This window comes from Neofelis nebulosa, chromosome 3, assembly GCF_028018385.1.
Source record: "Neofelis nebulosa isolate mNeoNeb1 chromosome 3, mNeoNeb1.pri, whole genome shotgun sequence".
Taxonomy (NCBI): Eukaryota; Metazoa; Chordata; class Mammalia; order Carnivora; family Felidae; genus Neofelis; species Neofelis nebulosa.
In genome coordinates this window covers 23142900-23287078 of record NC_080784.1, presented here as the reverse complement: position 1 = coordinate 23287078, position 144179 = coordinate 23142900, and the positions used below count along the sequence as shown (strand labels likewise).

The window sequence follows — 144179 nt, the reverse complement described above, 5'->3', positions numbered from 1 at the left end:
GAAGGCATTCACCCCAAAAGAAAGAGCACGAATAAACCACAGCCAGGGATTTAACCAACACGGACACAAGCAAGATGTCTGAACCAGAATGTAGAATCATGATAATAATAAGAATACTAGCTGGAGTTGAAAATAAATTAGGATCCCTTTCTGCAGAGATAAAAGAAGTAAAAAAAAATAGCCAGAATGAAATTAAAAATGCTATAACTGAGCTGCAATCACGGAAGGATGCAGCAGCGGCAAGGATGGATGAGGCAGAACAGAGAATCAGCGATATAGAGGACAAACCTACAGAGAATAATAAAACAGAAAAAAAGAGGGAGATTAAAGCAAAAGAGCATGATTTAAGAATTAAAGAAATCAATGACTTTAAAAAGGAACATCAGAATCACAGGGGTCCCAGAGGAGGGAGAGAGAGAAATAGGGGTAGAAGGGTTATGTGAGCAAATCATAGTGGAAAACTTTCCTAACCTGGGGAAACACACAGACATCAAAATCCAGGAAGCACAGACGACTCCCATTAGATTCAACAAAAACCGACCATCAATAAGGCATATCATAGTCAAATTCACAAAACAGTCAGGCAAAGAAAGAGTCATGAAAGCAGCAAGGGAAACAAAAGTCCCTAACCTACAAGGGAAGACAGATCAGGTTTGCAGCAGACCTATGCACAGAAACTTGGCAGGCCAGAAAGGAGCGGCGGGATATATTCAGTGTGCTGAATCAGAAAAATATGCAGCCAAGAATTCTTTGTCCAGCAAGGCTGTCATTCAAAATAGAAGGAGAGATAAAATGTTTCCCAGAAAAACAAAAATTAAAGGACTTCATGACCACTAAACCAGCCCTGTAAGAACTTTTAAGGGGGACTCTCTGAGAGGAGAAAAGATGAAAAAAAAATTTATATATATATATACACACACACACACACACACACATATCCACATACACACACACACATTATATATATAATTATATATATATATGTATATATGTATAATGTATGTATATATGTGTGTATACACACACACACACACACACACACACACACACACACACACCAAAAGTAACAAAAGATTAGGAAGGACCAGAGAACACCACCACAAATTCCAACTCTACAAGCATCATAATGGCAATAAATTCACATCTTTCAGTACTCACTCTAAACGTCAATGGACTCAATGCTCCAATCAAAAGACATAGGGTAACAGAACGGTAAGAAAACAAGACCCATCTATATGCTGTTTACAAGAGACCCACTTTAGACCTAAATACACCTATAGATTGAAAATAAGGGGATGGAGAACCATCTATCATGCTAATGGTCAACAAAAGAAAGCCAGAATAGCCATACTTCTATCAGACAATCTAGACTTTAAAATAAAGGCTGTATCAAGAGATGCAGAAGGGCATTATATCATAATCAAGAGTTCTATAGACCAAGAAGACCTAACAATTGTAAACATTTATGTGCCCAATGTGGAAGAACCCAATTATATACATCAATTAATCACAAACATAAAAAAACTCATCGATAGTAATACCATAGTAGTAGGAGACTTCAACACACCACTCACAACAATGGACAGAACACCTAATCAAAAAACCAACAAGGAAACAATGGCTTTGAATGACACATTGGACCAGATGGACTTACCAGATATATTCAGAACATTTCATCCTAAAGCAGCAGCAGAATGTACATTCTTCTCCAGTGCACATGGAACGTTCTCCAGAATAGACCATGTCCTGGGACACAAATCAGCCCCAAGTAAGTACAAAAAGATCAAGATCATACCGTGCATATTTTCAGACCACAATGCTATGAAGCTCAGAATCAACCACAAGGAAAAATTTGGAAAGGTAACAAATACTTGGAGACTGAAGAATATCCTACTAAAGAATGAATGGGCTAACCAAGCAGTTAAAGAAAAAATTAAAAAGTATACGGAAGTCAATGAAAATGATAGCACCACAACCCAAAACCTCTGGGATGCAGCAAAGGTAGTCATAAGAGGAAAGTATATAGCAATCCGGGCCTTCCTAAAGAAGGAATCAACATCTCAGATACACAACCTAACCTTATGCCTTAAGGAGCTGGAAAAAAGAACAGCAAATAAAACCCAAAACCAGCAGAAGACAGGAAATAATAAAGATTGGAGCAGAAATTAATGTTATCAAAACCAAACAAACAGCAGAACAGATCAATGAAACCAGAAGCTGGTTCTTTGAAAGAATTAGGAAAATTGATAAACCACTAGCCAGTTTGATCACGAAGAAAAAGGAAAGGACCCAAATAAGTAAAATCAGGAATGAAAGAGGAGAAATCACAACCAACTCAACAGAAATACAAACAATAATAAGAGAATATTATGAGCAATTATATGCCAATAAGATGGGCAATCTGGAGGAAATGGACAAATTCCTAGAAACATATACACTACCAAATCTGAAACAGGAAGAAATAGAAAATTTGAACAGACCCATAACCAGTAAGGAAATCGAATTAATAATCAAAAATCTGCCAAAAAACAAGAGTCCAGGGCCAGATGGCTCTCCAGAGGAATCCTACCAAACAATGAAGAAAGAGTTAACACCTATTCTCATGAAACTGTTCCAAAAAATAGAAATGGAAGGAAAACTTCCAAACTCTTTCTATGAAGCCAGCATTACCCGGATTCCAAAACCAGACAGAGACCTTACTAAAGAGGAGAACTATAGACAAATTTCCCTGATGAACATGGATGCAAAAATCCTCAACAAGATATTAGCCAACCAGATCCAACAATACATTAAAAAAATTATTCACCACGACCAAATGGGATTTATACCTGGGATGCAGGGCTGGTTCAATATCCGCAAAACAATTAACATGATTCATCACATCAATAAAAGAAAGGACAAGAACCCTATGATCCTCTCAATAGATGAAGAGGAAGCATTGACAAAATACAACATACTTTCTTGATAAAAAAAACCTCAAGAAAGTAGGGATAGAAGGATCATACCTCGAGATGATAAAAGCCATTTATGAGCCACCCAACACTAATATCATCCTCAATGGGGAAAAACTAAGAGCTTTCCCCCTAAGGTCAGGAACAAGACAGGGATATCCACTCTTGCCACTCTTATTCAACATAGTATTGGAAGTCTTAGCCTCTGCAATCAGACAGCACAAAGAAATAAAAGGCATCCAAATCGGCCAGGAGGAGGTGTCAAACTTTCACTCTTCGCAGATGACATGATACTCTATACGGAAAACCCAAAAGATTACACGAAAACGTTGCTAGAACTGATTCATGAATTCAGCAAAGTTGCAGGATATAAAATCAATGCACAGAAATCAGTTGCATTCCTATATACCAACAATGGAGCAACAGAAAGAGAAATCAAGGAATCGATCCCATTTACAGTTGCACCAAAAACCATAAAATACCTAGGAATAAATCTAACCAAAGAGGTGAAAAATCTATATGCTGAAAACTATAGAAAGCTTATGAAAGAAATTGAAGAAGTCACAAAGAAATGGAAAAAGATTCCATGCTCCTGTGTAGGAAGAACAAATATCGTTAAAATGTCGATACTACCCTAAGCAATCTACATATTCAATGCAATCCCTATCAAAGTAACACCAGCATTCTTCACAGAGCTAGAACAAATGATCCTAATATTTGTATGGAACAAGAAAAGACCCCGAATAGCCAAAGCAATCTTAAAAAAGAAAACCAAAGCAGGAGGCATCACAATCCCAGACTTCAAGCTATACTACAAAGCTGCAATCAAGACAGTATGGTACTGGCATAAGAACAGACCCTCAGATCAATGGAATAGAATAGAGAACCCAGAAATGGACCCACAAACATATGGCCAACTCATCTTTGACAAAGCAGGAAAGAATATCCAATGAAATAAACACAGTCTGTTCAGCAAGTGGTGCTGGGGAAATTGGACAGCGACATGCAGAAGAATGAACCTGGACCACTTTCTTATACCATACATAAAAATAAACTCAAAAATGGATGAAAGACCTCAATGTAAGACAGGAAGCCATCAAAATCCTCGAGGAGAAAGCAGGCAAAAACCTGTTTGATCTTGCTCGCAGGAATTTCTTACTCAACATCTCTCCAGAGGCAAAAGAAACAAAAGCAAAAATGAACTACTGGGACCTCATGAAAATAAAGAGCAGAGGAAAGCAAACCAAAGCACAGCGAAGGAAACAATCAGCAAAACTAAAAGGCAACTGACAGAATGGGAGGAGATATTTACAAATGACATATCAGATAAAGGGTTAGTATCCAAAATCTACAAAGAACTTATCCAACTCAACACCCAAAAAACAAATCATCCAGTGAAGAAATGGACAAAGGCATGAATAGATACTTCTCCAAAGAATGCATCCAGATGGCCAACTGACACATGAAAAAATGCTCCACATCACTCATCATCAGTGAAATACAAATCAATACCACCATGAGATACCACATTACACCTGTCAGAATGGCTAACGTGAACAACTCAGGCAACAACACATGTTGGTGAGGATGTGGATAAAGAATCTCTTTTGCATTGCTGGTGGCAATGAAAGCTGGTGCAGCCACTCTGAAAAACAGTATGGAGGTTTCTCAAAAAACTAAAAACAGAACTACCCTACGACCCAGCAATTACACTACCAGGTACTTATCCAAGGGATAAAGGTGTGCTGTTTCAAAGGGACACATGCACCCCAATGTTTATAGCAGCACTATCAACAATAGCCAAAGTATAGAAAGAGCCCAAACATCCATCGATGGATGAATGGATAAAGAAGAAGTGGTATATATATACAATGGAGTATTACTCAGCAATCAAAAAGAATGAAATCTTGCCATTTGCAACTATGTGGATGGAACTGGGAAGTATTATGCTAAGTGAAATTAGTCAGTCTGATAAAGACAAAAATCATATGACTTCACTCATATGAGGACTTTAAGAGACAAAACAGATGAACATAAGGAAAGGGAAACAAAAATAATATAAAAACAGGGAGGGGGACAAAACAAAAGACTCATAAATATGGAGAACAAACTGAGGGTTGCTGGAGGGGTTGTGGGAGGGGGGGTGGGCTAAATGGGTAAGGGGCATTAAAGAATCTACTGAAATCTTTGCTTCACTATATACTAATTTGGATGTAAATTTTAAAAAATAAAAAATAAAGTTAAATTACAAACTTAAAAAAAATTTGTTTATACCATAAATGAGTTCTCTCTAAAATAAAAATATACATTAAAATTTTTTTTAAAAAGAGTTAGAAGAGGTGTAGAAATATAAAGTAGCTAAAAGTGCTTGATCAGAGGCATAGGAATGATGATATCTACTATAGTTTAGCTCAGTAAAAGCTTTGTACAAATTGCACTTTAACTTTGTAGATGTAAAAAAAAAATTCTACTTTTTGAAATAACAGTGTTAAATGGTTGCAAACTTTATAAAAAGCAGTGTGGTATAATACAGAATAACTCAGACTTCTTTTACCTAGATTCAAGTTTTAGTTTGTCTACATTCTGTATGACCTTAACCCTCCGTTTACTTATTTTTCTTTCTAAATTAAGGATAACACAAGCTCTTACCAAATTGCAGTATTGAAAATCTCAGTTCAAATGTTTCAAAATATCCATTACTGGTATTTTACGTTAATGAAAATTTTAAAAAATTCCAATTTTTTAAGTAATTGTGATCTCTTGCAAATAAGGAAAACAAATCAGAAAAAAAATCTAATTTCTGAAATCAACAATAACAGCAAAAAACCCTTAAGACAAATAATCTTCCCCAAATATTGTATTGGGTTGTTTCTTTTCCCTTCATTCCATTGCTTTCTTCTTCTTTTTTTAATCAATTGATAGCCTTCTCAAATTGTAACATAGTTGATGTCCAAAGAACTGGTTCTCTTTTAAAAGTCATTTATTCATTCATTTATGTATTTGGTACTCATGTTTCCTGTTTACTCATTCACTGTTATCTGGATTTTGATATTAGCATCCCAGTAATATACAGTATGTTTTTAGAATTTAGAATCCAACAATGGGGCGCCTGGGTGGCGCAGTCGGTTAAGCGTCCGACTTCAGCCAGGTCACGATCTCGCGGTCTGTGAGTTCAAGCCCCGCGTCAGGCTCTGGGCTGATGGCTCGGAGCCTGGAGCCTTTTTTCCGATTCTGTGTCTCCCTCTCTCTCTGCCCCTCCCCCGTTCATGCTCTGTCTCTCTCTGTCCCAAAAATTAAAAAAAAAAAAAAAAAAGAATTTAGAATCCAACAAGTACAGGATCTTTTTTTTTTTTTCTTTAACTTCTTTTAATGTTTATTTATATTTGAGGGGAAGAGAGACACTGTGTGAGCAGGGGAAGGGCAGAGAGAAAGAGAGGGAGACAATCTGAAGCAGGATCTAGGCTCTGAGCAGTCAGCACAGAGCCTGACATGGGTCTCGAACTCACAAGCTGTGAGTTTATGACCTGAGCCGAAGTTGAATGCTCAACAGATTCAGCCATCCAGGCGCCCCTAGGATCTTCTTTTTTTTTTTTTTCCTCCTAGTAGCTTTGCATGGAGATCATCCTGCATTATACAGTTTGCGCCCCAAACCCAGTAACAAATATTGACATAAAGGATATTGGACACAGGAAGGAGACAATGGGCTCTTGGAGGCAGACTGGAGGGACGCAGCTAGGAGTCATGCAAGGCTCACAGCTCCCTGAAGCCTGAAGAATAACACACTAGCACAGACCCGGTGCCTCCCACGACAGTTATTATGTGCCCATAGTATAGTCAGAAGTGTCACATGGGTCTCACTGTGCTCAAACCAAGGTGTTGGCAGAGATGCTTTGGAGGCTTTGTAGGAGAACCCATCTCCTCGCCCTTCCCAGCCCCCAGACGCTGGCGGCATTATTTGCTGCAGGGCTCCCTGCCCCCACCCCTCCATCCCCCAACCACCCCCGCCCCCCGCCACTGCAAAGCCAGCAATGGCAGACTGGGTTTCCACACTTTAGGGTCAGCTAAATAGCAATCTGAATTCCACCTGCAACCTCAGTTCCCCTCTGCCGTGTAATGTAACACATTCACAGCTTTGGGGGATGAAGACATGGGCATCTTTACCTCTGGCTAAACATTCTAAAACGACTCCCAATTCTTTTTACCTTCTCAGTCACCAGAGTGGGCACGAACACTTCTTTTTTCTACTCCCCAGTTTAAAGCTATTCTTCTGCTTTATAATCATCTTTGGTGCCCTCAACCCCTGCACACACACTGCATTTAAGTCAGTTCTGTGTACTTCTCTACTACCTGGAAAATTTCCCCTTCTAACTCTTAAATACTAAACTCTTCCAGAAAGTCGTTTTAGTGTGATTCCATTTGCTTATTTTCATTTCAATAACTCCAATAATTATTTTCTCTCTTCCTTCTAATTTTCCATGACACTTCACTCTTTCATAATGATAAGATATATTAGTTTTGTAGTCCTCACATCTGGGTTCACATATACTTATTTCGATTCACCTTGACTTACCTATTAGTTTTTCGTCTTCTATAATAAATAAGCAATGCTAGGGGCATCTGGGTGGCTCAGTGGGTTAAGCGTCCAACTCTGGATTTCAGCTCAGGTCATGGTCTCATCATTTGTGAGCTTGAGCCCCACACTGGGCTCTGTGCTGACAACGTGGAGCCTATTTGGGATTCTTTCTCCCTCTCTCTCTGTTCCTCCTCTGCCTGGCACCCACACACGTGTTCTTTCTTTCTTAAAAAAAAAAAAAAAAGAAATAATAATAATAATAATAATAAGCAATTATTACACCTTACTTGGAAGTACACCTTATTTGGAAAAGAATAGAAGACTCTATTAAGAAAGATTTACCTTAAAAAAGAAACTTTAAAATGTTAATAGTTGGTATTCAGTGTAAATCAATTTACAGGGGCGCCTGGGTGGCGCAGTCGGTTAAGTGTCCGACTTCAGCCAGGTCACGATCTCGCGGTCCGTGAGTTCGAGCCCCGCGTCAGGCTCTGGGCTGATGGCTCGGAGCCTGGAGCCTGTTTCCGATTCTGTGTCTCCCTCTCTCTCTGCCCCTCCCCCGTTCATGCTCTGTCTCTCTCTGTCCCAAAAATAAATAAAAAAAAAAACGTTGAAAAAAAAATTAAAAAAAAAAATAATAAATAAATCAATTTACAATAGTTTGTTTCATTTTCAGAGGAAATAGACTTGAGTATAGTAACAAAACAAGAAAAGTTTTAGAAAAACCCAACATATTAAAATATCTTCATGCAACAAAGAAAAATTTATTGTATACTTAAAATTTACCAGGAGAAGTTTGTCACTCTGGTATAGAGAATTTGTATCCATTTTTACGTACATATTCTTAAACTACAATATTAAGTGATGAAATCTATTCGTATTTGGAGTGATGATGTCCTTAAATGAGTATCTTGACTCTGTTGTACTGTGCCTCAGATTATAAAGAAGGAATGATGAAAATTGGTACATAGTTTCATATAAGCTATGTTTGAAAAATTCATCTTTATTAACATATTTAGCCATGTATATTTCACAGAGCAGACTCAAAAGGATTAATTAATTTTGGGGCACCTGGGTGGCTCAGTCAGTTGGGCCTCCGGCTTTGGCTCAGGTCATGATCTCGCCGTTCGTGGGTTTGAGCCCCACGTCAGGCTCTGTGCTGACAGCTCAGAGCCTGGAGCCTGCTTCGGATTCTGTTATCTCCCCCTCTCTCTGCCCCTCCCATGCTCATGCTCTGTCTCTCAATAATTAATAAACGTTAAACATTATAAAAATTTATCAATTTAATTTTATTTAAGTGTTTATTTCAGGGAGAGAGGGAGAGAGGGAGAGAGGGAGAGAGGGTAGGGGAGGGTCAGAGAGAGAAGGAGACAAAGAATGCCAAGCAGGCTCCACGCTGCCTGCACAGAGCCTGATGCAGGGCTTGATCCCACCGACCGTGAGAGCAGGACCTGAGCTGAAATCGAGAGTCAGCCGATTAACTGACTGAGCCACCCAGGTGTCCCTGTTTTAATTTTAAACATTTCTTGTTTCTGGTAAAATAGCATTGCTTGCTCCTTTAATAAAGACAATGGCGGTATGACTGTACAGTGTTTTTCAACTGCATTTACTGAAATTCCAGTATTTTAAAGGGAACCAAAATACTACCCCAAATATGTCACTTTGGCCTGAGTACTATTTTAGACTGAAGGCAATTCAGAAGAAGCAGAAACAAGAACTCTGTGCCATCTCCATATTTGCCTAAAAGAAGGGCATGAGTTGGCAAAGGTGCCCCCTCCCCCAAGGAGAGAACAGAAGTTAATCACCAAAGACAACTCTAGACCCTGCTGTGCCCACAGATGCACCAGAGCAATCTACATGATCAATTTGACTAACTAGCTCTTACCTTCCATTAATTTGCCCATATATTTACTTTGCTACAATTTGTCACCGTTCAGAACTCAAAGTCCTTTTTGTTTGTCTTATCGCTTCCTACAAATTTTTTTTTTAATGTTTATTTATTTTTGAGACAGAGAGAGACAGAGCATGAACAGGGGAGGGGCAGAGAGAGAGGGAGACACAGAATCAGAAGCAGGCTCCAGGCTCTGAGCCATCAGCCCAGAGCCCGACGCGGGGCTGGAACCCACGGACCGCGAGATCGTGACCTGAGCTGAAGTCGGACGCTTAACCGACTGAGCCACCAAGGCGCCCCACAAATTTTTTTTTTTAAAGATGCTAGATAAGATCAGATTCTAACCACCCCTTTGAGATAGTCATCACCAGGCACTCCCATGTGTACCTGCAGTGCAGGCGTTAATAAACTCGTGTTTGTTTTTCTCTTGTTAATTTGTCTTTGTCTCTAATTTGCAGCGCCCCAGCCAGTGACCCTAAGATAGGTAGAGGAAAAAAGTTTGTTTTCCTCCCTTCAATTCAAAGCCATAAAAGCCAGGCCTGGGTCTTCTGAACAAAATTAATTTTGCAGAGGACTAGCATGCTAATGAACTTTATTACCAGATACATCAAATAAAGCATGACTAGACAATTCAGAGAAGGTTGTGAGTAAAGCAATTAGTCTAAAATATAACATCTTGGAGAAATGAAACTTATTTAGTTTGTTCCTTCACTGAAAGAAATACAATGTAGGAAAACCAGAAAAATATGACGGGGAAATTGAAAATGAAATTAAGGGTGAGAAAGAGAAAGAGCATAAATGTTTAACGCAGATTGAAAAGCCAGCGGGGAACATGTACGAAGTAGGGCTGCCAGATAAAATACAGAAAGCTCAGTTAAACTTGAACTTGATGTAATCCACAAATTTTGATTTAAAATTTTTTTTAATGTTTGTTTATTTTTGACAAAGAGACAGAACACAAGTGGGGGAGGGGCAGAGAGAGAAGGAGACAGAATGTGAAGCAGGCTCCAGGCTCCGAGCTGTCAGCACAGAGCCCGACGCGGGGCTGGAACTCACAAACTGCGAGATCATGACCTGAGCTGAAGTCAGAAGCTTAACCAACTGAGCCACCCAGGCGCCCCTACAAATTTCGATTTTAATTTAAGTGTGTCCTAAATATTGCACGGAGCATACTTCTGCTTGAAAAACGTATTTGTTGTTTATTTGAAATTCAAACTTAACTGGCCATTCTGTATTACTGTTTGTTAAACCCAGTAGCTCTAGTAAGAGCCTATGAGCAACCGTATTTCACTGATTAGTACTCTTAAGTTCTTATTTCCCACCTTTATATGTGAGTACCATGCTGTGGTTTAACCTTCATTTGTGATAATTTATTTCTGACTTCGCTTGGTATACAGAACTTTCCAGACATTGTTGCCACAGGATTAACATTTTTGTAAGCATTTAGTTAAATACTTGAGCTTGGCTGCTTCAAGAAGAGAGCACATAGTTTTACAATGTGTTATGCCCAGATAATGTGTTTTTAATTGTGAATGTATTTATTGAAGGCGAAGGAAGTATTAAATGTGCTCTCATGGGTCAGTAATTGCAAATTGAGGAAGGCTTTTCCTAATCCTCACTTCTCATATGATTTTATTTCTCCTGCTTTTCTCTTGTCTCTTCCTGATTCCTGGATCTATCCCTCTCTGGCTCTCCTTTGCCTCCTATCCCCCTACAGCTAAGTCAACAATTGCAAATTCTTAAGTAAATTTACTCCGCTTTAACCATCCTGTTGACCTTTTTTTTTGGCTGTGTGTCATTTATGTAAAGTGGCCTGTAGTCAAAGCCATTATGGTCTCTAAAAACGCAAAACAGTCCACTACCAACACTTGTGCTTCCACTTCCTCTCAGTAAAGGGGCAATTACACCGCCTGTTGGTTTAAAGTGTGGCGATATACACAGAGAAAAGCATACATGATAAACCTCTTCATGGTAGGTTTGCTTTTGAACTGTGCCCAGACCATCTTACAACAGAGTCCAGTGGGAATAAAAGAGCTCTTTCCTAAAAGTTGTCTCTATTGTTAAAAGAAAACTGCAGGCCCAAGATGGAGTCACTTATGTTCACGCCCTACTGCAGTAAACGAAGGCTTAATACCTCAACTACAGCTTCAACCAAGCCCCCCTTCCTGAGAAATACAAACTTGGAATGGACAAATTGGAATTTCCTGGCCAACACCAGGAGATAACCCATCTGCCTCTGTTTCCCTTTGGAGGGCGACCTTGCCTAAAACAATACGTTCTTTGCCCAGCTTCCTTTTTGGCTTTAAAAACCTTTCCTGGGTACCTGGGTGACCCAGTGGGTTGAGCATCCAACCCTAGATTTTGGATGAGGTTATGATCTCATGGTCAGTGGGTGAGACGGAGCCCTATGTCGGGCTCTGCACTGACAGCACGGAGCCTGCTTGGGATCCTCTCTCCCTGTCTCTCTCCCCCTCCACAGTTCACTCTCACTTGCTATGAGCTTTAAAAAAAATATTAAATGGTTATAATTTTCTACAGCCCAGTGGAACTTCCCTTACTGGCTAGATGGGGTGCTGCCTGATACATGAATCATTTGACAAAGTCAATTAGCTCTTCAAATCTATTTGGTTAAATTTTGTTTTTTTAACACACTCCCTGTCTCTTCGTCCACAGTTTTCAGCCTCTTCTCACGCTCCATTCCTACTAATGCACGGCCACCTTGTTAATCAGAACGTACTACATCCTAACACAGCATTTGACACTATTGTCCCCTCTTTCTGCATTCACCTCCAAGTATCATACCCCAACACCTTTCCTTTAAAATTATTTACGAAATAATTAAAATTGTAGAAAATGTTTAAATAATACTCTGAGGAACACCTAGGAGGCCACCACCTATCTTGGGAGTTAAAACATGACAAATAGAGTTCAAACTTGCTATCCGTTTCCTGACTGCAATCCTATGTCTTTCACTTGTCATCCCCCAAATCCTAAATTTGGTGGGCAGTATCTGTATTTTCTCAACTTTGATCAGATATTTTTAATTTTTTAAAACGTTTGTTTATTTGTGAGAGACAGAGACACAGACAGAGTGTGAACAGCGGAGGGCAGAGAGAGAGGGAGACGCAGAATCCGAAGCAGACTCCAGGCTGAGAGCTGTCAGCAGTGAGCCCGATGTGGGGCTCTAACCCACAAACCGTGAGATCATGACCTGAACCGAAGTCAGATGTTCAACCAACTGAGCCACCCAGGTGCCCTCAACTTTGATCATATTTGTATGCTTCCTTAAATTTTACTATTAATTTACACTTTATATACATGGAGCTAAACTGTATTTCTCTATAGCAACTTTTGTTTTATTGCTATTATTTTTAAGTCAATATTATGTAAATTTGTTCATATTGATATCTACAACTCTAGACAATTTTTTACAGCATATTCCTTGTTTAAATATACTACTGTTGACTACTCCAAAGACTACCCCAAAAACTTGTTGATCAAGCAAAATTTATTGGATTTACTTCAGTAAAGGACAAGATTGATGTCGTTTTAAAAGTATTTCATGGCACAAAAACAGACACATAGACCAATGGAATAGAATAGAAACCCCAGAACTAGACCCACAAACGTATGGCCAACTCATCTTTGACAAAGCAGGAAAGAGCATCCAATGGAAAAAAGACAGTCTCTTTAACAAATGGTGCTGGGAGAACTGGACAGCAACATGCAGAAGACTGAAACTAGACCACTTTCTCACACCATTCACAAAAATAAACTCAAAATGGATAAAGGACCTGAATGTGAGACAGGAAACCATCAAAACCTTAGAGGAGAAAGCAGGAAAAGACCACTCTGACCTCAGCCGTAGCAATCTCTTACTCGGCACATCCCCAAAGGCAAGGGAATTAAAAGCAAAAATGAACTACTGGGACCTTATGAAGATAAAAAGCTTCTGCACAGCAAAGGAAACAACCAACAAAACTAAAAGGCAACCAACGGAATGGGAAAAGATATTTGCAAATGACATATCGGACAAAGGGCTAGTATCCAAAATCTATAGAGCTCACCAAATTCCACACCCGAAAAACAAATAATCCAGTGAAGAAATGGGCAGAAAACATGAATAGACACTTCTCTAAGGAAGACAACCGGATGGCCAACAGGCACATGAAAAGATGTTCAACGTCACTCCTTATCAGGGAAATACAAATCAAAACCACACTCAGATATCACCTCATGCCAGTTAGAGTGGCCAAAATGAACAGATCAGGAGACTATAGATGCTGGAGAGGATGTAGAGAAACGGGAACCCTCTTGCACTGTTGGTGGGAATACAAATTGGTGCAGCTGCTCTGGAAAGCAGTGTGGAGGTTCCTCAGAAAATTAAAAATAGACCTACCCTATGACCCAGCAATAGCACTGCTAGGAATTTATCCAAGGGATACAGGAGTACTGATGCATAGGGGCACTTGTACCCCAATGTTTATAGCAGCACTCTCAACAATAGCCAAATTATGGAAAGAGCCTAAATGTCCATCAACTGATGAATGGATAAAGAAATTGTGGTTTATATACACAATGGAATATTACGTGGCAATGAGAAAGAATGAAATCTGGCCTTTTGTAGCAACGTGGATGGAACTGGAGAGTGTGATGCTAAGTGAAATAAGCCATACAGAGAAAGACAGATACCATATGGTTTCACTCTTGTGTGGATCCTGAGAAACTTAACAGAAACCCATGGGGAAGGGGAAGGAAAAAAAAAAAAAAAGGAGGTTAGAATGGGAGAGAGTCAAAGCATAAGAGATTGTTAAAAACTGAGAACAAACTGAGGGTTGATGGGGGGTGGGAGGGGGGGGGGTGGGTGATGGGTATTGAGGAGGGCACCTTTTGGGATGAGCACTGGGTGTTGTATGGAAACCAATTTGACAGTAAATTTCATATATTTAAAAAAAAAAGTATTTCAGAAGGGAAAGCAAAGAAAGATTATAGTTGTAGAAACAGGGCTGGATGATTCTAGGTGGGCCTTGCAAGGCAGAAAAGTTTGATGTTAGACGGGGTTTGTGGCATTATGTCTTTGGCCTTGGGGGCACAGAGCAAGGGTCCTGAAGTGAATCTTCAGGAATCTGGTGGTTTTGAAATGATAAAATCTTAAGTTCTAAAAGCAGAGTATTTTAGATGAGTCACAGGCTTATTTCCAGGAGCAAGCATTATTTGGAGCAAGCTAACTTACTTTGTTTGTTCCCAGTATCATTTACAGGGTTATTGTTAATGTAGCTCACTTTTATTTAACTGTAGGGCAGGAAAGTATTGTTTAACTCAGTGTGATGGGATTGAGTCTAAATTCTCACAAGTTTTTAAAAGTCACTTTATCTGTCCGTTGATTTTTTTCCCCCCAATACTACAATGAACCATTCTGTGATACTATTTTCTAAAAGATTAAAACCTGAAAGTATAATGGATGGTTATAAGGAATGTGCATGTTAAAATTTATTCAGTAATGAAAGTTTGCTCTAAAAATATTGTTATAACTCCAATTCCCACTGGAATTATGAGAATTGTCTTTTCTCCACCCTTACCAGTATTTGCAACTATTAGACTTTTTAAAATTTCCCCAACGTTAAGTGATATTTTATTGTGGGTTAGTTTCCTTAGTTACCACTTGGTTTGCTCTCTGTCGTATCTTCAGTCTACTTTCTGAGTCCTTTGTTTTCTTTCATACTGACTTTATATGTGCTGTAGTTCTATGGAGACCAATGATTTATTGTCTTATACACACACACACACACACATATATATACACACATATATGTATATGTGTATATATATATATATATATATAATCCCATATTTTTTAATGCAGTAAAATGTATCATTCTCTTCATTATAATTTATATTTTTTGTCTCACTCAAGGAGTATTTACCTACAAGGAAGTTATAAAGGTAATCTGTCTGCATTATTTTTTTTTCTTTGCCTTTTTACAGGTTGGCTTTAACATTTCAAACTTTAATTGACCAGGATTCAATTTTTGTGTTTAGTATAAATCACCAACTGATTTCAATTTTTGTTCCCATATACAGATGACTAATTTTCTCAGCCTAATAATTAAGAACATCTTCTCCAACTTTCTATCATATATCAAGCTTCCATTTATGTGCTGGTCTACTCCAGGCTCTAAATTCTATTCCACTGTTCTATTTGTCTATTCCAGAACCATTACTAACCTTTCTTCATTAGTATAGTGCTATGATACTTTGATATTTGGAGAAACAAATGATTCCACCCATTCTTTGGTCTTTAAGGGTGTCTGTTCCTTTTATTTTGCTCTTCCATGCAATTTTGGAGTCAGCCTAAGTTCTACAAAAATAAAAACCAACAAGAAACAGATTTTAAAATCCTGTTGCCATTTGAATTGGAATTATGTGACCCTAGATTAGTCTGGGAAGATTTGAGATTTATGTGTGAAATCCAATCTCTCTATTCATCAAGATGAAATCTCTTGTTACTTTTTTGTGGCTTTATGTTGTAGTGACCGTGAACATGCACTTCTCTACTCTCTTAGTGTCTACTAGAGGACGTAGTTGATCGAGGAAGGCCCCAGTTGCTACCCCTCTGGATCTAGCACCATGTTTGGGAAGGTGATGTTGCACTTGCCCCAGGTTGCTCCTAGCTGATGACTGAGCACTGCAGTGTCCTAACGCGGTCCTTAATTCAGGTCTCCTCTGATGGGTTTCTTTGGCTCAGGGACTCCCCAGTGGCCTGGAAGAAACTTTCTTAAAACTGCTTTGTGATCTGAGACTATTCCTACCCAACCCTTGTTCCTTCCGCTTTCCCTCCACAGGTATCAGCCCCTCAATACAGTCTACAGCTCTCCTACTTTCTTTTTCCCTTATGCCTTAGACATTTTCCTCATCTATTTCACTGCAATTGTATCTTGACATCTGCCTCTTAGAGCACCCAAAACAAAACAAAAACAACACCTTTCAAATTTTCTTCCAAAGTTATCAGATTTTTATGAGATTTTTGATAAATATTTAAGGTTAAGATTGCTATTGGAGGAGAGAGGTTGAACACAGGGACTAGGATATATTTTTGTGTACTTGCCTAATTCATGCCATTCCATACCCAAACGGTGTGAAAAGAAGCAGAAAGAAAGAACTTCATAACCATGCTAGGCCAGAGTCCCTGAGGATACACTAAAGTGGGAGCACACTGGCCATCTTCCACCATCCTCGTTTAGCTAAGATTTAAGTTGTGGGGAAATAAAGGGCCAAGAGCAGGATTCCTGAGTCCTGCCTCCAGAAAGAGACTAAGGAACAAGCAGACCAAGAATCACACACCAGCGGAGCTCAGGAAGGGCATACGAACCTGGTTCTGTAAACCTGGAATCGAACCTCTAGAGTTCGAGTACTGGTCTCTTGGCCTTTCAACATTTCAGCCTCGGTTTGGGGATGCCATCATATGCAGACAGATCCTCCGGACTCTGTCTCTGAAATTCTGGAGATGGCACTACAGCAATATCTAGCTGTCTAGACAAGGAACTATTGCAGGAAATACGACCTAGGAGAAACCGCCTAGCAACTGACCTCTAAGTAAGGAAGACCCTTATCTAAGGACTTAGTAGAGAATTATTGGAGGAGTTTGCTCATCCATCTATAAAGGAAGTCAAGAATGAGTAACCTTCTCTTTTTGCTGACCCAACAGCCTTCAGTTTGAATACTAATCTAACCTTGAGACAGACTCTTCTGGAACAAACCCCAGGCAGAAGAATAGAAAATCTCTTAGAATATGGCTGCTGCCGTGGTTAGGTTAGGCTGGGACACAGCAACACTACCAGCAACTCAGCTCCTGTAGGGTACTGTGCTTACAATCTTCACGGCAGGGCTCAGCGGCTCATGGTCGCCAAGGCGGAATGCTAGGACTCCAATTGCTCACCACCCTCAGATTCTGCCCCACCTCTGCAGGCTCCTGGGTGGCCCCGAGTCATTTGTTTCATTCCACTGTTAACAGCAGTTTCAGTCTCAGCAGCCCCTATTCTCTCACTACCCCCCTCCCCCTCCCCCTTTCCCTGCTTCGCCTTTGGTCTGGGAGCCTCAATTCTATTTCTGACCAAATATGCTGATCAACTGGTCTGCTCTCCCAAGCCCTGAACCACGCTATAGCACACAACGCTTAGTGAGACATCCAATGAGGCCGAAGATAACCATGGTTCTTTATAATTATTATGACATCACTCTGAGAGATAAGACCAGTGAGTTTAAGGAAGGCTGAGTCATTCGCCTAAGTCTACACGGGTTGCAAACCCATGAAATGAAGAGTTGGGATTTGAACCTAGGCTTCCTGCACTTCAGATTCTGTGTTCCTTCCATTGTGCCTTTTAACTTAGCTTAACTTAACCTGAATGGTATGCCTTCAAATGGCCTATTTAAGGCCCATTTAAGGCTCATCCATCCAATGCATCGTTTCAGGTATCTACATACAAAGTGTGTTCCTGAACCTTGACGAGCTTGCTCAGCCAGGCCCACCCTGGATCCCAAGCTGCCATGGCTGAAATGGGGGTGTCACCCCTCACCTTCTCCTACTACTCTACCTTCCTGATAAATCCTCAGAAATTGCAAATTCTGAGAAATCATCAGTTTTCTCTTTTACATTTCTATTTATTTCAAGTTTCATCTATCCATTTCCACTCTATGAAAGCTATTGATTCCGAGTTGCCACCATTATTATTTGAGCGCATACTCAGCTATAGAAAAAGTTGCGTAACTAAGCTGTTATATTTATTTATTATAGTTGTCTACTATTTAAGTTGTAAATTGTTTTCCATAGGCTTTAATTTGTTAAAATGTGCGGTGAGGAGTCACAAAACGTTCAGAGAGCCCAGTTAATCTGCCCTGGCAGCAACACTCAGGGAAGGTTATGCCTCCTCAGCTAAGCAGAAGCGTAAGTCATTTAAAGACTTATCTTAAAGTTCAAAAATGAAATTATTACTGCATAGAGACATTAATGCAGTGCTTAGATAAAGGGTATGATAGGAAAGCAATGAGTGATACTCTATATGAACAAATACCTTTTTATGGTCTATTAGCAATTCTGTGCTTGAACTAGTAGTTATTCACATTATCTTGTAAATGGAGCATTGTCCAGAAGCACCAGACTGTAGTATTATGGATTACATTACCCGTAGAATGAAGTGATAAAAGAGTTGAACTACTTTCAAATGATAGCTGGAGAGATACTGCAGGATCAATGAGTTTGGTGCGTGAGAGTGATGGGGTCCAGTTAAATAGAGTTCCATCCCTTTTGAATGCTGACTGGGGTAAAGAAGATGGATATTCCATTGGAGTCCAAATAATAAGTGATAATACCGTAAATCAGGGCACAAGAGGTTGTAGTTTTCATGGTCTCTCTTGATACAAGCAAGGGTGCATTCACATTTACTGGACCAGTGGCCCCAGCTGGAGTGAAACAGAGAGGTTGCTGGCAGGGACTCAGTGGCATCATACACCCCCCGCAAGGTCCCAGGAAGCCTTTGTACCAGGATTCTGGCTGCTCTCCTAGTTTGACATCACACCTGCTTGATGGACATGGGGTTTCTAACGTGTGTTCAGTCTTATTTCAAGAGCTACCCAGGCCGAGTCATTAAGCCACAGAGCCTATTTGCTAAAGCCTTCGGCAGATTATGAATGATGAACTCCTACATGTGTAACTGTGCTGATTGTTTCTGTCCGTTCTTTCTGTTCAACAGTTTTATTTTACTCATCTTTGTTTTCCTCATAGAACCCAGATAAATGCTTGCCTATTTTGAGTTTTTAGTAAACGTATGGTGGTGTTCGCTCTTCAAAACTCAACTCTAAGATTAGCAGCTCATAACAGATCTTCTCAGAGAGGGTAACTCTATTGGGTGAATGTTTGTCCATAGGTTTAAAAAAAAATTAAGACTCCTTGGTCAGGGACAGAGTGGGGAAAAAAATGAAATAAAATCATCTGAGATGCACAAAAATTAATAGGCATTGGGCTGTACATTAGAGCCTTAGAGGAAAGAGAAAGATGTAGGTATTTGAGAAGCAAAGGGGAAGTCAGGTCAACCAAGGAGACGTTCCCAGTGGTTGGGAGCATCAACAACAGGGGTATTTAATATTGGGTTCTGAGTTGTTGATGTTATTGGGAAGCTCATGTGTTTGAATTCTCAGGCTTTGTGTTTGTGATATTTGGGAAATGATGGAATTCATATGGTGTCCATAATGAGGCAATGAAGGAAAAGGTACTCTTGGAACACGAAGATAAATCCTAAATTTAATGAACTCAGAGAAAGCAGGAATGGGAACTCTGGGTCGAACAGGTCAAACATTAGTGCTGATTGTTCACACCAGTAAAAGTCCTGGAGAGACTAGGAGGGACAGACCTCGGTATCCCTCTGCTGGTAGAGAGCGAAATCAATCCATTTACTGTAAATTTAAAGCATTTAATTTTGAAAGACTTCCCAGTTCCAAGAACAGTAGAGCAAAAAGAAACTCTACATGCTGTATCTTCCTGCTTTGTAATTTAATATGGATCTGGCATGAAAATAATATATATCGGGATCATCAAGAACTTACCACCATAAAAACACAATTATAATCCTTCAAAATGACGAATTCCTTAAATCAGCATCCTACTATGTACCTTCATATCATACAAGTGTATTTTTTAAGAGTCTAGATGAGGGAAGCCAGAATTTCAACGCCAAGCATTAAAGTGGGTGTACAGAACGTTGTCCACCGACCTCGTTATTGAAGGTTTTCATAAAGTCCCCTTCAGTATTTTGATGTTGAGAAACCCTTCTTTCAAGACGATTTTGTACATTATACCAGCCTTTAAAAATTACCCTCCACCGCTCGCTCTCACATGATTTTAGGGATTTTAAACAGGAGTCTAGAAGTACTTTTATCATCCGCCTATATACACACGAGAAACTCGATGCCCCTGGGCTGATGTTTGCGGAGTTTAACCCCGGTGTGATTTTAAACGCAGGTCTGACCAGGAGGCCTGAACAACAGGAGGTTCTGGTAAGAGAGAGAGAGGAGTCCAGCCATCACGGTCAGCGTGCCCAAAATTCTTTCCCTAAAACTTTCCACACAAAACTGCACCTTTAATACGTCAAGGTGGGTCTTGCTTCAGCCTTTTAAAAAATATATGGAAATGAACGCAGCGCCTCTCTTCCTAAAGAGGGCAACACCTGGTAATGTCATAACATGAATCATACAATAAAGCAAGGTAAGGACGCCACAGGGATTCATCAGAACCACTAAGAAACTCCTATTACCATATATTAAAAATTTATCCTATACACCTAATTCTATACTCAGAATTATACCAAGCTGGACTCATTCCTTGAGTATGAAATAGAAACAAATTTTCTTTGCCTCTCTCTCACCTTCTCTTCCTGGACGCTAGGCTGTGCAACTTGTACAGATTTTTGTATCAGATTCTAATTTTATCACAACAGTGACGCTGAAGTAGAAGGGGTAAATATATTATTTTGAAGATGAAAAAAATGCTAAGCATGGAAAGGGTCATTGGCTTACTTTCATGCTAATTCATCACCAGCGTCATCGGGAGGCTTCAATCTGGATGTAGTGAGCTAAATCTATAGAGCAACAGAGGGGACTATCAGTTTCACCTTAAACGAGCCCATAATTGAGTTTAACGGATGCCTGGTATTATGTACCACCAATCCCCTCAAGCCTCAAGATAACCAGCTTTTCTTCTAGCCACGATCATCGTTAGATATTACTTCCCTTTCCACGACTTTACAGGGGTTCCCAGATGCCTCTTAAATCCAATTAAAATCTCCTGAGTTGGAGTTTTTGTTCTTGGAGGGATTGATTTGTTTGTTTGCAGCTCTTGGTGTTCAGCTCAGGTTGTTCAGGTTCTATCCTTCTGTGGCCCTAATAAAATCCCCTCTGGGGCAAACCACATTTCCCCCCCCCCTTAGATCATAACCACTTCCTAAGAAGGGCTCAAGTCGCTTCCCTTTTGCTTTCTCGTTTTCTACCGCTCTGTAACTTTCCACAGCCTGTCCGGGTGAGCATGTGCTGTGTCAGATGCTGGCTGACCGACAATGAGTAAGTGCTTTGGATTAAGACTTCGGCAGGCATTCTTGAGGACTGGCCAGTTTGAGTCTAACAGCTTTTAAATTAAACCCCAAGCCTTTTCTGGAGCGAGAGGGGAAAGTAAAGAAAGGGGAGATGGGAGAGAACTACGTAAAGAGAGCAAACTACTCAGGAGAGGGATCAAATCTTTGGAAGGCAGAAGAAGCAGATTCATCTGGGAGTATTTTGGCCAAGGCTTCTTGATCTGGGATTTCAGCTGGGTTTCCACGTAGGATCAGTCTCTGTGAAAATTCCTCCTTCTTTCCCTTCTCTTTCTCAGAGCTTCTGTGGATGTCAAGAGCTGAGTGTCTACACCAAAGCCAAAGTCCCCCCCCAGGCAGCTTTGGAAAGTCCCCTTGTTTTATGTGTTTTTCAGTTTATAACATAATTCCTTCACTAAGTTAGACACAGCTGATTCACCCAGCATTTCTTCCTCCCTACAGATCTGAGTCAGTGAAAAGTTCTAGATACCCAGTAAACCCTCTGTTTATTTACAGGGCATTATCACAGTTTTAACCCTAACGAAGCTATGACGTGTGGAGGTCTCGGAGCCACATCAAAATAAAAAGGGAACAGCCTAGGTAACAAAACCAACTACAAAATAATTCCATTTCTTTACTTTTTTTTTTTTTTTAACCTTGTCAAATGTGGGGAGGCTAATAAATATGAGGACTGCCTGAAAATGCCTAACTTCTGACCTGTCAGGAATTCATGCTGTCATCTGGTCCTCACACGCACATCCGGAGGGTAACAAGGTCACGGATAAGCATTCCCACTTTCCGTGCTAGGGTTTGAGGACTAGAGGCTGACTTCCCTAGAGAACGTGCTGCCAGCACGAGGCAGAGCCCAGACAGAAATGGGGGTCTTCCCTTCCTGCCCGCTGCACTGACCACATCCCACGGCTTCCCAGAAACCTTCGTTCCTAAAATGACACAGCCGTCCTTGTTCGCGGAGAAGGCACTTGACCACTAATACTCAACTGTTTAAGTTCATCTCTACGAGAACATAAGCCACAGGGAATGCGATGTCTTTGTGCTTTATCTTAATGTGATGCAACTTTTCCCCCTATCAAAGAAAACAATACTGTAATTCTATTTTAAAATGAAAAACACAACAATAAGAAATGCTTTTCTGTGGTCGTCATGTGAATGAGCATGGGTCAAGTTGACGGGTGGATTGCTGCCCCAAATATAATTTGAGCGCCCAGTCACTGGTAAAAAAATTTAGGATAAAGTTGTTCCTTTCAATTTCTCGATTTCCTTCCTACCGCAATGTGGAGTGAAAGTGTTTTTGAGCAGGAATTCAATTTAGAATTTGAGCACTAAGATAAAAATAATTGTCTGATACTACAGCTGCACAGCCTTTTTTTTCCCAACTCATTTGTTACCTTGTTTCTTTAGCATAAGATGTGTAAAAATACCAGAAACCCACTTACCTTCTCATTCAAATTTTTCAGCATATAATGAAGAGATGATTAACGGATGTGCTGTTCCTCAGATCTCTCTCGTTCTTTCTCTCCTTCCTTCCTTTTCTCTTTTTTGGTTTGGAACTTTCTCAGGTTATCCTTTTTTTTTTTTTTTTTTTTTAATTTATTTATTTTTTTATTTTTGGGACAGAGAGAGACAGAGCATGAACGGGGGAGGGGCAGAGAGAGAGGGAGACACAGAATCGGAAACAGGCTCCAGGCTCTGAGCCATCAACCCAGAGCCTGACGCGGGGCTCGAACTCACAGACCGCGAGATCGTGACCTGGCTGAAGTCGGACGCTTAACCGACTGCGCCACCCAGGCGCCCCCTCAGGTTATCCTTTTTATCCGTCAATCACTCTGGCAGCTGACTTGGATACAGGATTCATTAGCTTTCTAAAAGATAGGCCTGATTTCCCTAACAGGTGCTTATTCAGAATAGTAGCTCTTCTGTTTTCTGTATCACTGTATTCTGCCATAGAGCCCTCAGAACGGGACGATTCTATGCAATTTAACAAAATAAAATAAATGAACAACTTACATCAGTCATCTTATCTGTCTTTTTAGGGTGATGTTCCAAGCATGAAGCATCAAAGATTTGTTTTTTGTTTTTTGTTTTTTTTAATTGCAATGTTTTACAGGTTTGGTTGAAATTAGTTGGCCCTAGGGAGGTTCATGATGGATGATTAACAAATACAGTTCAGTCTTGTTTTTCTCCCTAACCTAAAATTTAAAAGCATGCAATCCTAAAGCTTTTTATTCAGGAAACCCCAAAGAGCTTAAGGGTCACAATTGAATTTCAGAGTTATTGAAATAATGTAGTAAATACCCTTTTAAAAATTCTTGGCACAGTTGACATTTTTGTAGAAAAACCCACAGCACAAAGGTTTGATACTTTACCTAACTGTTAAAACCTGGGTCTATGTATTTTACTCTCAGAGAGCCGTTGCCTTCAGAGAGCACAGTTCAATAGCCAAAGTAACTAAAAATAATTCCATCGTTTAGTTGTCTGCTTTATAAATCGGAAGAGACTCGGGGCACCTGGGTGGCTCAGTCGGTTGGACGTCTGACTTCGGCTCAGGTCATGATCTCACAGCTCGTGAGTTCAAGCCCCGCGTCGGGCTCTGTGCTGACCGCTCAGAGCCTGGAGCCTGTTTCAGATTCTGTGTCTCCCTCTCTCTCTACCCCACCCCTGCTTACACTCTGTCTCTCTCTCAAAAATAAATAAACATTAAAAAAATTAATATAAACTGGAAGAGACTCTAAATATCAAGGTCACAACTGCAATTATTAAAGGCCCTACATTCTTCTGTGCATTTTTCTGCCCAAGGCCAATGTCTCAAAATCCAGAGCTAACTCTTCCTGTTCTCCCTTGAAGAGATGTGACCTTCTGCACCGGGGGATTTGGGTTGCTGGTTAAGTAGTCTATGCCAGTCTACCGTTTTTGTGCCTGGTGCCATGACATCTGAGGTCAGCAGCATCAGCGTTTTCGAAGGGAAGTTGGACAGGAGTGGAAAGAGTGCAAGGAGAAAATGAAACCATGTGGGTGAGCTGGAAACTGCATGTTTCTCGCTGCCTGCAACTTGATGATCCAGGGGGCCTGCTGGAGAAGGTGATGAGTTCATCATGGAGTTCATGTATCCGGCTCAGGAGTGAGGGGATCTGAGGGAGGCTCCTGAAGGATCTTAGGAGCTACCGGTTCTGCTGTCCTGCAAATCTCGTAAGCTGGCAGAGCAGTGACGATCGGTATAGACTTGGAACAGGCCCTGCTGTCACTGCAGTGACTTTTGGCACATAAAAAGAACAGTGGGGGCGCCTGCGTGGCTCAGGAGGTTAAGCATCTGACTTGAATTTGGCTCAGGTCATGACCTCGAGGTTCATGAGTATGCAATTCATGTTGGGCTCCATGCCAACAGCGTGAAGCCTGCTTGGGGTTCTCGCTCTCCCTGTCTCTCTGCCCCTCTTTCTCTTTCAAAATAAATAAACTCTGAAAACAAAAACGGAGAAATAAGTGTCTCCTGCTAAACTCCCATTCAAAATGTCTTTTGAGGTCCATGATAAATCAATGCAGGGAAGTGAATTCTGGAAAATGTAGTTCTAGTATAGAACTACGACTCTCTCCTCTCTCTCTCTGTATATATATTTCTGGGATTTTTCAGTGCATATTTTGGTCCATAGGATGGTATCCCACAGATACCTCAGGCTCTTCTTTCTTTTCCCCATTTTTTTTTTCTTCCTGCTTCTCAGATTCAGTAGTTTTGATGGCTTGATCTTCAAGCTGGCTGGTTGTTTCCTCTGCTTGTTCATAGCTGCTGCTAAACTCTTCTACTGAATATTTTTGCTTTAGTAATTTAGGAGCTTTTTAGATCCAACATTCTGGTTTGGCTGTTTTTTCTCATTTTGTAATTTCCATCTTTTAATTGATATTCTCATTTTAATACAGTATTTCTGATTGCCTTTAGTTGTCTTTTGTTTTTTTTAAATCATATTTAAGCAGTTGTTTTAAGGTCTTTGTTGAGTATGTCCAACATCCAGACTTCTCAGGGGCCATTTCTGTCCATTGATTTTGCTCCTTTCAGTGGGTTACTTCCCTGTTTCTTCTTATGCCTTGTCATTTTGGGTTGTTGTTGAACACTGGACCTTTGAATATCATAATGTGGTGACTCTGAAAAGCAGATTCTCCCCCTTCCCTATGGTTTGCTCTGTTTGTGTTTCTTGAAGGCTGTGGTAGTCTATTTGTTTAGTTACTTCCCTGAACTAATTCTGCAGAGACTGCCTCCCTTGTTGTGTGTGGTCACTGAAGTCTCGGTTCCTTAGCTTGTGTTTCATTAGTGTTTTTGAATGCTAGGAACTAGCACCCCCAAAATCCCCATAACCAACCAACCAAACAAACATACAAAACAGCAACAATAACAACAAAAGCTACCTCTCTGGTCTTGGCAGATGTGCATACATCTTGCCTTGGGCATGGACACAGTTTTCTACATTTCTCTGTGTACGTGGCTTTTTACAAAATGTCCATAGAAACTCTTTCTGGCTTTCGTTAGCAGGCTTTATGCAGTCTATTGTATGTTTCGACTGTAACTTTTGGTGCCCGGCCCCTAAGGGGTGTTAAGTTTGCAGAGTTTTTGATCAAGGCATGCTGCTTTTCCAGCTTGTTTCAAGCGAGGCACAGCAGAGACGAACGCTGGCATTAGTCCTTCAGGAACAACTCAGACGAGTTAGAACTGACATACACAATCATTTGCGGAGAAGGTTTGCCCTGCGTCTTTGGAATCGGGGACCAGGGCCCCAGACTCAGAATGTAGGCTGTGGTAGTCTGAAGTCCAAATCCAAGGGTGGGTAGGACAAGGGTGAGTAGAAATGTTCCAAAACTTCCCTGCTGTTTGGAAGTTGCCTTTCTCTTGACTCTGCATTTGCTTAGTTGCTGTAAAATCTTGATTGTGTTCCAGAGTCCTGACGAGGTTGGTTCTGACAGTTTGTACTTGGTTTTCAATGTTTCTGTGGGGAATGAGCTCGTGGAGTCATTCTACCATTTTGCTGACGTCATGCTCCCTCATTTTTCTTTTTGATTAAGTAAATATTCTAAATAATAACCTATACCTAAAACAGGTCTTTCGTTAAGAGATAGAAGCATAAAAATAACTTTTGTAAATGACATAACTAAACTTCTAAATCTAGAGTACCCTGTAAAACAAAAGAGCTGATAAATACCAGATGGGAATAGTGTTGTGATGTGACAAGAAGACTGATTCGATTAAACAAAACCACTTAAAGATATGGTACCTAACATTCACTAAAGAAAAAATAGAGTTAAAATGTCAGGCTATGCTGTGGTTATATGCCTGATAGAAAGCTATATCTAGTGCCAAACAGTGATTCCTAAAATTCCTATATTCCATTCCAATGTGTTAAAAAATATCTCAACATAAAAATCTCCTAATTGTACTTTCTCTGGAAACACTGTTAATGGTCTACCTCATAACCATTCACTTCTTCCTGCTCTCTGCCAGAACAGGGATTTCATTTAGTTAACATGGGCCCCTGAGCTTTCATGAACCTTGAGCTTTTCCAACTCTGGAGAATGAATAATTCTTTTTTTTTTTTTTTAATTTTTTTTAGTCTTTATTTATTTTTGAGAGAGAGAGAGACAGAGTGTGAGCAGGGGAGGAACAGAGAGGGAGACACAGAATCCAAAGCAGGCTCCAGGCTCTGAGCTGTCAGCACAGAGCCCGACACAGGGCTCGAACTCACGAATTGTGAGATCATGACCTGAGCTGAAGTCCGACGTTTAACTGACTGAGCCACCCAGGCGCCCCCATGAATAATTCTTATTATGCAAATCCAATGATGCTAAGTTTGTATCTCTTGTCAGTGACTGGCTTAGATATAAGTATAAATGCAATCCTCAGCACACATAAATTACTGAGGTTTCAAATATTCCATTCCCCTTTAATCACAAATATTACTATATGATTTGTGACAGCTATATGCCTTAATCAAATCTTTTGAATACAGACTATCATAGTTCATAAGGTTTTGCAAAACTGGAGGCTTTTACTTGAAATTATTTATTCAGGCAACTGAGGTAAAATATATTTGGTTCTCAAATATCAACTGGTATTCCTATTTTCTACCTCCCTTTCCTGTCTTTCTATTTCTTCCTTAATTTTTTTTTTTTTTAATTAATTCACACTGCACTTATTTTGATGCTAGATGGCTAGACAAGTAGGATGCAATGATTGTGGTCAGGTGTTCTTTCTTTTTCTTTTTTCCTTTCTTCCTTCCTTCTTTCCTCCCTCCCTCCCTTCCCCCCCCTCTTCTTCCTCTCTTCCTTCCTCCCTCCCTTCCTTCCTTCACCAAATCACAAAGTACTGCTTCTTGAAGGAGATAATGCAATTTAGCATTCCAAAGTAAAACTCCCAAATATATCGGCACAATTAAGCCCATTTCTAGACTGGACGGAGTGTAACGGATTACCTCAATTACAAAAAGGCCTTTCTTGGTTTTCAAGACACAAATGTCTATACCTCCATGGAAAATAAGTATCCATACAGTCGACATCAGTACAGCACACACACCCATAGGCACTGATCTCATACATCTCATAGAGGCTGATATGCAAAGGATTCTTTTTTTAAAAATAAGTTTATTTATTTTGAGAGAAAGAGACAAAGTGAGAGGGAAGGTGAAGAGAGAGAGGGAGACAGAGAATCCCAAGCAGACCTCATGCTGTCAGCGCAAAGCCCAACGTGGAGCTCGATCAAACGAACCACGAGATTGTGACCTGAGCCGAAATCAAGTATCCAAAGTTGGATGCTTAACTGACTGAGCCACCCATGTGCCCCAAGGATTCTTTTTCATACCATCTTGTTTCCCATATGAAGGAAATACGGTGCAGTTGAGCACAAGGAATTAATAACAAGATGAATGCAGAGCGAGGCTCTAGAGACAGTCTGTCTACCTTGAGAATCCATTCTCTTAGTCACAATTACCCTGGAGAAAATCATCCTCTGTTTAACAAGCAGAAGGACATAACGTGGTAAAAGGCCATTTTCAGCAGGCCATTTCCAAGACAACATTTTTGCCTTTGCAAGTGAGAAGTAGGGACTCTACTACGTGGTTACCATTTGTGAAGTGAGACTTCAGGATATGAAAAAACACATAAGCCCTTTTGTGCTCATCACCATTACAGAGGGAATGGTAGAGCCATTCCATAGTAGGTACCACTATCTAATCATGTGTCCCTCTGGGTTGGGCTTAGGAAACTTGAAAGAGTATGTTCTTCTCAGGGCTCGATTGGATTTGGCTTGGCTTCGATAGCAGTCACTGGTCTTTCTGGCTGTATACTTAGTAGGATACAGGCCCTGGGTTCCTGGTGGCCTTTCACACTCTAAGACAGACTAGACCTGCATAGACAGACCTGTAGGGTCACTGACCCTTTAGGGCTGAGGATCTCTCTCTTGATCTCTCTGTCTTACCTCTCTTTTGCTGGTTGTAACCGTTGAGGGACTTCATGAAAGATTCCAAAGAAGGGTGGCTGAAACTTGCTTCTGTGCTCAAGACATGTGCGTGCTGTTATTTAAAATAGAATGATTGCATGTATTTACATTTCAAACACAGTGTCTTAGAATTATAACAACTATTCAACTTAATTTAAAATGCATAACAAACTGAGCTCCATGTTGAAAACGACATGTTTGATCCACCAATTATCCACACACGTATAGTGATGGCGGTCTGTACCTTTTCTCAGATGCTCTGCTTTTAACTAATTTACGGTTCAGACAAAGTAACAAACAAAAAGTAAAACTGTCAATACATGAACACGTAAAATAATCGTGTTGTTTTTCTTTATCATCATATTACTGACCTGTATTGACCTGTAAATCTCCTGATAAGTTTTTCATCATGGCCAAAGTATGTCACGAACATTGCTATCTAACAGCCAAGTTATTGCACATTCAGAGAATTTGATGGCCGGGTAAAATTTTTCCTCAACAAACGTGTATGGTTAGAGATTTTGCGAACTCGGCACAAAAAAACCTCTTCCCAATCCTCTCATTATTAAGACAGTAATTTAATTAAAATCAACTCAAAAGATTACAGAGAAGACAAAAATGACAAAACTTGTCATCTTGTGAAGGTATCAGCTGAGGTCAATGATTGGAAGGTGTTTCCATTATCATTGGCATTTATAATCCAGGAGCCTTAGACTTTAATCCGTTCCTTTTGATGCATGTCGTTATGTTAGAAATTCCATTTAAAAACCTAAAGAAGTTGAAATGGTTTAAATATAGACATATAGGAAGTGTGACGGCGTTCAGTATGTTTAACCAGTGATTTGAAACGATTCCTTTTCTTTAGACAAGATTCCTAATCTCTTAAACATTCACTGGACTGATTTTAATGGAGCAAACTTATAAAATCATTTTGCAACAGTGGTTTCATAAATGTGGAAGAAAACAAAACATTACAAAACGCAAGTGACTCCAGCATCTTCAGAGTGTGAACAGACTCTCGCACCCCACTGTTTAATTTTACATTCTTCGATAGATGATTCTCTCCCAAAACAAAACACTTCATTCAGCCAGATTGGACCGGTACCTGAAGAAACCAGATACAAATGCATCAGTAAACACGGTCTGGGGTCGATGTCTGAATGGGACAAAAACATTAATTGACCCTCTAACTTAAGACAAAGGTGCTGCTTATTATCTACATCCAAGTGCCGTGCTTTCTATTTGGATTCAAAAATTAATCTGCCCCGGAAAACCTGATATTCTGTCGCTGTGTAAACTAGTAAGAGTACAACGTAGTAAGATCTATACCAAAGGTACATCCACAGCTCTATGAAATCACAGATAAAAGAATGATTGGTTTTAACAGATTCATTTTATTTTTAGAAATAAGAAGGGAAATAAGCTTTGCTAATCATAGGTATGTGCAATGACCTGATGGTCTGAGGCCATCTGTATGAGGCATTCTCTGAAACATTAACAGGTACTGGAGTTCTTTTCTTAGCTTCTGGTGTAATGCTATTTACGTGTGCCTGGCTTACCAAATATATTACCTATTTTTTTTTTTTTTTTAATTTACATCCAAATTAGTTAGCATATAGTGCAACAATGATTTCAGGAGTAGATTCCTTGGTGCCCCTTACCCATTGAGCCCATCCCCCCTCCCACAACCCTTCAGTAACCCTCTGTTTGTTCTCCATGTTTATGAGTCTCTTATGCTTCGTCCCCCTCCCTGTTTTTATATTATTTTTGTTTCCCTTCCCTTATGTTCATCTGTTTTGTCTCTTAAAGTCCTCATATGAGTGAAGTCATAAGATTTTTGTCTTTCTCTAATTTCACTTAGCATAATACCCTCCAGTTCCATCGGCAATCAAAAAGCATATTATCTATTTTTAATTAAACTAAGTCTAATACAATCAGCAAAGGGCTTACAAACTATCCTGCAAAAAGACCATGGGTTATTAATTGCAAACACAGACAAACAACAACAAAATGACAGAGCTAATACTCTCTTTATCTTGAACTCTTCCCCAGACACATTAAAGGGTAAATGGCCATCAGCAGTAGGCTCCCTGGAAGATATTTAACCAACTAAATACACAGACTTCACTGCCACTTTCAAGAGAAGGACATTATTCTATCAATGAATAAGGAAACAACTGCTTTTTGAAAGGAATCCATGCATGCCAGGAGAAGATCATTTGAAAAATAATGTTTAGAAATGTTTTCCTGGTACACTCTAAAGATTTTCTGTGAGTGTCACATTTAAAACTTCCCCTTTCTTTTACACATAAGAAATGGAACCTTTGAAAGACTTCTAAATGAAAGATGTGGGGTTTTGTTAAATATACATAATGCAAACCTCCTGATGTGTTCTTAAGGACATTTCATGCTATCAAGAAACTGATGATTTAGCAGCTAAATTTCCAGAAACCCCTTAGCAAGTCTGGTGGATGGTAAATAAATATCTTAATACCGTCAGCATAATCAATAATACATTTTCTTCAATTCAGATCAATGTGATGTTGAAAGGTTCTCTTTCGGTCAAAGAGCTATATAAAACATAATTAGAAATCACTTCAGCTTAGAAACAGACCTTGTGACTTATAAAACACGGTATTAAGTGAAGACTTTTTTTTTTTCAAAGAGGCCTCTATAATGGCATACATAATGACATTACTCATGCTGATTTTTCAAATATTCTATGAGTTCAATAAATAAAAGTTTATATACATGGTGAGTGATGTGCATAATAATATAGTGGTGTGTGTACATATGAATAAGTTACAAATATTGGGAATTTTGGAACCACTTTGTGGATAACATTTGACCTAACTTAAAAAAAAATGGAGAGAGGTTTTCCACATGTATAAAAGAAGTTATTCCATAGAGTGGGGGCGCAAGGTAATGCTTGATGTATTACAACAGTCACCAGGATCCTGGCATCTAAAACACAAAGTACATTAATGAGGGGAGAGCAATCAAGGGGAAGCCTGCATAGAAAGCCAGGACCATGTTTACAATACTCTGAATTGTATATTGTGAGTCGCCAAAAGAAGTGACATCATTGGGGCACCTAGGTGGCTCAGTGGGTTGAGAGACCGCCTCTTGATTTTGGCTCAGGGTCATATCTCACAGTTGGTGGGTTTGAGTCCCACACCGGAATCTGCACTTAGTGTGGAGCCTGCTTGGGATTCTCCTTCTCTCCCCTCTCTGCCCCTCCCCAACTCACTCTCTCTTTCTCTCTTAAACTTAAAAAAAAAAAAATTATTTTTAAATGTTATCATCAGAACTACATTTTAGACATGTATATATGACAGAAATGTAGAAGTTGGATTAAAGAAGAAAGTCTGTAAGCTAGAAGGACAGTTAATAGGATGTGTATGGAGAGATTTTTCTCTGAAGACTTGTGTTTTCATTTACTCTCAGAATTAGATAGGAAATTTTTATTTCCACCTATAACAAAATTGGGGCATTCTCTTAATCTTTGGATAATTTGTGCCTCTACTAGAAAGATCCAAACATGAGACAAAATTATATTTGGGTTCACGTTCTCAAGGTAATTCGGAACACTGCATTGTTCAGTTCATATAGTAGTAATTAAATCATTCGGGCCCAAACAATATTTCTATTAGAAAAGAAAGGTCTTCCTGGGCTCATCAATTATAAAAGTAGTAACCTGAGAACTCAAGTATATTTTGAAATGTTTATAACCGTATTGAGCCTGTTTGACTTAAAATTTTAAGGCAGATAAAAAAGAAAAAGATTAGGGGAATATGACCTCAAAATCAGAAATCTTGCCAGGAATACATTTTTGTTCCCAAGGGGCTCTTACAAGGTATAGCCCCATCTTTTTTTGTGTTTGTCAGTGTTCGTATGTGTGGGCGTGTCTGCACACGTGTGCTTCCTTGTAAATGTATAAAGTCTATCTAAATTTTTTGGAAGCCCCAAAGGGACTCAAAAATATATGCAAATAGTCACAACTGCACAAATCGTGGAGCTCTGCCCATGTCCGGGTAGAAGAGAGCCAAAACAGTGGGACATTTCTACATTGTGTCTATTACACATACAGACATTCATAAAGTGTATCAACAAATGTAAGTAAAACTTCTGGGGACAGCATGGGTCTGTCATAAAGGGAGCCCAAGAACGGGATGGCTCTATGAGAGTCTCTGTTCCAGGGCACTGTCGTGCGGTCACTCCTCATGTTGTAGGTTCAGTCACTGGATTTCGATCTCAGCAGTGCAGACATTTCACAATCCGGGGAAAAGAGAATTAAGAATGAGAATCCCTCCCCTCCAGTGGCTGGAGCACCAGCAGGACAGCCCCGCAGGGGTAGCACAACACGGAAAAGAGTCCATTCATGTGCTGATATGTGAACACAAATGTTGAGAAGCCTCCGTAAAGGAAGTCACAAATGTCAGAATGCCAAAGCTGTAGTAGTAAACCGTGAACATTTAAGCCCAGTCTGTGACGAATTAATGATGTGGCTGAAAACGTTCCAAGTACTTTTAATCTGTTATCTCATTGAGTCCTCAAATAACCTTAAGAAGTTAAGTGCTCTTCTAGTGCCATTTGACTGTTGAGGAGAGGGAAAATCGAAGAGAGTAAGTAAGTTGGGCCAAGGTCATGTAGCTAATTTCCACCCTGCATCTGCGTGGAGCCAGTGCCTTTAAAAAATGATTCACTGCAATCCCCTGCGTCGTTAGAGTCAGTCGTTCAGCAGATCTGTGTTGCCTGCCTCCCTGAATGAAGGGAATCGAAATCCGTTCCTTCTTGCACTGACTTCCAGCTTATGTTTTAGAGTAGATGAGGCAACTGAGATCACATACGTAATCGGCAGCGGAGTTGATACCCGTATCTAGAACCCCTACCTCCTATTCCGGTGCTTTTTCCACCAAGGACCCGGATATGATAGACATATTGGGCGATTCAGTAACTCTGGTCTTTAGCGATGTAGAAAAGATTCAGCCACAGTGAACATCCTAGGTCTTTTCTACACCTGATGTTTAAAATTTACGTCTTCTAATAACGCTGTAAAATAATGGCGGTTATCTCCATTTCACAGGTACATCAACTGAGACTCAGGAAAAATGTTTGCGTTTATCAAAATAACAGAATGACACCAAGAGACAGAACATGATGACATTTAAGACTAGGTACAATTCACTGACTGCACAGAAGCCCAAAGAGAGTTATAAAAATAATTTTCACAGATTTGTTTTAATTTTATATTAATATATTCAGGACTATTGAGCCTAAGGGAAACATGTGTTTAATATGCATCTTTCCATCTCATTCCAAATTGTTTTCTGCATTAAAAATTAATTCAAACGTAGCATAAGATTCATAAAATTTTACCTTGATGTAAACCTCAAAGATTAAAAAACAAATTTTATTTTTATTTCTTTACATAATAACTATTCCACAAGGAATTTGGATGCTGCTGCCGTCACTGTTATTGTTTGTCTCTGAACTTTCTTTCTGGCTAGTGGCAAACTATGCAAAATTGAGGTGTTCAGTTTATTTTATACTCCTATCTATTTGTCATCCATCTATCTATTTATCTACCTAACCACGTACACATCTACAATTCCCTTTACCATTTGGGGGCTGGAAGGAGAGCAAATTGACTGATTTTGTGTTTCCAAAAGCAGACAGCTATCACTGTGTTGTCCACGGCTTCTGAAATTTTATGAGTTTGGTTTGTGATGCCTGGGAATGTGCTCAACCGATGATGTCATTCCCTCATAATCTCTTTTTAAAAAATTACAGATAGGGATATCTGTTTCAAAGATTCAGATTTAATCTGCTGTCCAGTCCCTCACCACTTTTCTGGGAAACAACAAACACCAAAAAGGTGATCATATTTTATGAGAGGTAGTATAGTGATGAGATTTCAGAGCAGCTGCCGAATAGGTGTGTGGAGAAGCAAAAACCGCTGTTGGTTAAAAGTCTGAATGAATTTTAATTAAATCTAGTCATGGCTGGGTGATTTCAATCTGGATTACTTTAAAGACTTCTAGTTGTGGGGCGCCTGGATGGCTCAGTCGGTTAAGCGTCCGACTTCAGCTCAGGTCATGGTCTCCGGGTCTGTGAGTTCAAGCCCCACGTCGGTCTCTGTGCTGACAGCTCAGAGCCAGGAACCTGCTTCAGATTCTGTGTCTCCCTCTCTCTCTGCCCCTCCCCCACTCCCATTCTGTGTGTCTCTCTCTCTTTCAAAAATAAATAAACAATAAAAATTAAAAAAAAAAAAAGACTTCTGGTTGAGAAGTCAACAACTTCTTCAAGAAAAAAGCCTTTTGTTTTGTTTTGTTTTGTTTTTTGGTGAGGTTAAAAATCAAAGGTGGAAACGGAATGGGAATCAGAACTGAGAATGGGTAAACTTAGACTATAGTTATCAATTCTAGTTTAGTGGTTCTGAAGAAGACACGCATTTTCCCTGTTTTAGCATAGATGCAGAATAAGGAGGTGGGGCTGATATAGCTCTGGGATTTCATTTACCTTTAAAATTCTGTGATTCTAAGATTTTAAAGAAGCTCTTTGGAAATTCTTCAAGATAACGAACTTAGAAGGACATTCTGTCTAGCGGAAAGAAATAGGTTAAGGCGCAAATCTTGTCTCCCCCCCCACAACCACCATAACCATTGAGCAAATTTGGGCAGGTTTTGTGACAGCTCTGTTAAGTTGACCGACTTTCTCTATGCAGACTGGGGCTATAATATCTATTCTCACAGGCAATGTGAGCACTAAGTGATATCATATAGTGTGTACTTGATTAACAATATTACCCCATACTTCGTATTGTCTTTGTTACCATAAGTAACAAAACAGATGTGTTAAGAACTCAGTGGGCTCCAAATCAGGTTCCATAATACCCAGCAGCCAAACATCTACCTTTTATTTTATTTATTTTTTATTTTTATTTCTATTTATTTTTTTATTTTTTTATTAGAGAGAGAGAGAGAGCATGAGTAGGGGAGCGGGGCAGAGGGAGAGAGAGAAAGAGAGAATCTTAAGCAGGCTGCATGCTCAGTGCGGGGGCTCGCAGGGCTTGATCCTGCGACCCTGGGATCATGACCTGAGCCCAAATCAAGAGTTGGATGTTCAACTGGTTGAACCACCCAGTGGCCCTAAACATCTACATTAAAAAAAATTTTTTAACGTTTATTTGTTTGTGAAGGAGAGAGAGACAGAGTGTGAGTGGGGGAGGGGCAGAGAGTGAGGGAGACACAGAATCCGAAGCAGGCTCCAGGCTCCGAGTTGTCAGCACAGAGCCTGATGCGGGGCTTGAACCCACAAACCCTGATATCATGACCTGAGCCCAAGTCAGACACTCAACCGACTGAGCCACCCAGTGTACCTAAACATTTACATTTTAAAACTTCCAGTGGGCAGGGGTCAGTCTGTAAGAATTTGAGTTCTGAGTCACTGATATATTTTATATTTGAGATTTTACTCGCATTCACTGAAGGGCCAGTTCAGAGGTACAGTGATATTTTTGATCTCCTTCCATTTATTCTTGTAATTTAAAAACTTCCACTTGGAAAATTGATTATGAAATGTGAAAGGGGTACTAGAAAAAAAAAAGATGATATTTATGTTTAGAATTTTCTTTAGTTTCTGCTTTCACGTTTGGAGCGGCAGCGCAAACTCCTGTAAACTTAGAAGACGAGTTGGCTACCCCAATCCAGCTCCAGCTTTCTGCATCAGCAAGAACTGATGGGACAAACTCCTGGAGCACCACCATGGTCGGTAAAGGTCGTTCAAGTTTGCTGCTGGGAGGCCACTGGAACAAGAGACTGGAAAGCCTGTCAGGCAGAGAAGTGACTCCCTCACCCTGCACTGCCCCGTGCAGCGACCAGGAGCCACTCAGTGCTTCCTTAAGTTTAACCTTCTGGTGTACTCAAAAAAAAAAAAACAACAAAAAAACAAAAAAACAAAAACAAACAAAAAAAAACATTCCACTGTCTGCAAAAGGTGCATCCAAATAAAAGAACCTATTTAAAGGAGTGAGCTTTAAGCTTTATTCCTATAAAACATTTTGCCTGCAGCTGCAAAAGTAATTGTTTTTAAAGCTAACAAGGATTATCTTGGGTAAGTCAGGTTTGCTGTTTTAAAACCAGAAGGGGGAGGAGGGGAATAACTATGTCCAGAATTGTGTTTTTTTCTTTAAGGGGGAAAATACAAAGGGTATAAATTTAAACTTTTTTCTTCTTGTTTCAGTTCTGGGAGTAATGTACAATATAGTGTTGATCTGATTTTTCTTACTTCCCCAGGGAACAAGTAATTAAAACCTGAATGCATCTCTCTCTTTCTCTCCCCTACGCCCACCTCCACTCATATTTCTAAGTTTCCTTTCCAGTCTCTATCCTGCGTTCGGAATTGCCTTTTCTTTTCCTCCTGAGTGAAACTGTAAATTTAAGGTGGAGGAGTTGAAACAGCTTCACATAAAGAGGTTGTTTGCCGTGTCTAATCCCAAATCCACTTACAATGTAAGCCCGGTTCTTAAAATACAACGTACAATGAAGCAGATCATGAAATTTATTGCTCAGGGTCTTTTTCTTCAGAACAAATAACCTCAGTTCTATTATGTCTCCCAGATCAGCTTGCTTCCTTATTTTAAAATTCTCATAATCATCGTTCAATTGTTTGGTATTGAAGTATCCACAGAGCGGTGAAAAGAGCAGGGTCTTGAGAAGAGTGAGGACAGGGTTGGCTTCCCCACAGAAGACACTCCTGCAGTCACACTTCTGTGGAGTACAAAGTCACATTCAACTTTGAGCCCTGGAATACCCCTGATGTCATCGACAATATGGTACTGATCCTTGCAAAGAGGATGGCAAATACCTTTGGAATGATACAGTTGGAGCCGTTGCTTACAGTGATCTATACCAACATATTGAGCGATACTATGAGCCAGGCTTTGCGTTGAGTACTTTCTGTATGCCAACTCATTTAAGATTCAGAATAAATCTGATGGGGTTGGTGCTATGATTCTCATTTTATTGGGGGAAAAAATGCAATCTGAGACAGAAGTAGCAGAGTTAAGGTTTCATCTCATATCTCCTCAGTTATAAAATTCTTAGTCTTTCCAATTCACTTCAGTAGGCAATTAAGAATGTTAAAGGAAAACAAAATTCAGACATGCCTGGTTGTTTCATTATAACAACACTCTATATCATGTATAGAATCACCAACTACCGTGAAAACACAGCCTCACTAAAAACGGACCCTCATCTTCGAGAAGTAGTCAGTTATCCAAACAAAATACGAGAGAACTGTCTCCATACAGCCCAATGATGCATTTCATATTAGACTAAATTCTATTGTTTTATTACTTATTTAAATGGAAAACATATTCTTGCCAGGATTTCAGAATGCTTATTTTTGTCTTTTCTTAATCCCTGAAGATACAAGCAGGAAGAAGGGCTATAGGGACAAGAATACCTTACTTGTGAGAGTAGGCCTTAATGTTAATAATGCAAGCTTAAGACATCTCTAACTTTGTGTTTACCACCTATGTTTGGAACTCAATGGAAAACAGCTTTGTACATCGTGATATTTATAGCAGCATTAACAACAACAGCCATATTATGGAAAGAGTCCAAATGTCCATCAACTGACAAATGGATAAAGAAGATGTGGTTTGTGTATATATATTTAGATATGTGTATATATATATATATATATATGTGTGTGTGTGTGTGTGTGTATGGTTTGTGTGTATATATATGTGTGTATATATATATATATATATATATATATATAATGGAATATTACTCAGCCATCAAAAGAATGAAATCTTGCTATGTGCAACAATGTGGATAGAACTAGAATGTACTGTGCTAAGCAAAATAATTCAGAGAAAGACAAGTATCACATGATTTCACTCATGTCGAACTTAAGAAACACGATGATGAACATAGGGGAAGGGAAGGAAAAATAAAATAAAAAGAGGGAGGCAAACCATTAGAGACTCTTAAATACAGAGAAAAAACTGAGGGTTGCTGGCAAGTGTTGCATCAAAGGGATGGGCTAAATGGGTGATGGGCATTAAGGAGGGCACTTACTGTGATGAGTACTGGGTGTTACATGTAAGTGACGAGTCAACTAAATTCTACCCCTGAAATCAATATTACACTATGTGTCAACAAACTAAAATTTAAATACAAACTTGCACAACAAGAGAAAAAAGCTTTTAAGTGTAGGGCAAGGCTTCATATTCAGTGAGGAAATGAAGCTGGGGAACAGCATCTTGTTTGCTTTCCTTCCACAGATCATATTCTGCCAAACGTTACTCGTTTTCCGCGAATTACAGTACATATGCTACTGCTGTTGCTCTGAATTTGGTTTACCCTTTATAATAGATGAAAGGTATACTTCAAGGTATAAGAGATTAATAAACTGCACCTACAGGGTTTCTTTTTTTTTAATCACAGATTTTGTAATTTTTATTTGAGAGAGAGAGAGAGCGCATACGAGCAGGGGAGAAGGGCAGAGGGAGAGAGAGGGACACAGAGAATCTTAAACAGCCTCCATGCTCAGTGCAAAGTCTGACCCTGGGATCATGACCTGAGCCAAAATCAAGAGTTGGACACGCAACTGACTGAGCCACTCAGGCATCCCGTGGGGTGAGGGGCTTTTCCCTTCACTTCCCTTCCTTTCCTTTCCTTTCCTTTCCCTTCCCTTCCCTTTCCTTTCCTTCCCTTCCTTTCCTTTTAATGTTTTATTATTTTTGAAAGAGCACAAGTAGGGGAGGGGCAGAGAGAGGGGGATAAAGGATCTGAAGCGGGTTCTCCACTGAGAGCTGCGAGCCTGAGGTGGGCTTGAACTCACGAACCTTGAGATTACGACCTGAGCCCATGTCAGACACTCAACAGACTGAGTCACCTGGGTGCGTGGGGCTTGTTTCTTAAAGACACAAAGTTAAATGTCTCTCTGTATAATGTAAGCTATAAAATCACTCATCTTGAGGAAAGGTGAGTTTTCCCCCGTTTTAGGATAGTTTTCTCTTTTTGGATTCAGTTATTCAGCTAGCCCATGTTTAAATTATCTGAAAAATGGCAAACTGTATTTCACTTTGTCAACAAAGGCACATCCTAATAATTCAAATAATCTACATGTTGTTATTCTTACAACTGAATAATTTTATCCATCTACCAGGTGAAGAAGTCACCATCGATGAAAATTGTATTTCATCCATTAAGCACTGTGGTTGTTCACTTCACAGATGCTAACAGTCATCTGAAATATTTTATATGATTAAATATTTGAAATAAATGGGCTTTCATGCTATTGGTCTTAGTTTCCACAGAAATAAATTCTCTCCTCATATGTTGTTGAAACCAAGGTTGGTAGCTCAGTCTTGCTAAACGACTGACTGATTCATTTGACTCTCCAGTGACCAAGAGTTGGGGATTTTTAAATTTTGTTTTCTTCTCTAGAAAAAACAATTATCTGGCTTATTGATATTTAAAACGTTTGCTTTAGGAGGTACATTTTAGAGGTGCAAGAATGATTTTAGTCCCATACTTTCCAACCTGGGGAGAAAGTTCTGAAAATTTAGTAGAGATGGAACATATGGAAATTCCAAAGATGTATGGTTGTAGAAAATTATGGATCTTTTCTATTTCCTTTGTTTCTTTTGTTCAAAGCTGTAAGACACAAATTAAAAACTGGGGCCAGGGGCTGAGCCTAGGTACAGAAATTCTTGCCATCACCACACTCTTTTGTCTTATCTCACCTCTTCATATGAGACTAAATGATTTTTCTGACCCCTGAAGACTTTGGAACCTGGATCTCTGCTTAAATTTCTCTCTCTTTTTAAATGCTTATTTTTGAGAGACAGAGAGACAGAAAGAGACAAGGAGACAGAGAATCCCAGGCAGGCTCTCAGCCACCCAGGTGCCCCAATTTATCTCTTCTTTTAAAGTTTATTTATCTTGACACACTCCCTTATTTTATTGCTATAGACAAAATAGCAGCATTACCAAATAATCTTATGTTTATAACTTTGCATGAAAATTCTTCTTGCCCATATCTAAAATAACACTTAATAAAATCAAGAAGGCCAATTTTTTTTGTCAACATCAATTTCAGAGAAACTAATTATGTATTTGTCAGATTTGTAGAGTAAATAAGGAAAAAAATAGTGACTTTAAAAGTCTAATTTATATGGTTACTTTTTTCTAATCTCTTTATCATTTAGAATTGAAATGCTCATATGTTTAATTATACATAAAACCTGTTGTAAGGTACCCATTTAGGAAAAATAAATGAGACAGTAAAAATGTTAAGATGTATACATTCAAATACTTTTGGCCCCTGCAAATTTTCTTCCTAGCTCTTAAAAAAAAATTCTTTTTTAACGTTTATTGATTTTTGAGAGGGGAGGGTGGTGAGGGGAGGGACAAAGAATCTGAAGCAGGCTCCAAGCTCTGAGCTGTTAGCACAGAGCCTGACATGGGGCTCAAACTCAAGAACTGCGAGATCATGACCTGAGCCGAAGTTGGACGCTAGGCCAACTGAGCCACCCAGGTGCCTCTCTTCCTAGCTCTTTAATACATTCATAGAGCAGGTTATGGAGTCAGCTGGGTAAAAATACACAAATATGCATGCAGCAACAGAATTACTCAGTGTTTTACGAACCTCAAATAGAGGGGAAAGTAACCTACCTCTTCCCTTATTTCTCATCACGTTTCTTAAAGGATTTAGAGAAATCATAAGGAGCAGGTAGGGAGAGCCTATGTAATCGCTTCTTTCTCTTTCATGGCTCCTCACTGTCCTTTTAGAATACAGGTGCTCCATCAGGGACCAAGGATAGATCTCACTGCTGTGGAACACGACTGCGAGGAAAATGCACAAGCCGGTGCCCGGCTCTCCAGTTCCGCAGAGGAGAGAATGTGAGCAAGCACCGGGAAATGCTCCTATGCCCCCAAGACCCGGATCCATAAACTGAGCTTCCCAGGACGGCCTATGGTTCACTTGTCCCTAGTTTTCTTCTAACTGCACCAATCACTATTTTCCTCTGGTGTTGTCTACTGAACCAAATGAGTCTAAACACCGTTTAAACACTAAAGATCGCCTGAGAGCGTATGCCATTTATTTTTAAGATCTATTTCTTTTCATTTCTACTTTCTAGGAAGGGATTTTGAAAAAAACTTCTACATAGGATATCTCTTCCTATTTTATATGTTCCTGCTGCTACTATATATATGTATATGAAATATATTTTTTAATTACCTTGTCCAAAGTAAGCTCCCTTATGCACAGCTTGAACACCTTGGTAACCCAAACTTCTACAGACGACCTGTCCACCTCGTAGCTCCCAGTGGTCATCACAGACTGTGCCCCAGTGGCCACTGTGGAAAATCTCCACTCTGCCCTCATGAGGACCGCTACCACCAACCAATCGTACGGTCTTAGGTGGAGCTGGAACAAAAGCAAGCAGGGGTTAATTATATATAACTATTGTTTTATAGTGCTTAAAAATTGCCACATTTTTCCCCCAAGAAGTAGGACTACTGAAACAAATATTAAACTTTCTAGCACCACCTGTTGGTAAAGAGTTTAATTGCAGATATTGCATTAGTCAAAACTGAAGTCGAATTTCTTCGGTCTCAACACTTCTATGAGTGACATATACAATTTATATAAGTTACATATATGAGAACACTTCAAATATTATGCCCCAAAGACTTTAAAATTCAACATCTAAAAGTTTATTAATATGCTAAAGACTTTTCATACTACTTAGTAAAAATAATAACAAATTGGTTATTTTCTTGCCACATTAACACACAAACTGGAACACGTAATCCAGTGACTTTCGATGATGTAGGAAGTGGAAGATATTTTATAAATTATAAACATAAAAATAGATGACCAAACATCCTATCTTTTACAAGAGAATCAAGATAACTATAGTGACAATATTTATTATTTTGGATATTTTGAGAAATTACTAAGGCAATAAACTTTGTGAAGAAATATACTATGTGTTTAACTATAAAAATTTTGTTCGCAAAATTAATCAAATTGCTATATATGATAAACCTTTATAAAATTTTGATCATGTGCACGTTTAAATGACTATTAAATGACTCTTTTGGTTTTTTTGTTTTGTTTTGTGTTTTGGGAGAGAGAGAGAGAGAGAGAGCGCGAGAGAGAACACCCAGGGCAGAATCCAAAGACACAAGGCTCTGTCTCAGCGGTGAGATCATGATCCGAACCAAAATCAAAAGTCAGACGCTTAACAGACTGAGCCACTGAGGTGCCCCGTGCCTCCTATTTTTAAAGAAAACAATATATATATATATATCCGGATATATATATACGTATATATACGGATATATATATACGGATATATATATATATATATAATGAACTTAGGGACAGATAAATAAAAGTATGTAAATATTATAAAAACAAGTCACTTGGAGAATAAAAATTTCTTTTTTTATTTCTTTTTTAATTTTTATTATTATTTTTTTAAGGCTTATTCATTTTTCAGAGACAGAGAGACGGAGCGTGAGCAGGGGAGGGGCAGAGAGAGAGGGAGACACGGAATCCGAAACAGGCTCCAGGCTCTGAGCTGTCAGCACAGAGCCCAACATAAGGCCCGAACTCACTGACGGCGAGATCATGACCTGAGCCGAAGTTGGACGCTTAACCGTCTAAGCCACCCAGATGCCCCCAGAGAATCAAAATTTCTTTAAAGAACCTTTATTATTCTAGTAAGTTTTCATTTAAAAATCATTTGGCTGAAGAATAGAATGAAAGGCAGAGACAGAAAATACTTTTAAAATTTAGTTCATGGCTAAATAAAAATAACAATATTCTCTAATAATTATAAAAGCCAACGAATAAGTACAGTTCTATTTAAATGTATCTTTTTAATGTAAGTTTGAGAAGCACTATAGTGAAAAAAGCAAGATGTGACTATCACCAAATATATCCCTGTCATATGAAAATGGAGTGTTAGGGAATGGGTTTACAAAGCTCAATTAATTGAAGAAATACTCAGCAACATTTTTTTTCTAAATTTTATTGAAACCATAATCCAGTAACAAGAATACCAACAATTTTCTATAACATTCTATAACAAAACTGACTGAGCCACTCAAAAACATAAAAAGCTAACATGTTAATATGTGGTATTATAATTATAATTATTTTCTTGATTCTTCCAAAATAGAATTCAGTGCTAAATACCGAATTAATGTAATCAGGCCCAAGTGCATAAGCCATTCCTCACTTAATAAACATGAGTTTAAAACATTCTTAAAGGCAAAATAATTCGTTGTTACAGTATTCACACTTTCAATTACCAAGTAAAATACCCATGTGACCCAGTCATTCATTATAATTACTTAAGAAAATGGGCAATAATAATCCAGGCGTGGATTGTTTAATGTTTTAAAATATTAGAGTCATGTAGTATTAACAAGTACCACCCCCAAAGGTTTTGTCTTTCCAGAAGTCAAATATACCCACACATAATATATTTATCATGATGCTGTGACAAAACACATCATATTCAAACAGCTGATTACATGAGCTTGATGTTCTTCTTACCCAAATAGGTGTAGGAAAGTGTTATGGCTGTGTATTCTTTACCACTTACCCCTCCCAAAATGTCATTAAGAAGCCTTGTGTATCCTGGGGTAGTATTTCTCAAACATTAGTATCGTCTTAGCCTGTTCAGGCTCTATAACACAACACCATAGACTGGGTGGCTTAAACAATCGACGTGGTATTTTTCACAGTTCTGGAGCCTGGAAGTGGAAGACCAAGGTGGTGACAGATTTGGTCGGTGGTGTGGCCATTTTTGTTGGCATGTAGACAGTGTTAATGCATTTGTCAAGTAAGAAAGAGTAGGGGAGCTATTTCCTTATTGAAGGTGAGTTTTGAGCAAAGACAGTAAGTCCAGCTCATAATAGATATTTAAAAAATCTTGATAAAGTTATGTAATATTAATTATACTATATATTTAGATGTGTTTTCTTTCTTTTTTATATCTGTCACTGTAGAGTATAGCTGAAGTGAAAAACCCAAGAATCAGATAATCTGGATTTTAGTTCCGCCTCTCACATGGCTTCTATGACCTTATGAAAGCGTTTAACTACCCTAAGACCAAGTTTTTCAGCAAGCCAAAAATATCTACTATCTCACCCTCTGCAGAAAAAGCTTGCCAACCCCTGGTGTAGTTGAAAACACAATCCATGGACTAGAATGCCAGAGGATTTCGGTAGGGATACTTTTGCTAAGTGGTCCTGGAACAAATAAGGTCATGGCTCATCTCTGCTTTCCTTTCCAGCTTCGCTGAGAACCACTCCATCCGTGCCCTTCTTGCTTTTTACTTCTGTTATATAACCGGTCACATTTCCCAAATAAGCCTTGCTCTCCCTTATTTCCGGAGCTTTGATCGCTGTTGGAAATGCTCCCTCAACCCCCTACACCCTTTCTCCCACACACACACACCATCCAGTTCTCCCCGTGCCGCCTCCAGTCCCAGGGTTTGGATAGGTTTCCGTCTTGAAGCTTCAGCAGCACTAATGACCCACCAAAGCACGCTAAACCAGTTTGTTTTCTCCATTAAACTGAGATCCTTACCGCTAACATTTTAGCACCTGGCAGAGCACAGGATTTCACTTAGGAGGCACTTGATGAAGAGTTATGGTATGAGTGAGTGAATGAATCACCGTGAGCTCTTCCTGATGTGCAAAGTGTATCCCTGAGTGGATGGAGTTAGTAAATGCTGAAAATATCAAACAATAGAAGACATAGAATTCAATATTTCACAGGTGTCTGGAGGGACTATAATTCCTACGTGTAGAAGCAGTAAGGGAAGATGCTGGTTTACCTGAGATAAACGAGTCCCATTAGGGGAAGAAAGGATGTGGCTATTTACTGAGAGCCCCCCAAAGTGGGAGGAATGATCAGAAGCCTTTATATATCCTAAAACCCCGTTTTGTAGGTTCAGAGGATTTATTTCTTAGTGGCAGACTAACGTTCAACAGAATCTTGGGACTAAATGTCAATTCAATTTACAGCAAGAAATGTAATTGCCTCAAAAACTGGAATATTTGTATCTACTTGACAAGGCCATTTTCTCCCCGTGGGCAATCTGCACAGGAAGTCAAATTGCAATCAGTGAATTATTACTTTAATTAATTTATTAATTTTCAATGAGACACAGCAATGAGATTTTGCCTCTGGGACTGGCCAACACTGTTTGGTTAATACATTTTTCTTTACATATGTTAATACATTCCATCAGGTTAGGTGATTTGGCATATCTCTGCTCTGATTCATTTTCGTTTAACTTCCTACAGGCAATCTGACTATTCTTATTTCCCAGTTCTGAAGGGAAGGGTATAGTACTGATCATTTCTATATATTCTTAAAAGTCTGTATATAAAATAAAACCAATACATAAGATATTTATTATACTAATAGCTCACTCATATTTCTATGATCATAAGAAAATTTTTTCAAAAGAAAAATATGTCATAGAGCAGATAATTTACAAAAAGTTTTATAATGTAATGTGAAGAAATAATTCAAAACATAATAAAAGTTAACAACTTTGGAGGTTATTTTTGTTTATTGTGGGCTTATTTTGAAAGGAGGAAATAAAACATAACTATAATAAATATCTTAGAATAGAAAAAGAGTTGATTATTATATATACATTAAATGAAGAGTTTTGGGGGCATTAAGCATAACATCAAAAGATCATGTAGAAATGGAAAAACAAAGATGATAATATAAGTATTATACAAAAAGACCAGATGTACCCAAGGAAATTACAGTAATTTTGTATATGGGGCAAGAAATTGAATATATAATCTTTTTCTTATTTTCTGGAATTGCATTATTTTAAAAACTAAGATTCATAAAAGAAGTGGTGGCTGGAGAGTCACTAATGTCCTTACTGTTGTAAAGGGTCAATGACTCAAAGCTGAAATTCACAAAATTGAGAGGAAAGAACAAGCTCAGAATGAGCGAGATATAAGGCCATTCATGGAAGGAACACACACAATGTTGTCTGCTGTTTGTGCATAATACATATGTAGCAAATGTATAAAACCAGAAATGGAAAGAGACATATATATTCCAAGATAAAGGTTCACCCTGGAAAAGCTAGGGACGCTGGCATAAATAGGGTCTCAACTGTCTTAGTTAACATTCTGTTTCGTAAAAAACAAATACCTGTAGTCAGTATGGTAAAATGTCAAATTCTCCAAAATCCAGGTGATGTGTACATGACTACTGGGTAGCTGTTTGTTATAAATGTTCATCTTTTTTCCCTTTATATTTGAAATATATTTTATTTAAAGAAGAGAACACATCTACAGCTCTGTTGATGGAGCCACACGTGAGCCCTAAATAAGTTACAAAAGTGCTTCAGTGCCAGTCTTAAGAGTTTGAAAAAAAGGGATTCTAACTCTACTAGGCTCTATTAGATAGGGAAAATTCTAATCTGAAAAGAGAGATCAGGAAGGATGTGAACTATGGGGGCTTCTTTGCACGTGTCCCTCACCGCTACTTGCGTAGAAGTCAAGAACGGAGGTTAAAAACAATTCTTGAGGAGTATAGTTATCTCAACTATTACCGTATCATTTACCTCATGGTCACGTTTTCTTTATTCATATCATTTATTAGAATTAGAATTCAGGGTTAAATTTATTACAATGGTAATTATTATATTTATTTCCAAATTTAGTAAATTAAAAAAAAAAATCTGATTGCAGTTTGATCTGGAAGTCCTCACAATGTGGCCAAATTCCTCTAGAAAGGAAAGTGATGTCTTCTTTATGATAATTAGCTTCATGAGGTAGTTAGCTATGAACCGCAGCACAACCTTGATATCAGATGTCTGGAGAAACAGAGTTAAACCTCTCTGGAAAATTACCGTAACAGATTTTGAATCTTACTCTGGAAGTTGAAGGAGACAAACATTTTGGAAATCCGAGACAGAGCAGAGCACAAAGTAGATGGAGAGGGTCTTAGTGGAGAAGAGGCGTGCAGTGTAGTCTGATGACAGCGGAGAGATTGAGAGCGGCCAGGGAGGAAAATGTAGTGTCTACACTGGCTGGGAATTTCAAGACAATGAAATCTGAGGTTCACCTTTACCTTGTAGACTGTTCTGCTTGCATTTTCCTATTATAACTAAACCTTCAGTAAAATCCTCTCAGATCCCCAGGCAGCACTAGGCTTCTTCCTCAAATGAAGGGAGAGATGTAGTGCTTATTGTGGAATGAGCAGTGTGGAGAGAAAGAAAGGTATGTAGGTTGTTTCCTAAACCAACCACAACGAATGATCCCCATCGTGTGGCTTAAAACAAGAAATTTATTCCCTCACAGGTTTGGAATCCAGAAGTCTGAAATCAAGATGTCCACAGGGTCATACTCCTTCTGAAGGCTCTTCGGAGAAATACTTCCTCACATTTTCCTAGCTTCTAGTGGCTCCTGGCAGTTATTAATGTTCCTTGGCTTGTAACTGTGTCACTCCAATCTCTGCCTCTGTTTTCTTCCTGGGTCTGTGTGTCCCTCTCATAAAGATGCCATTTGAGTTAGGGACCACCTGGATCCAATATGACCTCATCTTAGCTTAATTACACTTGCAAAGATGCGACTTCCAAGTAAGGTCATATTCTGAGGGTTCATGCGGATGTGAATTTTCACATTCTTAAACCCAGTATTACAGAGGTAGCAGGGAAGATACATGATGGAAGGTAATTTTTTCTGTATTTTCATCAGACTATTTCAGATAGGAGGCACTCAAATTGCCTTAGAACATGAGGTTGGTGTTCAGTTTTATTTTAACATTGAAGAACAAACTAAAGGCCCAAGATTTGAGGACTGCAGAATAGAGAGGTGGTAGATATTTTGGCGACATTGGAAATTCACTGGAAATTAGTTAGCAAACTCCACCATGATTATACTGAACACTTATAGTTCAACTGCTGAATAACTAAAGACTGAGAATCTGTTGCTTCAAAATCCACGATACCAAACTCACATAGCACTGAGTAAATCTAACTTAATTATGAGTGGGAGTGAATTACTTCAGTGTGTGCAAATTAAAAAGTAGCAGAAGGCTATTCTTTCCTATATTTCATTTGTCAGTTTTTGAGCTTTCTCATCAGAGATAGCTTTAAAAGAATCTTGCTGGAAGAAGTGGTAAATTTTTAAGATGGAAGAACTTTGTGTTTAAAAAGAATACCTCTCTTGTTGTGCAGATCCCCACAAGGATATGATGGTTAAGAATAAGTTTATGTTGCGGGGGGGGGGGGGAACAAACAAAACGGAAAGGTTGAGTAAGACAAGAAAAGCAAGTGTGGTTGGGAGCGTAAGTTGTCTGAGAGTATCCTGGGCGCTAATGTTGCTTCTACTATTGGATTTCCAAATTGTCAATTAAACAGACGTGTCTGTGTTTCAAAGACCATATTGTTTTCTTCAAGGGACCGTATCCACATATTAGGGTATTGATTATCATTTTAGACCAATTTTGTTATTATTTAATATCTCATTTCTACGTGAGTCTTAGTTTCTAGAGTTGCTGAGGAGAACTGCAAAAAATGTATAAAGGTGCATTTTACTTGCCTATTTTTAGACTATTTACAATTTGCTCTTCACTTAAAACCATTAAGATATTGAATGGAGCTAATTTAGAAAACTCACACCACAAAATAGCATTAATTACATTATCATTCTTTCTGATTTCTGAAAATGTAGACATCAGTCAGACCTCATAAATGTCCTTGTGTCCCTCTTTATAATCTGTTAAGACATTGATAAGTGATTTAGCCTATTTGAGCCTTGACTATTTATAAATATATTAACACGTACCTCCTACATTTGAGGTGTCAAATATGACATTATGTGGAAAAAATGTATTTTAAATAGTAAAGTACTATACAAAAGGTAGTGATAAAATTATTCATTTTATTTCATTCTGAAAGTTATTCTAGGAAACTATGAAATCATAGACTGTGGGGATTTTGAGTTGTGGATTTCGTGGAGAAAAATGTCTTAACTTTGGCCCAAGGAAGATTTATCTGTCCAGTTATTGGCAAGGCTGACAACCCAGGACAGATTCTTTGACTTTTTATGAAGAGCAAATTATTTTCTAAAATAACTGAGTGTTTGCCCCTTGAATTGGATCAGGAGGTAAATTAAAAGCCAATATACATTCTCTTTGTCATTGTGTGCTATATTTTGTTTAGGCTCATAACTTTTCAGAGCTCCAGGGGGCCATCACGACTGACTTGCCGGGACTGGTAGAAAATAGCATAGACAGTCTGCATTTGACAGTAGAAGCCATGATTTGTGTCCGAAAGCTGTGTCCACAATATTTGAGGACACATCACTTGACGTCTCAAATATCCAACGAAAAAAGCTGTTTCTCTCTCCTCCAGGACTCATTGCTTCCATTTGCTTAGCTTAAACTTTGGCTGTTTTGGTGTAATCAAAGTAGATACTCTTAGAAACAAGAAAAAAAGCACAGGATAGCAAATTTTGTTTGGATAATAACAGAAAGAAAAGCAGAAAATAATGCAAAATGTGGGTCCTTAGGTTAGGGTACTAAATGCTTTATTTCACATGAGAGGGTCCTAGTGCTTATTTACCAGAGGGGGCTGGGGGTGGGGTGGGGTGGGGTGGGCGGTGAGGATCTGTATCATAAAACAGGAAGCTTGTTTAGATGGGAAGTCAGGCTGCAAACTTCCTTTATGACTTCGGACAAATTGTTTTGCCTGCTTTCATTGTATTTAATTTCTTCATTTGTTATGACATCTTGTGGAATTGCCTTCTAGGACTTTCGTGAGAACTGGTTTAGTCCATGAATGTACTTTGAAGAGGTTTGCAAAAGAGACTAAAGAGACTCTAATGTGATAGGATTTAAAATGAGATAAACCGAGATTCACACTCCGCCTCATATATGCTAGCTGTGTGATTTTGCACAGGTTAATGACCTGTTCTAAATCCTCATGGGAAAAACAGCAGACAGATAGGTTTCTTGACAGGATTAAATGAAGTAGGTATATACATAGGGCTCTGTAGAACACCTGGCCCAGAAGACTCACTCTTTCTGTTATAGGTATTGTTATGAATATTATTATTTCTTAAAAATTCAGATTTCTGGCCTAATTGGGAATCGGTGATGATACGACAAAAGTATCATGTATAAAAGAAATTTTCAACTACACTGTGCTTCAGAATTCCAAAGAAAGCTTCTGGAAACCGCACATAGCAGCCCACAACCCAAATTCCTGAAATAAACATCTCTGTATGTTGAGTCCGGCCATCCATATGGGATAAAAGCCTGAGAGATCATTCTGATGCTCACCATAGCCTGAGAACAAATGTCAGACCAATAAAAGAATTTTTTTGCATCATGGAAGAAATGACCTAATATTGCTGTCCAATAAGCACTTAACAAGAATATTATTAAGTATTAGTTAGCAGCGCAGTTAAGTTGATCCACTTTTTCAGGAACTTTAGCCCTGCACTCTGAGATTCTGAAGGGGTGATCCTGCCCAACCCATCATTTGGTATTGATCCTTTACAGACTACAGTACTTAGTCAAGGGAAAACTCAGATTCCAAAAAGAGACCACAAGAGTTCTTTTTAAGGAAAAAGGTGGCACTCTTTCTCAGACATGGATAAATGTGCAGATTCTGCAGCACAGCAAGAGCCTAATAGACTATGAATGGATATGAGAGAGAGAGAGAGAGAGAGAGAGAGAGAGAGAGAGAGAGAGGGAGAGGGAGAGAGAAGGAGAGAGATACTGAATCTAAATGACTTAGTTTGAACTCCTGGATCCCACTAAGCCTGAAGCAAAACCATCTCTTGGAATTCTCCATTATGTGAATCAATAGGTTCTGTGTCTCCATTAAGCAAGTTTCCACTACTTTCTACTTAAAAAACTCTTACAAAGGCATAAATGGTGATTATTTGAGAATAAAAATTCTCAAGAAATAGCTTCCCAGGTCATTCTTTTTCTCATGATCTAATTAATCACCATTGGTTACAGTCTACTTAAACTGAATTAGCCTGGCAATCTTTATTATTCCATGAAAACACCGTAATGTAAAAGAACATCCCTGAAATGTCAAAACAAAACATTGACAAGAAACCAATAAAAGTGAAATTGATTTTATAACTACAAAAACAGCAGAATGTCTCACATTTACTTACTATACAATGTAGGCCTTGAGAAGTGAGGGACAGGAAGATGGGCAGAGACACCTGAAGCAGATCTTCCTCATTCTGAAAGTTCCGGCTTTGCCCCGCGAAGATTTAGATGTGAGACTTCAGACACTGAGATCAATTCTCGATACTTTCCTGTCATAGGATGAATTACATCCACCCAAAATACAACTGTGGACATCCTAATACCCATGTGACTGTATATAGAGATAGGGCCTCTAAGGAGATAGTTCAGGTTGACTGAGGCCATAGGGGTGGGGCCTAATCCAACAGGACTAGTGTCCTGAGGGCACTTAGATCTTGGACTTCCAGGGTCCAGAACTAGGAGGGAACAGATTTGGGTTTAGTCACCCTGTCTGTCGTACTTTGTTCTCACAACCCTATCAGACTAATCCACGTCTCCCTCTCTTTTCCTGTTTTGTGTTTAGCTGCAAATGAGTAACAGAGTCCCTCAATGGGTATAAATTTGAAAATACAGCTTTTTCTCTAATTTATAAGTTAGAAGCAGCCATCCCTGTTAGGTCATGATCTGAGCACAGTAAAAACCTCCCTTTAACAAAATCACTGTGCCACTGAAATGCCAACTTTATTTAAAGGCTTAGCAGAGTCTATTTAAAAAAAAAAAAAAAAAGACAGAAAGAAAACGGCAAAGGGGCACCTGGGTGGCTCAGTTAAGTGGCCGACTTCAGCTCAGGTCATCATCTCACGGTTCATGGGGTTGAACCCTGCATCAGGCTCTGTGATGAGAGCTCAGAGCCTGGAGCCTGCTTCAGATTGTTTGTTTCCTTCTTTCTCTGCCCCTCTCCTACTTGTACTCTCTTTCTCTCTCTCTCAAAAATAAACAAACATTAATTTTTTTTTTAAACCTGCAAAAGTATTTATTAAGGGCTTACTAGATGTTTTACTACAGTAATAATAATTACTCATTTGGCTACTTTCTGTGATTAATATAATACATGTTCTTTTGGTATAGACATAGTATTTCTATGTGCGAGTGAAATAGAAGGTAACAGAATATAACAGGAGACTACAACAGGAGAGAGTTTGGCATGAAAGCTTGTTTTGGAATAGAACAGATAATCATTTTGTAGGGAATAAATGAATTATGCTATAAGCCATGTGGAGTTTTTGCAAAAATATTGTGCACAGAGACTGAATGTTTGTGTTCAGGTGATGCAATTTACCTTTCAGCATTTCTAGGAAATGGAAAATCAGAATTACACAGAACATCATTAGGAAGAAGGGTGGTTTTCATTTTGCTAAATCATTCACATTAAGATTCCTTTAAATAGTTCCCGGTAATGAGCATCTGAAAAGTTCTGGGATTCAGGTGTTCCATTTTGCAGTGAGTGGGTCAGGCAGAATGCGAGTAATTCAGGGAAGCAGGGAATGGAAATCACACAGAGCACCCCCGGGAAGGGGCCAGCCTGTAGGTTAAGCCATAATGGGAGATATTTCTCGGGCACTTCACGTGCAAGCCAGCAACTGTGTGGTTCTGGGGAATCTGGTGTTGAGATTCCCTCTGCAGGATGGTGCATTTCCAGAGAAGTCCAGGGCGAGAGGGGGCGAGTATGGTTGTGAGCCCGAAGTCGGACGGTGCTTTAATTGGAACAAAGGAAACAATCTCGTGTTGGCGTGAGACCACAGCGACTGCAGAGTGGGAAGCCAGCACCCGGTTCTCTGAAGCGGGGCAGGCAAGCCGTTTGGTCTTCTGAGGCTGTGGATGATGGGAACCGGTGTGTTGGGTCTAGTCCACCACTTTCAGGCTCGTAACTAGATGGATTTCAAATTTTGCTGGTGTGAGAGACCTGGGTGGAGCTGTACTGATTTTTTTTTTTCCTTTCCTTCTAAGTGGCTCAGGTAGGAGTCGGGCTGTGTTGAGTCAGCTCGGAAGAGAGACTCAACAGGGTAAACGCTGACTGCTGGATCCATCCCCGATTTAAATCTCTTATTTCAACTTACACGACGTATTAGTCATCTCCACTATTCGGGAACACACCCATTGTGTTAACGGAACGTTACACGTTTTGACAACACCTCATGGACTCGCATAAAGCTTTAAAAACCACAGAGTGTCAAGAACAAGAAGGCTTAGCTAAGTTACCTGGAGCCACGTGGCTCCCGATGGAGTATTCTGCTCAATCATAACGGGTGCTGCCGAGAAAACTACACAATTGAGTTTGGAAAAAGAGACACAATAACAGAAGAGGGACATCAAAGCAGCCAGATTATATTAAAAAATATATCTGTGAGCCAGTTACCAAAATAAAAACAGAGTATTGACAGGTGGTTCCTTCTCCTCACGCCCATAAGTAAATAACTCTTATTACCGACAATGTAAACTTCACAGGTATTCCGGGGAGACTATGTTTCTGAATAATAGATGTGGAGCAGAACTGGAGGCAAGAGCCGACATAGTATGCGAAGGTAGAAACATACACAAATCAAGATTAATTGGCAATGCTTTTTTTTTTTTTTTAATTTGAAATAATGGAAGTCATACTCTAAGAATTTCCACCTGCTTTGTGTCTTCAAATTATTAGGCCCATTCTGGAAAACCAAGTTGCTTATTACAAATCTCTTTCCCTCTTTTCCCCACACCCTCCACGCTATGCATTTGCGGCATTTATATTTAGCAAAGATAAAACTAGTGTGGGGGTGTTGAATGCAGTCTTGGTTACAACATGGGACGTTGGAGATTGATACACCTGGCTTTGAGTTTCTGCCCTTCCATTTATCAGCAGTGAGCTTCACTTTCCAATCTACAAAATGGGAATAACAAAGTACCTACCTCAAAGGCTCTTCTGAGGATTAAATGAGATAATGCATCAAAAGCCCCTGGTGCACACCCAGTGTTGTCTAAATGTTCACTGTTATCATTATTTAGTGTTTGGAGGAGAAGGTTTTACTTCGGTCGGCTGAATGCTTTGAGAAAGACCAAAATTCATTTGCGATTGTGCTGTCCTCAGTAGAAATCAATTGGAAGTCAAACTGATATTCACACCCTTGCACGAGTTTTAAGACACTGTAAATTCACATTCTAATTATAGTCTCATTGGGCATGAATAAAGCGCAGTAAAAAATACTAACCAATGACACATTGGTCATCGGTGTTTAGGACAGAGCCTCACACAAAGTGTTTAATTGTATAGTAGGAATTGTTTTTGCTTGACTGAAACACACTTCCACGTCGGGCGAGAACAGAACAGAGGAATCCTGTGATAGGCAGGAGAGCTCGAGGCAGATTTCCGTCTCTTCCTCGCACATTACTCAGGGTGGTTTAATTTGTGCATCTGAGCTGGGCATTCAGATCTATTTTTGTCTAAGGAGAAAAGAGAAATCCTTCTCCCCTAATTTGCAAAGTCTGGATCAGTATTTCACACACTTAGAATCTAGTTGCACTTTGGGCTGTCAAGCAACCTGTGAATGGAGTGCCCTGCAATTATCTGCCACGATCTCTGGGATCAGGGTCATTCTGTGGCCAGTGTGGACCACGGCCTGATGGCAAGGGAAGACGGGTTCCCAGGTTCTAGTTGGCCCCCAGTACAGAGTGGGGTAGGAAGTGACACCTAATTCAACCCTGGACAAAGAGCTTCAACTCCCCTCCAGGTGTTTGCATTAACTGGCTAGTCGACCCGGCCAGTCTTCTAATAGTAAGGACCATCTCGAGACTGGCTGATTCCTCCCCCTCCTCTTTTTTGTTTTTATTCTTGGAGACTCTGGTGTCATTAGGGGCAGACCCAGAGGACCATTGACAACTCTAATTTGTTTCAACCCTTCTTGGAGCTTTCTCATCAGCAGAGTCTTGGGCTCACGCTTCGTCCTTCAGAGCCTGGACTCTCTTGTTTTATTAGACTGACATTTTGTTCGGACCTCTGTTGACAGCTTCTGGCCTCTGGCACACACTCCGTTTAGTCACTTCTTTTATTTACAACTTACGCTCTTCTGCTCGGCCCAGACAAACTCAGTGATTTGTGATCTGGTCACACTTTCATTCCTCTGTCTCGCGTAAAATCTCATCTTCTTCTCTAGCATCTCTCTCTTTTTGTCCGTGACATTTACTTGGCTTCTTGCATTTTCATTTTGCTTTCACTCCTATCCTCAGGACCGTTTTAAATGTCTGCGTGATTCCGGCACGGAACAGCAATTCCGGTTCAGAGAGACCACGGCGAAGCAGACCTTGTGTGTTTAAAGCACTTTATGATTTTACAGGGCATCTTCACACACACAGTATCTCACGTGACCCTCACAACAACCCTGTGAGGTAGGTGTCATGAAACGCTTTTCCCAGGAGAGGGAATGGAAGGGCTGAGGGACCCATGGACACGCTCAAATTCTACCAGAAATTCAAGACTGGGACGCCTGCGACTATTTGTAAACCGTGAAGAAAATGAGAGGTGTGAAAACGTCATCTGCTAATAAACAGAAAGAACTTCAAAAACAACATGATAGCCTATATTTTTCCTATTCCTTGTTTCAGTCTGCCTTTTCTTATCTTTTCTTTCCCCTCTTTTTTATCCCTTTCTTCACCTACATAAAATATTTCCAGTTCTATGGAAATATTTCCTTATCTTCAGGATCTATACTAGATACTTAAAGCATAAAATACAAAAGAGCTTTTTGCAATAGAAAACTTCAGCATTATTTTTTCACAATCAAAATATTTTCTTGAAATTGCCAGGTAATTGAAGGAAGTAAGTTCTGTGTTTTGGTCTAAATGTGTTGAATGAACTGTTCAAGCTCTACTTTACCTCACTATAAACTTGGGGGAAAACGGGGTGGGGGGGAGGGTGGTATAATTGTAGAGTAAGCAGATAAGAAGGTAAACTAAGCGAATCAAAATCAATATTTTTTAATATTTTAAAGAATTTAATAATCTTGATCTCCTCTGAACACCTGTAGAGCACTGTTCCTCCCCCAGTATAGCTCTGTTGTATTGTATAATCACCTGTTTCCATGTCTAGGCTTTCAGGGACTATTAGCTCTATGAGGGCCAGAGACAATAGTTATCTTATTAGCTGTTATGTTCAGCTCCAGGAGGCACACAATGAACATGTGCAGAGTGAATGAATGAATGAACGAATTTTCTTTTACGTTATCCCTATCACTTATTGAGAGTATTGTTTTTGAATGTAAAGAACCCAAATATAATCAATATCCATGAGATGTCTCCTAGAACCCAGTGGGTTAAATTGGGTTCAGTAAGACATCAGATGAGTGGGGAGCAGAGGGCTCCTGGTCTTGCTCTGAGAACTGGTAGGAGCAGCTTGCCAGTCAGTACATGGGAGGTGACCCAGCTAAGGGTGCCAGCAGATGGTGGTGATGGTGGGTTACTGGAGTGGGAAGAGGTCTGAGCATAGGAACAGAGGTCCAAACAGCACAAAAGACCCGGAGAGAAAGCCATGTGGAAGCTGGGTACGACACAGGAACCAGAGTCATTTGAAGGAGCCACACAAAGGGATCTTGGAGTCAGTTGTGCGGATGATTTGTCCGGAGGTGAGGGGCCTTTTAATGAGATGGTAGCAGAGGGTGTCTTGCCCAACCTGCCTGATCTTAAAAGGGCCCTGCCCAAATATGATCCGGGAGTTGCACTGGTCCTGACAAATGTACAAAAGAGGAAATCAGTGATTATTCCTTTTATATTTAAATCATGCCTAAAAAAATATTAAATGTATTTCATTTAATATTTCGTAATTTCATATAAAGTTTTATTTATCAGAAGTAACTGAAGATGTGGGGAATCAGGCAATTTCATGCAGAATAAATTGGCCCAACCTTTTTGGAGCCATTTACAAGAAACCATCACATTGTCAACTGCAAGCCACCTTTGGACTACTGATTCTACTTCTAGCAAATAGTCTATTATAGAGTATTTCCACAAGATCATGTACGAGACTGCTAAATGTAGCATTGCTTAATAAAGCCAAACCATGGCAAGCAAAAAATCATCAAGCACTCCTGACTAGGGGATAGAATACTATAGTCACTGTGGCACAGCTATATAATGGAACAATGCACAGTCATCGAGAAAAAAGAGCTAAAGCCACATGGACCGACATGGGCGGATGACTGACATGTTGACTTAAATGAGGAAAAAGAAGAACATACTGTATAGATGTCTGTGTATAGGATTTTTTCTCTCTTTTAGAAACATTATGGAGTTATACGTACTCTCTATGGGGCGGGGGGAGTGCATGGAGGGAAGTCTGCAGATCATAAACACTCATACACAGAAATGTCTCTATCATTGCTTTCACAAAGCAAGTGTGCACTTAAGTTCAAAACAGCCATGAAAATATCTGTAAGTGAAACATTTCTGAACGTATCTGAAAAACACGTTCAAAGCGTTGGTAACCCCAGGTAACAGAAGGCAGTGTGGGTGTTCAGTGTATAGATTGCAAAACACAGAAGTTCTTTCCTTGCCAAACTTCCCCAGAGTCAAGGTTAAGTGGCTCAGAAAAAGTCTCAGGAACGGGAGCAAAAAAAAAAAAAAAAAAAGAACCAGAGATAAAGGCAGAGATAAAGACAGAGATCAACAGGAAGATAGGGAAAAGAGTTACAAAGAGCTTAAGTGAAAATAACTGGAGTGACAAGGAGCACGGAAGGTAAGTGGGATAAAAAAAAAAAAGTGTTCCAGCCGTCAGAAGTGATCACATTCCAGAAGTAATGAACACAAAGGAGAAAATGTATACTAATGTTTCCGTATCTTAATATAATAACAGCAACGCTAATAATCACCGAGTGACGCCAAAGCTCGTGGGGGAGGTACACACTACTAAATGTTGTTCAGTTTAGGGGCAACGGGATCAACAGTGCAACAACTGTGAAAAGCATCCTGTAGCTATGTGATGCTTTAGTGGCTGGCATTCACAGTGCCGACCCTCAGTTATCTAAGTGTGGCATCCGTGCACCGTACAGGTGAAAATAATTCCTTCTGCTCTAAGGCAGAGAGATTGGTACTACGTTTTTAAAATAACTACGACTGAAAAGTGCTAGAGTTTTGGTACATTAAAGGATTAGCCATAATCTATCTAAAACAGACCCTGGTTGGGTAGAGATTATGATCACTGTGTGTGCGAGCGGCTACTCCCAGAGAGCACACACAGCACACACAGGTCCTACTGGGGATGCAGGGGAGGGTCCCTCAATCCCTTTTCATAATCCTTTCACTGGATCCGTGTGGACGCAGCCCAGACATTCAACTGACTTACAGCCTGGTATGTTGAAGACATCTCCTCTAACAATCCTATCAAAAGGGATCCCAGTGTGAAATCTGTTCTGTTGAGGTTGTGATGTAGAACACAACCTTTCAAGTTTTTAGTGATGCAAAACAAAACACAAAAACCCTAGCCTTCAGGGAATTGACGGGTCAGGGTTCTCAGATTGTCCAAATTCCTATAGGTAGCCTTTCAGTAAGTTTACTCAGTAGGCAAGGAGGCTATAATTGTTTCTATTCATAAACTTGGTTTTCCTTCAGCAGATTGAAAGTGGGTTGAAAAGTGAACAGTTTTCTATGTGGAACTTTTAGAAAACTGTGCTCCTCAAGAAAAAATACAAATGGGTAATGGGTAATGAAACTTAGAGTTGAATAATTTAATCTATTTGTTTTACTCCAATTAGCAAGCTTTATTTGTAGAACACTGTGGCTGGCTTGCAAAGAATCTCTACGGCTCAATACTGAAGTTCCCAATATTTGCCTCGAGCCCAGACCACTATCATCACAAGCTTATTTATTACAAGGCACACATAAAAACAATGAACCATAAACTTACTTAGCATGCTTCCGCTCCCTTTTTCCCCCTTCTGGCCTTTGGGTCCAGGATTTCCTTGGAAATAAACAAAAAAAGCACCAATTTTATTTGTAACTAATTAAAAAATTAATTGCTGTAAATGGAGACAAAAATTAATTGCTTTAAATGGAGACAGAGCGTCACAAAGTAACCTGGAATCTCAACTTAGAACAACCTACAGATGCTCAAATACAATAATGTTGATGGTAATAACAATGGATATCATTTTATTTTATTAAAAAATTTAATGTTTATTCATTTATTTTGAAAGACAGAGAGAGAGAGAGAAAGTGCAAGGAGAGGAGGGGCAGAGAGAGAGAGAGAGAGAGAGAGGAAATGAGAAGAGAATCCCAAGCAGTCCAACTTGAGCCTGAACTCACAAACCCTGAGATTATGACCTGAGCTGAAACCAAGAGTCTGTCTCTTAACCAACTGAGCCATCCAGGCACTCCAATGATGGCCATCATTTTAAAAGTCTATTAGGTCCGTTACATAATCTCAAATTATCTACAAGGGCATTAAACATCCGATTTTCCTAAAGCAGGCAAAACTAAGGTATAAGCACAATTTGTGCCTATTCATCTCCTGTTTTTGTTTTCCCTCTTTCTTTTTTTTTTTTTTTTTTTAAATTTTTTTTTCAACGTTTTTTATTTATTTTTGGGACAGAGAGAGACAGAGCATGAACGGGGAGGGGCAGAGAGAGAGGGAGACACAGAATCGGAAACAGGCTCCAGGCTCCGAGCCATCAGCCCAGAGCCTGACGCGGGGCTCGAACTCACGGACCGCGAGATCGTGACCTGGCTGAAGTCGGACGCTTAACCGACTACGCCACCCAGGCGCCCCTGTTTTCCCTCTTTCTTTGATTTTGCCTTTCTCTCTCCCCCCAGGATGTCTTGTGTCTTTTATCCCATCTTAAGCCTTGATTTCTGTATTTTCCTTTATACTTCATCTGTTTTTCTCTTTGTTAAGGGGGAAAATCCCAAACATCTGGGAATGAATTTCTGAGAGTGCTAAGATCCTGATCGCCTCCTTCTGAGGGAAGGTAAGAAGGTCTGAGGGGCATCTAAACCTCTAAGCCTACTTACTTTGGCTTTGAGAAACCTTATGTATTTACATAGGGGTGTGGTACAAGGCTAGCATTTTATAGGAGGGTCAGGATTTAAATAGGTATCAGAAACAATGTTAAAATCTTTGCTAAAGGGTGCTATTCAACCACAGCTCCACCCTTATTTCATTTTTTAAATGTTTATTTATTTTTGAGTGGGAGGGAGGGAGGGAGGGAGAGAGACCCCGTGTGCGAACGAGCACAAGTGTGAGCAACCAAGCACAGAGTACAAGCAGGGGAAGGGCAGAGAGTGGGAGACACGGAATCCAAAGCAGGCTCCAGGCTCCAAGCTGTCAGCACAGAGCCCCACTCGGGGCTCGAACTCACGGACCGCGAGATCATGACCTGAGCCGAAGTCAGATGCTTAACTGACTGAGCCAGCCAGGCGTCCCTCAAATGCTTTCTGAACTAAAAGTTTATTCTTCCATCAAATGAAAAAAATAACACCTTCCATTGAAGAGTTACCTTGAAAATCAGCAACGATGTTTATAAAGCCTCTTGCCCATAAGAGATGAATAAATTAAGAGACGGTAGCTCTTACCGTTTTACCACATCTCCCAAAGCTTAGCTAGAATGGTCCCCCTGTGGTTTTATTCTCAGTGAACGAGAAAGGACTTTTTCATCTCACTTCACGTTTTATGGCACCATTTTTTTAATGCTTATTTATTTATTATTCTGAGAGAGGGAATATGATACAGTTATTTTTAATTTTAAAGTTTTAATATTTATTTGGGTTTTTATTTTTTTGTTTCCCTCATTTAGTTTACTTTGTATTCACCTTTGTTTTTGAACATTTGTTCTTATTCATCATTTGCAGACTTTTTGAGCCCCAATTTATCAGATTTAAAAATATAAAATTACATTGATAAGTAACATGAGAATTGAGATTTAACACTTAAAAATTATAAGCTGTTTCCAATTAAAATTTCATTGTGAAGATTTCATGAAATGCCAACCATTCCTTTTTAGAGTATGAATAGATTGTCTCTAACCATTTTCCATACATGATTACACTGTACATAATTATATTCACTTTTTAATTGTGAGTCAGTCATTTCAGGTAATGTGAAACTTTCAAAAATCATTAATTTATCACTCAACTCCTTTCCAATTTTTTTGATGATATACTTTTATGAGATATTGTATCTCCATTTCCCCAAGAGGAAAAGTCTAAGATATTAAACAAAAATTGGGGCAGGGGTACTTAAAAGGGTGTAATGATCAGTTCTAATTCTTTTCAGAGAAGGTAATGTAATAAACAAGCTTAATTTGATCATTTTTGCTTAATTTAGAAAAAAGAAAGAGCTGTATACTATTCTTGGCAGTCTTTTTATATTACAATTTGTTTTGGATAGTTTAAAAATAGAAATGCTCAAGCCAGAGTCCTGAGGGAACGACCCACTTCAATCCTGTTAGCTCTAGGATCTTATGATAAATAAAAAATCAGGTTTTTTTTTAATTTTGTTTTTTTATTTCATACCACTTTTTAAAAATGATAAAATGAAACAAAACTTTTTTTTTTCCTTCTTATAAGTAAATACAAATGTTTTAGGTTACTCTAGCATGACTCAAAGATCTCCTCACAGACGAAGTTACTTGGAGAGTTTTTCCTCACAGGTCAACACATCAGAAACATCCTTGCTAGAGAACAGGAGTGCATCCCTCCTTTACAAGGATACCTTTGGCTAAAACGGAGCCCAAGAAATGTCAAAACCTGGAGTTAATCTCCTTTCATAAGTGGCACTCTTCAATCAAAAATAAGGAGCTTATATTTCTGAAAGCCATTAAAAAACAAGAAATAAATAGTATGTAATATATTGACATTCTAACTCTATGTAGAGGAGGGGGTATTTTCAATCACATTATGATTTCAAGTATTTTTAGTGCCCCTGCTACGAGCTGGAACACTAGATTACTTATTTTGCCACACATGCCCTATGAGCCCAGGTCTTCAGGTATTTCAATTTTAGATGAGACCATCCTCCGCCCTAAGCGGAAGACTGTTTCCTGTTTCCTGAAGGCTTCACCTTTGACCTTCTCATTAACCTCCCCCCTTCCTGGGTCTCCTCAACCCCTCCCTTATTTTATCCTGCCATCTGCATCGAAGTGGTGTTCAAATCTCTTTCAAAGAAAAACAAAACAAATCAAATGAAAACCACAACACCGAAAAACCTGATATCTTCTCTGAGAGTCAAGACTGTTTAAGAACTGACTGTACCTCCACGTTGCAGCTGATCCTGGATCCTCCACACCTCTGAGCATCCCCCGGTCTGGTTTCCACTCACCCCACGGAAACTGCTCTCAGTAAAGGCGACATCCTTACAACAACAGCAACAACAGCAAAGGGACTTCTCTAGAGCTCATCTTACTCGACCACCTTGTGAAACTCGTCTTGCCTTTGGCTTTTTCTCACCACATCCCCCAGCTTTTCTTAATCACCCTGGCTGCTTCTGCTCAATCTACGGCTTGGCTTTTACTGCGGATCCTGTACCTCGCTGGTTAAGGCTTCATCCTAGGCCCCTTCTCCTCTCACCATCCGCCCATGAAAGAGTATTAAAACCAAAGATTCCAATAAACTTTTATATAATCATAGCTACAAGTGTGTCTACCTCTAGCCTCTCCTCTGAATTCCAAACCCATATATTCACTGATTTGTGACTATTTCCATGAATGTCACAGAGAAAATGTTCAGTAATTATCTGTCAAATAAATACATGGATCATTTACGGTCGAGAGTTTCAGATACTCTGAAGAAAGACCATAACTCACCCTTACAGTCGGACTTTGAATGGGCTGTGTGACTCCAGCCGAAGGGAGGCACCTTATTTACAGGCTCTAAAACCTAGTTCATTCAGCGAGGTTACATTCAGAGATTTTGAAGATGGGTAAGGTTACATTTCAGTTAAATCTTCAAAGCTTTCTGAAATACATATGTCAGATTATAACTGCTCTACTCTATAGATCTGTTAGATATCAAGACAACATAAAGTCTTTCCTTTCTCTTAAGGACTATTAAGGACCGTGTCTTATTTACCCCTCATTTCCCAGGATCTAGCATTGCAGTGTATATACAGCAAGTAATTATTACATGCAGAAGGAAGGACACAAGGGGAGGGGGAAGAAAAGGAGAGCAGAAGAGAAAATAAATAGGGTGCTCTTTTTTTTTTTTTTTAAGTTTATTTATTTTGAGAGACACGCAGAGAGAGAGACAGAGAGAAAGCGAGCAGGGGAGGGCAGAGCAAGAGGGAGAGAGAGAATCCCAAGCAGCTTCCTTGCTGTCAGTGCAGAGCCCAATGCATGGCTCAATCTCACGAACTGTGAGATCATGACCTGAGCCGAAATCAAGAGCGAGACTCTTAACCTAATGTGCCACTCAGGCGCCCCGACAGGGTGCTCCTTCTTAAGCTTTTTGCTTTTAAATCTGTCAGTGCTTTAAATATTATTCAGATAGTCCAGGCCGTGTCATTGGTTAGAATATGACAATTACTGGATTTTATTTCTAGTTTTACTACCTTCTTTGGATCATTTTGGAGGAGAGACTCTATTATTCATTGTTTTAATCTACAGTATAACTAAAGTAGTACCAGGCATGACGTTCACATTTCTACTGAATTTGGGTTTTAAATAAGGCAGTGATATCCTAAAGATATCTTTTGTCAAAGGAATTCTTACCTCTGCCCTTGCTTTTATTTTTGCAGAGTTTCTCTTTCTCCACTCCTTTTCTTTACCTAAACATATGGTTCTCAAAGTGTGTTCCCGAAACAACATCATCACTATCACCTGGAAACTTGTGAGGACTAAAAATTTTCAAGGGAGCCCAGCCCCCAGCCCCCAAACTGTTGATTTAGAAGCTCTGGGGGGTAGGGACGCCTGGGTGGCCTCAACTGGTTAAGCATCTGAGTCTTGATTTTGGCTCAGGTCATGATTTCACAGTTGGAGAGACTGAGCCCCTTGTCAGGCTCTGTGCTGACAGTGTGGAGCCTGCTTGGGATTCTCTCTCTCCCTCTCTCTCTCTGCCCCTCCCCTCCTCCCACATGCATTCTCTTCCTCTCTCAAAATAAACTTAAAAAAAAAAAAAAAAAAAAAAAAAAGAAACTCTGGGGTACAGCCTAGTAAGCCATTTTAACAGGACTTACAGGCGATTCTAATGCCTGGTAAAGCTTGAGAACCTCCGACCTAAAGAAATTGTATGCATTTTTTTTTAAACCTAAGTATATTTCGCATACAATATTCTAGTAGTGTCAGGTATAAAACCTATTATACATCTTTTAGGCCAGCGCTAACACTGCTTCCTCTGTAACACCCTGTCTTGCTCTACAGAATTAATCACTCTCTACTTTCTGCTTCCATAGTGTTCGGTCCTAATTCACAAATGTTTATTACCTACCACATTGCACTATAGCTAATTGCTTCTGCATTTTTTTATTCCTGCTCCTTAGGGGATATGCTATGTTTTATCTGCAGCACACAACGAACCCTCATAAAATTATGCTGACTGGGTGAATGAATCAGTGAATGCTCTCTCAAATACTTTGATTAGAGGGCATGTGTTGAACTGTAGGAGCTTGATAGTGGGGAAAAAGAAACAAACTAGAGCTTGTATAGGCAGCAGCTAATAACTAACATGTTTATATAGCTTGTATATATACCTTTCTTTTTGATAGAAACTGTTTGAAGTACTTTAAAACATTTATTAATTCATTTTATTTTTACAGAAATTCTAAAACATGGGTCTTCTTAACAGCCTTGTTTTTAGATGAGGAAACTGAGGCACAGAGAGGCTTAAATGTGTGGGGAGGTGCTCTTTTTTTTTTTTTTTTTTTTTTTTTTTTTTAAATTTTTTTTTTTTCAACGTTTTTTATTTATTTTTGGGACAGAGAGAGACAGAGCATGAACGGGGGAGGGGCAGAGAGAGAGGGAGACAGAATCGGAAACAGGCTCCAGGCTCCGAGCCCAGAGCCCGACGCGGGGCTCGAACTCACGGACCGCGAGATCGTGACCTGGCTGAAGTCGGACGCTTAACCGACTGCGCCACCCAGGCGCCCCGGTGCTCTTTTTTTTTAAGGATACACTATGCTATTTCTGTCAAGTACCTACCATACTATGCTTTCCCTGTATTTCCCAAGAGGGTAAAATAAATAACAGACATGGAGTAACCAGGTGCCAATGTGAAATTCAAATGCAAACCACTGTGACAAACATTCATTCTTCTCAAATGAACCACGTAAGATTAGATCGTGCACCTACACATTACAGAATGATCTTGTTGACTAAGTTTTAGAAGAGTAGCCATTGTGAGGAAATTTCTGGGAGAAAACTCAAGGGTGGGGAGCTGGCTAGTTTTGTATTCCCAGCTCCAAGCGTGGTGTAGAAGGAAATATAGGCACTCAATAAATGAGGAAGCTTAGTTTTCATTAAATCAGCTAAGTTACGTTACAGTTACAGGCCTCTTCTGTGGTTTATTTCTAACATCATCCCTGACCATATAGGAAGATTATACATAACAGATGGGTGTGAAAAAGAATAAAGCCTTCTTAACATTCATAATTTTTTCCCATGTTTCCCCTTTTTGTGTAGACTTTCCAGAAAGACAAATTAATAGCTCTGGTTTACTCAGAGCTCATATTGACACTCATTTATGAAGTTACCCTTTATGATTTAATGTAAATAGAAAGTTACAAATAGTCTGTACCAGAAAGAGTCCCAAACAAACTATTACCATGATTTTGCCAGGGATAATAAATGAGATAGTAGATTAGCATGCCATTTTAGCTTTAAAATTAGAATACAGATAAAATATGTTTTCACATTTCATGGAACTATTTTAAATTATCTCAGAAACTATAAGTAGCTTTGCAATTTTGTCAAATTCAGGGTTTTTAAATATATTTATCTATCGCACACAAGTTGCTCATTTAGTAAATTCAGCAATTCCTGAAGGATGTAGATAATTTCAAACAAATTAACAAACGAACACTTCTTCCCATTTTGCCAAAAAGGCCTGATTAAAGCTAGACAGTTTTAGAGATGGTTGGTATATAAATATACCATTCAGTTCAGGTAATTGGGTCTGATTGAAGGCTGCTTATTGGTGGCTAGCTGATTTTTCTCCAAGCTTAATTGCCACTGACACCATCAAAAACACCTTGGGGCGCCTGGGCATCTCAGTCAGTTAAATGTCTGACTCTTGATATCAGCTCAGATCATAATCTGGTGGTTGTGAGATCGATGGGCACAGGGCTCCATGCTGAGCGTGGAGTGTGCTCAGGGTTCTCTCTTTCCGTTTCCCTCTGCCCCTCGTCCACTCATGATGGATCTTCCCTTTCTCTCTGCCCCTCCTTCACTCGTGATGGATCTGGATCGATCGATCTCTCTCTCTCCCTCCCTCTCTTCTTCCCTCCCTTTCTCAAAACTACATAGATAAAGATTAACAAAAAACAACACCTCAGCACACTTATTAAAACTGCTAAAATCCAAACGCTGACAACACCAAAGGCCAGTGTGGACGTGGAACAACACGAACTCTCACTCATTGCGGTGGAAGTGCAAAACAGTACAGACACTTTGGAAGACAGTCTGGCGGTTTCTTGCAGAATTAAACACAGGTTTACCATCTGATGCAGCAGTCGAACTTCTAGGCAAACTCATGTCAGCAGTCTTATTCATGACTGCCCAAACTTTAAAGTACCATGATGTCCTTCAAATAAGTGAATGCACAAACGAATTGTGATACATCCATACATCAGGATATACTGAGCATTAAAAATAAATGAGCTCTCGGGCCACAAAAAGGCGTGGAGAAGCTTAAATGCGTATTGCTAAATGGAATAAGCCAATCTGAAACGATTACATACAGTATAATTTCAACTGTATGACCTTCTGGAAAAGGCAAAACCACGGAGAGTGCAAACAGATTAGTGGTAGCCAGGGCTGGGAGGGAGTGGGGTGGTGAGGAGTAGGAGGACCCCAGGGGATCTTTACGGCAGTGAAACTGCTCTGTATGACACTCCAGTGGTGGGCACATGTCTTTATATATTTGTCAAAACCCACAGAATGTATAACACTAAGAGTGAACTCTAATATAAACTGTGGTCTTAAATTAATAATAATGTATCAGTATTGGTTCATCAATTCTAATAAATGCACCACACTGAGGCGAGGCGTTAATAATAGGGAAACTGGATGTGGGTTTATGGGAACTCTCTGTATTTTCTGTGCAGTTTTTCTATAAACCTAAAACTACTCCAAAAAAGAAAATGTATTAAAAAAAAAAAAACCCACCTCAATGATAAGGTGATTATGACCCTTTGTCATAATTTTCTTTGAGATTAGGAAACAAGAAGCTTCTCTCCTTCTAAAATTTCCTTGTAAAGCTCACAATTCAAGCTTAGGCTACTGTTATAAGGAGTAGAAATAATGTCATCACGTATGTAAATTTTAAAGAGCCTGAATCATGCAGATTATTAAGAACTAATATATAATAGCAGCCAGTTTATCTTACAGAGACTAAGATTTCTGACCTATCTGTGGATTGCTGACTGTAACTTCCCAGGGCTTGGCCCATTTTAGTTAAAAGTATATTTATACTTTGTTTTCCTTTGTGAGCCTTTCCACTCTCTTCTTCTAAGATAGATACCATTCTTCATGTGATTTATGGTTGGGTAGAGTTTATAAATCCTCTGTTGTCTTTTTTTTTTTTTTTAAGACTTTTCCTTTGGGACATAGAAACTGCTCAGGTAGACAGAAATTAGTTTCTAAATGTTTCAGACCACAAGACAAACTACATGTGCATCAGCTGTTCATACTGGGATGGCTATTGTTTTTGTTATGCAAGACTATGGGAAAGTATCTCTGCTCCATGTATATATTACATTATCTACAAAGAACATCTAGATGATCACCACACCTGTCCTCCCGGTCTTCCCCATTGGTCCTGGGAATCCTCGGCTTCCAGGAAAGCCAATTGCTCCCCGATCACCTTTGGGACCTGGAGGACCTATGTCGTTAACGAAGAAAAACACAGTGGAAATAAATCATTTTTCATATAGGTTTGTGAGTATAAGAAAATCAATGAATATACAATAGGCAAATTTCCAAAGGTAGGGATAATATTCGATCATAACATTTCATGGGTGCCATTGATAAACAATATAAGCAGTTGGTAGAAACATTAGTGCATTTAGTACAATGTAGATACTCAATAAAAAACATATTGCTATTACAAGTAAAAAGCATATGAGAAAAAAATTTTTGGAGTTTTAACCAGAAGGCTTATGTAATCCAATCAGGAATCCTCAAATGGCAGGATTCTGCCTGTAGCTGAAATGGTAACTTTGAAATGTACAAGGTGAACACGGAATTCTTAAGATTTGTTCCTGAAAAAACACAACTCAAGCAATGAGAAGTATAAAAAAAATATTTAAAAAATTGGGTCCTACTGCTGGAATATATTAAGCTTTCTTTCATGCACTTGATTTTACACATTCTATTGTAATCCCAAACAATAATGTGACCATATACATGTGATATATACACATTTGTGTGTGTGTGTACTATACAAAGCTTCCATTTATGGGTGCATATTATATACATATACAAACCCAGGATTTTATGTGATTAAATGAAAATAGCCCCCCACCATTACTGTAGTGACCATGAAAACTGCACATGAAAGTGTTATTTTCAGTAGAATAAACTATTTCATCCTGGAGTCCAGCAGGATTTCAAATAGTTTTGAAATAAACTATTGTAAAAATCTCATTTTAGATGTTATTATCAGTTCACAGAGATTCTATTAATTCAATTTTCAGTTAACTCCTTGGGAAGCACACTATGAAAAATTTAAAAACTATACATCTTTTTCCAATATCAATCTGTTAATATATTGTTGTTAGTTTACAAGTTCCAGGAGGCAGGACTTATCCATACTTAATTCAGTAAAAAAAAAAAAAAAAAAAAAAAAAAAAAAACTTTTCTTGAGGTACATTCATATAGATACCTAAAATTGAGCTAAATATTCTTTAAGAAATGTTAAGTTCAACATTTAAGTTAAAGTTAAAATTTAACATTCTTAAATAGTTAAGAAATATTATTTATGCCAGTCTAAACTTTGCTTCCATTGTATATTAAGCAGATATCCAAAGCAATAAAATGATAAATTATGTTTAGAAATATGAGTAAAGTCAGGGCATCTCAATTTAATAATTCAATATACATTACTTTACATAAATATAGATATACTGTATATATGCATTATATATATAAATGTATATGTATAAATCTATATATACCTAACTATATCAATATATGATACATAAATTGCTATTTTCATATATTGAATACACACACAAACTCACACACAAACACACTCTACCTTATAGTATCTACTAGCTGGATTTCATAGCATACAGCCTAAAAAAGAATTATCGTCAATTCTCAAGATGGGCTAATTGATTAATACTTATACCTTTCTTCATTACCCAAGGAAGACAGTCAGTATCTGTACTTACAGTTATTAAAAGGTCACTCAAATTTACATATAAAAACACCGACTCTAAATTCTTTCTCTCTCTTTTTTTAAATCTTAGGCCACTGCCCACTCTTTATAGAATGCTGCTCATGGGTAACTCCCATTTTTACAATTTTCTCCATTAATTCAACAAAGATACACTGAGCACACATATTATGTCAGTCCCTATATGTTCTTGGAGTTACACAGGTTCTTATCTGAACAGATCTTCCACTGTGGAGACATACAGCAAGAAAGTTAACAAATCAAGAAAGAAGGTGATTTTGGAGATGATAATTTTATTTTATTTATTTTATTTTTTTTTTTTTTTATTTTTTTAAAATTTTTTAACGTTTATTTATTTTAGAGACAGAGCATGAATGGGGGAGGGTCAGAGAGAGAGAGGGAGACTCAGAATCTGAAACAGGTTCAAGGCTCTGAAACAGGTTCAAGGCACAGAGCCCAATGCGGGGCTCGAACTCACAGACTGCGAGATCATGACCTGAGCCGAAGTCGGACGCTTAACCGACTAAGCCACCCAGGCGCCCCTGGAGATGATAATTTTAGAAAAAAGAGAGAAATGTAATAGAGGATGCCTAGCAAGGGAATCAGGAAAAACCTCTCCAATAATGGCTTACTGAATACATTTCGGTGACGCTCAGAATACAGCTCTTCAACTAGGAATTATGTCACATTTTCAGGGGGTGAACAAATGAATCCATAAACGAAGGCCATGTGATACTTTCATAGAAATCACTTGATCATTAGACCTCCATGATGGGAGATATTTAGGCAGACTCTATATGACCTATAGAGTTATGTGACTTGTGTATTTAATGATACTTCTTTATTTTTATTTATTTTGAGAGAGAGAACATGCGTGCATCTGTGTATGTGAGTGGGGGAGGGGCAGAAAGAAAAGGGGGGACAGAGACAGAATCCTGAGAAGGCTCCAAATTGTCAGCACAGAGCCTGATGTTGGGCTCGATCTCATGAACCATGAGATCATGACTTGAGCCGAAACCAAGAGTAGGACACTTAACCGAATGAGCCACCCAGGTGCCCCGATGTTCTTCTTTGTAATATAATCATTGTTTTCACCAGCTTTTTGTCAAGGCTGCTAACTTAATTTTATTTAATGGCATGTACATAATTTGCAGACATTTTTGGATTCATTGGCATAATTAGTTACCTCCCAAAGAAACCTGCTTTCTACACTCATAGCAAGAGTCTGCAGCCAGCAATGTTCCTTACTCAAATGCATATTTTGGGGAGCACTGTCCTGGTTCCAGGCTGGGGGAGAAACCTTTTTGGGCCACAGACTGGAAGAAGAGGGGTGGGTGGGGTAAAGACACGGGTAGATATAAAGATTAATGAAATACAGTTCTTGTCCTTCAATAACCACAGTTAGATGGACTTCATTTTCTCTTCCAGAAGCATGATTCTTATGGAAGAAAATTCAAGCTATGTCCGAAAAGTAAACAGCACTGAATAATGATCAATGTTTTGTAGCCAGTGGACCCTGTGGTTCCCTCTCAAGGCGTCTCATGTAGGTAGCGCTCCCATGCCTACAGGTCAGGCTACTCTGTTATTGATCGCAGTGGGCAGAAACAACCTAGTAGATGGCTACAGAAAGGATACTTCAGGATCTAATTCAGCGTCCTTTCCTTAAAGCACTATTGTCATGGGGGAATAACCCAGAAAGTGCCCCCAAAGGATTTCAGAGGATGTCAAGAATCCTCTACCATGACATTTATCGTTTATAGAATTACTTATCATACTAGAAGTTTTGTGCAGGCAGAAATTCTCAACCTCTGAGTATAGGATCCACAAGGCCTTGTAGAGCGCACAAGGAACAGGAAAAGTGCTCAGCAAAGATTTTGTTGAGTAAAAGGCATAGGTCATTCTCCCTGGCATGCTTCCAAGGAACTAGCACTCTGAAATTTCTGTTATTTGAGATACAGCAAATTTGAACATAATACCCAGCCCAGTACCTGAGTATCTACTGCAGTATATTAATGAATTGGTTATTCAGGCCGCTAGAACAATCATTAAAGTTTGTCAGGTTTAGAGATCACGGCTGTGAATCGAGAGGACTTTGAGTTACTTGGTCAAGCGGAGTTTAATAAGCTCGACTGCACGTATTCGTGAGATGTCAATGAACTTGCTGTAATCAGGAAGTAGAATTATCATGACTGTTCATCATATACTCTTTACTTCCTGATTCTAGTACCCATATTGAGCAATGAGGTAATCTGGCAGCGAACGAAACAGAATGTACCAATCAAGCGAGGAAGAATCCATTAAGAGAGATGCCTGGTAACCTGAATACTTTTGCTGCAGTGCACCAGACCAAATGGCAACTTAATAATCTACCAGAGTCAACTTATACCCCAACAATGAAATCTAACTCTCTTACATGAGAAACTACATAACGCCTACTTGCGTAAAAGAGCAGTACCAACGGCAACAGACTAAACCCTCACTAAAAGAATCAGAGCAGCTTTGCAATGGTATCTGCTCAGGGTATTAACGAAAGCTGAAACTTTTAAATCCCTTTTTCTATTTCATACATGCATAGTTCAGAAACAGTTGCAAAAGATTCTCCCAAGATGAAGTTTTGCACAGCAAGCTGTAGCCCAGACTGAACTTACATGGTTGAGTTATAAAGCTTTGACAATTGCAGTCTGTAATGGAGGAGCTGACAGACCTTTGACAATAGCAGCTCTGACAGCTGACAGAATACTGGTTACTTCCCCTGCTATGACATTAACGCGCCATTGGTAAGATCTCTGGATTGCTAGTCAAGTAGAAAGATTTTTCTGAATAAAGAATCTTACCTGGCAATGTTTTCAAAGGCATACCAGCAACCTGCCTAATAGAAAAAATTATGTATATATTGTGTATACATATGTAATAAATAGATACACAAATAGATTTTAAACAATTTTAAAGCCTTTTTCATGTAAACTATGCATTGGCCTTTTAAGTATAATGATGCCAAGGTCAGAGGTGTCACATTCAGGTTTTTCATTTTTAAACGTTAGTTTTCTGATGTAACCCGGGCCGGTCAATATATTGATCAGAAAGAAGAACATTTTATACAACCAACAGACAGAATAATAGGATGAACTACATGGTATTTAGACATGTTTTGGGCGGCACAGCTCCTCCCAGATATAATTAAGCCAAGCGGTATACTCCCCACTTTCAAAGAGCATGTGGGTATTTGGTTTCTAGTGAAGAATAACATGACAATCATGCTATTGTTCTTGTCTCCTTTATGTTTTTGAGAGCAAGGAGAGTTCATGCTCTTTCTCCTTTTCTGTCTTCTATTATCTTCTCTCAAAATACTGCTTTCAAGATTACAACATCAACAGAGGAAAATAATTTAAAACTATTTTGCTTGAAGCAAAATACAGAGAGTGGCTGACAATGAAGGTAGAAGTCATTTGTATTCTAGTCAATACTTACATTTAGATTTCTTAAGTTTAAGCAGATATATTCCAGTTAAGGACTATACAAGGAATCCAAATTCCTTTGAGATGTGTGTGTGTGTGTGTGTGTGTATACATACACGTATATATATACACACACACATACATACACACACACATACATACACATACACACACATATATACATACACACACATATATATACATCTATAGTATACATACTATTTATATTTATATACATTTAATATATATTTTACATATATACATTACATTTTACATATATATACACACACATATATACATATGTGTATATATGTGTGTGTATATATACACACATGTATACATATATATACACACACATACACACACATATATACATACACACGTATATATACATCTATAGTATATGTATTATTTATATTTATATACATTTAATATATATTTTACATATATACATTACATTTTACATATATATACACACGTATATATACATATGTGTATATATGTGTGTGCGTGTGCGTATATATATATTCGCACACACACACACATTATATATATAATGCAAATATATTCAATGTGAAGATGATTTTCATATTCTCTTCATGTGACCTAAAGCTAGGTCTGCCATACACTATGTGTGATCAAGGACATGGACAGCACTCCCCAGACTTCTTGAAAACCCCATATGGTAACTCTGGCTAAAGCATTTAACTTGTTTCAAAAACCTAAAGCAGTTACATATGGTACATTATAGTGATTAGGCTGCTGGAAAATACTTAATATCCTCCTTAATACACACACACACACACACACACACACACACACACACACACACACACACGCACATGCTCCACAGGAGAAAAATCGAATAACCATTTTCCCCTACACACATACATATTACCTGGCCCTATAGTGTATGATTAAGTGGTTACTATTACCATACCTATTGCACCTGGAATGCCTCGTGGACCACTTTCTCCAGCAGGACCCCTCTCTCCTTTTTCACCTGGGCGTCCAGGAGGACCTTTAAAAAATAAATTACAATTATTGGTCAAAGTTTGAAAACATAGGTAAAATGGATCTGTCACGTTTCAAGACAGTTCTATAAGTAGGGCCGCCTGGGTGGCTCAGTCGGTTAAGCGTCGGACTTTGACTCAGGTCATGATCTCACGGTTCGCGAGTCTGAGTCCCACATTGGGCTCATTGCTGTCAGTGCAGAGCCCACTTCAGATCCTCTATTCCCCTGTCCCTGCCCCTCCCCGACTTGTGGTCTCTCTCTCTCAAAAATAAACATTAAAAAAAATAAAATAAAAAAAAGACAATTCTGTAAGTAAATCCAAAGTCTTTTCTTTGTTGTGCAATAACACGAATAAGACTGACCTTCCAGAATGGAGGCATGCCCTGCTACAGAGGAGTGCAATGTTCTATCCTGATAAGGAGGAGATAGCCCTAAAATAGACAACCTAATTATGTATTACATAATTATGTGTGGCTACCACTTTTCGCGGTTCTTAGAACCCAGGAGCAGAGAAAGACACTGAGTCAATGACAGCATAAACCCACATCAGTACTCTATACATACTAGGCAGATTTCATTATATTCAGTTAGTTGCTATCTGGAAAATGTGTAAGTAAGGACTTATCAATCACGTGTGATCCACACATAGTAGACAACCAAAACCCATATTGTTGAAAATGGCAAACTCAGATATTTGTTAGAGAGATGTAAATCAGCAGGAGAGGCAATGGTTGAAAAGCCTTTATTGACAGAGTAGGAGTTGAAAGGTAGTTTGAAGAATGGATAGAATGAGGTGAAAGAGAATTCTGGGTAAGTGGGAGAGACATGGGGAAAGGTAGGGAGGTGAAAATGAGTAAAAGAATACTTTTTCAAGTAAAACACAGTTGATCCTTTAACAACATGGGTTTAAACTATGGGTCCTCTCACATGCAGACTTTTTTTTTGGACACATACACTACAGTACTGCAAATATATTTTCTCTTATGATTTTCTTAATAAAATTTCTTTTATCTAGCCTTGTTATAAGATACAGTATAAAATACATATAACTTACAAAACATGTGTCAATTGATTTGTATTGGTAAGGCTCTGGTCAACCGTAGGCTATCAGTAGTTAAGTTTGGGGAGAGTCAAAAGTTATACACTCATTTTCAAGTGCACAGGAGATCAGTGCCCCTAACCCCTGTATTGTTCAACTAGAGTTGTATCAAGTAGAATGACTAAATAGATCAATAGAGTTGTATCGAGTAGAATGACCAAATAGATATAGACACTACAAAATAAGTTGGAGAGGTCTCAGGGAAAAGTTTGACTGCCTGGCCTCACAATTTCCCCAAAGACCCCTGAATACTGAATTTGATCAATACTGATGTAGTCTTTGAATTTTCTATGCCCAGCAAAACAGAAACCTAGTGATCACCTCTTTAGAATGATGGCACTTTGGAAATTTAAGGTAACACTGCTAGTATCCCCTCTTCTACATGGACCGCACAGGACAAGTATTAACCCCTTCACTTAATGCAGAACACTCTACAATTTTCCTTTCAACTCCAAAAGGAAGAAACAATCTTGGATATACCATAGAATAATAAATACAGATCCTTTAAAAGAGGCATTTTGGGGTGGCTGAGTGGTTCAGTTGGTTGGTTAAGCATCCAACTCTTGATTTCGGCTCAGGTCATGGTCTCACGGTTCTGAGATTGAGCCCCATGTCAGGCTCTGTACTGAGTGTGGAGCTTGCGTGGGATTCTCTCTCCCCCTCTCTCTCTCTCTCAAAATAAATAAACAAACATTTAAAAACATTATTTAAAAAACTAAAAGAGGAATTTTCAATCGCTGTTGTTCAGCCAAATACATAGCCCAAGGATGATACACAACTATATTTTGCATCACTGGTTAGAGAGCATTTGTTGACAAGTTTTACTCAGGTGGGAAATAAAATACCTGAAGAATTTGGAGAGGGCCATATAAATAAAGACTGTCTCATGAAAAAGTATATTCTATTCATTTTCTTTGTTTTGTTTGAAGTCCCATCCCTGCTTCTCTCTATTTTCTCTGATCTGTTCCATTTTTCAAGGTCCAACTTAGATTTTAGAACCTTCCTTCCCCGGTTTTTAAGACATCATTGTTCTTCTCAATGGCACAATGTCCCTTTCTCTTCAAATGCAACATGGGGCAGTAATATTTCATTGCATTTTTGTTATAAAAGCAATGCAACTTATTATAAGAAATATAAAAGCCTAGAAAAAATATAATTCATAATTCTGTCATCTTTTTTATTTAGAAATTTATTTATTTTGAGAGACAGCAAGAGCAGAGGGAAGGGAAAGAGAGAATCCCAAGCAGGTTCCATGCTGTCAGCACAGAGCCCAATGTGGGGCTCGATCCTACAAACCACGAGATCATGACCTGAGCCAAAATCGAATCAGATGCTCAACCAACTGAACTACCCAGGCACCCCCATAATTCTATCATCTTGAGAGAATATTTATTTCCTGTGTCTGTACTTTTTGTTTTGTTTGCCTGCCTATTTTTTTTCCATATAATCACGTAAACAAATTCTCCTAAGCTTTGGCTTAATGTTGGACACACATATTTTGATGTTGCACAAGAAATGTCACGGTTTTACATCAATCTGTACACATCTTCCATTCCATGCAGAAGGCAGACATTCCCAACAGCAGGGGTTATACGTCCACCACCAAGAACACAGCTGTGGTTCAGTCATCTTTATACAGTGACAAAGTTAAGGCAAGCAGGATGGAAAGACTCAATCTGCAGCCCAGATTTTGCTGAGCAAACTGAAAGGAAGCAAATCCACAGTACTCAAGGAAAAAAAAAGTGCACAAGGAAAGATTTTGATTTAGTAATTAGAGCTCTAGAGCAAGACACAGACATTTCAGGAAAAAAGGGGAATGTGTGAGACAAGAAACAAGGGACCCATAGAGTATATCTAGGCTCTTAGCCTCTGTGATTACGAGTGTCCACCACTTGGGGCGCCTGGGTGGCTCAGTTCGTTAAGCTTATGACTTTCGCTCAGGTCATGATCTTGTGGTCCAAGAGTTTGAAACACAGAAGCTGGAGCCTGCTTTGTATTCTGTGTCTCCCTTTCTCTCTCTCTCTGCCCCTCCCCTGCTCATGCTCTGTCTCTCTCTGTCTCAAGAATAAACATTTAAAAGCAAAAAAAAAAGTGCTCACCATTTATTCAGCAAGTAGGAAATAGAACTCTTTCACAAACACAATCCTTACACTTATTTTGCAGGTAACTGTGTAGAGTAACTGTATACAGCTCTAATGTTGGAGAATTAATCCAATCATAACAAACACCTCTGTGTTATTTTATATAATTCTGAGTCAAAGATCCTTCTCTGTATTTTTATATAAAATACTATACCAAGTTTCTGAATGCCAGAGTAAGAAAACCAAGTAAACCTTAAAGAATTCTAGCTGGGTGTGTGGGATGTTACATTTTTATTGTTATTTTATTCTTCATGTAACAATAATCTCACTTATTATGTTTCATTTTTATACATTGTTATATCTCTTCCACTGCCTAGACCGAAATGTGGGAAGTATCTCAATAAATATTTTTAGTGTCTTTTACATATTTTGGTGGGATAGAAGGATACAGATCATATACCAGTTTTCTCTTAGCTTTGTGTGTAGACTTTTTAAGAACACTGTGAATATAATGCTCTCATGCTACCTTACAAAAGTGGTATCTCCTCTCAATCCCTGCTGAAGCTCACATCCTAATCATCCTGCAGCTGGACTATTCTAGACTTTTTTTTTTTTTTTTTAATCTGGTCGGAATGGATTGTGTCCATTTCACCTTCATATTTCCTTAAGTTCCAGCTTAAAAAAAATACTATCTCCATCAACTATACAGAAATACAGCTATCTATTCCGCCATGTTATGGAAAAAAGAACGAAGAACTTAAAGTCAGGAGACTTAGTTTCTTTGCAGTTGCCTTCTTTGTTCTGAATTATTAGTCTCTCAAAATTCTATTCCATAATCACATCAATAACCACCTCTGTACATCAATAAATGGACATAATGCTACCTGTCAGCTCCCTTGCTAACCGATGTCAAGACTAGATTAATATTGCCCAAAATGTCTGATTTGCTCTAGTTCAAGAAGCCATATAAGAATTCACACTATTTTTCTTCAAATTTAATGCCTCCTAACTCCAGAGTTACAGGGATAATTCATAAACACCGCAGCGATAATTTACCATGGACAATTCCCTCTATAAAACACACATACAAAATCCATTACTTACCTCCCTCCCTATGATTTTTTTTAAACGAAAACTAAGATTTCTAGATAGCCACAAAAAAGAACTGATTTAGAATACTCAGTAACCATAAATACCAGAGATCAAAATTATACAGTTCACTGGAAAAGCAAACCCAGGCATATCATATCATTTAAAATCCTCAGATGATACCAAAGAACTAATAATGTCTGCCTAAATTTCCAGAGCTATGCTTCTCCGTGTCCTATTCATTATGATCATATATTTTCTACTTCAGTCTTAATCTTGCCTTCTGTTTAGATCATCATAAAAATCTGCCAAATCTTCTTGGCTATTGGTTCTTAAACCTGCCTCTCTCTGTCTCTCTCTTTTTTTTAGTTTTCATGCTCATTGACTTAGATATCTTTAATCTGGAAGAGGACTTAGAGGTTCCTTAGTCAAACATACGTATAGAGAGGTCAGAGAGAGTAAATTGTCCAAGGTTTTATTTTTTTCAACGTTTTTTATTTATTTTTGGGACAGAGAGAGACAGAGCATGAACGGGGGAGGGGCAGAGAGAGAGGGAGACACAGAATCGGAAACAGGCTCCAGGCTCCGAGCCATCAGCCCAGAGCCTGACGCGGGGCTCGAACTCACGGACCGCGAGATCGTGACCTGGCTGAAGTCGGACGCTTAACCGACTGCGCCACCCAGGCGCCCCGTAAGGTTTTAAAAGCTAGTCGGGTAAAAACAGAACTAGACCTCTTCTTTCCTGACATTCTAGGCTACACTATTCCGTGTTTAATTGACTTCACTTTTGGCTCTGTTTTCCCACTTTTTTTCTGGGATGAATTTTTCTTTTACCTCATGGTGAAAAACACACCAGTTTTTTAAAATCACGGTAACTAGTTGTACAAATATCCAAGTTTAAATTCTATCAATTGTTTATTCTTCTTCCTTGATATGAATATATACATGTATGAATATATGTATGATTTTAGATCCTCCAAGGAACACTTGTCTAAAATCTCATGTCAAATAAACATCACATTCTCTCTTCTCACCACTGAGCCATATTGTATGTTATTTCTCTTAACTCCTCTCCTTGAATGTTCACTGGCTTTGATTCTTTAAATCATGCTATGTCTCACTCCCTACCCAACTCTACTTCATGATTTCAATGATGAAATTCCACTTAGTCCTTAAGACGCTAATGACTGTAATTGCTTGATAAATATGTTAAAATACCTTTGTCTCTTTTATCTTCATGATTACATAGCAGGTGTTGATATTAAGAGGAGGGACCCAAAGATGGCAAATCCTACAACCAGCAAGTGATAAAGCACTCATTAACGTGGACAATTCATTTTTCTTGGGTTATAATTTCAAGGGTATTTATTCAACATTTGTTTTATGCTTATATGTGGTAGAGAATATAAAAAATAGTCCCTGGTTTTAAGGGATGTATTGTTTTCAGGAAGCGGCAACAGTGAACTAGAAGACGATGTGAGATACTTTTAGGTATGACTACCATGTGAAGATTTCTCTTATGAAAGAATACCTAATGTTCGATATTAAACAAGATGTAGATGTCAGGAAGTATTACTCTGATGGAACTAGAGAAGGCTTCAGATATTAGATGGGCATTGAATGAAAGATAGGATATTTTCAGATACAAAGGGAAGAGAAGATATTTCAAGCAAAGGCAAAGGCATGAGTCAGGATATAAAAAGTACTTGGTATGTTAGAATCATAATTGAATCAATTGAAGTATTTGGTATCACAAAGAGAAAAGGGAGGAAATCAGGTATTGAAAAGTGGTTAAATACACATTAGACAAGATCCTGAGTGCTGCAGAGAGAAACATAGAATGAGGAAGTGATAGAGAAGCTTATAATCGAGGGTTTTTTCTCTTCAGGAAGACTGCATTTTACCAAGAATGCGGATAGAATTCCAGTCTGAAAGATCGGGGAAGCAAATGATTGGGAGACTATTTCAACAGTCTGGTAGAGCAGTGGTAAGAAAAGTTTACCCAAGACACTGCTATTACAAAGTGTGACTTAAGGAGAAGAAAGTGCCAGTTTTGCTTATTTATTCAGCACATATATAATTGCTCGCCCACTGCACAGAAAGCGCTCTAACAGGTACTGGAGACAGACAGATAGACAAGAAAGGTGAAACTCAACCTCATGAAACTCACGAGCTATTAGAGAAGATGTATCCTAAACAAATAAGCAAATGCACAGATGAAACAATTTCATGCAGTGGTAAGTACTATGAGGAAGCTAAAGCAAATGATGACATAAAGAGATGGGGGGAGGAAAATGAGAATAGAGGAGGGAAAAAAATCAGCCCTAAAATAGTGTTCTTGAGTGGATCCAAGAAGGAGCAGCGTTCTAAGAGAACGTTTCAAGAGACAAGGCAGGAGTGTACATGATGGACAGTAAGAAATGAAAGTAGCACTTCCTCCTCAGGAACTTACACTTTGTAAGTTACTATGTAACTTACTTACCATGTAAGTTACTATGCTAACTTACACTTAGCACTTTCATTCTTCCAGATTTCCGAGCCAGACAGAGAGAATACCAGAGGGGAAGTGGGAAAATGAGGGCAGATAAGTAGGTGGGTGTGAAACCAAGGAGGATTTCAGATTCATTCTAAGTCGATAGGAAAAATATTGGAGGGTTTCAGCATGAGAGCTAAACTATCTACTAATTTCTTACACCGCTCTTTTGCTCTACGTTATGTAGGATGGATTAAAAGTAGAATCAGGGAGAATGGGTAGGAAGATGATGCAGTGCCTCAGCCAAATATAGTTGCTTGAATTATAATAGTGACAGAGGAGATAGTGAGACGTGGTTTTATTTGAAATAGTGTATGTAACAAGAGTTAACAGGACTCATACATGGATCACACGTAGGAAGCCACAGAGAGACATCAAAGACAGCTTCTGACATCTTGGGGTGAGTAACTAGTTAGATAATGATACAGCTGACACATAAGCCCAGGAACTCAACAGACTGGCAGAGTGTATGGGGAGGGATGCTCGAGAATCAAGGGTTTGGTTCTGGATTTATAAAATTTTGGATATTGATTTGAAATCCAAAGTGGAGTTATCTAACTGTTAGAGGGAATGTTGATTCATTCAAACTTTTCTTTATCAGCTTTTCTAATGTAATAATTAAAGAATGGAAGCAACGTGTTCTATATAAGTCAGCTATAAAGCACAATAATAAAGAGAACACTCCTGCAACGTCACAAATCAAGAAACAGGTATCTGTTTGGGTGCTTCCCAATCACATTCATCTTGTTTCTTTCCAGACCTAAACTTTAACTTGAATTTTGTGGTTCCCACTTTCCTGCACTTGAAAAGCTACCAATTCTCATTACATATGTATGCAGCTATAAATACACATGGTTTACTTTTGCTAAATTATGAGCATTAGAAACAAAAATTATACTATATATAGTCTTCTGGGACTTGCTTTAATTTTTTCCCCTGTAAGTACTTGTATATTAGACTGAAAATATTTTTCCTAGTGTTATGTAATAAAAACCTCATGGATTTCTGTTAATTACTAATAAAGTAAAAGGGTTACAATCATAAAATAGAGTTTAACAGACTCGAATAAGAGGACCTAGCATGAATTGAGGTAGAATCACAGAACAAAGAGTACAGAAGTTTGTGAAGAAGCAGTATTGGAAGGGACCGATGCTGAAAACATTCCTGAACTTGCGATCGACTTAAATTTACAAACAGGAGAAGTAAAACAAACGTGATACGAATCAATTCTCAATATAAGAAACACAATTAGTGAAACGGCAGGTAATAAAGACAAGAAGAATGACGAGCAGATTCGGAGCAATCATTTTTAACACAGCAAAGAAAGCCAAAAAGCCAGGGAAATGTCTTCCAAATACTGGTAGAAATAACCGGAAGAGCTGTTGTATACGTATGTAGTAGAACAATTTTAAACATCAAGGACAAAATAGAGAAAATGAAATCCAAAGATCTCACCATTTGGACTTTCACTTAATGAACCTCCGAAAGATATACTTTAGGAAGAAGGGAAATGATCCCAGAAGAGATGTCTGAAGTGCATTTAGAAGAAGGGAAAGTTAATCCACTTACGTGCAAATTTTAATAAATATTGTATGTATATACTGACTAAATTCTTAACTTTCTTTTTAAACTGGATAAAATAGAAATAAACTATACTCAAAAACAGCAGGAAACCAGGGAAAGGGGTCATCAGATACATTGTTTTAAGTTCTTTGGATCTTTAGGGTTGAGGTGAAGCTATACATCAACTTTAAACTTTAACATAAAACTCAAGAACAACTATCAACAAAATAGGAATAGATTAAAAAGTCTCCAAAATCTTCTTGGTGACTTTTGCAGAAAGAAAAATTCATTGAGAAAAATCTCAATCTGAAAGTAGACAAGAAAGGAAAGCACAAGGACCATAGAACTGGACAAAAGCAGCACAAAATAAGATGTTAGAAATAGATACAGTGAAAAAAAGAAAGGTTAGATTGCATATTTTTAAGAGTTCTTGGGGCTCCTTGCTGGCTCAGTGGGTAGTGTGCACAACTCTCGATCCCAGCCCCACTTGGGTGTAGGGATTACTTAAAAATAAAATCTTTTTTTTTTTTTAAAGTTTATTTATCTGAGAAAGGGGAAGAGAAAACGAGCATGCTTACATGCGTGCACATACACACTTACGCGTGTGTGCACAAACAGGGGAGGGGCAGAGAGAGAGAGGACCAAGGATCTGTGGTGACAGCAGGGAGCCCAGTGTAGGCGGGCTCACACTCACGAACCACAAGATCATGACCTGAGCTCAAGTCAGATGCTTAACCAACTGAGGTACCCGGGCATCCCCCAAATAAAATCTTTAATAAAAAAAAAGTGTTCTTTATAGAAGACAAACCTAACACAAAGTAAAATATGGGAAAATATTTAAAAAAGAAATAAAATTTAGAGTAAAAATATATAGTATGTATATATTAATTTAAAAATCAGTAAGATTCAATTTACTGTGGTTTACCAACAGGAACGAAAGAAGAAATTGACAAATTTATTGTTAGTTTGCCGAGTTCAAAAGCCTTTCTAATTAAGAATACAGTCAGGTAAGAAGTAAAAAAGAATCTGGAAGTTTTGAAAAACAGAATTAACAGGTTTGATATGTGGACAGGAAGAGAATTTGGTGCCTTACAGAAAACTTGTATTCATTTTCTTTAATATGGGATATTTTGAATAATGACTCATTAGACCTTAAAGACTTTTTTTTTTTTTTTTTTTTAACATTTTCATTTAAAGAATACCAAGATGCTGATATCTTACCATGTCTCGATGAGATCTCAAACTTCCTTTCTCTGGACATTTGTAGTAAACATATGTTCAAAAACTAATTTATACCATAAGATTTCAAACACCAAATCTCTGCACATATCAGTACATTTTAATATGTCATTTTCTGGAGGAATGAGAAAATATTTTACCTTGAATTAAAGTGATATTTTTCAACGTCTGAGAGTGTTCCCAATCTTTCAGTCTGAGATCATTAGTGATATTATTCAGTAGTTTCACTTCTCCTTTTATTTCCTGTTCCAAATTCACTTGTTTTTCTTTCATAGACATAATTTCTGCCGTTGCATTGTACACACGCTCCTCTAATCTACTCATGTCCTGTGAAACATAAGCAAGCACCCACAATTTTTATTACATACATAATTATCAATATGTAAGTTTAAGAAGCCCTGGAAGTCAGGTGTTTTTTTGTTTTTTTAAACAAGAATACTATAGAACATTATGGAATAAGAATGTAGAAATTAGAGAACTGTGCTAAGCCAGTAATTTTTTGGCTTTGAAGCATTTCCTCTTTTAACTGAATGGCTGAATTTTTACACCCTATGTCCCCACGAAATTAGTTGAATATATCCAAGGTATGCTTTGATTCCTAAATGTATACATGTCAAAATGCTGAAAATGAAACAAAAACTTGTGTGATTTGAAACAAAAACTTATATGATTTTTGTATGAGTTTAATGAAAACTTTATGATTTTCATTATCTCAGTGATAATGAACATTCAAGATAGGTTTTAATATCCAGTAAAATCTCGGGGTGCCTGGGTGGCTCAGTCAGTTGGACGGCCGACTACAGCTCAGGTCATGATCTCGTGGTCTATGAGTTCGAGCCCGGCGTCGGGCTCTGTGCTGACAGCTCGGAGCCTGGAGCCTACTTTGGATTCTGTGCCTCCCTCTCTCTCTACCCTTTCCCTGCTTGGTCTCTCTTTCTCTCTCTCTCTCTCTCTCTCTCAGAAATACACATTCGGGGTGCCTGGGTGGTTCAGTCGGTTAAGCGTCCGACTTCAGCTCAGGTCACGATCTCACGGTCCGTGAGTTTGAGCCCCGCGTTGGGCTCTGGGCTGACAGCTCAGAGCCTGGAGCCTGCTTCTGATTCTGTGTCTCCCTCTCTCTCTGCCCCTCCCCCGTTCATGCTCTGTCTCTCTCTGTCTCTCTCTGTCTCAAAAATAAATAAACGTTAAGAAAAAAAAATTTAAAAAAAATACACATTAAAAAATTTTTTTAAAATATATTAAAAAAATATTCAGTAAAATCCCAACTAGAACTTTAATAATATCTTACTTTCACTGTTTATTATTTATGTATTTCAGATATCATTTTGTTTTCAAGTACATATATATATTGTATTTATATACATACGTGTATACATAGATTGTGAACAGACGATATCATACATTTTAGAATATGCTTTCACTTTTCACTCAATAACATATTAAAGATATTTACCTATTAAAATATTCAGAGACTAGATTATGTTCAACAATTTAGTGGAATTATATTTATATATTTTTCATAATGCAAGATTCCTAGAGATCAAGTTTTGAGCTGCATACTCTCTTTTTACTTCTTCAAGCAATGCTGTAATGAATTATATATATATATTTTAAACATATTTGTACAAGTGCTTCTATAGGACAGCTGCTTGAAAGTAGGTCTGATCAGAGGGACTAAATGTTAAGCTTTTTGTTCAATACTGCCACAGTGTCCCCAAATATATGGCACTATTTTTTAAACCTTATTCATCATATATCAGTGTCTACTTTTGCACCCAAATATGCTGGGTACCTTCAACATATTTAGGTTTGCAGAGTTAAGAGTCAATACATAATACATCATTCTATTTATTTGGTTTTTGAATTATGATGAGGTTAAATATATAGTCATAAAGTTTTTCACAATGTTTATTACTTCTCCTTTCAAGACATTGGCTTGGTTTTCCTTTGGGTGTTGGGCCTTGTTTCTGATGCGGCAACCTTTCTCGTCCATTCTGGCTACATTTTCTGTCTCTCCATTCTAATTTGGTCGCATCCTCTGTCTTCATGGTATGCTCTATACTTTTCTCAGGAAATCTCTACTTAACTGCTGATGTATTCTCATTTCCCACTGGCATATAGAAATCAACCAGGGACACACTGCTCTGTAATCCTAGTACAAAGAGAAAATTACACTTGCCTTGACTTGACAAGTTGAGGTGAGGGGGTCAAGGCAGTCCGGGTGTAAAGCCTTTGAGATAAATGAACAGATATCTAGATTTGTCTCTTCAGTGGCACTATACTCAGGCAGAGAAGCTTATCCAACTCTGCCTTCCCCCATCCAAAACCCTATTCTTTATTATCTCTACCCTCTGTGTCCTCCTTCCTTGACTATTTGGCATTTCCCATGCAATATGGTATGTCATGATAATGAAAAGTACAGCACAGGGAATATAGTCAATAACACTGTGATGATGTATGGGGACCGACAGTGACTACATTCTCATGGTGAGTACTGAGTACCGTATAGAGTTGTCAAATCACTCTGCTCTACACCTGAAACTTGTATAGTATTGTATGTCAACCGTGCTTTGATAGTAAAATAAAAGAAATAAAATTTGGGAAAATATGTATAAAAGTAGAATAGTGAACAAGGACGTTCATAAAGCATAGCAACATAAAAACATGCCCAGCTTAATCTGGGTGCCTACAGATTGCTGTAGGCTGGTTAGGTAGTTAAAGACGCCCATGGAGCAGAGGTCAGGGGACTGGCAGCTGATTTTGCTACCAAAAAGTTACTCCTTGCCCATGTTCTTCACACACAAAGCTGAAGTTGTTGTTGTTGTTATTTTTTTTTTTTATTCCCTTTTCTGAAAACTGCATATGGTGCTCATATTAGCCAGATTTCACTTGCAATTGTTTCTAGGGGGAAGACGGAAAGTGCATTTTATTTTTTTTAAAGAAGCCTATTCAGCGGCCACACACACCTTCCAGACTCTACCACCAGTGGCCCTGCTGGAAACTGGCATTTAATTTTGCAGTCTTACAGCCCTTTCTATGAACAATGGACATGATGAATTCCCACCTCTCTTATTTTGTGCTGGTGTTCTTTTTTTCCCTCAAACTGATGTTTGGTCTGTCCTTGATAGGCATCATGCTGGTATCGCTTGGAAGCCTTTCTCTCAAACAACATTTACTGATTTGGGCATTCATTTAATTTACTTATTCCTGAATTAGGTTAAAGATTCAAAGATGGTAAAAGTGTTTAAGCCACGGGATAAGAGGCCGAATATTGTTTTCAGTGAGCACACGTGTGCACACACACGCTCGTAGTGACCTAGTTTCTAAATCTCTACAAGTGATTACTGCCTTAAAAAAATAAACAGCTTTGGGGCGCCTGGGTGGCGCAGTCGGTTGGGCGTCCGACTTCAGCCAGGTCACGATCTCGCGGTCCGTGAGTTCCAGCCCCGCATCAGGCTCTGGGCTGATGGCTCGGAGCCTGGAGCCTGTTTCCGATTCTGTGTCTCCCTCTCTCTCTGCCCCGCCCCCGTTCATGCTCTGTCTCTCTCTGTCCCAAAAAATAAAATAAAATAAAATAAAAAAATAAACAACTTTGGAAGTCCCTCCATTCCCTTGTACCTTCGTTTCTAATGATGGGACCCAGTCCAAAACATAAGTGCAATCTATCCAAACCCAAACAGTTCACTGATCATCACATTTTGATCACTTCCAGTGATTATCACTTTAAACAAGCTCAGGATTTTTACTGTCTTCCATATGGTTTCCAATTTGGTTTCCACTCTTGATGTGAATTCATAGATATTCTACAGTCTCTACTGAATCTGGGGGCCTACCTCACTGCTCTTCTGTTTTTACATAAAGTAATATACCTTCTCCTTTCCTCTTTTCCCCCAAGTTAATCAGTTATTACTCTTACCATTGAAATTTTACTTATCCGTCTCCCATACTCATCTACGCCGTAGACAGCTGCTTCTTAGTGAATCTCTACCCCTTTGTAGCCCAAGTCAATGATATTTCAAAGTGGCTGATATCCTTACATACTTATTAACAGTGTGGGAAACACAGGGAGATTTTGGAAGAGATGATGCGGAATAGAAACAGAGTATCAAGGCTGGTGTTGGCATGAGGTTTACCAACAAAGTCCTCCTAATTATATAGCCATGCCATTGTCTTCTGACACCTTAAGATCAGGATCATGTGAAATTCAAAAGTTCTGAGTGATTGTACCTGGCAAATAAATATGTAGGCTATTTTTCCTTAAACTGTTTCGTCTACGCTCTAGTCAATATTTTAGTTGATCTTCATTTAATGTTACAACTTTAGAGGCTTAGTGATGCTCTGTAAGTGATAATCCATTTTTTTAAAAAATCACTACAGCTAATACTGTATCTATACAGAAAACAACTTCACTAATCAAAAAAGGTTCTATTCAAATAAAATCTACTACCAAGATGCCAACATTGCTTCGCTAAGGGTAGAAATTTGATAGGCTTCACGTTAATTATGTTCTTAGGCCCTAGATATTTTGTGATGTAAAGATCATTTTTTCACATGAGAAGTTAAATTTTAGTCGTCTACTTATTTTTCATGGGATGGAGCAATTATAATTATTTCACAACAAACCCCCCCCCACAATTTGAAATAAGGGGCTTGCTTAATTTCTTTCTCATCAGTACAAAGTAATCCAGCAGGTTGGCCACACAATAGTCCATAGAAGAGGTGAGAAAACTACAATCCAAGGGTCAAAGTCTGTTTTTGTGAAGAGTGACTGACTGGACCACAGCCTCCCTGGTGTATCTGCAAATTGGCTATGGCTGCTTTTGCACTGGAATGACAAAGTTGAATAGTTGAAAAGAGACCTTAGAGTCCCCAGAGGCTAAAATGTTTACATCTGGCTCTTTGCATAAAAGCTTTTGCTGGCAAGCTGGTCTATCTAAACATGTCTTGCTCTCTTATCCTGTGTCTTTGATCCTACGATAAAAATAAGATGTTGTATCTATCATTCCAAATTCAACTCTAATTATAGTTATCTTTACACATTAAAACGTATGTATCCTTCTTGGGAATGACAAAATAGACTATTTTAAATTTAGATGTTGTATGTATCTATGATGTTTCCATTTCTTTGATGATGAAGAAATCTGGGTCTGTTGTAAAACTCACAAATACAGAGTAGCTACAAAGATCACCTAAAAATTATAATTGGCTTAGACAGTCTCAAGAGATAGTATAACAGGATTTATAAAATTAAAATACCTTAAGAGACTCTATATCCAATGGAAAAAAATCACCCTCTGTTGGGAATCTGGAGAAGACACTAGGTAAATTCACATAAAATCTTCTGGTAGGATTACCAGAGGAATCAGGGTAAGTCAGATGACGTTGAAACAGGGCTTACATATTGTGTTTTCTTGAACTGAGGAGATAGAATCTAGATGGATTCAGTGCTGGCATGTGACCTTCTAATACAAAAACTCTTACCTCTTGATGTTTAAATGTATTCTCTTGGACTTTGCCATTCAGTGTTTGAATATTGAGCTGCAAATCAAGCAATGTGATATTCAGACTGATTAATGACTTGGAGATTTCATCTATTGCGTTTCCATGTCCCTGAACTGAGGAAACCAAGGTGCTCAGCTGGAGAAGAACATCATTGAATCTTTGATCAGTCACCAGACTAAAATTTTGGAAATGCTCTGAATCTATGAGATTGGCTTCTGTATCTGAAATAAATTGGATTCTCTTCTCCATGTTGTTCATTTGTTCCATTACAGCTTCTCGAAATCTCATTTCTTCTTCACTGTCATTTGCTTTTCCTGCGAGACTTTGAGACATATCGTTTGCATTAATTGAACCAACTGTGCAATTCTTCATTTCCCACTTCAGGACTTGTGCTGTATATTTAAGGAAAAATAAACAAAGTCATGCCCAGTAGCCTTAAATTCACACACCATTCCATTCCATATCGTTCCAATCCACTGTAACATTCCGAAAGCCATCCAAACTAAACCAGGTGTTTATTTTAAATACACAATGTGTGAACCACACTACACCTATCGCCGAGAGGAAGACACTCTCCTTCTCCCACTTTACTTTAGAATTTATTCCAGGATCAAGTCATTCTTTCTGAATTGGTGCTTCTATGCATCTTCCGAGCCACCGCATTTGGCTTTGACAGTGGGAGTAAATTCTACAGATTGTGAAGTGCATTGTATCCTATTCCTCAAGGTACGTTAGGATAAAACGAGATAATGCTTAACACAATGTCGGAAGCAAGTATGTTGAATACATTAGCTGTTACTAAGATAAATGATGTGACAAAAACACTATATAGTAAAAGTAGAAGCATCAGTGTTAACCACTGTATGAACAAATTTTTGGCTCATCTTCCTCATCCAGTCGCTTAAGCGGGCAGAGAATTGTCATTTTCAGTTTATACAGGCCTCATTTATTATTGGTGGAACAGGAAATTGGGCAAATAATTTTTTTCACTTTAAAAAATGCTGTTCTTTTAAGATTCCCCTTTACCTATGATAAAATATATACTCATGACAGAAAAAATTTTAAAGACAGTTAATGAAGAAGAATAATCGACCACTAATCTCACCATCCTCAATTAAATGCTAACATTTTGGTGCGTGTATACCAAATCTGTCTTTTTTCACTAGTATACAATTATTACAAACATAATTTTAATACCTACGCCATATTTTCTGAATGGACTCCCAGATTTATTTAACAACCCCCCCCACACACACTTCATTTGTTCTGTTTTTACTAAGAGATCCAATGCTTTGACAAACAATCTTTTAAGTAATCGTTTCCTGAAAAAGAAAAAAAAAAAAAAAGAATCTACTAACTGGTATTTGGGGGATATACAGAGCCGCTGATATGGATTTCCAAATTGGCATATGTTCTCTAAATAAGCTAACTGTCCTTCTGAAAGGATCTAGAGCACTACGTTTATAGTTTTAAATAATGAAAAGCATAAACATTAGCTTTGCAGACAAAAATAATACAAAATTATACCTAATAAAGAAAATGTTAAGTATCATTTGATCCCTGCCAGTGAGATTTTTTTCCCTACCTCCCTCTGTATCTATCTATATTATTTTATGTACATGTCTATCAGTCTTTTGTGTTGTTTGGAATACATTTGATTTTTCATACGTGGCCATTACTGAGCAATAAAAAGAGTAACTTCATATAGTTTAAAAATAGATCTACATAAATAGCTATACCTGACATGCCAGTTGTTTTTTTTTAATGTTTTTTTAACATTTATTTATTTTTGAGACAGAGACAGAGCATGAACGGGGTGGGGGGTGGGTCAGAGAGAGAGAGAGGGAGACACAGAATCCGAAACAGGCTCCAGGCTCTGAGCTGCCAGCACAGAGCCCGACGCGGGGCTCGAAGCCACGGACTGTGAGATCATGACTGGAGTGGAAGTCAGACGCTTAACCGACTGAGCCACCCAGGTGCCCCCCGCTTTGTTTGTTTGTTTGTTTGTTTGTTTTTGCCAGTTTTTTTTAATAAAAATGATATGGCAATATGATCAGCCTTATAGATTTTTGAGAATTCAGTGAGATAACATATAAAAGATCATTATTTCCACTCCAAGCTCAAGGGTACTTAAACAAATGAGAGGCTGGTATTTACCCAGGAACAAGCTGCCTGATTCTAGAATCCAGCTCCTTTTCTCAATGACTAGCTTAGGCACTCTGGGAAAGTTCTCTTCTTGCTTAAGTTCCCCGAAGATTGAAAAGTAGTAACTACTTCTAAGTGGTATGGAGGATGGGTGAGATAAGGCATGTAAATCTCATAGCATATAAATGGCCTCTATGAAAATTCTATTCAAATTAAAGTGCCTTACCCATGAAAGATATGATCTTAGAGACTGTCTTCACTAGCTTTAAAGCTGTTTGATAGGGGCGCCTGGGTGGCTCAGTCGGTTAAGTGGCCGACTTTGGCTCAGGTCACGATCTCGCGGTCCGTGAGTTCGAGCCCCACGTCGGGCTCTGTGCTGACAGCTCAGAGCCTGGAGCCCGCTTCAGATTCTGTGTCTCCCTCTCTCTCTGCCCCTCCCCCGTTCATGCTCTGTCTCTCTCTGTCTCAAAAATAAATAAACGTTAAAAAAAAATTAAAAAAAAAAAGCTGTTTGATAATGTTTGTTATTGTAACTATTATCATATGAGGAATAAGCATGAAACTATATATGCAATTAAATCCCAAGTTAGTTTTTAGAAGTATTATATATAATTCTAAAAACTATATATATATACATATATATGTGTGTGTGTGTGTGTGTGTATACATATGCATATATACATATACTTGGAGCATGTGCGCACAAGTGGGGACAGGGGCAGAGGGAGACAGAAAATCTTAATTAAGCACGCTCCATGCTTAGTGTGCAGCCCAACACCAGGCTCGATCCCACAACCCTGGGATCAACCTGAGCTAAAATCAAGAGTCAGATGCTAAACCCACTGAGCTACCCAAGTGCCCCAATCCCAATTTTAAAAAGCACATTATATTTTCCTCATTATGCTCTCTTCAAAATTAGCTTATTTGAATGAACTCTCGCACTACATTTTGACAAGATCCCCGAGTGTGTGTTATTTTATACTTAATTTATCAAGAAAGTGGACAAAAAGTGTATTTTTTAGTTGGATCTCATCGCATTTATTACATTAAGTGTGGGAAGCACGCTCTGGACCGACAGCCTCATTCATACATTTAATTCTCTGGTTTATTTCTGAAGCACCTGCTACGTATAAAGCATTGTCTGAGCAACTCTGGGAGGATCATACCGGGAATGGATTTTGACTGTAATAGAGACTCAAACTAACAATTTTTACAAAACGATTTCAAAGATGTCCCTTAAAAATTTTCATTTCACGATGATTATTGCTTTTTTAAGTAGCAGCTAAGAATCCAGTTTCTGGAGTAGAATGGCCTGGGTTAGCAACTCTTGCTCTTTTCTTTTTAATCTGTGATCTTGGACAAGATCCTCTGTCAATGCTTCTATTTTACTACCTGTGTGACAGGATACGACCAGTCAGAGTTCACATAATTAAATGAGCTAATGGAGGTGAAGTACTTACACTACTTCCGGGCATACAACAAGCATTTGTTAACTTTGAGCTTTTTTGTTATTAATATTTTGGATTCCAAATCTGTGACTTATGTATCTGTATGTACAATACTGAAAGTATCGATGGGGGAATTAATATCGTTTGATATTAAAACATGGCAGGGGGGAAGGTGGGGCGTTGCAATGAGCATTGTACTTTCTGCACTTTATTTTACTCAGCGTAGTGATCTAATGCTCAACCATGGAATTCTTCGCTCACTGAAAATGACTTCTAATTCATATGGAGAGAGCAAATCTTTCCCACAGTACGGAAAGGGAAGACTTGAGCTGACAGAATATCATGTGATCAAGGGTTTCTATCTGACATTGAGCTCAACATACAGTTGACAATAAAGGCTACATTTCGCTTACAGATTTACAAACACAACACTGCTTGTTTTCCCAAATCCTGTATAAAAACTAATTTCGAACTAACTTCTCAAAAAACTGTTTAACTCTGTATCATAAATCTAGGTAAAGAACGTCAGAGTTCAGATTTTCAAAAGTTCATTTCTTTCATTATCACTGGGGAGATGGCATTTTGTGACTTTTCTGTTTCACATTTGAAAGGAGACAAACTTTTATGGCTTATGCAAACCCCCAGGGAGAGAGTGATATTGATTTCACAGATCACATTTACTCCTTCATGTCGCTAATATCTTCTCCCGCCAAAAATTTGTATTATTATGAACTAAAGAATCTTCAGTATTTCAGCAACAATTATGTATACATTAATCCTAGATTGTATTTTATTGTCCAGAGACATTATTTCGTTGTACTAGGACAAGGATCCAGTAGTTTCATTAAGAGATGACAGCATATGGAGTAGACTTCATCATTAAAAGTATCTTCCACTGTGTAAGACATTTTCAATTTGAAAAGAGTTTTTATGCACAACATCTTATTTCATCCATCAATTCCTGTTTGCCAAAAACAGAGTAATTTTTATCTTTTAGGAATATATTTTGCCCTTATTTGTAATTATTCTGTCTCAAGTAGAGATCTGTATTACATTTGGGTGTTTTTTATCTTTTGGAAAATATTCTGATCGGTAACTTAAGTTGAAAATGGATTGTCAATTGTTTACTCAAGTATGACAGAAATAGTGACATCTAGTCCAAATTCTGGTGAATTTGAATGCTAATGTGAACATAGGAGATTTGAACACTTTTAACTTCTTGTCAATCCTACAAGTGCCTGCTTAGTTTTAGGAAACAAGAGTACTTTAGATCAGTCATTTCAACCCAACAATGAATGTGGAAACTTGGTAGTATTTTCGAGCCGCCCAAAGATTTTGAACTTGGTTAGAATACTGAATTCTCTCCAGACTTTATGGATCCATTCTGCACATGCCTGTTCGGCAGAAGTTGCACTACTTGCCGTTGACTCTGCAGGCCATGGTTTGTATAAAAGTGATGAAATTTACCCAAATTCTAACTGGCTTATAGCTAATTATTCCAAGCAATGAAGCACCTTTCAGTTGTGCATTTTGAGTGAACAAGCATATATACATGATCAACATACAGATAATCTAAATTCATCAGGAAGTCAGTTGTTTAATGACAGACGTACTATATTAGGTCCTTTTATGTAGATGGCTGCGGTTGGCTTGATTGGTCAGTTTGGTTTCTTGTGGTTGTTTTTTGTTTTTATTTGTTTTTAATGGCCAAAATAGGAATTAATTAATTTTTACCTGTGGAAATATTTTCTCAGCTAAAATGATGGAGACTGTTCTGTGTGTGTGTGTGTGTGTGTGTGTGTGTTTAATTGGCCAGACACATTTTGTTCTAAAAATTTAATTATACTGGGAGATAGTAGACCATAAGAGGTTAGGAGTCAAGAATCATGGATAAGAACTCCAGTTCTACTACTCAACAGTCTCAGTTTCCTTCTGTGGATAACGAGGATAATGGTATGTCTGCTCAAGGATAATTGTAAAGGTGTATTAAGATAATCTGTGCGTTGAATGTAGTAAATGCCCCCAAATGACAGCTACTGTCACAACTGTTGTGGTTTTATCATCATTTCTTAGCAAATTTTGGCTCTGTCCTAGAATATTCCTTTAGGTTACCCCTTAGCCAAGAAGGTTTGGCCTTGTGTTAGGAGCACTGTCTTGTTAAGCTGAGTAGTATGCACATAAAAATGTATCTTACCCCTCGCTTGTTAGAGCCTACATCCAGACATTTTGCCAGTCATAGAGATGAGGACAGCCACAAGGCACAGAAGTTCAAATGCCAATCAAATCCACCAAAAAGGCTACCAAAGGGAGTCATTTTTACGGATCTGACTCAGTTATAAGTGGGCCACCCACCCCTGTGGAAACCCTCAAATCTATCCCCAACTCAAGTCAGACTTGCCAAAGAAACATGTGCCTATAAAATATTCTTCCTAAGTAGTTTGAGGGATGCTATCAGGTTATTTTTAGAAATATTTAAAATAATAGCCTTATGAAACATGTGACCATATAAACCACAAAGATTTTACTGAAGCGTAGACCGTTATTTTACAAGCTTTACTCCCTTTGAAGACTTATAGGAATATTTCTTTCTCCTCCCAATGCTATGAACAAAAAAGCTTTTTCTCAAACTGGCTTGTTTTGTTGTTGTTTTGTTTTGTTCTAGGCACTGTTCATGTAAACGATCCTGTTTATATCTTCACCTTGGCACCTGAAATACTGATCATAAAATGTGTGCCCCCACCGCTTGAAGTGCATAAAACTCCAGAGGATAACCTATTTTTTGAAACTGTCTAATCCATCCCATCTCCTTTCTACATATCTATATTTTACCTTCATCTTCCATTCTCTATTTCATATTTTTTACTTAATAACTTTGAAGAGTCTTTTTATTTATGAATTTGAGGAATACTTTGTCATATGATGTTTCCCTTATGAATCTCCCATATGCGAAAGACTGAATGCTTTCTTTTGTTTCTACAAGAACTAGATGCGTTGTTGAGTTGCAAAACTCTAGAATACTGTACCTGCCATTATCCCGATGATAGGCACGAGAACTACAAACACAAGGAGATAAAGGGCAATCAGTGCAGCTTTGAGAGACTTCAGTTTCTCTTGAAGGGTAGGACCATTTTTAGGATCTAAAACAACAAAAGCCCAACCTACTGTTAGAAAACTTACTCTTCTTATTTACTTAACATTTTTGCAATCTCCAATTCTATCGTCACTACCAAGCCTGTTGGAATGACAGGGAAACACAAAAGTAGGTCGCTGTGTATTTACTAGGAAGCAAAACGAACAGTCACCGGATAGGCCAATCCAGGTATCACTATGAACATCTGATTTACTTTCCATTAACTAAATATCTATGACAAAGTTAGTGTCCTCCACAACTTGTACTTGTCTCATATTGGGGCACTAGTTAGTTGATAAATTTTAATAATGATACCAACATACTCAAACATAAATGCTATTCTTCTGGTTCATTGGGGAATAGATTCTGAGTAAAAATAGCATTTCTCAAGTCATTACATAATTATGCATTTTTTTCAGAGTTTAAATCAGGTAAAAGACATCTGTTTTCAACGGTAATTATGCAAATTTTCTTTTCCAATTTCATCTCAATAATTTTGTATTTGGAGATCTCTTTTGATTTCAATACACTAAAAAAGAAAAAAAAAAGAAAGAAAACTATTCACATTTTGACTAAACTTTGGAATGGATCGATGAAGCTGATCCTCTGGGTGTTTCAGAAAATATCAATATTTTTATATTATCCATTTACTTGGAACAGCGATTCACATAGTGGGATACTAACTGTGGAAAAGTTAACTCAATGTAGAGGGGAATGTTAGAAGATGAAGCCATTTTCTCTGATTAGTGAATAAAACGTCCATTAAAAAATTCTTTCTTGTGGCTACTGTTTTCATTACACAATAAAAAATATTTTGTTTTCAAGTTTAGCTATTATTTGATAATGTTCTATGAGAGACTGAAAGGAAACTAGAGAAAATTTTTAAAAGTAAAAATAAGAAAAAAAAAGTTATGAAGAGAAAGATCTAAGGAAAAAGAAAAAGAACAACCCACAATACAGGTAAGATGGGCGATCGCTTTGTCAGGTTGAATGAGCCTGAAACCCAGTCATCTCCCTTATGTTCAATTTACAATCAGTCCTCTGCATTGTGCCTTTTCAGAAGCTCTCCAGTTTCTGTCGTCTTTCCTCTGTCTCCAGTACCTCTGTCCTCCCTCCTCAATCTCTCTGCGTCTCTACCTTTAACAGCTTTCACTAGGGTCTTTTTCCTTTTGCCTCATGGGGGCCATGTTCTCCCATCCACTGGTGGTGCGGTATCCGTCGCGCCTTGGGGTTGTGGTCTGTACTTCAGGTTTGTCTGTAGAAGAACTCATAGATGTTGTCACTTGCATATGCTCCTTCCGGTGACTCAGATTTCTCTGTGGATCCTTTTCACCCACCCAAACCTTTTGGTGAAATGTATTCAACCTTTGAAGCTCAGCAGAATCATACACAACTCTGTCCTGCTGCCTTAAGAGAGCCTGTCCAGATCTAGCCGAATATGGATTCTTTTGGGCTCTTGTAACCTGTGCAAAAATGGTACAGTACTGTTGTGCACCGACTTGTTTCCCCCACAAAAGTTACTGTTGAAGACTTAACACTAGTTGCCTGTGAATGTGACCTTATTTGGAAATGGGGTCTTTGCAGGTATAATCAAGTTAAGATGAGGTCATACTGGAGTAAGGTGGGCCCTTAGCCAATGACTGGTGTCCTTACAGGAAAATGACACATCAATTCACAGGAAGAAGACCAAGTGAAGATGGAGGCAGAGACAGGAATGATGCAGTTATAAGGCAAGGAACACTAAGAATTGGCAGAAGCAAATAGAAGCTAGCAAGAGGTGGGGAAGGATTATTCCCTAGAGCCTTGACAGGAGCATGGCCTGCACATCTTGACTTCAGATTTCTGGCCTTCAGAACTATGAGAGAATAAGTATTATTTTAAGCCACCCAATTTCTGGTGATTGGTTACAGCAGCCCTAGGAAACTAATACAAGTACATACCACCCCTGATTTTCAAATATTAATTAATGGTGCAAAGGGTATTGCCATTGCCAGGACCTAGTCCAGTGGCTGAGAAATCAGAGGACTCCATCAACCTGTGGACTAATTTAACCTGTGACAAAGCTTCCTTACTCGAACCTAAGCTTAGTTTCCAGTCTGTCTCAAAAGAAGAGAAGATCTACTCATCCAATAAGTCTTATGTTAACACTCATGCACAAGTAAGGTAAATCCCAGGGCTGTAGTTTTACGTAGTGTCATTAACTACAAGGACACAACTTCCATGGGCACCCCACCCTTCTACTCACTCAGAGGAAGCAAGGCTGTCATGGAGCGGGCGTCGAACTTCACAGATTCTGAGCAGCTATCAGCATCATCCTGGTGATCGGGAAACCTATCCCACGGTTCCATACTTCTAGCAGACATGTGGAAAAAGACATTCGTTACCCATGAAATGTCTAGGGCCCTTGGGCAGAATGTCTCAGGTTGAAATTTATACTTACAGTTCAATTCTAGCAAGGAAACAAGTATCATTAATTACTTAAATTTACATATCCACCGCAATATATTGTACCTACCAAGTTTTAATTTTAACATTAAAGAGAGACCTACCCTACATGGAATCTACTCATGTATCGTTCTATGGACAGATGTGTATCTGTGTTTGTAGATGTGTGTTTTTCGAGAGTGAGAAGTGACATTTCTTTCTTACCTAAAAACAAAACACAAAAAACAACTTTTCTCACGTGACAGAAAACAACTGTTTAGCTGAAAAAAAAAAATTCCCTTAGAGCTAATAGTTGTGCAAAACTTGGAGCAAATATTTCCTGTGATCTTTTATTAGAGGTTCCGGATAGAACAAAGAGTTATGAATGATTTATAGCAAGTATTTCCAGGGATCTTTTATCAGAGCTTCATGAGCCAGGTTTTCTTGGGCCAGGACATCTGTTTATCACTTTAGAGAGACAAAGTCTAGTCACTAGAGTAGGAACCACAGGAAAAAAACGGAATTTTTCTATATTGTTTTCTTTCAGGGCTTCCCTCGTTATAGATTGGTAGCAACACAAGTGTGTCTTTTCAGCTTAAGCACATTTATATTCTGTAACACAACCTATGCCTATGTCTCTTTAAGATGCATCAGAATCATTTGAGAGGCTTGACTGATGGGCCTCACCCCCACAGATTCTGATATTTAAGGTGGGGGACAAGAATTTGCAATTCTGGGGGGCCTGGGTGGCTCAGTCCATTAAGAGTCCGACTTTCTCAGGTCAGGATCTCACAGTTCGTAAGTCTGAGCCCCAGGTAGGCTCTGTGCTGACAGCTCAGAGCCTGGAGCCTGCTTCGGATTCTGTGTCTCCTTCACTCTCTGCCCCTCCCCCACTTGTGTTCCCAAACATTAAAAAAAAAATTAAAACAAAAAAAGAATTTGCAATTCCCACCAGTTTTTTGAATGATGCTGCAGCCACCATTCTGAGGACCACATCTGAAGAACATTTTGCAGGGGAAAAAAAAAAAAATCGCGTGACTTTTTCTTGGAAACAGTTCAGTTCACTTGATTGATAAATTTAGCATAAAGTCAACATCTTCTGATCATTTCTTATTTTCTGTAATGCTGAGTTGGGGATTTAGTACAGCTGAAGTTTTAACTGAGTGCACAGGCATCTCTGGTACACCAAACTCATCTCCTGTCCGGGAAATGGAGGGTTAATCATTCACACGCAAACATTCATGCTGCTCTGGGGAGATTGGCAAGTAAGGATGTGACTTCACTGTCAATATATATTTTTAAGGATTACTCAGGTGATTCTTTGTTTTGCAGTTTGCAATGACACTCCTTGTGTAAGCATCATTCTCTGGATTGGTTGTAGTTCCTGTAAACCCTGATGATTTGACCAAGGACCATCTTTAAATGGTTTGGCCATGGGACAAAGGGTACACAGGTGGAAGGGAAGGCCCTAGATCCTCTTTCATTAGGGCAGAGACAAAAGAAAAAGAAACAGACAATTATCTAGGAAAATTGACCATTATAGAAACCCAAACTGGATAATTCAGATGGAGCCTCTCCTGCTATTTCCCTGGTTTTAATTTATTCTATTATTTGATTGGGAGGATAGCTTTACTTGCCAAGCAAAACAAACACTTTTAAAACCTGAGACGACAAGAAAGCTTAGCTGAATTCATTTTAAAACTATAGTTCAAAGCACTTGGGACTATGTAGCAAAGGTTTTTATCTTTTAACTCAGCTTATAAAGAATGAGCTCAAAAAGTACACATTTATACATACCCTGCCATTTAACTAGAAATCTTGTCCTGTCAGGCTGCTTACTGTCCCCTTGTCCTTGGCCATGACCATGGCTTTGCCCTAATATTTGTGGTACTAGAACTTCATTTTCACTTAAATGCAAAAGAAATATCTCTTATATTACTTGGTCTTCCAGATGGGAATATTTTTGTAAAAAAGATGAAACCTCTTGAATCTGATATATCTCTCTAGACAGTGAGCTACATAAGAGGGGTGACCATGTCTGTTTTCATTCAATATTGAATTAGCAAGAACCTATAGCAACCTATAAGAAAGAACAAATAAATATTTGCTGAATGAATGGTCTAGATTTTTATTTTTTTTTTTTGGTAAGGTGGAAGACTTAAACATATTAGTTTTGTTTTTTTAAACAAGATGGAGATTTGTAGCTATTGAGACCACAAAGATGTGCTTCTGGGGCACCTGGGTGCCTCGGTCAGTTAAGTGATTTCAGCTCAAGTCTTGATATCATGGTTGGAGAGTTCAAGCCCTACATCAGGTTGTGTGCTACAGCACTGAGCCTGCTTGAATCTTCTGTCTCCTTCTCCCTTTGCCCATTCCCCACTCACATGCTCCCTTTCTCGCTCTCAAAAATAAACATTAAAATTTTTTTTAAAAAGAGGTGGGGGTGCCTAGGTGGCTCAGTCCATTGGGTGGCCAGTCATCTTGATTTCGGCTTAGGTCATGATCTCACAGTGTGGGTTCAAGCCCCGCGTTGGACTCTGCACGGACAGTGCGGAGCCTGCTTGGGATTCTCTCTCTCAAAATAAATTAAAATAGATGTGCTTCTTTCAACAGAGAAATTTCTAGTAAAATAGGTTGTGTCCACGATTCAGATTCATTCCCTTCCTTCTCTTTCTTCCTTCCTTTCTTTCTCTCCCCTCACTTCCTTCCTTTCCTGCATTCCTACTCTTTTGATAGCTTTCTTGAACGTGAACCACATCTTAGGGCTGGGTGACTAAGTCATGCTGTTGAGACACTGCCATTCATCCTACTCTTTTCCTTATCAGCACCCATTTTTATTTTGTCAGCTCCAGTAGGCACCTAGCTACGGCCACACCTCATTGTAGTTCTCAAGGGAGGATTATGAGCATCGTGGCTGGGACAAGTCTTCTTTGCAAAAGACCATCTTTGCTGTAGAGGGTGTTTATCATCCCTGGTTGCCACCCTCTCCATGTCAATAATGTTTCCTAGTCCTTATATTATTGCTTCCCCACCGCCCCCCCCAAAACAATTCCAAAAATTTTATCCCTATAACATTTCCAGATACCAATTTGTCTTGGAGAACTGCTCTTCAACATAAATCCCCAATGTGGATAGAAGGTCGGGAACCTTCTCTCTGCAATATTTGCCATGAGTAATCTGACTGTTAACATGTCTTTAATGAAGATTTGTTTTCATGAAAAAAAAAAAAAAACATCTTCATGAACTTCAGCAACAACACAGATTGCTCAAATTGCTTTTTGGAGATAGATATCTCTCAAATCATTCCCTGTTTATGTATACATATACGACAACTCTTAATGTCTATATAAATGCTCTTATAGAAAACGTACACATTTTATTAAAGAGGAAAGAAGGTGGCAAGTCCAGAATGATAATTTACTGATCTAAGTTTGCCCTCAATAAAGCAGGATGAATTATTTTTATCCATATACTTGTTTAGAAGTGCCACATGTTCTTTCAACTAAATTTGTAATTTAGAACCCATAGGCTTAAAGGACTTTTCTTCGGAGAAAGAAAAAAATTCCACTTTTTTTTTTTTTTTTAAGTGGCTCTAGAATGCTAGATGCTACACCATGAAAACAAACAAAAAAAAGATATTAGGATATTTTCTTTTTTTATTTATTTTCTTTTTTTGAGAGAAAGAGAATATGAGTGAGCAGGGGAGAGGGGCAGAAGGAGAGAGAGATGGTCTCAAGCAGGCTCTACTCAGCACAGTGAGCCGGATGAGGGAATCGAGTTGGACGCTTAATGGACTGAGCCACCCTAGGTGCCTCTAGGATATCTTCAATCAATGACCTTAAGGCAGAAATACCTATTCCCCACGCTCCTCCCCCCCAAAATACCTATCGCTTCATGTAGGCCAGTCCAACAAATTCTTATTTTGTGTCTTTATATCAAGCACTGTGCAAAGCACTAATATGCCAAGATCAACGTGCATAGAATATTCACAACCACTAAAGTTCTTATGCATTAATATGGAAGAGTAAAATCTTTAGAAGTAATATTCTGACAGTGATACACACACACACACACACACACACACACAGCATAGACGCAGTCCAAAAAGGAGTCATTAATTCGTCATCAAGTGGGTGGTCAAGGTGAGAACACAGAAAAGATGATGCCTTTATCCAAGTTTTGATAAGTGAGCAGGAATTAGAAGAATATCCCAGGGATGGCAAATCTATTAAAGGGCACAAGGGCATGGACGGCATTGAGACTTGAGTGGATCAGCATCACAGAAGCAGCAGTTCTGGACAGCTGAGCAGACGAGCCTAGAGAAGCATGTGGCTGGGGTAATTCTATTCATCAATTTCTTCTTTAATTTTGTTGATTGCATAAATTTATCTGGCTTTCACAACTTACCCAAAATATATTATTGAGGAAGTACCTATACAAATTAAGTAAAAAATTATTCTTTGCGTTGGCAGTTGTGATCTGGTTTACATTACAAGTGATAAAATATACACCACCCATTAAATATCTTATTTATCTCCCTTTCATACTGAAATAGAGCTGAGGCTCAATTTTGTTTTTCTTTAGGCCTCTAACCTTTCATCTACCTTTTATGGACTTATGCAGATGACATTGTACAAGTTATTGTATTTCAAAGTATAGTTTCTTTGAGTCGATATTTTAAAACCTTGAAAAAGAAAATCCTCTAAGATGTATCTACAAGTAGACTAGTCTAAGTGACCATATGTGGGCTACATAAAACCCCTGAGAGGTACGGGGGCCGGGGGGGCGGGCTGGAAGGGAGATGAACACTCAAATCTGTGGAGTAGAATGGTGAGTGAAAATACTCCCCTCTGGCTACTCCTGTGCACCATGGGAAATTCTGTTTGTTTTCCAGGACAGTGTATGAGAGATGGTGGTTAATCTTGAACTGTATGAAACACTGGCATAGGCTTTTCCAGAAAAAAAATGTTAAAAAGCTGCTTAGGCTAATCATAGATGGTGCCGTCATAGGACTGCTGGTATTTTCTATTGTTACTTTCTTTTGTTCTTAGACTCCATACTCTTTCCAAGAATCTCATCCACTCCTGTGGCTTAGACTATTATCTGCATACTGACCAAGCCAGTATATTCAGCTCAGATCTCAAGTCTCAGAATCATATTTTTAAAAATAATACAACTGATCACAATGGTATATTTTCCACATTAACCTAAGTTTTCTTTTTTCTAGAATTCTTTATGTTGGCATATCATCCATTCATATTACCTGTTATTATAATTATTTATTACCTTCTATTCATTGTGTACTGGGACATACATGATGCAGTTGGACATATGGGTATATATATTGATAATATGGAGGTGCTAGCAAAGCATGATAACCTAAACCAAAAGTTAGGGCTTTATTCCAGATTACTGTTACCCACAGGACCCATATCTGACTGTAAAACAACTTCTGACTTCCCTGGAGCCATTCCTTCGTCTCTACCTCAATTCTTCGATTTCAGCTCATTTTTTATCTACCCCAGCCTTGCATCTTGGATAGTAGCAATGGGGTGGGCAATTAAGTGGAGAATCCAAGAGGCATTAGAAAAGAGGAGGAAATTAAAAGAATTGATGAACAAGCACAAGAATGTAGCACTTAAAGAATGGGACAAAAAAAAAATCAGAGGAGAAAATATCTTTCAGGAAAAAAAAATGTGAGGGACATAAAGTTGACAACCAACAGGTTGAGTGGGCAAGTAAAGGAAGAAAAGCAAGTATTTTTGCCAAGAATCTTTGACATCACGGTAAAAAAAAAAAAAAAAAAAAAAAAAAAAAAAAAAAGCAAGTCAGAGTCATGGAAAATAAAAAAAAGAATTTCAAGACGTAAAAGGACATCCATAACCTGCCACGTGGAATTTGAGCTGTTTTGGTTGTATGGTAGAGCCAGAAGCAGACTTGAGAAATCCAAAAGGAGTAATGAGTACAAATGAAAGGTGTTAAGTGTACATCAGAAATCTGGCCACAGCCAAGCTTTTCTGTTGAGAAGGGACAACTGAAGAATGAAGGCGCTAAGACCGTACACTGAGGGGAGTTTTACTTTCCCTGCTCACTCCTCATCTCCCAACCTATCCCCTCTTTATCTCCTAGAAATATCTAGCCCGGAACTGTCTAGACGTGTATACGCAACAGCCTAATAACGTCACTACTTGGATTTCTAGTATGACCCGAACCTAGAGGTCTTCCTTGTCCCCCACCTTCTCTTAGCCTCCCATCCAATCTACCATCACATCTTGTCAGTTTGTTTTCAAATCCTCGGCAGAAACTGACCGCTTCTTATCACCTCTGCTACAACCATCCTTGCTCAAGCTTCATGATCCTGCTCACCTGGACTGTTTTAATAGCTCCCTAACTGGTAAGGTTTACTCATCCGCTCCAAACTTGTGAACCCCTTCGCATCTTGCTCAGGTCCTGACTAAAACCTCACTGTTTCATACCTTTCTTGAGCATCACATTGAAAATGATAACCTACCTCTTTCACTTCCTCTTCTCCTTCCTGGCTGGATTCCCGTCCTTCCCCGCCCCCCTTTTTTTATTCTTTATTTATTTTGGGAAAGAGCACATGTGTGCATACACAAGTAGGGGAGCAGAGGAGGGAGAGGGAGGGAGAGGGAGGGAGAGGGAGAAAGAGAGAGAGAATATGAATCCCAAGCAGGCTCCTCACCACCCACACAGAGCCCAATGCAGAGCCCAACACAGGGCCCGATTCTACAAACCAAACTGTGAGATCATGACCTGAGCCAAAATCAAGACTCACTCAACCGACTGAGCCACCCAGGCACCCTGCTGCCCAAATTTATCACCGACTAACATGCCATACGTTTTCCTTATTTATCTTGTCTATTGTCTGTCTCCTTTCACCACAGATCCAGGATTCAGGAGTTTTTCTCTCTTTGGTTTAATAAACTAAGTTCCTGCCATTTCGCACATATATAAATGCATTATAAGGAACTGCATAAATAAATGAAATAAAGAATTTTTTGCAAGATGATTAGTTTTCATATTTGGGGTTATTCCTCAAAATAAGTTCATACTTCACTCATGTGGAAGTTTTAAAAGTTCTTCTGTTATACATTGGGAAATGAAAGGTTCTTCTCTGAATTGTGCATAAGAAACTGAAACAAAAATTTTCACCTCCAACGTTCTCACTTTACCTTCAAATCATTTATTAGACTTGCCAGATTACTTTAGTTCTTTACTCTGATTATTATCATTGTAATTTTTTTGGACATGTTAGAGAACATACTCATGTAAAGTTTTGTCAGTAGCCGGTGAACAATTCAAACAATTCAAATGTGTCTTTAAATGTCATTTCCTATGTTAAGAGAAAAAGTAAACTGACTAAAGTTGCAATTCCTACCAAATGTCAATGCACTGAAAAAGGGTTGTGAAATCTTTTGAGTTTGTATAATCTATTAAAAGCATGTTCTCATGAGAAGTGAAACACATCTCTGCAATATCAGCTTTTTATAAAGTCAGGAAAAGTTTACAGAAGCTACAATAGGAAAACCATAATGAAAGTGTTTCAATGTTAATCTATTTGGAAACATACCCTTCAGTTTTTCCTGTGTTTATTTTAAAAATATTAAAACAATATGAAAGATACATTGGGTCAAATAAAAGAAGATTGCTAATCCTATCATCTGATAAGGGCTTAATATTCAATGTATGTAAAGAACTCATACAGCTCAACACCAAAAACAAAAACAAACCACGAAAACAAAAACCAGCTGCATTCGAAAATGGGTGGAGGAACTGAATAAACATTTTTCTAAAGAAGACATACAGATGAGCAACGAACATATGAGAATAATCTCAACATCACTCATTATTAGGAAAATGCAAACCAAAACCACAGTGAGTGTATCACCTCATACTTGTCAGGGTGACGAGTATCAAAAAGATAACAAATGACAAGTGGTGGCAAGGACGTGGAGACAAGGGAACCCTCGTACACTGTTGGTGGGAATGTAAATTGGTTCAAACAATGTGGAAAAAGTACGGGGTTTCCTCAAAAAATCAAAAATATAAATATCATATAATCCAGCAATTCCACTTCTAGGTATTTATCTGAAGAAAATAAGAACACTAACTCGAAAGGATATATGCACCACTTTATTAGAGTATTATTTTTTAAGTCTGTTTATTTTTGAGAGAGAGAGAGAGAGAGAGAGAGAGAGAGCAAGCAGGGGAGGGGCAGAGAAAGAGGGAGAGAGAGAGAATCCCAAGCAGGCTCTGCACTGTCAGTGCAGAGCCCCATGGGAGGCTTGAACTCACAAACTGTGAAACCATGACCTGGGTTGAAACCAAGAGTCAGCTGCTTAACCGACTGAGCCACCCAGGAGCCCCCATTGTAGTATTATTTATAATAGCCAACATATGGAAGCAACCTAAGTGTCCATCAATAGATAAATGGATAAAGAAGACATGCTTAAGATATATATATGATGATTACTCAGCCATAAAAAATGAAATATTACCATTTGTGACAGCCTAAGATAGGCCTAGAGGATATTATACTAATTGAAATAAGTCAGACAAAGACAACTACCATAATTACACAAAACAGGTAAACAAACAAAGCAAAACAAAACAGAAACGAACTCATAAATACAGAGAACAAACCAGTAGTAGCCAGAGGGGACATGAATAGGGGGTTTGGGCAAAACAGGTGAAGGGGATTAAGAGGTACAAACTTCCAGTAGAAAATAACTAAGTAAGGGGCACCTGGGTGGCTCAGTTGGTTAAGCGATCGACTTCAGTTCAGGTCATGATCTCACATCGGGCTCTGTATTGACAGCTCAGAGCCTGGAGCCTGCTTTGGATTCTGTATCTCTCTCTCTCCCCGCCCCTTCCAGGCTCACGTTCACTCTCTCGCTCTCTCGCTCTCAAAAATAAACATTTAAAAAAATAAAATAAAAGAACTAAGTAACTAGAGATGTAAAGCACAGCATTGGGAATACAGTCATTATTAACACTGTAATAATTTTGTATGGTGACAGACGGTAACTAGACTTATGGTGATCACTTTGTAATGTACATAAATGCCAAATCATTATAGTGTATACCTGATGAATACAATATCATATGTCAACTAACTATACCTATACTTCAATTAAAAAATGGTCACCTCATCACCTTAATATAAGAAAAAATACCTTCATATGTAGCCATGTTATATAGTTAATATCACAGTGTATATTACCATCTGGTCTCACACATTTCCCTTAAAATCTTATCAGTATTTTTATACTTCAAATTATTTTTTTCAAATTAAACAGATGGGCCAAATAATAACTCATCAAATGTATGTATCTTATTTATATACCTATTTACCTATAATGTAACTTAAAAAAATTTTTCCCTTTGGGCGCCTGGGTGGCGCAGTCGGTTAAGCGTCCGACTTCAGCCAGGTCACGATCTCGCGGTCCGTGAGTTCGAGCCCCGCGTCAGGCTCTGGGCTGATGGCTCGGAGCCTGGAGCCTGTTTCCGGTTCTGTGTCTCCCTCTCTCTCTGCCCCTCCCCCGTTCATGCTATGTCTCTCTCTGTCCCAAAAATAAATAAAAAACGTTGAAAAAAAAAAATTTAAAAAAAAAAAAAATTTTTCCCTTCTCTTTGGAGGGCAATGTTTCACTAATATAGATGATGATATTACAAATATTTGCATAATTTAGCTTTGTTCTTTTTATTAAAAAAAGTTTTTTTTAATGTTTATTTAGTTTTTAGAGAGAGGGAGACAGAACGTGAGTGGCAGAGAAGAAGAGACAGAGGGAGATGAAAAATCGGAAACAGGCTCCAGGCTCTGAGCTGTCAGCACAGAGCCCGTTGCGGGGCTAGAACTCACGAACCACGAGATCATGATCTGAGCTGAAGTCAGACACTTAACTGACTGAGCCGCTCAGGTGCCCCTTTTGTTTCTTTAGGATAATTCAGCATATGTTGCACTACCAGATCAAAGAAAAACTATTTAAACTTTTTGGTATCTATTGCCTGACAACTCTTTAAAAAGATCATAGGAATGATTGAATGAATCAATGAATGAATGAGTAAAGGTTATACAAATTCACAAAGATTCCAGTCATAGAGGAACATGGCAGTTTTTAGGCAAATTTACCATTATTCAGTAATAATATTTTAGAATCACTTAGATTTTGATAGGCATTAAATGATACCTCAAAGTGGCTTTTATTTGTTTTACCTATTAGTGTGGAGATTTTTTCAAGTAATTATTGTTTATTTTTCTTCTCGGGTTTTTTATTTTTCTTATCAATTGCTTATACATCCCTAGTAGGAGTTTCTTTATGTAGATATGAATAAAGTCTTCATATGTAACATATATTTAATGTATATTCTTTCTTCTACGAGTGTTCCTTATTCAGATTTAGCATCAAACTCTTAATTTCATCTTTAAGATTCAGGGTAAATAATAACTCTGTAGCCTTATTATTTAAAAACAAAAAGTTGGGTGTTGTATGAACAGTCAAAAGTATATACGAATGAAAACAGAGTTAATAGGTTTCCAAGCGCTCTACACTTAGGGAATATATCCATAAAAGGGATTAAGGCCTGGATGGACATATCCATATCGTGCCTGATGCTACTGACACCCAACCTTGGCAGTGAATTCATCCTTGAATTGGAAGTCTAGGTCTGAATATTGGCTGTGCCATTTCCTAGCCATGTGACCTTTGGCAAATATTTTAATTGGATGTTTTTATATCTGTAAAAAGGATTAAAGTGTCGGTTTAAGAATTATGAACACTTAAAATATTTTTTATACATTTCCTGGTACACAGGTAATATCCATACATAATCACTTTTAAATACCATTTTTGCTTTTTAATATGGACTTTTCTTCTTTTACCTTCGTAGTATCTCCATGAGACACACGGTATTTTCTCCATTTTACGAGGTTAGGAAACTAAGACCTAAAATGTTTAAGTGACTAGTTAATGTTACACGACTAGGAAGTAGGGAGGTTTGGATTTGAAGACAGGCACTGTCTTAGAGAGTATTACCTCCTAAATGCTGCATAAAACATTTACAACCTCAGTTCTGTGACTTTTCTATCACTATTCTCACATGGCCAGTGAGAATGCTAACCCCCATTTTGTGCTGTGTAAATCTTACCCGTTCTTCAAGAAGAACCTAAATTCACACATCTCCATGAAGATCTTTGCAAATCCTTTCCCCCTAAGTGATTTTGGCCTCTCCTACCTCACCATAGTAGTTATCCACAGCACTCTTACAGCTACTTAAGGTGCTCAAATCATATTATACCTATTTGCCTTAGATCATGGACTTCCCGGAGATAGATTATATTTTTCTGATCCCTTCCCTACATATAGTTCAGTAAAGTGCTTATAGTAAATATCCGACCAATATTTGTTATATAAGCAAAAACAGCTAATAATATTAGGTTAAAGCCAAAAGTATTATAAGAAAAGGAAATGAGACCAATTAAAATATCCTCAATCCCATTTTGAATAAAGTCAACAACTCTTAAACAAAATATGGACAATTACATGCCAAAAATTTCTTGCTAGTTTAGCCTACAAAGTATTTAATATATTTCATATATATTTATGTACACACACATTTTTTGTTCCCAGAAAACCTAGCAGAAATCTTTTTTTAAAATCACTGAAACAACCAGACAAGATAATTAGTGATTAGGATAAAAAATTCTATAAAAAATCAATTATATATGTATGTGTGTGCATGTATATATGTGTATACATATACACACACACACATACATATATACACACACGTTTATACATGTCACCTATCTCACACACACACACACACACACACACACACACAGTAGACACATACAATCAACAGAAACAATTTTGGAAAAACATTAAAATAAACTTCTTTTACCGTTTGTCCTAAAGACGGCAGCACTGATTTATCCACTTCCCTCTCTTTACAATTGAGACCTAAAATCTTTATCACATAGTATTTCAGCATCTGGTCCATGAAGAAAGGAAATGACACATTGGTGTGTTGAAAATTTTTCTTAACAATGCATTTCAATAGTACTCTCATCAGTGCACAAGTTTGCAAAATCTAAATTTGTAAGATAACTCATTCCTCTTCCCATTTAGGACATTACAAAAGAAAAGAGAAGTAAAAGGAAAAAGAAACAAGGGTTATGGTTAACAGGATACATGATGTGTGGCAGATTAATTTTTCCCTTTCTATAAAATACGTATGCCTTCTATAACATTATCACTATTATTTTTGTTTAATCTCACTGTCTTCTATTAATTCTAATTATCTCCTCTTTCATATTCTACATGAGGGAAGACTCCATGTTTAAGTAATTTTTATTTCGCCCTCTTTCCTGTAACTCTCACCTCGAGCTTCAAACACAAAACATAGGAGGGAAGGAATATGGACACCTTACTAAGTAAAAGTAATCGTCCAATAATGCTCACTTCAGCTCTATCTATAGTGATGTTAACATTATTTATAGATCTCTTTTGAGCACCTAACAAGTTGTTGATTTCCCCAGGAGTGCAGTGAAGCAAAGAGGTCTCACACATGGGTTCCAGGAAAAAAACTGCCTTCACCTTCCACCGCCCTGTCAGCATTTCTGCTATGCATCTCACTTAATCACAAATCCCAGTAGAACACACATAAAAGCATACACCATTCCATTAATGAATTAATTTTTAGATCTAATTCCTCTGGGGGAGAGTGCTTCTTTATGTTTCATGGAAACTTCTTGGTGCTCCCAACAGGGAGGGATCACACTTCCTAACAAAAGACCGCCAAAACGGCCTTGCCATGATGCCCGTGGACACCAAAGAACTCTAGCTCAGAAGGCAACAGGCCTGGTGGAAAGAATGCAGGTGTAGGAACAGTACACGGTGTTTGGGAGACAGAAATGAACAGTGTCACACAGCCATTCTTAAAGGCTAACAGTAATCGTAACAGAGACATTTAATCAAGCAGCAAAGCCACTTAGCCAGGTAGCTTTAGACAAGAAGTTAGGATCACAGACACGGATGGTGGTTAGGCTACTCCTTAACCACGTTAGTTTAAATTTATCACCAAATTCTTAGGGAAGAAGAACTGGAGGTGAACATCAGAACTCACTCTACTTCCTTTATAATCATTTGTAAATACATCATTTTATAGAATATGGTCCTTTCGGCATCTTTAAAAAATCTGCAGTTTAAGAACTCCTTTGTATATTGTTAAATTTATGTGCCCCTGTCAACACTATGTGATTAGAAGTCAGACTCTGGGAATAGCAGGCTAAGATCAACTTTCCAAAATTCTATGCTAATGAGATTTATTTCTGTCAGAGTGGACTGTATTTCTGGGATGTCTCTATAATATTGATATGTATGCATTTTTACTGCCATAATGCTAACCACTTCTCTATTTGATTCCTTCCACCATCTTCAGCCAGACTCTCTGTGTTTGTATATATACATACACGCAAATATATATATATATATATATGTACATATATATATACACACGTACACATATGACCCTTGAACAAAATGGCTTTGAATAAAATGGGTTCCTTCATACATGGATTTTTTTTCAATAAATGAGGTATAGTACTATAAATGTATCTTTCTTCCTTATGATTTTAATATTTCCTTTGTTCTAGCTTACTTTATTGCCAGAATACAGTATATAATACATATAACATACAAAATATGTGTTAATCAACTGTTTATGTTATTGCTGAGTCTTTGGTCAACAGTAGGCTATTAGTGATTAAGTGTTGGGGGAGTCAAAACTTATATGTAGATTTTCAAGTGGGGGGGGTTTGGAAAGTCGGTGCCCCTAACCCCTACATCATTTAAGGGTGAACTATATATATGCATATATTAATCTTATACTATATTACATATTCGCTATTAGGGCTTACTCTATGTATGATGTCTCCTCAGAGGATCAGGTGGAAAATGTTCAGGTCAAGCTAATGATTGACGGAAAGAACAGAAGGAATGTCCAGGAGTCAGGCTTAACATGCATCGTTCCATCTGATTCCGCAGTAACTTTGTCAGGTGGTTTTCCCAATTAAGAAATTGGGCCTTAGAGATATTAAGTAAACCTGTGAAGATCACAGAACTATGAGTCACCTGAGCTGGTATTTAAACCCAATTAAGTCTGATTTCAAAACTAGGCAAAATAGACATTTTTCTCTTCATTTTCTCGGTGTATGTAATATCAGGGGTCTTTATCCCAAATGTTATATGGAAAATAAACCACAAACATGGGTCCACACCAGACCATCTACATAGTGGCTTTACTATCAGCTGGGGGTTGCTTATGAACATACGTATCTAGTGTGAAGGCTATATAACATTAAGCCAATATTCAAAGTTTTACAATTAAATAGAAAAAATGACTTAAGTCTCATGAGCCCAAGCTATACCACAGATTTATGTGATCAATTTGCAAATATATTATTTTTTTCTTATTCAGAACCCAAAGCAGTGATTTAAATACAATAATGTTGCAATGGACACATCTCTCCATGTGAATATAACGCATTTATAGAACTATCATACCTCATCCAAACGGATATTGAAAACTTTCATTCCAGCAGACTTTTGTTTGATGATTATAAACAGAAAAAAAAAAAAACCCTTGATGTTATCAGTAACATTTTAAATAACTTTATATAAACAGAAATTTTCTACAGAAGTACTCATTAAAGTTAAAATGGACTAAGTGTGGTATCAGAACTGAACGGTATCTTCTTTCTATTAAATCTAATAAAAATGTTTTGGTTCAACCACACCATCTTAAAGTCCTATTATTGGTTAAAGTTTTAGGATATTTGCAGGAATTTTAATTTAATTTACAAGTGCACCATATTTCCATAGCTGGTTAGGAGCTATACACCCATGCAATTTAGGTCTAAATTTCTGTTTCTGTTTTAACATAAAATTACAATAAAACAATATATCAACACTCAGTGAGGTGGAGGGACCAATATATTTACTTTTCTTTGAGAATGCACTTTACCACACTGTTCGTTTTTAAGGGTGGGCATGATAGTCTTCTAGGTCCAGCCTCAATATCCAAAGAGCTTCGAATGCAGGTCCCTACACCAAGGAAGAAGCCAAACGAACTGAAAATCAATGACTTTTCACGGAGCCCTCAGAGGATTGAGGTCCTGGGGCAAACTCCCACCCACATTTTAGAGAGGTAAATACAGAAACTCGCAGCTTACCTGGAGCAGAGGCCGCTGGATCCAACAATAGTGAGGACACTTAAGTGGCAATTTTGACAAACTGTTGGGAGGACTAGTGAGGGCTGGTGTCAGAGGCTCCTGGGGCTGCGGTCTTAGTGGACCTCTGCAATTCTCTGGGCTTTGCCTCCAAGAACGCCCCTCAGGTTCTGAGAATGCAGAGCCAAGGAGAATCACCTGGTGCCTCAGGCAGAGGGAGTGGGGGAAAAGTAACCATTTTAAAACACACCCAGAAGCATTCTCCACAATAAAGGCTTTATTAGAAACTTATCTCACCTGGGAAGGCTGAAGGGCAATTACCCAACTCCAGCTTCTTCCGGTCCATTTTAAGGGGGAGGAGGGGAGCTAAGAAACCAAGTTATCAACATGGTTTGGGCCTGGGATTTAGTCCTGGATTACGGAACACTTCCCTCCCCCCTACCTCACCACCCAGCGACGTGGCTCCCCTATGATAATAGTGAATTATGGCTGAAAGAACTTCAAAGTTCTTTTTAAAGGGAAGTTTGTAGGGAAAGATAGCTACAGATGCGGCAAATACTCGGCCCAACCAAATTCCTATCCAGGTCATCCTAAAAGCTCACACTACCAGGCCTATTAGCCTCGGTTCCTGTTACATGATATATCATCTCTAACTTTCAACACAAAATTAAAAGACAGGCTAAAAGTCAAGAAAGTGCATGCCAGGTCCTAAAAGTCACACAGTCCTTGGGTAGTTAGGGAAGTGGAGGGGGTAGAGTGTGCACAAAATACTAGTGACTAATTTCCTGGCCATCTCAGCTGTCTCCCCAATGCAACATTAACAAGTCACCCTTTCCTCGTGATTCATGTCTTAATGACACAGAGATATCGGCTAAGAAAACAAGTAAATGTGAGCTTATTTTTAAGTGATATTTTAAAAACACAAATGCACATTGCCTGGGGTTTAGGGAAGCGTGGCTTCAGAATTAAAGTGGCAAACCCATGCGATTTAAATAGGTTTAAAAGTGGTAAAAGTGTTGGGTGCCTAAGTGGTCCAGTCAGTTGCGCCTCCAACTCTTGATTTTGGCTCAGGTTATGATCCCAGGATCGTGGGATCAAACCTCGCTTTGGGCTTCATGCTTAGTGGGGAGACTGCTGAGGAGTCTCTCCTTATGCCCTGCGCTCGCGCGCTCTCTCCAAAATGGAAAAAAAAAAAAAAAAAAAAAAAAAAGTGGTGGAGGTGTCAACTTAAGCCTGAGCAAAGTTCATTAAACAAATTCTTACCCAGAAGTCTCCTGGCATTGTCGAGATGTGAGCCCACACACTCTACGAGAGAACAGGATTTGTACCTTAGCCAAGGGAATTATAGCAAGGTGGATACTTACTGTATAGCAATTTCTCATGTTCCATAGCCTGTTTTTAGAGTGAAACATTTCCAATTTAAAATGCAGAACTTAAAGACTGTTCACAAATATTTCTAGGGGCATCCGGCTAGTGACAGAACACAAACAAGCGTCTATATTCTCTGATGTTCTTTCCACTGTACCACAAAGGTCCTTCACTTTTGTGAACACACATAATTGCTTTTCTATACATCTTCATTTTCTTCCATTATATCTTCAGACGCTATTGCTGATGATTTCCAGAAGTGCTTCCAAAGCGCTTCTGCTCTTTTGCTGTTTGATCTCCCCACAACATGGCTGCCAAAGAATGAAGATCCCTTTGTCTTTCACCTTTCACATCTCTTGAGAGCACCACAAACCCTAGCCAGGAGCCATATGGGGAAGGTGATTCTAAGCAGTGTAGTTTCTGGCATCTCCTCTGGGGCACAGAGAAGACAGTAACAATGGGGAGGGGGTCATGCGTGGTAGTGTAGTGTCACAAGGCAAAAACAACACTGCGGACCCACTTAGTCTGACTACACCTACCATCCGAAAAAGGAGGAGAAGCTGAATTGCTCAAAAGAAAGAACTTCACAGGGGAGATTGTGCATTCAAATGACCGAGGAAGATAAGAACAGGAAAAACATCAAAAACGAGGCAAGGCCAATGTGGGTGGGGTGAAAAAAATCGGAAGGTGGCAAGCAAGGTTCCAGATTGGGCAGAGAGTTAGGAAGGAGGCCAGCGGGTGGAGGAGGTTTTCTTTATCTTAAGAGCAGTAGAAAGATATTCATTTTGTGGTGGGATGAATAAGACACATTTGGATTTTGAAAATTGCCTCTGCCACGTGGAGAACAACTTGAAAGTGGGAAGTTCGAGCACATGTCGACAAGTTAGAAAGTTAGTGCAAAAGTTCAGGGGAAGGTGATGACAGCTTGGACGTGTTGGTGTCAGTGGTGACGGGGAGGAGTAGACAGAGATATATTAAAAGGCAAATGTAATGGGACTTGATAATGGACTTGATGGTGAGAGATGGTGGGCCTGAGCTTTTCTCATGTACAACTACAAACCCACTCCCCTATTTTCCCCAAGAGCCTATCCTTCTTATACGGAAACAAATGGCTTCTTTGACCTCTGGCTTTTGATGAGGTTGGGCAGGTGGGCAGCTGGGCAGATTTGTGAAAGAACGGAGTTAGTTAGCTCTTCATATTAATGGTCCAGAAATGAAATAAATATTGATTGTCTAGGAATGTTGAGTGGCCTCTTAAGGAGCTACATGACCTACATAAGCAGAAAACTTCTTAGTCTGCTAGGCATAAACCTAGGGATTTTGATGTCTTAGCCAGCTCAACAACTATGATAGTTAACAAAAGTCCACTACTTTTTAAACAATGGGTCCCTTGAGAAACAATCCAGAAACCTGGTCATAGGACTTGGGGTAAGCAGAATAATGGCCTCCCCCGGAAAGATATCCACATCCTAATTCCAGGAACAATGTTATATTACAGGGTAAATGGGAATTAAGATTGCTAATTAGCTGACCTTCAAATGAGACGAATCTGGATTATCTGAGTGGGTTTAGTGTGATAAGCAGGATCCTTAAAAGTAGAGAAGGGAAGCAGAAGAAGAAAATCAGAGAAAGTGTTGTAATGGTGGAAGAATGGCCAGAAAGACACAGGGTTGCTGGCTTTGATAATGGAGGCAGAAGGTCTTGGGCTAAAGACTGGGGGTGCCCCCTAGCAGTTAAAAAAGGCCAGGGTATATGGGTGCCTGGGTGGCTTAGTTGGTTAAGCCTCTGACTCTTGATTTGAGCTCAGGTTGTGATCTTACAGTCATGAAATCGAGCCCTGCATTGGGCTCTGCACTGACAGCACAGAGCCTGCTTGAGATTCGCCTCTGTCTCTCTTTCTCTCTGCCCTTCCACAGTGCACTCTCTCTCAAATAAATAAAATAAACCTTTTTTTTTTTTTTAAAGGCAAGGTCATAAATTTTCCCCTAACGTGTCCAGAAAATAATGCAGCCCTGCTGGCAGTGTGGTTTTAGCCCACATTGCCGTTTAGCCCATTTAGACATTAAAATCCCTAGGTTTCTGCCTAGCAGACTAAGAAGTTTTCTGCTTATGTAGGTCATGTAGCTCCTTAAGAGGCCACTCAACATTCCTAGACTATCAATATTTATTTCATTTCTGGACCATTAATATGAAGAGCTAACTAACTCTCCTTTCTTTCACACAACCATTTTGGACATCTAACCTATAGAACTGTAAGAAAATAAATCTGCATTCTTTTGAGCCACTAAGTTTGTGTCTGTTATTCCAACAGTAGAAAACGAATACACGACTGTGTTAGTTTGCTAAGATTGCCATAACAAAAGACCACACTGGGTGGCTTAAACAGTAGAAATTTACTTCTCACAGTTCTAGAGGCTGAAGTCTAAGATCAAGTGTTGGTAGGTTTGATTTCTCCTGAGGTCTCTCTACTTTTGGTTCTTTTTCACATGGTCATCCCTTGGTGCTTACACTGCCCTTGATATCTCTTTAAGTGTTCAAGTTTCCATTAGTCATGTTGGATCTTTAACTTAAAAAGGCCTTAAAAAGGCCTCTTTTTGGGGCGCCTGGGTGGCTCAGTCGGTTAAGCGGCCGACTTCAGTTCAGGTCACGATCTCGCGGTCCGTGAGTTCGAGCCCCACGTCGGGCTCTGGGCTGACGGCTCAGAGCCTGGAGCCTGTTTCAGATTCTGTGTCTCCCTCTCTCTGACCCTCCCCCGTTCATGCTTTGTCTCTTTCTGTCTCAAAAATAAATAAACGTTAAAAAAAAATTAAAAAAAAAAAAAAAAAAAGGCCTCTTTTTAACTTAATTACCTCTTTCGAGGATCTATCTCCAACTATAGTCACATTCTCAGGTATGAGGGCTTAGGGCTTCAATTTATGAATTTTAGGAGAACACAATTCAGTTAATAACGACAACTATATCATAAACCTCCCCTGATGCCCTCTCCAGAGGGTCCTGAAGCAATATACTAAGGTGACTTACCAGAGCTTGTTAAATAGAGGCTCAGAATTCATGCCACTTTGTGTGCCTATGGACTGTCGTGACCCAAGTTCATCTCATAGTAGATACTATAGGACTACAGATCTACCCTGTGGTTATTTCCTCAGACACAAAATGTGTATTGAAAATAGATACATTAAACATTTGGCAGAATCCACATATTATTCATCTGTGGGGTAAAAACTCTCATGGCAGGAAGGGTCAAATAGAACCCTTAGAGACTTCTCCCTTTCCACCAGGATGGTAATCCAAAAGCCATTCCAGACCCTTGGGAAGACTAGTGAGATCAGGGCACAATCAAATATTAACACTGCAAAGCAGTGATCTCGGGAGAATGACATGTGAATGAAATTTTCAGAATGAGCAAGGGCATGAAAACATTCATTTCCCATGTAAATGTCCACTAGAGGGCATCCACCATGGTGGTCCAATGATCTGGTTAACAAGATGACTTTCTTTGGTGAAAGTCAATCAGCTTTTTCTTCCAGTCACTGTATACACAAAGTAATGCAACAGAGATGGAAGTGACTCATGGGCTGAACAACATGAGCTTTCTCTCATCGGGGCTGCTCTGGATACTGCTGCTGCTGGGTTTTTGGTATGTCAACAGCAGATGCAAACACTGAAGCATCATGATATGACCCAACCAGTCATGTGAGGGCACCTTGATCACACTGGATCTCTTCCAGAGAGGAATGTCCAATCTCACTGGGATAAACACTTGTTTAGGATGTGGAGTTTCCTCTCCTGCTTTCAGCATCTCTCTCAGTACCAAGTCAGCAGATACACTGGATCCCTTATTCCACACTAATGTATGCCACACAATATTGCTTCTGACCAAGGAGCATATTTTATGAATGGTTCCAAGTTTAAAGGCTTCAGGAATGAGCTCTGATTGGCTAAGTTTGGTGAGGAGCCTGCTGCTAGACCAATCACTCTTGTCTAAAGGTGGGGTTTTGTAAGACGATCTCTCACAAAAAAATGGATGGTTGGATTGGGAGAAGGAATATGTCTCAGGTGTGTTAGTAGAGGGGACACTTCAGCAGTAATGTTCTGTGCTCCTAAGTTTCATATTAATCTGTCACTTGACTTTTCATCTCTTTGTCCTATTTTCCAAACAGAATAAATAAAGGCATGCATATTCTCAATGTATTTTAAAGTGTTAATAATATGTCACATTTATACATTCTTTAGGGCATAAATTGTTACTATCCCTTTATTTATTTAATTAATTTATTTATTTTTGGTCTCACACATAATAGGCCCTAATACTTTTTTTGCATGGAAAAAAAAAATGAAAGCACACAGTTTATCGCATTTCCTTCTTTATAATGTCTTTATATTCTGGACAGAATAATATAAGCCTAGCTTAAAACTGAGGAAACAAAGTCTAAGAGAAGGTACTGCTTTAGGAACAATCACGAGGAAGGTAAAGGATTCAGTCTCAATCAGAATAACTGATGATTCTTTGCCACATTGTATTATCTGTAAATATGATAATGATAATCTATGTGGGCCACTGTCTTCTGACAAAATGGCATTAAAGAACCTTTCCATATTTGTAAATTCCCCACTGTGAGTGTCTTTTCAACAGGTAGGCTTCCCCAACCAGGCAAGCTCCAAGGCTCTCTCTCCCTGTCTCTTGATCACTAGGGTGTATGCTGTGAGGTAGGCCGGGGCAAGACTGAACCCTGCCTGGGTTTGGAGTCTTGAGAAAATACGACAAAGATGTTAGGATAGGTAAGAAACAATCCATGGCAGTGGAAGGACTGAGGGTCTAGAGGAAGATTTGTTATCACGAATCCCGTGTTGGTAGTGCTATCAGCATCGTCCTTAACTCAAAGAGGCTTGGATTTGTGTGCTTAAGTCTTTGCTTTGTGCCCTTTTCTCAAGCTGAATTCTCTAGCCTTCCCATTGATTCTGTGAGGGACCAGATAGTCTTCCAGTAAAGTTCATTGCTGCTTACATTAAACAGAGTTCTTACTACTACAATGGTGATGATACTTGATGTAATCAAATAGAAGCTGATGTAGAGAAACCAGATAGTCTCAAGAATCCTGATTACTTTTCTCTGGGTAATCACCATTGTCCAGAAGTTTCCCTTCCTTCCTTTCTTTCCTCCTCTTTCTTTCTTTCTTTCTTTCTTTCTTTCTTTCTTTCTTTCTTTCTTTCTTTCCTCTCTCTCTCTTTCTTTATTTCTTTGTTTCTTTTTCTTTCTTCTCCTTTTTTTCAATCTGTTGTAAAGAGTTAAAATGTTAATAGTTTACCCTATTCTAACTGTAGCTTTATAAACGGCATGCTATCTTTCCCGAATCATAGGCAAGTTTGAAAAAAATGGATTTCATACATGGAGACTGGTCATATTCTATTTCCTCTCATTAGAAACATAATATGAATATGAGATATGCTTTGTGATGTTTAATAACGATCCATTTAAAAATACTCAATCCTTAGCAACATAGAGGTAAACACTTTAATTTACCAAATCTATGATAAAAAGAATAGTTAGAATTGTGTTAATTAGTTCAGGTGCCTGAACAGATCTGATGGAGTCCTGCAGCTCTCTGTGGGACACAGATGTCATCTAAAAAGCACCCAACTAAGGGGAACCATGAATACGATAATAAGGATGAAAGGAAATAGCAATTTTTTATCATCAGCCAAAGTGAAGGATACCCCACAAAGGACAAAAAGCACCATTATCTTTTGAATAATAGTTCAAAGAAGCAGATGATTCAGAAAAATGAAGAAATAGAACTAATGTAAATTGCTCAAGATTGCATTTTTCTTTGTAACATAAATGGCAATTGCAGTGCTTAATCTTGAGCCTTCTATTATTTAGATACGAATACACATTATCTCAGGAAAATTCCTTTGTGAGGCAAAAGTTTTTTGAAATTTAAATGAGTTCTTTCTCATCTGTCATAATGCTTACAACAAATTTACATAGACTTCACATGGCATTGATCTTCACCAAAGGGAACAATCTTCCCTGGCGGTTTTTACATCACATGGAAGAGATTCCGTTTATATGTATGTATCTATGTATGTATGTATGTGTGCGTGTGTGTTTCAACTACATTGGACACTGGCATTTTAAATATTCCAGCTGGTCTTTAAAAGTACATTAAAAAACATTGCATTACAGTACTTACATTTAAAAATATTGACCAGCTAACACAGATTAAGGAGAGTTGTTAGGAAATTCATTAGTAACATTATATTTATGTTAGAAATATATTCCCTGCATTCAGATAACTTTCTATATTCACACAACATAGGAAAAAAAGGAGCAAGGTGAGACCTCTAATGACAAAATTATATAAAGCAGCTAGTAACAAACTAGTCAATAAAGAAATATGGTGTTAGTTATTCAAGAAACACATTATGAAATCCTCACTGTTTCCAGGACCTAAATATTTTTATTTTCTTATGCTAACTTACTCATTATCATACACAGAATTCTTATTTAAATAGCATGCAAGATTAAGTGTGGATGCTAATATGGGCTTCCAAGAGTTGAATCCTGCCTCTGGAATTTACAGACCTTGACATCAGGCAAATTATTTTACCTGTTTTTTTTAGCAGTAAAATGAGGATTAAAACAAACTATTAGAATTGAATAAATTCATATTTGTAAAGCACATATAGTAGTGCTTGGCTTCTAGAACCTCCTATCTAAGTGCATTGTTGAATTGGTAACAGAAAATTGAAATGTTACAATTTGAAAATGTAACACCAGCATTGAATCTTCTTTATTAATATTACATTTTACCCCAAAAGAGCAATTTCTCAGGAAATATTAACTAATTAGTCATATTCTTTTAATTTCAGCAGCTGATTTTTAATATTGACATGCCATTTTACCGAGTAAACTGAACTGAAAAAATTATAAAGGAAGGGTTGTTGTATTTTCTATTCTCTTATTTACTTTTATCCTCTGACAGAATTTTTTTTTTGTCCTTGATAACTCAGCAATTTGAATTAATGATTTAAATCTTAGAATGGTTGAAAAGATTCCTGTTATGTAAATCATCATGATTTATGTGCTTATCAAATCTAGCGTGATGGGAAAAACTACAGATTCTAGAACCAAATTATATGGCTTCAAATTCCAGAAATACTACTTATTACTTATGTGCTTTTGGGCAATGTATTTAACTTCATTGTGTCTCTGCTTTTCTCATCTATAAAATAAGGATATAAGAGGGGCTCCTGGGTGGCTCAGTAGGTTAAGCGTCCAACTTCAGCTGAGGTCATGATCTCATGGCTTGTGAGTTTAAGCCCTGCATCAGGCTCTGTGCTGACAGCTCAGAGCCTGGAGCCTGCTTCGGATTCTGTGTCTCCCTCTCTCTCTCTACTCCTCCACCGCTCATGTTCTCTCTCTGTCTCAAAAATAAATAAACGTTAACAAAAAATTAAAAAATAAATTAAAATAAAATAATACAAGAGCAAGCTCCTGGGGCACCTGGGTGGCGCTCAGTAGGTTAAGCATCCACGATCTCAGCTCAGGTCTTGACTCAGGGTCTTGATCTCAGGGTCCTGAATTCGGCCTCACCTTGGGCTTCATGCTGGGAATGAGAACTACTGAAAAGAGCAATTTATCATAGGTGTGCTGTGAAAATTAAATGAGTTTACGGGGCGCCTGGATGGCTCAGTCGGTTGAGTATCTGACTTCAGCTCAGGTCATGATCTCGCGTTCTGTGAGTTTGAGTCCCGTGTCGGGCTCTGTGCTGACAGCTCAGAGCCTGGAGCCTGTTTCAGATTCTGTGTCTCCCTCTCTCTCTGACCCTCCCCCGTTCATGCTGTCTCTCTCTGTCTCAAAAATAAATAAACGTTAAAAAAATAATAATAATAAATGAGTTTACAGCTGTGCTTTTGAAGTAGAGAATCTGAAGGGACTCCATTTTAGTCCCACTTTAGAAGGGACTCCATTTGGTCTCTGCTATGTTTCTGCTAGGCCCCATTTACCCGTGTTCCTTATTTTGCCTATAAAGTAGCCAAAGAAGCTATGTTCCCACTTCAAGGTGGAAGTAAAAAATTTTTTCTCAGGCTCCAAAACCAGATGACAAAGAAGAGCCAGATCCCAAACATGTCCCAGGATATTAGCTTCAAACAAATCTTGCCTGATGCTGGCATGAACACCCCTACGTTTGGTATGGAACCACCTATCGTTCACCTGATATTACCCTTTGATTGGAACGCACCCTGGATTCCTCGAGGAGCGTGTACTGTAGACCCTTTTCTAATATAAACCCCTAGCCCCAAGCAGTAACAAGACCCATTCTCCTTTCCTTTCAGAGTTCCCAGACACTGGCTTCAATTCTCTACCTGTCACCTACAGCATTCAGTAAACTCTGTTTCCCTTTCTCTGGCTCACATTTGATTTCTTCCTGTGTGAAGCCAAGGACCCTCCTGGCTGGTCCTTTGGGGTCCTCCCCTAGATTCTTGGACTCAGCCTGCCCTCATCACTTTCACAGAGTGAATAATCCATACTTTGGCATCATTATAATAATTCTTGGTGTGATTTATGCACTCCTGGGCCTTTGAAATGTATATTTGCTGTAGTTTTTGGTAGATGTCAAATTCTTTGACATCACCTGCATTTCAAAAATATGTTTACTGAGGATCTTTTATGAGTTAGACACTTTGAAAGACTTGTGGGTGAAATACTTGTAACCATAAAACACCCTTGTGTTTAGGTTTAAAATCTGGAAGGGAGACACGTACATGGAAGACAGTGTTAGCACTCATCAACACTAGGTTCTCCTTACTTTCCTTGGGAGATCATACTTTCATCTGAATCACTTTTGGACTAAGGCAATGCAAAGTGTGAGTTCAGGTAGGAAAGCACACTAGAATCTTACAGTTGCAAAGGTTATTCAATAATGAATTACACATTGCAAAGAAAATGACATGACATCAAAAATAATATGTCATATAAAAATACAATTCATTTATATTAGTATTAAAAATACCATTTCTTAGAGTAGCAACTTTGTCTCTTTTCAAAAAAAAAAAAGGAACATCTTAAAATCTTAGTTTTGCAAAATGTCACTGTGAATAGTTTAAAAAAATCCAAATAAAAGGAGTTTTATAGCACCCTCAGAAATGTTTTGAAATATCTTCAGAATGAAAGCAACTTCATTATATTTACAGGCTCTGTGAAAAAGAATGCCATCTTGTTCATGAATCACAGGAAATCAAAATCTTATTTTCTGTTATTTACTGAAACAAAAGGAAAATTATAGAAATGTGGGTATCTATATTAAGTCATGGAATTTAATAAAATAATCTCATTTAAAAACAGATTTAAGTTTCTCAAGACATTTTACTCAAATTTTTATTATAACCTGAATGATCTTATCCTTATAGTATGGGTCAAGAAATTATGGCCAACTGCCTGCTTTTATAAATATAATTTTACTGGAATACAGGTGTGACAATTTGCTTACATATTATTTATGGCTGCTTTTACTACAACTCCAGAGATGGGTATTTGTGGCAGACAGTGTATGTCCTACAAAGCTGAAAATATTTGCTGTACGACCCTTAATGAGACAAATTTACTAGCCCTGCTTATAGACTTAGAATTTTTATTAATTTATCAACTTTTAAATATTTTTAATTTGACTCAGAGTTCGATGCACTAAAACAGAAACCTATATTCTTTAGTGTATTTAGGAGTTTTAAGCAGAAAACGGTTTGTTGTTTTGTTTTTTTTTTTGTTTTTTCTAGGTAAGCTCTATCCTCAATGTGGGGCTTGAACTCATGACCCTGAGATGAAACGTCACATGCTCTACATACTGAGCCAGCCAGGCACCCCCAAGCAGAAAAGTATTTAATTCAAGGAATAAGGTATCCACAAAATTGCCAGAAGAGCTGAAAGGGAAAAGTCTATGTAGGGGCTCATGGAACCTCTCCCAGAACAATTTAGAAACGACCTCCCTGGGGACCTACTGCCTTGGAGGTGTCCAGTGGAGGTTTCTGGGCCCAAAGAAATAGGCGCAGGCCTCTGCCTCCTCAATTGTTTCTCTCACTCAGAGAACTGAAGAATAAACACCATTCTTCAGAACGTTGCTTCAGGAATGGGGTACAAAGCTCCATGTATCTGCTTGCAGGAAGCAATGGGTCAGGACACTGGGAAGACAGCCTCTACCTCGCTTCTGCTTTATTTGCAAAAGAATTGTTCTAATTGGGAAATTTGCACCCAGGCAAGAGAGTCTGGAAAATGTTAAATGTGTCTTTTTTGTTTTTTTGTCTTTTGCTTTCAATCTCTCCTTCTAGAAGAAGGGTGGAATGGACAGTTGTTGAAAGAGACAATACGGAGAACTCACCTGATAACATAATAAAAACAATTATACTCATTAAAATTATCTAATTAGAGGATAAATATTACAGGATATTTAGAATGCATATCTAAAATTATACACACACACACACGCGCCTACATCTATAAATAGTCAAATGCTAATATTCCATCAGTGGGATTGCAATCATATATTCTGGTTAACATATTGCTTTTTTTTTCAGTTAATGTAGTGCTTTTAGCTCACAACAGATTAAAATCTCAAAGCAAAGGGAGAGTTGATGTGAATTTAAAATTATCCCAGGCAATTCTGACACTTTTACTTTTTTTTCCTCCTTTTTTTCTCACCCCATACTGTTTCAATGCTACCTCCACTGAAAATTACACGTATACAATAAAAGTAAATACACCAAAATATTTATAACGATTATGCCTATGTGATGAAATTATTGCTGGTTTTCATCTACCTTTCAAACATTATGAAATAAAAACATGCATTTAATCACATTATGTATATAGTTAAGAATAGCTTTCATTGAGTTAAGATTAAAACTTAATTTGGTAGGTACCAAAGTTGTGTTCCAGAATTATACTATTTTGTTTTCTGTTAGCAGTTCATGGAAGCAAATACCTGTTTCCTTAAATCTTTATTGCTCTGAAGTTTGTTCTGTTATTTTTTTGTTTTTGTTTTAATTTAATTTTGTATTTTTAAAATTTACATCCAAATTAGTTAGCATCTAGTGCAACAATGATTTCAGGAGTAGATTCCTTAATGCCTCTTACCCATTTAGCCCATTCCCCCTCCCACACCTCCTCCAGTAACCCTCAGTTTGTTCTCTATATTTATGAGTCTCTTCTGTTTGGTCCCCCTCCCTGTTTTTATATTCTTTTTGTTTCCCTTCCCTTATGTTCATCTGTTTTGTCTCTTAAAGTCCTCAGATGAGTGAAGTCATATGATACTTGTCTTTCTCTAACTAATTTCACTTAGCATAATACCCTCCAGTTCCATCCACATCGTTGTGAATGGCAAGATTTCATTCCTTTTCATCGTGGAGTAATACCCCATTATGTATGTATATATGTATATATATATATATATATATATATATATATATCACATCTTCTTTATCCATTCATCCCTCTCGATGGACATTTGGGCTCTTTCCATACTTTGGCTATTATTGATAGTGCTGCTATAAACATGGGGGCGCATGTGTCCCTTCGAAACAGCACACCTGTATCCCTTGGATAAATGCCTAGTAGTGCAACTGCTGGGTTGTAGGATAGTTCTATTTTTAGTTTTTTGAGGAACCTCCATACTGTTTTCCAGAGTGGCTGCACCAGCTTGCATTCCCATGTTCTGTTATTTTTTAAAAAAAATATTTATTTATTTTGAGAGAGAGAGAGAGAGAGAGAGAGAGAGAGCTCAAGCAGGGGAGGGTCAGAGAGAGGGGGAGAAAGAGAATCCCAAGCAGGCTCCACACTGTCAGTGCAGAGCCCAATGCAGAGCTCAAACTCACAAACTGTGAGATAGTGACCTGAGCTGAAATCAAGAGTCAAGCCACCCAGGCGCCACTGTTCTGTTATTTTTAATTTTGCCACTTAACAAGTAAGGTTTCTTCTTGTTAATATGTCTTGTGCATTTAGATGATTTTCTCAGTGCATTGGTTATTTACATTTATTTTATGAATCACTTGCCCATTGGATAGTCTTTTGAAGTTTTTCTTTTTGCCTTATTGATTTTATGAGATCTTATGTACTGAGGACCATGACTTCCTGTGTTTTGATTATTATTATAATTATTTCCTTCTTTTTTTTTGCATTTGGTTATGCTTGTTGTGGTATTTTTATAATATGATTTTTAAAACTTCTTGGGTAGTCAAATCTATCAGTCTTTTATGATTTTATTTTCTGCTTTTTTTTTCTTTCTTAAAGATTCTTAACTCATTGTCATATAAACAATGTTTTAGTACGGACAATGACAAGAAAGGCCACAAAATGAGAGAAAAATACTTGTGATGTACCTAATATAAAAAACCTGATACCCAGGGGTGCCTGGGTGGCTCAGTCAGTTGAGTGTTCAACTTTGGCTCAGGTCATGATCTTGCGGTTCAAGGGTTTGAGTCCTGCGTCAGGCTCTTCAGATTCTGTGTTTCCTTCTCTTTCTGCTGCTCCCCTGATCATGTTCTGTTTCTCTCTCTCTCTCAAAAATAAATAAACTTTAAAAATTAAAAAAAAATGATATCCAGACCATATGAAATATTTGTACAAATAATTACCTGGTAAATAAAAGATATGAAAGAATAGAAGATATTCTGGCTCAGTAATTTCATTTTTAAGTATATACCTGTATTAACCAGGGTTCTCCAGAGAAACATAGCTAGTAGGAGATCTCTCTGTATATAGATGTAAGATGGCTATGTAAAGGAGATTTATTAAGAGAAATTGGCTCATGTGATTACGGAGGGTGAGAATCCCATGATCTGTCATGTGTAAGCGAGAGATCCATGAAAGCCAGTGGTGTAATTCAGTCCGAGGCTGAAGGCCTGAGAAGAGGGGAGCCAATTGTGCAAATACTATTCAGGTCCCCAGTGGATTAGCTGATGTCCAGCTGACACACTGGGGTGAGCAATTTACTGAGTTCACGATTCAAATGCTAATCTCATCCAGAAACCCTTTTGCAGACACACCCAGCAATAAGCTTTAATCTGGGCACCCTGTGGTCAGCCAACTTGACACATAAAATTAACCATCCCAATACCTCAAAGAGATTCTTGCATATATGCACAAAGAGATGTAACTACCCATAATCTTCAAATAAGTGGTTTTGTAACCGCTCCAACTGGAAACAACTGAAACATCCATTAGGAATAAAATGAACAGATATCGTGGTGCATTGATTCCCAAACCCTTTCATCTCAGGAAACTTTTATACTCTTGTGGGGGATAAACTTAGGAATCCCCCGGGTTTATGCCGGGTTAACAAGGCATAAAGAAATACAAAGTCATAAAATGCTCCCACCCGAGTCTGGATAAACCAGATTGGCACTCCAAGAATAGGGGGGTGCAAAGACACCCCGAGAATAGGGAGGTGTAAAGGTGCCAGGAATAGGGAGGTACAAAGGCACCCCCAAATAGAGAGGGGGACAGAGCTCCCAGAATAGATAGGGAGAGGCAAAGGCCTAAAATAGGTATGGTGCAAAGGTGCCCAATATAGGTATATGAAAGAAACAAGATTAGATATTCAAAGTGGAAGCACCCCCAATTTAGTAGTATGGCAGAAAGCTGCTTTCACAGGAAGATAGGTCCAGTTAGGTAAATTGGTGAACTGGACTATGGACCGCTGTGCTGCAGGCAAAGCAGCCCGGAGTGGAGAGCGTTAACAAAAGAAAAGGTGCCTTATTAATCTTGAGGTTACCCTCCTATCTGTCTTATCCCTTAGGCCAGCAAAGATAAACAGGCATGGCGCCTCCTGTCTGCTGTGAACAACCACCTACCCATCTGCCCAGCTCCCGGATTTTGTTTTATATTGACCCAAACCCCAAACACTGTATATCTTCAAAATCCCCTTATCCCCCCTCATGTCCCCAAGTTAATGTTCCTAGTTTCTTTGTCTCTTTGTACACACCCATCACGTTTGTAAGCCTTCTGATCTGAATAAATACGGGGCAAGGACCCTTATTCAGGTTTCTTGTCTTTTCCCGGACATTAGCCATCTCTCGCTTTAATCCTGCGACCGCTCTTTTCCTGGCCAAAAGAGAACTTTAGACTTAGAGTCTATGACATACTATTATAAATTACTGATCACTTCAGGGCTTCCTTTAGTGAGTTATATCTATCAGTATTTATCATATCAGAAATTAAAATTGAGGATTTAAAAAATGATTTAAAATAGCAATAAATCCATCGTATGCACTCATATTGATATTTTATTTTATGTAAAATAATATGTAATATAATATTTTCCACACAGGAAAAAACTGGCATCGTTTTACATCTGTGCAAATATAAATCTCTTTAATGCCTGATTATTAGAAGATAGCTGGCGACTGTCATATCGGCTTCTGCATTCAATTGATGCAATATGTTACATGTAATAAAGTATGTGAAAGACCAGTCTCATACAGATATATCATTTGAAAAGTGAAAAGTATTTTAAAAACTGTTAAGACTATTGTTGCTATCCTATGTTGCCACTACACCAAAATGTGACAAGTGATGATTCATTTTTTTTAAGTTTATTTGTGTATTTTGAAAGGGGTGGGGAGAGAGAAAGAGAGAGAGAGAAACTCAAGCAGGCTCCACATTGACACCAATGTGGGGCTCAACCATGAACCATGAGATCATGACCTGAGCTGAAGTCAAGAGTTGGGCACTTCACTGACTGAGCTACCCAGACATCCTTGATAAGTGATGGTTCCTTGATGGTTAACTGCAGGGTGGAATGAGCTTTTTTTTTTTTTTTTTACTCTGTTACATTAAAAATGATCGACCTGTCTTGTCCTTTGAACAAAACTTTTACTCTGCCTGATTTTGTAACATTAGGTAAGGTGATTTGGAAAATATAGTTTATTATGCAAATCTTCCAAATATCTATACCTGTCTTCATACAGTATTCTAAAAAAAATACATTTTAAAAGGATCACTATTGATCTCATTTTAGTATATGTGCTGCGGAAGCGAGCACACGGCTGGTCTCATTTTAAAAGTCAGTAAGTTTGGGGAATCTGTCAAGTTCACATTTTCAAAATGTCTAATTTTTGCTTTAAAGTATTCATTATATTATTGGCCACAAACATGTCCCCCCTTCTCCCTTGAAGTATAAGCTCACTTTGTTCTTTGTTGAGAACATGTCTGTTAAATACTCAAGTCTCAACCACCATATTTTGTCTGCCGATAGTTCTTTCCAGTAAAAGAGTATTTCATGAAAAAGTGGCTAATTTAGCTAACAACACAGACAACTGCACAAGTGTTCTTCTTTCATATTTTGGTATCTGGAAGAGTGCTTCACATATTCCCATTTTAACATGTAGGATATTTTGAAGAGTGTACTTGAGCTTTGTGTTTAAAAAAATAATAACATTAAGGGCTTCATCAAGGATACGCTGTAGTGAAACTGCCAGGGTTATTTTTCCTGTGAATGTGGGGCAGTGAAGAAAGCAATGGGAAGTAGGACCGTTTGGTGCCACTGCACTGACTTATGTTAAGGCACCGGCACTTTTGCCCAGTTGTGACTTTGACATATCAATGCAAATGAAACACAGTGAAAAAGTCAAGTAGCATCATATTATTACAATGAAAACAGCTCTGATCCTTTTGACCCCCTAAAAGGGATTTGGGAACCCCAGGTATCCACAGACCACACTTTGAAGTGGTATACTCTTTTAGTGCATTACCATAATGGTGTAGTAGTCGGCCATGAAAATGGGCGGACTAAAGATGTAGGTTAATAGTACGGATTGATCGTATACCTCCTATACATTGTTTAAAAAAGAAGCAAGATCCAAATAACACCTATGATTCTAGTCATATAGAGTTTTGAACAAGCAAAAGTAAACCCTTATTTTAGGGATGCATACATGAGGTAAAAAATAGAAGCAGAAACACGTTCATCACAAAAGTCATCATAGTAGTTACCTCTGTACATCTGGGAAAGTGATGCAGTTGTGAATGGGGACAGGAATAGGCTGGGCTTCTCAAAGCCTGTAAAACGATCCATTTCCAAATTTGAGGAGTGGCTCCGCGTGTTCATTTGCTAGTAATTTATTAAACTATATATACCATTTCATTTACTTCTCTGTATGTGCAGCGTATGCAAAATTAAGTAACACAACTGGTGCATGGTCGTTTATTCTTATTTTTCTCATTTATTCTCATTTTTTTTGTTCTTATTTTCTAATCTTTGTTGATGTAGAGAAGGAGTCTAGCCTTTCTTTCCCAAATATTAGTCATATGCCCCACCACCCCTTTTTAGATGATTTATTTTTTCTCTACTGATTTGAAAAGTCACATAAGGAACGTTTATGATCTTTGTAACTCTTCCCTTTTCCAAAGCAATGTCTAACACTGCATGTGGAGTAAAATTTCATATAGTTGTGGTAGTCAACTTACTTCACGTTGAATTTCTTTTTTTTTTTTTTTTTTTTTTTTTTTTTTGCCCAGAGAGTTATTGCTTAATTTGTTTGACCTATTACTCATCATGGGCCATTGCAGCCCACATATATTCTTCTTGTCTGTTCCAAAGATTGCATAATGAGGGCCCCTTAACCATATGTTCTGTAAGTTTGCGTGTCTAAAAAAGAAGCTTACTTTTTTAACCCTTCTCTGGCGATAGATTATAAAGATCAAGAGAAAGCTGGCCTGTATAAGAAAAGATACAGTAGACTTTTGGTATTTGACGTTTGGCAATTTATAAATAGCCTGAGGGTTCAGAATATGTAGTAATTTGTAAATTAGCAGAGGCACAAATTTAGATGACACACGGCTGGGAGGGTGTTGTATAGGAACATATCTTAGTTAATGAGAAAATCTCACGGATCACATAGCAACATTAATGTGACATCATCATTGTGACTTAATTATTCAGGACTTAATTATTCAGGACTGCAAATGTCTAATTTACTCTTCATTTTATTAAACAGGATCCCTGAAAACGATGTACTTTATTGGAGCTCATATGGAAAAGTGATGCCGGGTATATAAAATGAAAACTTGGGTAATAGTGCAAAATTATTTTAGTGAATGTCAAACTAATAAATATTAAAACTAAAAGATAATATATGAAGATGGTTTTGCTGTGAATTTTTAATTCTTATTAATTTTTTGTAAAGTCCACCTGAACATTAATTCATTAGAAATGAGAAACTTTAGGGGCGTCTGGGTGGCTCAGTTGGTTGAGGGTCTGACTTCGGCTCAGGTCATGATCTCATGGTTCATGGGTTCCAGCCCCGCGAGCTGTGCTGGCAGCTCGAGGCCTGGAACCTGCTTCAGATTCTGTCTCCGCGACTCTCTGCCCCTCCCTGGCTCATGCTCTGGCTCTGTCTCTTTCTCTCAAAAATAAACGTTAAACATTGTTTTTAAAAAGAAATGAGAAATTTTATTTCAGAGAAGGAAACCAATGTATGTGTTTAATTAGGAGAGTTCTCCGGTGACCTTAGTGGGTTTAAACCTAAACGTGGCGCCATGATTTTTACTACCATTTAGTTACTAACATGTTTTAGAGGGTAGGGACTGGACTTGTCATTTGTGTTCCTGCTTACTTTTCAACAGGAATATATTTGGAATTTATTAGGTTACATTAAACGTTACCTCAGCTTATGTTCAAATAATCCTAATCTAAACGATTGGCATATATGTACTGGTTTCAGTGATGCGGTCCATTGGTACGTTTGTTCATACTTAGAGTCATGACAGGTTTTATTTAAAAGTAGTTTGATTCTGATCAAATCAGAAAACATGCAAAGTCCCCTTGCAAGCTTGAGTAGTAAAAAATAATATTAATGTAGGAGCATTTCCATAGAATTAATAGAAATATGATTATTGCCATGTTAGTTGACACAGAACATGCTACGAAGAGATCATTGATAAGAAGGCCAGACCAAAGCATGAGCAGTTACTGACTCTTACCTAGTAGGTAGACTTTCTTGAGGACAATAGTATGAAGGCAGGGAGGCAAGAATGTAGACAGAGTGAATTGGAGAGCATTTGATTTAGGAATAAGGCTGTGAAACGAATTCAACAATTCAGTTTAAAGGATGGCTATGGAGATTCAGGAAGGGACTCATCAAAATATTAGGAGGAAAATGAAAGATTTCAGAGATGTGCACTTGCTGTGGAGACGTCACACCCTGCGATTTTGTAGTAAGCTGAGTAATCACGGTCCTGTGATAGTCACTAAAAATATTTCCTGGACATGTAAAGAAATCCCTTCGCTAGTTTCTGTAACATTTCACTACCATGAGATCCCTAGTATAAATGAAAGAAATCTGTTCTAAGTGAAGGAAAAGGAGTGACTTGTCTTCTTTTAATTATACAATTTGACAAGAGTTTTTAATTAAATAATTCCTGGGTAACGTTTTGAAACTGAAATTTCAGCTGACGCTGAGAGTAACAACTTGGCTAGATCCTGTTAACCTTCAAGTTAGGGGAGAATTTCAATGTTAATAAGTCAGAAGTTGAGCAAAAAGGGTTATCGTTCCTTTAACACCTATGTCAAGCTTGAAATTAGTGAGCCATTAGTCTTTCTAAAGAAGAGAATATTCTCACTGTTTTAAATTTATATTAAACATGAACTAGCCTATTTTAATATTGGTAAAGATAGTAAGTAAATATTTCTGAAAAATTTTCTGAATTTAAATGTAAATCGAATCAAACTATATCAAGTTTTAGGTCATGTCATAAACCATGTGGAGTTTCAAATTATGAGAATATATTGTGATTTCTTGATATATTTTAAAATCTAGAAATAAAATCTGGCTGAGGAAAAAAAGTATTTTAACAGATAATTCAATCTTCTCATTATTATAATCTCATTTTTTTTTCTGCAAGCATTAATAAACAATACTGATTCCTTTTAGGTTGTTGCCTGAATGTAGTAATTTTGTATCTTACTAAGACATATTGTAAATCTATATGAAAGCTGAAAAACACACTGAAAAACTGCGGACTTTTAAAGTGGAGGCAATAAAGTTAATAGCCTTTTTTCTAGAAGTTGACATATGATGTGTATCAATATCAGAAATAAATATAAAGTTTCTTAAGTCAGAAGTTGAGTAATAGTTGAAAGTCAGTTTCTGAAGTCAGAAGCTGAAATAGTTGTATAATACTCATATTATAATACACACATTTTCTTTCTTTCCAGGTAGGACAAAGACCTGTTTTACAATGATTCTGAATTAAATCACTGGACTCTCAGTATTGTTTAAGAAATGGAAACTTCAAAAAAAGAAAAAAAAAAAAGAAATGGAAACTTCAGATTTAGAATAAAGAGAAAAATGAGTACTTTTCCATAATTCAACATAAAGAAAGGGCTGTTATGGTTTGTTACCTTTGCCTTCAACTACTCTTAAACATAAACAATTTAGCTGTTCCTAAACTGCAATATCATGTTTCAAGCTCTCATTTAAGTCTTAGAGGGTTGACAACTTCTAAATTTCTTATTTTATAATTCACTAATGCCCTTCAGAGATTTGAGACACCTGTGTGCAAATTTACTGTATTTGCATGTGAGTTATATTGACTATATAATAATTATAGAGCTGTGATTTTTTAAAAAAAATCTCATAATTCAAGGGTAAATATTCCAGATATGAAACAAAAGTTTTAAAATAGAATTCTGTAATATTTCAGAGGACAGATCTTCATTTAAAAATGTCTGTCAGATATCATCAATATAATCGGGCATAATTAAGAATGAAAGAAATGGTCAAGTTAACCCAAGACCACCCATGACTTAATGTCACTTCTGTAGGCAATGCTGTCTTTGGTCCTTATTTTACTAGTCTCCACTGCCTTTATCATTGTGGATGATCAGGAGGGAAAAAAAAAAAAAAAAAACTATTAGAACTACTTGATCGCTAACACTTTCAACAAACTTTCCTTTATCTTTTGAGTGGTTGCCCCTCGAATCTCCTTCTTTAATCAAACCTATGACCTAACTCCTCAGCTCCTTTTCCTGGGCTGTGAGGGTTGGTTAGGGACTGATAAAATGCTGCAGAAGGCTGTACTACAAATCTCAATCTTTTTACTTGTTCTTATTTTTCCCCTCAGAGTCTAATGAACTTCTAGCAAATTCTAGCAAATTATCTACACTCATGCATCCCTGATAGAAACGTGAACAGAAGCTTGAACTTCCTCCAGTTACTGACTCCCACATGCAAATTTCCTTATAGATGTCTACAGCAATGGATGTCTACTGCCCCTCATGGCAGAGGGTGGCTTTGTCTCTCCAATCCCTGATATTAAACAAGTATACCTGCATCTCATCTTTGTATCCAATCCCGTTTTGTAGCCTGGGTTCTGCCCCATCACTGGTGCTCTCTCTTGTCTGTTCTTTCAACTATTTCAGTTTTTCTAGCACCTGCTCCTTGGCCTATAAAAATATTTTAATAAAAAAAAAAACGACAAGCAAATAAACAAGTATTAAAATGTTGTTATGAAGGAGCTTTATTGAACCTGTTCATATTTCTTAAAATCTACTTGTTTGATATCAGTACAGCCAGCATTCATATGCATGTGCATATGTGCGTGTGCATTATGTGTGCGTGCTGACGTGGAATATTGTTTTCTATGCTTTAACTTTTAACCTGTCTGTGTCCTTGTACAGGCTGTCTTGACTTTAAATAATTCTGATATGAGTAATTTTCAGTCACCGTTGGTGAAGTAACCAGGTGGGGACACGATGGGCTTGCTCATTCTAAACCCCACATCAGGAAATCAAAACTTAACTGAATTTTCCATGCTCAGATCTTCCAGAAAAGGAAGGCCTGTGTCAATAAATCAGTGCTTGTGGGCTCAGCATATTATCTAACTCTGTTCCAAGACTTCCCTTTGCTTTCCATAATGAAAGTAACTCTGCTTTAACATACCAGCAAATGCCCAGTATTCTTCCTGCTTCTTAAGGTCTATAAACATCTCTAATCTTGCACAGATCCCTAGAGCTCCTTTCCATCCTTTGGATACTGCGCAATTTATGACTCACTGAATAAAGCTGATAAGATCTTTGAAATTTACCGAGTTAAATTTTGTTCTTTGGCACCACAGTTGACTTAAATACACTTGTTGTTACTCCCTCAACAACATGGTTCAGCTGTCAGTTACGGTGGTCTATTCACTCCTAGTAATTTTGTAAAGTACCACCTCAAGGCTCGCTCTCTAATCCAAATACCATTTTTCTCTCTCCCTCTCTCTCTGCCCCTCCCTCTCTCAAAATAAATAAAGAAACCTTTAGCCCACATACCATTACATCAAATAACAGGCACATCTCCCACAATGTCTTTGTCGATCCCCGCATATCTGGTATCAGGTTTGCGCACAGGCAGCGAAGCACATGGTTGTGTTGCCTCTTTGTTCCCTAGCGATAAGTCCACGTGACAGTTTACAAAAATGGATATCAGACGAGGAAACTGGCCAAGAAAGACGAAAGGAGGAACAGGAAAATGAAAGGTGTTCAGGCTAGAAGTCAAATTCAAATCAAGTATAAAAAGAGTTGTAGGAGAAACAGTTGAGTAGGGAGGGTTCAAACAGCTACTATTCAAGAGACTAGAGATGCAGCTAGAGGGACACAGCAAAGGCCAACTTACTAACAAAACTTCAGAAAGTGGCTTTTGACAAAAATAATTACGATGTTCTAGAGAAACTGATACTGGCTCAAACTTCACATTAAAGGAACTCTCAGAGATATTTCATGGCTTGAAAGCAAAAGATAGCATGAAGCTATTCCATCATAGAAAACGATACTAAAAATTGGCAACATATAAAAAAAGATGCTTCCTCTGTAGAATGTTAGGCAATCAGAAGGAGCAAGCATTATTGATACTACTCCAGGTATATTTTCTTTTTATAAAGGAGCAGAACACTTAAGTCTTCGTTTCCATTTTTAAAATTACAGTGTATTAAAGAAATAACAGTTTCATTCTGTTTTTAATTTTCCTGTATATTTGTAGCTTCTGGTAACAGAGTTAATGTTTGGACAAAAGTTAATTTTAAAGTTAATGGAACTATGCTAATTTTTCTCATTGACTAAACTTGTCTATCGCATTTTCAACTGGCATGGTCATTTTCATTGTCCCACACTGTCATTCAAAGTGAGGACTGCTTATATTTAAAGCGGGTGCTTTTATGACAGTGGGATGATGGCTTATCTAACCGCCAGTCTGTACATATTGTGTGAACATAACACATAATAGCAATTAACATATAACGACAATCTATGTGAACGAAAATGTTATTTGTAGACAATTTCCTTCTAAAACATCAGACAGAATGACACGAAGAAAACTAATTAAACACATTGCTCTGTCTGATGGCACTCTGCCAGCAAGATGGGATCACGGTAGAAGTTGTGATCTGAAATAGCATGGTCAAGAAACTAAATACAAATACATCACTTTTAAAATCAAACAATTTATAATGAGAACAAAATGATACAGATATAATGATACACTTAATGAAAGGCGTAATGAATAGATCGTTGCATGGGGGTACAGAAATGCTGGAATTCTTTGACCCCGTGAAGTTGGTTTGCTTAGTCCGTTTTACTTTGTGATCTCCCTTTATCCATAAGCAAGATCAATCTTGACAGTTCTCATGGCACCACTACAGCATTTGTTCAACATTTTGCAGATGTGTGCACGTAGATTAAAAGACAAAAGTCGGCTTTTAATCCCCTGGCTTCTAAGATTGCTTTGGCCCTAGACTCCCTTTATGTCACAGAATTGCCAAGCTTTGATTTTCGCTCAGGTGGTAGTGGTTTTCCAGGTTTCTCCTTCCTTCTGATTTCTTACATGTTGCGTCCACTCAATTACAAAATTAATTTCCTTTTCATGTAAACATTCAAGGTAGACTCGGGAAGTCTACACATATCAAGGATATAAAATTTATTTTTTTCATTGGAGGCTTTAAGAATTCAAGTATTACTGGGGCACCCGGGGGGCTCAGTTGGTTAAGCTTTCAACTCTTGGTTTTGGCTCAGGTCATGATCTCATGGTTCGTGAGATCGAGCCCCGCATTGGGCTCTGTCCTGGCAGCACTGGGCCTGCTTGGGATTTTCTCTCTCCCTCTCTGCTCCCTCCCCTTGCTCCCTCTTTCTCTCTCTCAAAATAAATAAATAAACATTAAAAAAAAAAAAAGAACTCAAATAAAAGAATGTATACTGCTTTCTACCATGTCCTAAATCTGGGAGTTTTAAACCGCTAGAAAGTTTGGCTTAATTGCCAGATGGGATAAGTGTCCTTGAAAGAGGAAGAGATACCATAGCTCTAGGTCATGTGATGACAGACCAAGAGGGAGGCCCTCGGCAAGAGCCCACCATGCTGACACCTGACCTCAGCCTTCCAGCTTCTGGAACTGTGAGGATAAATGTTTGTTGATTAAGACACCCAGTATTTTATTATTACAGCAGCCCAAGATGACTAATACGCAGTCCTTTTTTTTTTTTTTTTCTCATTTGTCTTCGATAGCTTTTTACCATTGTCTCTTTTTTCTTGGTGTTTCGTAGACAATGATATGTGTCTGGTTATCGTTTTTTTTTTAATCTTTCCTTATTATTACTTGGTGTGTTCTTGGAAAATTCACATCTTTCTTTTTTTTCTGGAAATCCCTAACTTTTGCCCTTCCAATTTTGCTTTTCGGTTCTGGGAACTACGTTTAGGCTTCTATCGGAGCTTCTAAGTCTATCTTCCATGTAATTTTAAAGTTTGCTCATTTTAATTTATTTCGTACTTATTTATCTTCTTATACAAATATGGGGTAAATAAAAACATACAGGTCACAGGGTAATTTTTCACATCTTCTTGTTTATTTTCATAGATGTTATTCTTACCTTTGTATTTCTGAAGATTTTAAGTGCATTTATTTTCAAGTTGTTTAGCATTGTGCTTTTAAAAGTTTTTACTTTGAAATAATTTGACTTCGTGTTGCTGATTTTTTGTCTTCCCTGGTGTTAGTCTTCTCACATGATTTGTAATTTCAGCCAGAAAGTTTATCTGGATTGGAACATTCTTCTTCTTTTTCTACCTTCCCCTCTTGTCTAAAAGTCCCCTCATTGCCTCCAAACCAGCAAGAAAGTATGAAACCTGACCTTTGGCTGGTAGCCATGGGCTCTCATCCAAACAACAGTGGATCCATTTACCTTGTCGGTCTGTGATCCCACTTCAGTCCTGTCTGAGGCATTTACTCTTTCTCCATCCGATGAGGCTCACAGCTCTCTGTAGTCACAGGCCAGGGCAGTGGTTCCAGCTTTTTTCAGGTCTGTGTCACATAAGAGGAGCTTTTCCTCAGCCTTCAGTCTCCTGTAGTAGAGAAGCCTGGCTTCTCTAGGACACTAGTTATATGAACCTTTGGTCCCTACTACTCATTACCAAATTTGATGGCATATTTCTGGACTAAGAGTCCAACAAGCCCTTGTAAAAACTGTGTATATATCTATGTGTGTGACACACACATATATACATATACACACATATGTGTGTAGTTTGTTTCCTTGTGTGTTAGTCCATATTCTTGAGAAATAGACATCAAAACAGGATTTAATCCTGTTAAAAAAATGTATTATGTCAACAACTGTGAGAAAAATATAGGAAGAAAGCCAAGAGAGGTTTGCAAGGGCTCCCAGAGGAGACAGAGAAGGAAGGTTGAATGGAAACATCTGAGACTACAGTGCTGTTGTAAAGAGAACTCAACGAGGCCATTGGTGCAAACATGAAGCCAACCTTGTGTGTCAGAGGAGTCCTTGTCTCTCCCAGGAACAGCTGCCTTGGTACCACCATCATGCCCAGTGACTACGGGGAACAGCCTGTAAGAAGCATGGCCTCAGAGTGAGCACTGGGATTTCGGAGGAGTTCAGACCCCAGTCTGTTCTGATCATTGTAGTCAGAGATCTGAGAGGTACATTCTCAGGGCTACCATGCCTTGTCTTATTTTAGGTGTGTCTTTTTCAAGAAACATAGGCAATACTTCCAATTCAGGACAGCAGACTGATCATATGTTGAAGTCTCCTCTTCCTACACCAAATCCGTACAAATAACTCAAAACAGAGGAAGGAAAACACTCTCAAAAAGCAATTAAGAACTTGAAAGAGATCAAAATCTAAGAGAACACCGCGCACAATAAAAAACAGAATTATAAAACAGAATAAAAACAGAATGCCCAGAAGACATTCAACAGACAATCCCTACAGACAGTAGGTGCAGCATGTTTGATGTTCAGCATCAGTAATACAGGCAACAGGAGGGAACTCAGGGCGAGCGACAGGATGACTGAATAAAGCAGCAGCGGTTGGGATCTAGGCAGTTAACGGCAAATTGGGGACCTTGGATCCAAGAGGTAAGTGACTCCCCCTTGTGGCTGCTGTAAAGATAGGATAAATGGGTTAACAAGAGATGGTTTTGGGTACCTGATGGGAGAAGAAGCTATTTAAAAGGCCATAATAGACGGTGAACACACATTTCACTTTAGGATTTTACCTAGACCCTGAGCTAGTTGTAAAGTCCGATGTGGTTGTCCATGTAGGAAGTGAGTTCTATCCTGTGCTTTATCTCCTGTTCGAGTGGCACTTTAAAACAGAATCCTAAAATAACTTTGGAGACCTGTGAGCTCCAGGACATCTCCTTGTCTTCTTCTTTCCTGTCTTCATTGTTTTTTTCTATTTTTAATGAACTTAAACAAAATGGAAATTTTAAGATCCTTTTTCGCCCTCTAAATTTAAAATTTAGATATTTTTGATTGCTCAGAAATAAGTTAATTTAAGGCAATGTAAGAAAGGCATGTTCTCTTATGACAGTCCTATGTTTACAGCACTCTCACAGGTAATCAGTTTCTTCTAAATCTTCTTCATTAATTGCAAAAGATGCTAAACACATCGGTTTTCCTTTTGGTTTGTTATTAATTAAAATTTTTTTTTTAATTTTTATTTATTTGAGAGAAAGAGAGACAGAGACAGACCCAGAGTGTGAGCAGGGGAGGGGTAGAGAGAGAGGGAGACACAGAATCTGAAGCAGGCTCCAGGCTCTGAGCTGTCGGCACAGAGCCTGACAAGGGGCTCGAACGCACAAAGTGCGAGATCATGACCTGAGCCGAAGTCGGCCGCTCATCGACTGAGCCACCCAGGTGCCCCTGTTTTTAATTTTTTTTAATGTTTAATTTCTTATTTTGAGAGAGAGAAAGCAGGGGAAGGGCAGGGAGAATCCCAAGCGGGTTCTACACGGCCAGCGCGGAGCCCAACTCAGCCCAACTTGATCTCACAGACCCAACCATGAGATCACGACCTGAGCTGAAATCAAGAGTAGGATGCTTAACTGAATGAGCCACCCAAGTGCCCCTGTTTTGTTTTGTTTTGATTCTGTTTCTTTCAAGATCTAACCTCTAAAAAAATTTAAACAACTATACTTTGTCTTAATTTTCATTCGGACATCTATTTTGAAAATATCCAAGTATCACTGATTTTTCCTCTAAATTGTTTTATGTCTTGTCTTTTTATACACATCATTTTTATAAAAGACTATTTTGTATTTAGTTCAACACATGTTTACTCTCCTTGTCACCATGGCTTAAAGTTTATTTCTTATACCCTCTTTCATTAAGAAGCAATAAAGACATGTATCCCTCTATCAGCATTCTAGTGGTAATTGTTCTACAGGATCATATCTTATTTATGAGAAATAGTATGACGATATTGGTTATACAATCATGGAAACTCAGATTCCGAAGTCCACATGAGAGCATCACACAAAACTTCTCCTGCCGTCTGTCACTAACATCCCAAGAAGTGTGGAGGGGGATTATTCTGGGTGGGCAATATTCAAGCCATTTATCAAATACTGAGTTGAAACATTTTGCCTCAAAATTAAGTTAAAAAGTAAAGTCCTCCTTCCCCAAATCTTGGTGTGCAGACAGGCCTCAAAAAATGAGTAGGTTTAAGTTTTGAAAATGGTATTAAAACTGAAATATTTTAAACTTTTTTTTTTTTTTTTTTTTTTTTTTTTACATTTTATTTACTTTTGAGAGAGAGAGAGACAGAGCACAAGTCGGGGAGAGGCAGAAAGAGAGAGAGACAGACTCTGAAAGAGGCTGCAGGCTCTGAGCTGTCAGCACAGAGCCCGACACGGGGCTCAAACTCACAAGACCCAGGCTGAAGTCAGATGCTTAACCGACTGAGCCACCCAGGTGCCTCAAAACTACAATATTTTAAGACAAATTGTTGAAAATAAGATAGTTGCAGAATGATAAATTTTATTATTGCTATGATACCTAACAGACTACATATATTGTGAGTAATGTTTTACACAACTAGTAATACGGTAATTGACATGGAAAAATTCTCTGTAATTATGTATAAGAGCAAATGATAGAAATGTATATATTCAACTGACAGTATTTTTTAAAAACTTGAGAATTATCTTGTATTTTTATGTTCCGAATGTAATATGTGAACATCACAGATAATTTGCAAATGTGTATATTATATATTCATTTGCATTCCTTTAAAAATAAATTTGATTAATATTTTGGCATATTTTCTGGCATTCATCGTTTTTTAGTTCATATGATATTATTTAATTAAGATCACAGTATGTGTATAATTGCTTTTTATATTTCATCCTGTACTGTGCCCCTTTTTCCACATTTCTAAATAGTCATAGAAAAAAACATTTTTATTGGCTATTATGCCACTATTTTTATTGATTTATTTAACATTCCTCTCTTTTTGATAGATTGCTTTGGGGCATAAATATTGCTTTTTGATAAAAATTATTACACATAAATTCTCATACATACACTTAGTTATTTTACTAGGATAGAATCCTAAAAGTTGAATTCTTGGTTAAAGCCATGACCTCATGTCAGAATATTCAGGTTAATTTACATTTCAACCAGCAAGATATGATTTGCCTGTTTTACCCAGCAGTTGTTCACATCATGAATTATTTACCAACAGTACTTGCCAATTTGATGGGTGACCCATAGTTAAGTTATATTTATTTGGTTACTATGCAGTGCCTCATATTTCACAAATTTAAATTTAATTTGAAGCTTTAATTATGTGAACTTTCAGCATTTTTTCTGTTTGCTTAATATTTTTTGAGATTAGTGTTTTTCTGATATCTTCATG

General features: G+C 38.3%; 1 protein-coding gene and 1 long non-coding RNA gene across 3 annotated transcripts; one reads left to right on the top strand and one right to left on the bottom strand.

The window, feature by feature from the left end:
• Positions 1-29570: 29570 nt before the first annotated feature.
• Positions 29571-111473, bottom strand: MSR1 (macrophage scavenger receptor 1). 2 transcript variants are annotated; one of them, XM_058720105.1, is made up of 10 exons: positions 111309-111473; positions 99205-99311; positions 96853-96966; positions 90216-90628; positions 84875-85061; positions 75056-75136; positions 69053-69142; positions 60024-60077; positions 42275-42463; positions 29571-30116 (listed from the first exon to the last, which is right to left on the bottom strand). In XM_058720105.1, exons 2-10 carry the CDS (start codon positions 99305-99307, stop codon positions 29983-29985), a joined length of 1365 nt encoding a protein of 454 aa, XP_058576088.1. In that variant the 5' UTR covers positions 99308-99311; positions 111309-111473; the 3' UTR covers positions 29571-29982. The 2 variants fall into 2 exon arrangements, with proteins under 2 accessions (XP_058576088.1, XP_058576090.1); XM_058720107.1 differs by lacking the exons at positions 29571-30116; positions 42275-42463 and adding an exon at positions 56432-57848.
• LOC131506463 (uncharacterized) lies at positions 81311-90480 on the top strand. Its single transcript, XR_009258954.1, has 3 exons — positions 81311-81636; positions 82534-82642; positions 90258-90480. It is a non-coding gene; the product is annotated as an uncharacterized LOC131506463 (long non-coding RNA).
• Positions 111474-144179: the final 32706 nt, after the last annotated feature.

What these genes read in the sequence shown, in the direction of transcription:
- MSR1 (XM_058720105.1), bottom strand. Translation starts at nt 99,307, where the DNA reads ATGGAACCGTGGGATAGGTTTCCCGATCACCAGGATGATGCTGATAGC. An exon ending in AGGCATTCCAGGTGCAATAG is followed by an intron (nt 69,143 to 75,055) that starts GTATGGTAATAG and finishes TTAACGACATAG; the next exon opens with GTCCTCCAGGTCCCAAAGGT. An exon ending in AGGGAGCGGAAGCATGCTAA is followed by an intron (nt 42,464 to 60,023) that starts GTAAGTTTATGG and finishes CTTTTGTTCCAG; the next exon opens with CTCCACCTAAGACCGTACGA.